The sequence below is a fragment of the Prionailurus viverrinus genome, chromosome A3 (assembly GCF_022837055.1).
Source record: "Prionailurus viverrinus isolate Anna chromosome A3, UM_Priviv_1.0, whole genome shotgun sequence".
Taxonomy (NCBI): Eukaryota; Metazoa; Chordata; class Mammalia; order Carnivora; family Felidae; genus Prionailurus; species Prionailurus viverrinus.
The window spans coordinates 67,907,664-68,051,842 of NC_062563.1; the positions used below are offsets into that span (position 1 = coordinate 67,907,664).

The 144,179-nt window shown below is 37.8% G+C and overlaps 1 protein-coding gene and 1 pseudogene across 2 annotated transcripts; one reads left to right on the forward strand and one right to left on the reverse strand.

Annotated features, from left to right (window-relative positions):
- Positions 1-28,319: 28,319 nt before the first annotated feature.
- Positions 28,320-95,918, forward strand: FOXN2 (forkhead box N2). Of its 2 annotated transcripts, none has more exons than XM_047852795.1 (6): positions 28,320-28,500; positions 65,861-66,411; positions 77,970-78,094; positions 80,800-80,864; positions 88,558-88,626; positions 91,442-95,918. In XM_047852795.1, the coding sequence occupies exons 2-6, from the start codon at positions 65,875-65,877 to the stop codon at positions 91,963-91,965; spliced, it is 1,320 nt and encodes a 439-aa protein (XP_047708751.1). In that variant the 5' UTR covers positions 28,320-28,500; positions 65,861-65,874; the 3' UTR covers positions 91,966-95,918. The 2 variants fall into 2 exon arrangements, with proteins under 2 accessions (XP_047708751.1, XP_047708753.1); XM_047852797.1 differs by lacking the exon at positions 28,320-28,500 and adding an exon at positions 29,344-29,743.
- Positions 95,919-111,138: 15,220 nt separating this feature from the next.
- LOC125162929 (39S ribosomal protein L16, mitochondrial-like) lies at positions 111,139-114,461 on the reverse strand (annotated as a pseudogene).
- Between the last annotated feature and the right edge of the window lie 29,718 nt (positions 114,462-144,179).

Sequence of the window (144,179 nt, forward strand, 5' to 3'; positions counted from 1 at the left end):
ATTTATGTCTGGCATTAAAGTGTTGACAAGACTGATGATAATATAACTATGTAATAGTTATATATAGTTATATAATGGTTATATATGGTAATAATCTCCCTTTTTCTTTAAAGTCCAATAATTTTACTAAATTATGTCTTGATTTTGGTGTTTTGGGTGAATAGTCTCAGATACATGGTGTACTCTTACCATATATAATTTACATTATTTTTTCTTTTTGTTTCAGGAAAGTTTTCTTGAATTAATGTTTTTTTTTTTTTAGTATTTGTTTTGTTCCCTGACTTTGATTTTTTTTTTTTTTGAGGACTTCTTATTATTTATATGTTGGAGCTTCTTTGCCTTTAATTTGTCACTTTCTCTTGAATTGTTTCTATCTTTGTTAACTTCTTTTTCATTTTTAAAATTCTTATTCTTTTCAACTTTTGCCTAAGATATTATTTGTAGAGGTGCCTGGCTGGTTCAGTCAGTAGAGCACTTGGGATCTTGACTCATCATCATCATGAGTTCAAGCCCCATTGGATATAGATCTTATTAAAAAAAAAAAAAAAAAATATATATATATATATATATATATTATTTGTATGTCCTCTTGTGTTCTTTTCAGTTAAGACTTCATTTCTTTTTTTTTTTTAATTTATTTATTTTTGAGAGACAGAGAGCGCGAGCAGGGGAGGGGCAGAGAGAGAGGGAGACACAGAAACCAAAGCAGACTCCAGGATCCAAGCTATCAACACAGAGCCTGATGTGGGGTTCAAATCCACAAACTGTGAGATCATGACCTGAGTCAGACACTTAAGTGACTAAGCCACCCAGGCGCCCCAAAGACTTCATTTCTGAAACGATTTTTCTTTTATTGTTAGTCTCTGAGTTCTATCATGTCATTTCTGAGTTTACGATAAAATCTGATTTATGGTTTTTCTTTTCATGTCTTGATATCTTTCAGATTAGTTTTCTTAATATCTTCCAGATTATTTTGAAATTAAAGGTTATAGACTTGATGTATTCCGTGGACACATGTTTCTGATGTGCTTTCACTATCTGAAGTGATGTCATTGTGCTCCTTATTCACTATTTTTTTCATATAGTAACTGATATATTGCCCACTTTTATGTGAAAAGAGTTTTTCTGAATCTTCAGAAGGTCGTATGGTTCAGGGTAGGTTGGCTAACTTTATAGAGCTCCCTCTTTTATTTCCATAAAGTGTTTAAAAAATTAACTCTTTAGAGTTAATTCTGAGATTTCTGAGATTTCCTGGCTATGGCTCTTATCTTCCCTTTGTTTTATTGTCTTTATCCTGATCAATTTTGAGTCTACTCTCAGGAATCCGGGTCAGGCTCTATTCTGGAAGAGAGCCCTGACTGGCCATCTGCATGAGTTCAGAGACACCAAAATGTTCTAGTCCCTTCCATCATTATTGGAGACCTCTTGCATTCATCTGCCATTGGAGTAAGGGAACTACCTCCCAATTTCAGCTGCTTTTCTCAAATCAGTCTTTTCACTTTCCAGTAGGTATTTGTTGGTTATTTTTCTCTGCTCTGTTCTCAGGTTCATTAGAGACCCTGTTGCTTTCCTCTCCATTCTACCACACAAATGGCAGGACTTGTCGGTTTTGGTGGCTTGTTTTCATTTGCTTGTATTTTGGTTTTTCTAGGGATACTCTGTCACCTAATTTTATTGTAAATGTTTTTGGTCTTGCTATCTAGTGGCTCTATGTTATGTAGATATTTGAAGAGATTAAAAAACTAGGTCACTGCTGCCAACATCCCAGAATCTTCTCAATCCTAAAACACCTTTTAAATGTATATTTAAAGCATGGTAGTATTGTCCAGCACACAGCCCACAAAAAGGTGGCCTCCTGGAGGCGACTGGGTGGCTTGGTAGGTTAAGCTTCCAACTTCAGCTCAGGTCATGATCTCATGGTTTGTGGGTTCGAGTCCCGTGTCAGGCTCGTGCTGACAGCTCAGAGCCTGGAGCCTGCTTCAGATCCTGTGTTTCCCTATCTCTCTCTCTGCCCTCCCCCGCTCATGCACGCTCTCTCTCTCTCTCAAAAATGAATAACATTAAAAAAAATTTAAAAAAAGAAGAAGAAGGTGCCCTCCTGACCAGGCAGGTTGCATCAGAGATCTTAGAGCTAGACAGAGCTTCAAGAAGTCATCTGGTCCAGTTCCCTATTTTCAGATGAGAAAAGCATCACTCAAAATTCAGAACACATAGCAGTGGCACTCCACAATTAAGTAGGAAGTGGAACTTATTGTTCAGTAGTTTTAAATTTTGATGTTTTCTTATAGTGTTCATACAATAAAATCTAAATATATAAATATATACCACAAAATATTGTTCATTCAAATTAAAATAAACTTGAACAAACAAACAGTTCAAAAGTACAAGCAGCAGGTTGATATTACATCTGGGTATTGATGAGTGTTAAGATTTCTGTATTAGTTATAGTCATGAAGGAAATATTAATTTAAAATAGCTACTTTTTAAGACAAATCTGAAAATCAGCTAAGAGTAACATCCAATTCAATCAGTTTGTGAATAGCCTGTTGAGTGAGCCAGAATATTTTAATGCAAATTCTTGTGAATTAACTAGGGAACAAAATCTCTGGTGATGATAAAATACTGAATTAACAAATGATTTAAAAAAAAAAAAAGAGAGAGAGACAGCTCTCCATAGTAACAAAAAGAAATAACTATAATACAAGACGAAAATAACCTAAAAGCAAACAGAACATGTCATTAATAGAGTCCTTCATTATCTAGCATGGACTGTAATGGAGAAAACGGCAAGTGTAATTCTGTTATCTCACCCTAGGCAGTACGCACACACTGTAAAATCCATCTCTTCATTTTCTGGTTGAAAAGATCATTGTAAAAAAGGACTGCCAGGGAGTGGAGGTCATGCTGATTTATTGGCAATTAAACCTGCAGGATTTCTGCACTCCCTTCAAAACAAAGTATCTGAGGCTATTCAGCCAGGATGATTACATAGTGGGCTATCTACTAAAACCCAGGAGTCTTTCTGTTAGTGCACAACAGATACAATTGACTTGGCTGTATTTAGAAGATTACTGCTATTTTCTGTGCAAATTCTTGTTGTATCTTCTTCAAATCGCCTAGGCCCAAGTAATTACCTTGTTAGTCAGTTTAATAAGCAGAATCTTACCAAATGGTATATAATTCTGCTTGGGTGTATAAGAACTTTGGCATAAATACAAATATGGACTCCTATAAAGCAAGTGAATGTATTACTGAAACTATGTAATTGGTCTATAGAGTCTCAGCCCTAGCTTTCTGAAATGTTTGAGATGGTATTTTTAGGGGTTGATACTTATTATGAACCGAATGTTTTTGCCCCCTCCACCCCAAATTTCTATGTTGAAATCTTAACCCCTAGTGTGTAGGAGGTGGGGCCCTTGGGAGATAATTAGGTCATAAGGGTAGACCCTTATGAATGGGATTAGTGCCCCTCTAAAAGGGACTCGAGAGAGATCTTTCACCCTCTTTTTGCCATGTGAGGACACAATGAAAAGTCAGCAATCTGCAACCCAGAAGTGGGCTCTCACCAGAACCCAACCATGCTCAAACTCTAATCTTGGAATTCCAGCCTCCAGAACTGTGAGAAATACAGATCTTTTGTTTACAAGCCATCTGGTCTATGGTATTTGTTATGGCAGCCTAAACTAAGTAAGACAATACTGGTCTTATATATCTTATATATATAGACATTTCTGCTTATCCTATATAGACATTTCTGCTTATCCTTATGGTGATGGGCAAGCTTAGGTGCTAGGAATGATGGAATCTTAGCAACACAGGTAGGCAGGAAAGAGAAGGAAGAGAATAGTTAGCTGAGGGTGGAGAATAGTGATCAGGTTAACATTTCTGCCTCTGCCCAATCCCACCTGCCAAAATGAATCGGATTATACCTGAGTTGTTCTTCTCCTTAGAAACAGGAATATGGCCACTGGATATTGTACCATATTGAATTATCTGCCCCTGGCACTGGCCTGCCTGTACCAATCCTAGCTTTATTTTCCTCCCTGCTGGTTTGTATTCCTAAGGTCTCATTTATTCATTCATCCATCCATCCATTCATTCAGTAAATATTTATTGAGATTTTAATATATGTCAATTACTATTCTAGGCCCTTGCAATATAACATAATATAATAATGTTATATAATGTCTCTGTAATGTAGCTTAAAAATTTTTTTATTTATATAATTTTGAATAAAAATACTATATTTATTTTGGAAAATGGAGAAGAATATAAAGAATAAATTTTTATCCATATTCCCAATAAATACTATTAAGCATTTCACTGTGTATCTTTTCAGCTTTCTTTTTACCTCTTCTAATGTTTTTAAATTGAAACATTATGGGCATACAAAATATTAGAGATTGACAAAATAAGCATCTATGTGCCCATTACACAGTTTAAAAAATAAAATATTACACAAACTGCTGAAAACAAGAACCACCCTGAGGATTTATTGACATCCTCCAGAATCCAGTGCCACATTCATAATGGATTCTTAATGATGTTGGTGTGCTGTTGATAGAGGGAAGGCACTTTCCTTTCCCTCCCACGGAGAGGTCAGGTCACGTTCCTGGAGTGACTTTTTAGGAATAGCTATCCTCCCTCACTTTGGTAATAATCCAGTTAAGATGCAGATCCACCCACCTGTTGCCCCAATAATTTCATTCCTCTGTACACAACCTGGAGGAACTCCCTCACACGTGCTCTCACTTTTCTTTTACATTCCTCTTCTTAGTAAGTTCTCACAGCCCACCAAAAATCACCTCTCCTTTTGTCAGCATTCCAGAAATTCTACCGCTACCAATTAATTATTTTGGACTCCTAAATGATAGGTATTGTAAGTCCCTTCTCCATTGTAAGGGAGTTTACTAGGCACTTTGTCCCACAACAGAACAATCTGATGCAAACCCCTTGACAAGGTATATAGTAGGTGCACTGAAAAGGACACTCTTCCATCTAACCAGGATAATCTTACCAGCTGGGCTGAGGGACTTAGTATTTGATGTGCCATAAAAAGAAACAAATATTTCTCTTGGCCAATTATTTACTGTCATTAAATTACTTATTCTAATTAAATAATTGTCCAGTAAAATGTATATTTTAATATGCTATATTACATATTTATATACCTATATATCCATATATCTATATATCCTTATCCTGGTATGCATTCTTAGTCCAGTTGGGCTGCTATAATAGAACACCATAGACTGGGTAGCTTAAACAACAGAAATTTATTTTGCATAGTTTTGGAGGCTGGGAATTCCTAGATCAAGGCACCAGCAAATTTGGTGTTTGGTAAGGAGTTACTTCGTGGTTCTTAGATTGGTTGTTTTCTCACTGTGTCCTCACTTGGCAGAAAGGGAAAGGCAGTCCTCTGGGGTTTCTTTTATGTCATTAATCCCATGAGCCCTTATGACCTAAATCCCCTCCCAAAGGCCCCATCTCCAAAATACCATCACAGTGGGGATTAGGTTTCAGCCTATGAATTTTGGGAGAACACAAACATTCAGTCTATAGTACATATAGAAAACAATGGTGTTATTGTATCAGAAATATCCTGCCTCTCTATACAGTGAGTGTGCTTTTTACTATAGGCCTTCTTAAATATTTTCAGTTACTTCAGAAAAACATGTTATTACTTAAAATATTGAATTACATTTTTTAATAATAAAAATCTCAATTACCAGTAAGACTGCCATCAATACAGTCCCGCATTAATTTCCTTCCCATGGGTATCCACATCAAGATAAAATTTTTGCACAGGAGGCTAGAAAAGAGCTGGGTCGTTCTGAACTAGTTAATTTGAAAAAAACTATTAGAAAGCCTCAGCCATACTTTTACTTATCAAAGTGGAGCAATTCTAGATCACCACAGGACCCAGGTAACCTGAGACTAAGAAAAAAGGAATCATTCATTAGGAGGCGTGAGAAATGTCTTAGGGTTGATTTTGTTTAAATGCCAAAGTGAATTGATCATTAGCATTTGCGAGAGCTGTGCAAATAACACCACCTAAGGGGCTAAACCAACAAGGGATTGTTTCAAAGCAATTAATTCACTTCCAAGCTTCTTGTATTAACACCACCTTATTTCCCCAGTGTAGACATACAATTTGTCTTAAAAATAGATCCAAAACTGTGATATTCTGCCAACAAGATTACAGGGGTGAAAGAACAACCCCCTAGTCAAATGCAAATTGTAGTCATATTAGTATGCTAATGAGCTAAGTGATAAACTGTGGGTCAAATTTCCCCTTCTTCAGCTTAAACCGCACTTGAAAAGGCTTATTTCTAAATGTTTGGGAAACCTAGGAGCAGCAACAATTAAGGTTTATAACATGAACGTTATCTGTTCAGCAGTATGAAAAATTAATAGAGAGGACTAAACTAAAATGAGACATAATTCTTCCTAATGATTTGTAAGTTAATGGGAATGATGGCTTCAGGGAAACATATTTAATTATTCTAGATTTGGAACGAAGTCTTTGCAAAATTCCTTATTTTACAATTTTTAAAAATTAGGTCTGTTTTGTCTAGTTGAAGGAAATTTAAGGAGAAGCCTTTTTTATAGTCAAGAAAAAATTGAAAGGAAATAATGGGGTTTGGGGGTTTCAAGAAAAAAAAAGTTGAAAGGAGATAACATTTTCATGAGAAAGAATGTTTAGAGAGGTCAGTTCTCTTTCTTGACCACGTATCAAAGAAGACTTTCTGGATTGAACCTACACCCATCGCCTGATTTCACCTTGTCACAAAATAGCTTTGTGCTTTTATAGAGCTTTTCTACAGATATTCATTATCTTTTAAATGTTCATGTTCATTTTATAAGTTCCTTAAAAATCCAAAGCAAGTTGGATTATATTTTCCAGCATCCAGATCATCTCCTTGCCTGCATGGCAGGCTGGAGAAAGCCAAGGGAAGACCCCAAAAGGCCAGGAAGTGTGGTGGAGAGAGACTGAAAATGGGGTCACATAGATACTCCGACACATCCCACATCTGTGTGCTCCTGTCCAGCTCCACCCTCTGACACTTCCACAAGCTATGTAGCCATGGGTAAGTTACCAAATCTCCCTGGGCCTCAACTTTGACAATGGAAAAAGGAGATAATAAAGCTTTAGGTCCAAGGCAGTGACCCAACTTGGCTGCACAGTGGAATTACCTGGAAAACTTTAGTAACGCTGATGACTGAGTCCCACTCCCAGACCTTCTAAATTTATCTGTGTGGTTGTTACAAGGGGATAGGGACTTTTTAAAAACTCCCTAAGTGATTGAAATGGGCAGATAAAGTCAACAGCCAGCACTCTAAGGGTGTTACAAGAATTAGTTAAAACAAAAACAGTACCTGACAAGTAGTAGGTCAAAAATTATTTGTTTCCTTTTATCTGTAGTTGGTTTTTCTATGTGATGAATGATAGCCGTGTTCGATCTTAGCTGGAAGCTAAGAGAGAATTCAAAGATTTCTTTTATTTTTTTTTAAACTTTTTAAATTTTGAAATAATTTTAAACTTGAGTTGCTATTCTCCAAGATTGATTCACCAATTGTTAACAATTAACTACATTTACTCTATCACTCCTCTGCATTCTTTTTTTTTTTTTAATTTTTTTTTTCAACGTTTTTTTAAATTTATTTTTGGGACAGAGAGAGACAGAGCATGAACAGGGGAGGGGCAGAGAGAGAGGGAGACACAGAATCGGAAACAGGCTCCAGGCTCTGAGCCATCAGCCCAGAGCCTGACGCGGGGCTCGAACTCACGGACCGCTAGATCGTGACCTGGCTGAAGTCGGACGCTTAACCGACTGCGCCACCCAGGCGCCCCTCCTCTGCATTCTTTATACACATATAATTTTTTTTTTCCTTAACTCAGAGGTAGCTGCAGAAAACATGTAACTTTACCACTAAAGAGCATGTATTTATTAAGAACAAGGGCAATCTCCAACATATCCACAGGGCAATTATGTGGAAAATTTAACATTGATACTATTATCTAATCTACAATCCCTATGTAATTTCTCCAATTTCTCAATAATATCCTTATGACATCCTACCATGCCCTACCCTCCCACCCTTCAGGATTCAATTCAGAATCATGCACTGCAGTTGGTGTCATGCCTTTTTCACTTCTTTTAATCTGACATAATTCAGATTATGTCTTTCATGATTCCTGATATTTATTGCCTTTCATGATTCCTGATATTGACAGTTTTTGAAAAGTACAGGCCAGCTGTTTTGTATTCCATGCCATCTTTTTTGTAAGTATACAATTTAATGATATCTGGTAAATATATAGAGTTGTGCATCTATCACTACAATCCAGTTTTAGAACATGCCCATCATCCCTGCAAAATTCTGCTTTCCCCACTCAAACCCCCAGCCCTGGGTAACAACTTATTTGCTTTCTGTCTCAATAGTTTTGCCTTTTCAGAATGTCAAGTAATAGAATTATACAGTACTGCATCTGGTCTTTTATGTCTGACTTCTTTGACTGAGTCTGATGATTTTCAGGTTTATCCATTTATAGCATATCTTGGTAGTTTGTTCCTACTTTATTGTTGAATAGTACTGTTGTATGGATATACCACATTAGTGGGCAGCTTCTAAGATGGCCTTCAATAATCCCTACCTTCTGGCATTCATGCCCTTGTGTGGTTCCTTTCCATTGACAGCAGGCTGGACCTATTGACTTGCTACTAATGAACTGAATGTGGTGGGATGTCATTCCTGAGATGAAGTTATAAAAAGACTATAGCTTCCCTCTTGGGGGCTCTTATTCTCTCTCTCTTGAATCCCTTGCTCTAAGCTGCAGTGTTGTAAGCAGCCCTACGGAGAGATCCATACGGCAAAGAACTGATGTTTCGGGCCAAAACTAATGAGAACCTGAGAAACATGGGGAAGCATGGAGGCAGATACCTCCTCCTTGCAGTCTGACTTCAAATGAGACTGCAGCCCTGAGCAGACCTTGGCTGTAATCTTGGAGGGACTAAACTAGAGTTACCCAACTAAGAAAGGTCCAGATTGCTGACTCACAGGAACAGTGAGAAAATAAACATTTGTTGTTTTTAACCACTGCATTTTGGGGTGATATGGACATAGCAATAGATAACATATCACATTTTGTTTATTCATTTACTAGTTGATGGACATTTGGATTGTTTCTGGGTTTGGGCTCATATGAATAATATTGCTAATGAACATTCATATACATGTCTCAAAGACTTTTCTTACAGCACCAACTTCACTTGGCTTGTACTATTCTTATAGTTTCCCTACTTAAAGCACTTTCTTACCTTGTCAAATAGAATTGTACAATCTACCACCTATGCCCTGCAGTAATATTTTAAATCAGGACACAGTATGTTGGAGAAAATCATTAAAAAATCATTAGGTTTCAAACTATACAGAGCACTAACTACTTCTTGATAGCCAGAGTATTCATATTTCAGGATATTAAAAAATAACTTGGGTTGGGGGGAGCTCCTGGGTGGCTCAGTTGGTTAAGTGTTCAACTCATTTGGTTAAGTGTTCAACTCTTGATTTCAGCTCAGGTCACAATCTCACAGTTCATGGGACTGAGCCATGCCTTGGGCTCTGCACTGACAGCGTGGATCCTGCTTGGGAATATCTCTCTCTCTCTCTCTCTCTCTCTCTCTCTCTCTCTCTCCCTCTGGTCCTCTCCTGCTCACACTCAATCTCTCTCTCTCTCTCAAAATAAATAAATAAATATTTAAGAAAAATTAAAATAATAAAAATAAAAAAACAACTTGGGGACAACAGTGATCATCTGCTTAATTTTATATAGATACGTGTATGGGGTAAAGGGTAGTTCTGTGCCCTGGGAGAATTAAGTTCATATTCTCTTTTTCTACTTCCCTATTCTCTAAAGCATATATCTCTTAGAAAAAAAAAACATTTTTAATCTACTATACCTGCAAAGTGGTACCTGTATTCCTTTAATTCTTAACTAATAATATAGTCACCATGACTATGTTTTCAGGATTTTCTTTGCATAGCTAAGATATGGACCAATTTCTAATAGCATCTAATAAGCCCTTACCATGTGCCAGGCACTATTCTAAACCCTTCATATGCATTACACTGTATTTAATCTTTACAATGATCTTAACTGTCACAACTCCCTAAGGTAGGTACTCATAACAGGGTGGTCCCTTTGCACAATTGTAGAAGATGCCATTCATGTTGTGGTTTATATGAATGCCTGGAATTATATAGCACTAGGCTGCTTGTTGGTATTATTTATTACATTCTCTACTCAACAGATGAAAAGGCACAGAAATGTTAAGTATCTTGCCCAAGCTCACCCACTCTGTAAGTGGCTGAGCTAGGATCTGCATCTAGGTTATCTGGCTGCAACCAGGGCATGAACTCTTAAACACTGTACTCTTCTGAAGAATCTTATTTTGAGGTTTTAAAAAAAGTCATGTTAGATAGGGTCACTTTAGATCATTATTTCTAGGGCATTGTTTCACAAGGAGTGATCCTTGGACCAGAAAGATCAACATCACCAGGGAGTTTGTTAGAAATGTGAAATATAATGTCCCAGTCCTATCCCAGACATATTGAATGAGAAAGCCTAGGGTGGGACCCGGTAGTGTGCACTTTACAAGCCTCCCGCTGGTTCTGATGTGTGCTCAAGTTTGAGAACCACTAAGTTTTAGGAAATAACTTAGTTTTTTTAAAGAAAGGACAAAAAAAAGGAAAAAAATAATTAATGGTATTTAAATTTTTTTATATTTGCTTTAGAGCAAGTTTTATTTCAAGTAACCTACTCACATTAGTTCACATGTTTATTATACTCTTGATCTATCCTATAAAAATTAATAACCTCATAGAATTCAAGAAGGAGGCAAGGGTGAGAACAGGGCAGTCACTTTCTTCAGTTCCCCTATGAAAGTGAGGTAGCTGCCCATTCCCTAGGTTTCTATCTCCTCTTTCAAATGTTCAAAAAGGAAATTAAAAAAAAATTTTTTTAATGTTCATTTATTTTTGAGAGAAAGAGACAGACAGACAGACAGAGCATGAGTGGGGGAGGGGCAGGAGACACACACACACACACACACACACACACACACACACACAGAATAAAAGCAACTCCAGGCTCAGCACAAAGCTCAACACAGGGTTCAAACCCACAGACTGTTGAGATCATGACCTGAGCTGAATGAAGTCGGACTCAACCAATTGAGCCACCCAGGCACCCCCAAAAAGGAAATTTTTATTGATCTAGCTGTGCAATGGGGTACATTCTTTTGGGCCAGCCAAGTATCTACCCATAGCTTCCTTGCCTGAGTCTGGGACAGGGGTGAAGTCACATAGTACACATAGGCCAGAAAGGCTCTGTTATGATGGAGACAAGTCAGAATGTTTTAGAGGGGAGGATGGATGAAATCAACGATCTGCATCTCTGACACACAATTTATGTTTTAAATAATGTGGTAAATATAAAAAGAATGCATTCATTCTATCACATTTGTTAATGAACATGTGGCACTTGATTTTCTTAATTGGTTTGGGAAAGTATGATATGGGCGTGGCTGGAGCAGAAGCCCAATGCAGAGCAGCAATGAGTGATGTTCAATACACTTCTCCATCAAATGGTAACACAGATGCTGAAGTAAATAACAGGAAAAATTCATTTGTCAGATTAACTGAATTAAAGTTGTCATTTTTTTTCTCTCTAAGATCTGAAGATATTTTTCAAAAGAACATGAAATGCAGTATATGCTTATGAGAAAATATATCCAATGGTAGTTCAGACTTGTTCAAAGTGGTACCATCACTAGCTGAATTATACATTGTATCTAGCTATTACCTGAACAACGCATAACCTTTCAACAAATCCTGGGTACTTCTGCCTGTCCTGTTTCTATCACATTTGCATTCTTCCCAGCCACAGCTGATTGGATCAAAGGTAGACATCTGACCAAGGAGAAACAAGCCATTTCAACCAATTAGGTTTCCTATCTCAATACTTTGGTGGCTGAGGCACATTAATGGTAGAGCACTAGAGTGAAGATCTCTAAAATCTTGATACTGAGAGTCCTGAAATGTATTGATTCCTCTCTTTCTTGTGGCTTAGTTGTTCTCTGTTCCTTTGTGGACTACGAAAGTATTTTTATAATGCAACTCCTTTGACATGATTTTTAAAAATTTTTATTTTTACTTATTTTTGAGATAGAGAGAGAAAGCACAAGCTAGGGAGGGGCAGACAAAGAGAGGGAGACAGGAACCAAAGTGGGCCTAGTGCTGACAGCAGAGAGCCTGATGCAGGGCTTGAACGCACCAGCTGTGAAATCATGACCTGAGCAGAAGTCTGATGCTTAGCCGACTGAGCCACCCAGGCACCCCTAAATGATTTTTTTAAATGTTTATTTATTTATCTTGAAAGAGAGAGGGAGAGAGAGAGCGCAAGTTGGGGAGAGGCAGAGAGAGAGGAAGAGAGCGAATTCCAAGCAGGCTCTGCGCTTTCAGCACAGAGCCTGAGGCAGTGCTTGATCCCACAAACCAGTGAGATCTTGTTGACCTGAGCCAAAACCTAGAGTCAGAAGCTTACTCCAATGAGCCACCCATGTGCTCCTATAATGCAACTCCTTAAAAATAACATTCTTAATGATAACCATATAGATGGAAAAATCTATAAAGGATAACAAAAAAATGATTATTTCCAAAAAAGCGGTATGACAGTTACCTCTAAAGTGGAGTGAGGGAGATGTTTGCAGAGAGGGGAAAACAAAGGTCTTCTAAGGTATGGAAATATTCTATTTCTTAGACTGGCTGATGGTTACTTTATAGTTATTTTTTCATATTGATATATGTGTGTTTTATACATTCTTGTTCTATAAGACACAATTTCTCAAAAGGGAAAAATAATTTTTACTTGAGTAATTCAGTAGGTTTCTATTCCTTTCATGCAAACATGTTCCAAGACTCATAGTTATTAAAGATGCTTTAATAGTAGTAGTATTCATTAGGAAAAATACAGAGAATATGTGTGTATGTGTTTAAAGCATGATTCAAATACCATTAAACTCCAGGCTTGGAAGAAAACTGAGAAATTTTCTAGTTAGTTGAAGGTCTTTCTTTAATAAAGATAAAATTGGGAGCTAGGAAAATTAAATAACTTGCCCATTTTCTTCTTCTAATTCAGAATTCTGAGTTCTTTCTACCAAGCAATACCACTTCCCTAACATGAGAAGAGACAGCAATCATATGAGTAAGAAATGCATATTTCAAAGTTTCAATTATTTTTAATGCTTATTTTATTCTTAGTCGACTTGACTGGCTCTGAACTGAAAATAAATTATCCTATGTAATATAATATCTATACATAAGCAACATTTTATATCATGATTGCTGGATATCAAGAACATCCAGAAAAGAAATTACTGCAATTTAAAATGGAATTTTACTGACAAGTACGAAATTTTCTTCCCTGCTTATTCATTTTAAATCATATTATAAAGTGAATTTAATGATAGAGTGATTCTTATGGGCATAGGAAAAAATTGCTTCCCCTTTGCTAAACCCATCAAAGGTAACTGAAGATTAATAATACTATGTGTTGTAAAAATTGGCTTATTTTCACTAATGGAAGACACATCACCACTCAGATGTTATAGTCTGTTACTTGGAGAAAAGAAGTAGAATGCCTACAGACAGGACCGACCACATTATTTGCAGGGTCCAGTGAAAAATGAAAATATGGTGCCTTGTTCAAAAAGCAGAAAAAGTGCCAATGCAGGGCACTGCTAAAAAGATACTAAAATATAAAACCCTTGTCTTTCTTCTCTCAACTCTTCTTGGTGTGTTTAATTTGCTACTTAAATCCCTTGCACAGGGATATTTTCAGGGTGAGGGCAGCTGCTCACAGGCACCTCAGGGCCCCATTCCATGACTGTGTACACTCACCATCCACCAGCTTCCAGGGTCACCTCTCGCTAGTGGCAGGACCTATGTGCTGTGCCCTGGTCAGGGGCAGGAAGTCAACCTCCCTTTGCATGGCTCATCACCCTAACCCATGGCAGATAGGCAACCCCTGAAGACTGTCATCTCTACACCTAAAATGTTGCCCCGTGTCAACCTTGAAGAAAAAATCTGAACATATTCCAATCCCTTCAAAAGAAAATCTACCCATCAAATATTTATAGGCAATGTAGATTCTACAGAAGATTTTGTAAAGGAGCCAAGGGAAGATTTTATAAACCACAGTGAATAGCACACAACTTTATTAATGCCCTCCTCTAATTTGTCTTCTTTTTATTGTTCCATGGTGGGAGGAGTAACAAAGATTCATCATTTTCCATAGAGAAGCCAACTCCCAAATCTTCTGTGCATCAGTACTATTCTTCCCTTTACTGCTTAGTCCCAACCTGAACTACAACCTGAGGAGTGTCTCTTAGCCAGTTTGTAAGACCAGGCAGTCCTAAAAATAATGGCTAGTTAGACATAAAAGTTGTGCTCTGTGAACAGATTGGGTATGGCTGAGGACTAGCAGGGGATGGGGAATGGCAACATGGGCAGCATTGACTCTTAGCTGAGGAAATGTACACATCAGCTTAAAGTAGAGTTGTATTTAGGACATTTGGGGGTTTTAGCATAGCACGAAGAAGAAATTGAAGCAAAGAGAAGTACAAAGAAAATGGAAAACCCCCAACTCATGTAATCATTGGCTTTGTTAAATTACTGTGAATTTGTTTAATCTTTGTCCAAATAAGAGTGTGTAACAAACACACATACAACTAGCAACCACAAAACTAATCAATTGACAAATATCTTTTGAGATATATGCCAGGCAGTGTTCTAGATGCTTAGCATACAGCAGAGAATAAAAGAAAGACTGCTATTCCTGTGAAGTTTACATTCTGGTCACGGGGACAGATTTAACCAAAACATAATAAATAAGCTACCTAGTGTGTTAAAAGGCAATGATTGCTATGGGAAAGATAAAATACAATAGGGAAAGGGGATTAGGATTCTTGGGACATGATTGGGGGTAATTTGCAGTATTAAATAAGGAGGTCAAGGCAAGCCTCATTGTGAAAGTAAAATTTAAGCATAGACTTAAAGGAAGTGAGAGAGTTAGCTAAGCAGATATCTAGACGAACATTCCAGGCAGAAAGCAAAGGTCACAGGGCTGGGTGTGCCTGGCACTGTTAAGAAAGAGCAGGGAGGCCAGTGATGGTGGTGGTGGGGTTAGATCTTATAAAATGCTGTGGGTTATTATAAGGACTTTGGTGTTGCTTTCAGTGAAATGGGGAAGCCATTCAAGAGTTTTGAGATGAGGAGTAACATGAACCGACAGATTTTAAGATCAATCCCGGCTGCTGTGGTAAGGAAATACTGCCTGGGGGAAGGAGGAGAAGCAGGGAATTAGGAAGTATTAAAGTCATTTAGGTGAGAGACAGGACCCTGGCTTTGAGCAGGGTGGTGGAAGTAGATGTGGGGAGAAGGAGTCAGATTCTAGACATATTTTTTATTTTTTAATTTTTTTTAATTTGTATTTTTTAACGTTTATTTCTTTTTGAGACAGAGAGAGAGAGAGAATGCCAGCTGGGGAGGGGCAGAGAGAGAAGGAGACACAGAATCCGAAGCAGGCTCCAGGCTCTGAGCTGTCAGCAAAGGGCCCAACGCGGGGCTCGAAATCACCAACTGTGAGATCATAACCTGAGCCGAAGTTGGACATTCAACTGAGCCACCCAGGCGCCCCCGTATTTTTTTTTTTTTTAATGTGTATTTATTTTTGAAAGAGAGAGAGACAGACCAAGCATGAGCAGGGGAGGGGCAGAGAGAGAAGGAGACAGAGAATTCCAAGTAGGCTCCATGCTGTCAGCTCAGAACCCACTGTGGGGCTCAAACTCATGAACCCCATGAGATCGTAACCTAAGCCGAGATCAAGAGTCACACACTTAATCGACTGAGCCACCCAGGCGCTCCTAGCCATATTTTAAAGGTAGGAACAAAGGGAGCCAAAGGTGACTCCAAGGTTTGGGGCTTGCACAATCAAAAAGACAGAGTGAAGCAATTGACCATAGTTACTAAAAATGCCTGACTCTAAATGCAATACTACTGTAGAACAAAAATTTGTATTTGCTATAAAATAATTTGGAATCTCCTTAATACTGCCTTCCCTAAACATTTACCTTATTTATCAGAAGTCAGTTTCACAACGGTAGTGTTTAATTTTGAATAAACTCTATTTGCTAAATGGCCTATTGCTACAGATATCATTTGTTTTATTCTTTTAGCAGTGGAGAAGGAAACAGGCTTCTCTAGCTTCTCTTGTGCAATCCTTTTGGGCAATTTCAAAAATTGAAGTAGGTTGACTTTTTAGATGTTGTTCATTTAAAAAATAACATTAACAGCAGCTAGCATTTACTGAGCACTTATTCACCAGGCCATGCACTAAATTGTTTCACATACATTGGCCTCGCAGCACCCCTATGAGGCTGGAATTACTTTTTTCATTTTAGACATGGAGAGGTTAAGAAAATGTTGAAATATTTTGCCTGGGCTAGTTAGTAGCAGAGCCAGGATTCTAACCCAAGTCTAGACTAGAGCTTTTAAAAACTGTACAAACTGTCTACTTGACTGTTATGTAGGGAGGGACCAGAGAAGGGGTATGGAATTGCAGCACTATTTTGTCCCTAAGAATTATTAAAGCTTTAGGGTTTCCTCTATCTTAGTCTATTCGGGCTGTTGTAACAAAATACCAAAGGCTACGTGGCTTGTAAATAACAAATACCTATTTCTCACGATTGTAGAGGCTGGGAAGTTCCACCATTTGGTGTCTTGTGAGAACCCAATTCCTGATTCGTAGTCACCCATCTTCTCACTGTAACTTCCCATGATGGAAGGGGTAAGGAAGTCTGGTGGCCTGTCTTTTGTAAAGGCACTAATCCTATTCCATTGGGCTTCACTATCACAACCTAATCATATCCCGAAGTCCCACATCCTAATACCACCATACTGGGCATTAAGGGGGATATAACAATCTATAGCAGCCTCTTTTGTTAGTGATAGTGTTAGTATAGTTTTCAATATGCCTATGTTTTAACTGAGTTTCATTGGTCACATTCTAAGCCTTAGTTTCCCCATCTTTTAGGTAAGGGATCTAGACTGAGGATTTCCAGGTCTTTAAAAATTTCAACTCTCTCAAGGCAAGACATATCCTATCACTATCAGGGATTCATTGTAGAAGTTCTCAATGAGGTAGAAGTTAAAGAGAGCCTGGAAGTTTGGCAGAGCCTGGCCCTAAAGGTTCTGATTGTACTTCTGCTCCTTCCACTAGATCAGTGGTTTTCAAACTGTGTTCCCAGAGGAACGCTGGATAAAAATGCCTGGGCTTTTCCAGTACTTCTCTGTTTATCAGCATCAGCCCATTTTCTTTTCTTTTTTCTTTTTTAAGTTTATTTATTTATTTTGAGAGAGAGTGCGAGTGGGGTAAGGGCAGAGAGAGAGAGGGAGACAGAATCCCAAGCAGGCTCCAGCTCAGAGCCTCTGTCAGCACAGAGCCTGATGCAGGGCTTGAACTCACGATGAGATCGTGAGTCAATATCAAGAGGCAGATGCTTAACCAACTGAGCCACTGAGATTCACTCAGTGAGTCACTCACTCACTCACTGAGACTCACTGAGTCCCCATCAGCCCATTTTCAACCAGAATAGGTTCACTCTGATCTATTTTATAGAGTTGGGTTCCATGTTAAGATTTCATTGAAATAAAACAAAACCCCACAGTTCTACTTTGAGTTGTCTGAAACTGCCATTCTAATTGTTTCTTATACTTTAATGTGTATATGAACCACTTTGGGATCTTTAAAAATGCAGAGTCTGGGTGCCTGGGTGGTTCAGTCAGTCAAGCCTCTAACTTCGGCTCAGGTCATGATCTCGTGGTTTGTAAGTTCCAGCCCCGCGGTGAGCTCTGGGCTGACAGCTCAGAGCCTGAAGCCTGCTTCAGATTCTGTCTCCCTCTCTCTCTGTCCCTCCCCTGCTCTCTCTCTCTCTCTCTCTCACATACACACACCCACTCTCTCTCTGTCTAAAAAATAAAAATAAACATAAAAAAATGCAGATTCTTATTCAGTGAGTCTGGGGTAGGGCCAGGGATTCTGCATTTCTAACTCCTGGTGATGCCAATGCTGCCAGTATGCTGGGCCTGAATATAGCAAGGACCAAAATGATCTCTAGAGCTTTAAAAACTCTACTCAACCAAAAAGACTCCTTGCTTATTTTCCTCAGTATGATCTTAAGTTTACCAAAATGGTAAATTCTAGATTTCATCTTCTCCTACTCCCCAAGTTTTAGTCTGCCTGACTTTGTCTTTCTAAATATGTCTCATTCTCTCAGTGCTTCTCTTCTCTCTCTCTTTTGAAAGGTAAATATTTAACTTTTTGGACACAAATTTAAATATCTTTCTACATACAGTGAACATTGTGCCTCAGCCAGTTCATCTCAGCAAGAGCTAACTATGGATGGTCTGGGAAATTTGCCACAAGTGAGTTATTTAAAGGTAGTTATGGTGACATTCTCTTCTAAATTTAGCATCTTAATGAACTTCTCCAGATTAAGGAGTAACTGTCTTGCACTCTTCCACCCTTTGTGTGAAAAATTTAGTACATACTTGAGACTGATTATTTTCTTTCCTGTGTTAGAGACTTCAAACATTTCCTTTCTCAAAATACTTCCTCAGCTGGCTTTTCCCCACATTATCCTTTTTCTGCAGAGGGGGAAGAGCTTCGATTACCAGAGCTGTCTTTCCCTAAGCCTCTACATAGCCCTATGTCTCCACATCCAACTATCCAACGCAGGGGTCAGCAATCTTTCTCTTAAAGGTCTAGATAGTAAATATTTTCAGCTCTGTGGTCCATAGGTTCTCTGTTGCAACTACTCAACTCTTCCCTGTAATGTCAAAGCAGCCAAAGACAATATGTAAATGAATGTGTGTGGCTGTGTTCTGTTAAAACTTTATTTACAAAAGTGGAAGGCAGGCCAGATTTGCCACCCACCCCCTCCCCCACCTCCAAGGCCACAAGTTTGCTGACCCATGATCTACATGCAAGTTGAAACTGAGCCAGTCAGATTACAGCTCCTGGGAATTTGGAATTGGGACTGGGAAACTGAGTTAAGTAATAACTATGAGTTGCTAAGCAGGAAAGTTGGGCAAACTGGGTGGAGCCCAGAGATGAAGAACTGGGGCCACTATTTGGGGCAGCCATCATAACGTGCCGGCAGACAAGTAAGCAGAGAAGCCAGTTTGCAGGGGAAATGAAGCAGACATACAAAGAAAAGCTCAGACTAGAGACCAGAAGATGAGAACGGGTGAAGGAAAGTTCTTGTAATGTTGGCTGTGCTTCCCACAGTTTTGTCTCATATAATCCCTGCCTATTTTTATATTTGTTCCTCCTTTACTTTAGCCAGCTGGTATGAGTTTCTGTTTCTTGCAACCAGATAACCCCTAAGCCGAGCAACCTTTTATACTCCAGACATTCCAAATGACAGATAGTTCTCTGACATGAACAGTCATGCTCTCACACAACTGAGGGTTTGCGAGGTGTGGTTCTACTCCCCACCCCAACACTGCCACTTCTCCATGTATTTTTCTTTCTGCACATTTTGCTCAGGCATTACCGCCTGTGGCTGAATTAGGACTTGGTTCCCATTGCTCCTTATGTAAAACTCTATCACTGTACTTTTAATGCCACATTACATTTTCTGATTTGCTTGTCTATAGTTATAACTATGGCTTTCATCTCTATGCTAGGTACAGGGCCTGGTACATAGCAAGAACTTAATACAGATGTAAAGGTACACAATGGTAAATATATCTCTAACACAGGGATAGGTTCTAAACACCCTGAAGGCTCAGGATCCTCAGATACCCCTTGCAGCTTCATGAGCCAAAAGAGAAATAATATAAACTGATAAATTCATTAAGATGTAAAAGACTATAGAAATATACTCAATATGCTTTTGTACTCAACTTTGCTAATAGTATTGTTCAAACATATGTTCTCACTGAATTTTTTGTCTATTTTATCAGCAGCTGAATATGTTAACATCTCCCAATAAAATTGTTGACCTTTTTATTCTTCCTTACAGTTCTGTAATTATTGCTGTATGTGCTATGACATGTTATTAGGGGAATACAACTTAGATTTTTAAAAATCTTCCTGGCAAATTAAATCATTATCATTATGAAGTCTCCCTTTATCTCTATTATTGTTTTTTGTGTTATAGTCTACTTAATCTGATATTAATATAGCTATTCAAGTTTTCTTTCAAGTATTGTATGGTTTAGTTTGTTTCTATCCCTTTTCTTTCAACCTTTCTGCATTTTTATATTCTAGATATATCCTTTGTAAACAGCATGTAGTTTTTGACTTTTTTGTCCAGTATGACAATCTATGCTAGCTCGTTACATCAACTGGTGACCCCAGATTTATCAACAACTAATAATACTTACATTCTTCTGTAGTTCCCTCCCCTTGACTCTGGGATTGGTTTATAATTTGCTTTATTCAAAAGAATGTGGCAGAAGTGACAATAAGCTAGTTCCAAGTCTAATCCTTCTGGAAGACTCAAGCTTGTGCATAAGAAGTTTGCCTATTCCCCTGGAGAGACTATGTGGAGAGGAAGAAGTCATGGAACTACTTACACAAAAACCAAAGAATTCAATTAACAGTGAGAACCAAGGCCCCATACATATGAGCTCAGTAAAGCTGGTCCAGCTAATCTCCAGCTATTGGAGCCATTCTAGCTGAGGTGCCAGCCATGAGAGTGAAGCAGCTATCTGGGATGTTTCAGCCCCAGCAGACATCACCCAGAGATGAGATGAGCCATTCCCTTTGGATCCTACCCAAATTCCTGACCCACAGAATCATGATATATAATAAAATGGTCATAGTTTAAAGTTACTAAATTAGGGGTAGATTGTTAAATAGCAATAGGCAACTAAAACAAATTTTTTCATTAAATTGGGATTTTTTTAAATTAATATAATCAGTGATATATTTGGGTTTAAGTCTATCATCTTATTAAGTACTTTCTATTTTTGTCTTAATCTATTGTATGCCCTTTTATTTTTCCTATCTTGCATTTAGGATAATTACTTTTGATTCTCCATTCCTTTCTTCCTTTTAGATTGGAAACTGCATAGTGTGATGGTTAATTTTATGTGTCAATTTGGCTAAACCACAGTGTCCAGATATTTGTTCAAACATTATTCTAGATGTTTCTGTGAAGGTGCTTTTGGATGAAATCTACAATTTAACTGGTGAACTCTGTGTAAAGCAGTTTGTGTAAGCCACTCCATAATGTGAGTGGGCTCATTCAATCAGTTGAAGGCCTTAGGAGAACAAAGATTGACCCTCCCTGAGCAAGAAAGAATTCTACCAGCAGACTGCCTTTGATCTTGAACTGGAACTCTACCCTAGGTCAACCTGCAAGTCTATCCTGCAGATTTTGGATTTATCAAGCCTCCACAATCACCTGAGCTAATTTCTTAAAAAAGTGTCTTTCTTTGTGTGTGTGTGTGTGTGTGTGTGTGTGTGTGTGTGTGTGTGTGTACATCCTGTTGGTGCTGTTCCTCTGGAGAACCTTGACCAATAATCATAGTCATACTATTCTCTTAGTGATTATTCTAGAGATCACAAGATACATTCTTGACTTATCAGAGTCTACTATTAATTGTAACTTTTTTCCATCCTCATAGATGATGAACAGATTTTAGAATACGTGATTCCATCTACCTTCTCCTAACATATACACCATTATCATACATTTTTAACGTTTATTTATTTTTGGGACAGAGAGAGACAGAGCATGAATGGGGGAGGGGCAGAGAGAGAGGGAGACACAGAATCGGAAACAGGTTCCACGCTCTGAGCCATCAGCCCAGAGCCTGACGCGGAGCTCGAACTCACGGACCGCAAGATCGTGACCTGGCTGAAGTCGGACGCTCAATCGACTGCGCCACCCAGGCGCCCCTATCATACATTTTTAAATACAAAAGACATTACTATTATTGGACTATATAATCAATGTCAATATTCATTTAGATTTACCCACATTATTTATCTTTTTTTCTTAAGTATGCTTCACACTCAGTGCAGCCCAACACGGGGCTTGAACTCATGACCCTGAGTTCAAGACCTCAGCTGAGATTAAGACACCTAACCACCTAACCAACTGAGACACCTAACCAACTGAGCCACCCAGGCACCTCATTACCCACAAATTTGTCATTTTAATTGATCTTAATTTCCTCATGTATCTCTAACCTTATTACAACTGGGATCATTTTCCTTCTGCTCAAAGAATGCCAGTGTGAATCTGCTGGTGACAAATACTCTATTTTGTTTGTTTGAAAATTTCTTTTTTTAAAAAAAAAATTTTTAACATTTATTTATTATTGAGAGACACAGAGCGTGAGCAGGGGAGGGGCCGAGAGATGGAGTGACACAGAATCCTAAGCAGGCTCCAGGCTCTGAGCTGTCAGCACAGAGCCCAATGCGGGGCTCAAACTCACAAACCGCTAGATCATGACCTGAGCCGAAGTCAGACACTTAACCAACTGAGCCACCCAGGTGCCCCAGCGACTAAAAATGTATTAATTTCACCTTCATTCTTAAAATATTTGCTTTTAATCTTTTAAAGTTATTGAGCCATGGGGCGCCTGGGTGGCTCAGTCAGTTAAGCATCTGACTTCGGCTCAGGTATTAATCTCATGGTTTCTGAGTTCAAGTCTGGCATCGGGCTCTGTGCTAACAGCTCGGAGCCTGGAGCCTGCTTGGTATTCTATGTCTCCCCTCCTCTCTGCCCCTCCCATGCTCATGCTCCATCTCTCTCTGTTTTTCAATATAAATAAACGTTAACAAAAAAAAAATTTTTAAGTTATTGAGCCATCATTTTTTGGCTTCAAACTATTCTTTATAAAGTCAGTTGTAAGTCTGATTATTGTTTCTTTAAAGATCAACTCTTGTTTTCTCTAGTTATTCTTAATATTTTTCTCTTCGTCTTTGGGTTTTAGCAATTTTTTCATGACATATTGATGTGTCAACTGTATGGATTAGAAATATATATATGTATATATACATGAATCCTCCAGGGGTTCATTAATTCACATATTATTTCTGCCCAATACTGTCTTTCCTTTCATTCTGAAATTCCATCTATGTGCATATTAAACTTTATCATTGTATCTTCTATGTGCCTTCCCTGTGTTCTATATTTTCCACCCTTTTTCTTCTGACTCATTTTGCATAATTTCTTCTCACTTATCATCTAGTTCACAAATTCTATCTTTATCTGTGTCTAATATGCTGTTATAGCCATCAGTCCTTATTTTCAGTTATGGCTGTTATGGCCAATAGTCCTTATTTTCAGTTAGTGAATTTTTTGGTTCTAAAATTTGGTTCTAAAACTTGAAAACTTATTTTCAAGTTTCTAGTTATCTGTCTAAATTTTAATCTTGTTCTATTTACTTATACATAGAAATCATTGTTATTTTTATTTATTTTACTTTATTTTATTTTATTTTTATTTTATTTTTGAGAGACAGAGAGACACAGCTCAAGCAGAGGAGGGGCAGAGAGGGAGACACAGAATCTAAAGCAGGCTCCAGGCTGTGAGCTGTCAGCACAGAGCAGGATGCGGGGCTCGAACCCACGGCGAGATCATGACCTGAGCCGAAGTCGGATGCTTAACTGACTGAGCCACCTAGGCTCCCTGAAAGCATTGTTATTTTTAAATCTGTGTCTGATAATTTCACTCTCTGAACCCCTTTAGTTCCGTTTTTTGTTATTTGTTGTTTCTGTTGTTTTTCTTATTTCTTTGTGTGACTATTTTTGATTGTGTACTAGACATAGTTTTTGCAAAATTATACAAATGATTTGAGGCGTAGAATAATATTACTTTACTCCAAAGAAAATTTCAGTTTGCTTCTGCCAAGGGTTTTGGGGGCATTGACTTAAAGGAACTACCCTAATCCAATCTTAGGGTTGAGATGATTTGAAATGGAGATGATGACCCTTTACATCTAGGATGTAGCCATTTGGATTCCCTGTCTAAAGCAAGTTCAACCAAGTCATCCTCCTTCCCCCTTTGAACATTCTGAACTCTAATCACTATCCCCCATTCCTATTCATACTCTCAGCAACCCTCAGATCTTGGGTTGGTAATTTCTATCTTGTTAGCTCTCTAATACCTTTGAGCTGATAATTTTAATATTTTGTTAAGTTCTTCCAGTGTCGTTAGTAGAAGGATTGGTCCAAATTATTGCCAATACCAGGACTTACAGAAATGTAGGTACTATTAAATATATCTAGTTGTTCTTAGAGGTACATTGAAAAAGATCCTCAAAGGAAAAAACAAAACAAAACTAGACTGTCATCTGCAGTTCCATCTTTTTAGCCCCAAGTAACAGACCAGTACTTATAGGGCTGTTGTATCTTAGTCCCAGTATCTTGTGATTTGAGAAAAGTTACTTCTTTTATCAACAAACATTATTTTTTTAAACTTTTTTAATATTTATTTATTTTTGAAGGGGGGGAGAGAGAGAGAGAGAGAGAGAGAGAGAGAGAGACAGAGCATGAGTGGGGGAGGGGCAGAGAGAGAAGGAGACACAAGAATCCAAAGCAGGCTCCAGGCTCTGAGCTGTCAGACAAAGGCCAATGTGGGGCTCCAACTCATGGGCTATGAGATCATGACCCGAGCTGAAGTTGGACACCCAACCAACTGACCACCCAGGGGCCCCTACATTATTATTATTTTTTAAATATTTATTTACTTGGAGAGGAAGAGAATGAGAGTAAGCAAGCAGGGGAGGGGCAGAGAGAGAGGGAGAGACAGAATCCCAAGCAGGTTCCACGCTGTCAGCACAAAGCCCGATGTGGGGCTTGATCTCACAAACTTGATCTCACATGACCTGAGCCAAGATCAAGAGTCAGGCACTCGGGGCGCCTGGGTGGCGCAGTCGGTTGAGCGTCCGACTTCAGCCAGGTCACGATCTCGCGGTCCCTGAGTTCGAGCCCCGCGTCGGGCTCTGGGCTGATGGCTCAGAGCCTGGAGCCTGTTTCCGATTCTGTGTCTCCCTCTCTCTCTGCCCCTCCCCCGTTCATGCTCTGTCTCTCTCTGTCCCAAAAATAAATAAACGTTGAAAAAAAAAAAAATTAAAAAAAAAAAAAAAAAAAGTCAGGCACTCAACTGACTGAGCCACCTGGATGCCCCGTTAACAAATATTATTGGCCATCACCTCGGTCCCAAAACTGTTCTAAGCAATTAGACTATAAGAATGAAAAAGATATGGGCACTGACTTCAAGGGTCTTGAAGTCTACATTCTTTATTGGCAAACTGGTTATTTTTAGAATCATCAAGTCATGATCAAAGAGTCTTTGTTAAATATATGTAATACAATAATAAATACATTTAAAATGTAAATGTGTAGGGGCGCCTGGGTGGCGCAGTCGGTTAAGCGTCCGACTTCAGCCAGGTCACGATCTCGCGGTCCCTGAGTTCGAGCCCCGCGTCGGGCTCTGGGCTGATGGCTCAGAGCCTGGAGCCTGTTTCCGATTCTGTGTCTCCCTCTCTCTCTGCCCCTCCCCCGTTCATGCTCTGTCTCTCTCTGTCCCAAAAATAAATAAATGTTGAAAAAAAAAAATTAAAAAAATAAAAAAATTTAAAAAAAAATGTAAATGTGTATATTTGAGTTCCTATCACTTTTCTGTCTAAATATGAGGGCATTTCAAACAATATGTTTTCTAATGTATTTGTCTTCCAGTAAAGTTTAAAGTACAAAAGTATTTTGGAGAGGGGTGCCTGGGTGGCCCAGTTGGTTGACTGTCTGACTTCGGCTTAGGTCATGATCTCATGGTCTGTGAGTTTGAGCCCTGCATTGGGCTCTCTGCTGTCTGCACAGAGCTCTCTTCTGATCTTCTGTCCCCTTCTCTCTTTGCCCCTCCCCCACTGGTTCTCTCTTTCTCTCTCTCAAAATAAACAAACTAAAAAAAATTTTTTTTTAAGTATTTTGGAGAATGAACAATACAAACTTCACAGGAGATCTTAAATGCCAGGATCCTCTTTTTCCTAAAGAGTTAAGCTCTGGTTTCACAGCCTTTTTACTCTTGTAAACTCCTGGGTAAAGCTACTCACTCTGAATCATCATTAGTTTTAATAACAGCTTTTTCTTGAGAGGTGTTCAAAGTCCTCTAAAATAGCCTTTAAGTATACAAGTATCCCTGGACTCTGAACTAAGTGTGATAGACTTCCTAAGAGACCTGAGCCTTACCTGCAGAGATTACTTAAATGTGCCCAGCCTGTCTACTGAATCATAGACAGGACCAGTAGAGATGTTAGTGGATGCCAATGCAGTATTTTCATTATTTGACCTTATACAAGTTACATAGCTGTTCTGGATTTGCTTTTGTATCTATGATAAACTGGGCTCCTAGATGACATGTCTTGAAAGTATGTATTAATGCCAACTCTCAAATTCTGTGATTCTTCTAGAGTTGAGGAGGACTGTTTGGTCACCTGAGTTTAAAATAGATGAGAAGGAAAACTAGAAACTAAAGTTCAATATATCAAATAAGATACTATTACAATAATCTGTAGGGAGATGAAGACCCATATTATATTAGTGATCACCATGGTCAGCAGATATAAAACAAGACAAAGGTATGAGGAGACTATGGCTTTCCAGAAGCCACCTCCTCTCAATCTTCCCTTCCTTCTTTGTTCCTGTTCTATTGCATTCTTCCTCCAGGAACTTCCTTCAATTTGTCCACATGAGGGGGCAACAGTGATTGTTCTGAAGGGAGAAAATGAAGCGACTCTTGCTTCTATAAAGCATATAGTACATTTGGCTTGTGGCCACTTAATCTAAGTGCAGTTATGAGGCCTTTCAGACAGTGTAATGAGAAACAAATGCAACTAGCAGAGGATTTTGGACAAATCATATAGACACAGTATTTTCATCTGCGGAATGATGCCTATAATTAATTCTGTGTCTCTGTCATCCCCAGAGCTTGACTTGCTTTATTGTCAGTAGGCAGCTTGTTTCATGCTCAGCTCACTTGACTCACAGCCCGCACACAGTGAATATCCAGTTAACATTCATTGTTCAGGAAAAAAAAAATGAACCTTGTATGCAGCAGTCCCTGCGCAGGTCTCTTTCACACACGTTTACTTTTAATCCGTTCAGCACATTTGTGATATAGGTATCACTACTCTACTTTTTAAAGATGCGGATAAAGATATTTAGAAATTTAGTGATCAGGATCATAATTTTAGTAAAATGGAGCCTTAGTTCTGCCTCTTATTTCTGTCAGATTATTTTTCTAAGCCTTGGCTTCCTTCTCTGTAAAGTGGGAATTTCTAAGAGTTAGGACAGGGTTTGTAAATTTAGCAAAAAACAAAACAAAAATCAGGAAGTTCCCAAATGGAACATTCTTTTATTAAAAAATTATTCTACATTTACCTGAAATTCTGACTTTGGGCACTCCTGTATATTTTATTTGGCAACAGTATCTTAGCATTATGGTTATGACAATGCATGTAAAGAACTTACCTCAGTCCCTAGCACTTAATGAGGGCTCAGGAAATGCGATGCTTATTAAATTTTGGATCTGATTCCAAAGTCCTTTTTTTCACCACAAACACGCTGAACTCAGTTTCCACTTAAAATTTCAGTGAAGCGAGTGGGATATCACTTTAAGTTCATATTAATGCTTTACCGCTTCCTACAGCGCTTTCAAGGCCCGACCCATGGCGCAAAGCTCTTGGGGAAACCCACAGAAGCTCGGGCTGTTGGGGGTCGTCGCTGCAGTCCCAGCACAGGCTTCTCCAAGCCGACCAGCCGGGAAGGCCACCCTGGCCCCGCCCCCGCGCCTTCTTGGCCACTCAGCGGCCGCGCCGCGCTCCGCCACACTCCTATAGGTCCTGCCGGGACAGGCGAGGCCTTTCCATTTTTCCCGCCTTCCCAGCCCCTCCTCAGCCCGAAACCAGCACTGGCCCACCAGGTCCCCGCCCTGCCTTCCGTGCGAACCCCGCCCTTCCGGACACTGCATCTCCCTTCCTTCCCACCCGCAGTTCAGCACGGCCTGCGAGGTCCGGGGCCCGCCCTTAGGTAGGAGGTGGGAGGAGATACCGGGAGGCGGGCCGAGCCCCCTCCGGAGGTGGCCGCGAGAGGCGGGGACCGGAGGGAAGGGCGGGGCTAATCTCCTTGGCGCCGCGTTGCCATGGCAGCGGGGGAGGGTGCAGGGAGGGGGAGGAAGCGAACGGGAGGGGGATGTGGTGCTGCCGCGGCCGCCACCGCAGCTGCCGCTGCCTGCTCTTTGCCGCGTCTTCCCGGAGGCGGCTGCTGGAAGCCGCCGGGAGCAGCTGTGGTGCTCTGCCATATTGTGTCTTCCCCTGCCCGTTCCTTGCCTCCCCGCTGCGGCTGCAGAGCAGACGGTGAGTTCCCGCGGAGTAGCGCCCTCCTGGGCGGGCGCTGCCGGGCGTCCGCGCTCCCCGCCCCGGCCCGCGGCACAGCTCCCGGGCGCGGAGGCAGCGCGTGCGGCCGGCTCCCGGCGTGGGGCGCGGAGGCGGCTGTCCCGTGACGCGCCCGGACATTTTTGTCCTGTGAGGAATTGGCGCCGGCACGGGGTTCTCCCCTGCGTGCGGCTTGAGTCCTGTGTGGGTTCCCGGGGGGTGTCGAACTGAGGGGAGCGCGGCTCCATGAGGGTCGTGTTAGGAGGGTCGAGTTAGGAGTTTTTCGTGAGAGGTAATGACCTCCTGGGAACGGGTGTCGTCTGGCGGAAACCGCTGCGAGGGGTGCCGGCTCTCCGGGAAGGTTCGGAGGTGGCCCCGGGCACGCTTAGGGCTCAACTCAGGGCGCATCTGCTGTTAGAGGAAGTGCCCCAAGCCTCTCGGGAGTGTGTGCGGCGCCCCCTCCCCCGCCTCGAAGTGGAACGAGACGTGCCGGGCGTGGAGTCCTGGTCCGGCCCCAGACGGACTGGCTGGGCCCAGCCAAGTAGTGCCCAGGGAGGCGCCTGACGCTGCCTGGAGTGAACTTCAAGCCCCAGGATTGCCGGGCGTTCGGGGGACAGGGGCGGGTCCCGGATGTAGGGGTGGCCGACCCCGGCACTCTCTGGCCCCTCCTCCAGCGGGCGCCCTGGGGGCCTCTCGAGGAGGCTGTCTTGGTGGGGTGGGAGTTCTAGGGTTTTCAGCGCTGCAATATGGACACTTCCTTTTGGCTGCTTCTCTCGGGCCCGTGGTTATCTCTGTCCTTGTATCTTTTGTCGGGGAGGGGGGTGGGGTGGGTGAGAGGTACTGAGGGCCTGTGCGAGGCTCTTCAGCCTTCTGGGTTCGCCCCACCAAAGCAGCGGCGAGTCTGAAAACCCCGGAGGACGGGGGCAGTCAGGGGAAGGAGGCCCCTCTGAGTAGTCCTTCATCCTCCACTCTTACTCAACTCCGCCCCTTTTACCCCTTTGCAGAATGCCTGTTTCCACCTTAGCTCGCGGGAGTGAGAGTAGCGAATTCAATGGGGTACCACTCTCGGGGTCTTCTTGGACCTGATTTCTGCTTTAAAGTCTCCTTAAAAGCAGCCCCTGTACTCCGTTTTCACCTTACAGGAAAAAAGTCTTAGCGTGCAAAAAAACGGCACGGTCTTTCTTCTACCCCAACTCCGAGGCGGAGGGCGGTTATTTATTTCCAGGTTAGTTTGTGCTGTTTCTCCTGTCTTCCTTCTGATTGTGACAGCCACGTGGCCGGCTGACTGTAATAGAGTGCCCTAGCGCCACTAGGTCTGTGGCTTCACTGGTAGGCAGGGGCTTTGTAATCGTGCTGTAGCCTTGCATCCACATTTGTTTTTGTGTTTTCTGAGATGAGGAAGTGGAAAAAGCTGAACTGTTCACGTCTATCTCGTCTATCTCTTCCATCCGAATTTTAAGACTTTGTTTCCTTGAAGTCCTTGTAGGGTATATATTGACGTTTTTGCCTTCCTCTGCTGTTTGATGATTCATCTGTAAAATCTCAGCAGTGTTAGGTACCAATGAAGGAGTGGTGGGGAATAGAATAGTACATTATGGAGTTTCCCAACTCTGGAAAAACATCGTTTGTATTTAAGAACCATTAGTGAGAGGTTCTAAAGCAATCAGAAATAATCACATTCTGGAGTATTTCTTTTTGAGTTTTAGAAAGTCTTATTTTTTTCTTTTTATATGAAAATGTGACCTGAAAGGATATAGATAAATTATGAGTGAAAATACTTGTTTAGGGATGAAATAAGTACTCGTATGTGTACTTTCTTAAGCTCTTTTTGGAAAAGTATGAACGCTTAATGTGAATGTTAACATGAACAGATTTTATTTTAAGGAGTGGAATTTAATTTTGAGAATATATGAAAGTAAAGGGTCAAAAGGTTGAACATTTAAAAATCCAAATTTTTGTAGAATTTGGAAAATTTTTAAATTTAAGTGTAATCCATGGATACTAACATCATTTTGTGAATGCTTTGGTGGATTTGAATTATTCCTGTAACATATGTTTTTATTTGAATTAGTTTTACTTGAATATTGCTAAACCACAGGAAGCATTTAAAATGTGTAAAAGAATTATGTAGAGAAGTTATAGCAGCACTATTTATTAGAATTTAATTATCCCATAACAGTGGTTCTCAATCAATGAAGTTAATAGATAAAAAGATTGGAAAGGCTTCAGTGCCAAAAAGATAATGAGATTGAGAAATGACTATTATGTGCTGACCACTGAGAGCAATGCTTAGTTGAGAAAGAAAAGTAAATGTGGTGATGAAATGCCTTTATAAAACAGGAAGTACTGAAAACATATGCTGTAAGATAACGACATTATTAGTTATGGGATCTATCGAATGAAACTTTAAGAAGTGCCATCCAAACAGGACTTGTTCTTGTGGTAGCTTATTGCTTAGCTATCATTGTTTGTGTGTGTGTGTGTGTGTGTGTGTGTGTGTGTGTGTGTGTGTGTGTGTCGCTTTTAGATTGTTGTCTTTTTAGTAAGTAGGTTTTACATAAATGCAAAAAGTCCTCCAAAAATAAAGTTTTACGGGCCTAATGCTTTGCTGATTTCTTAGGAAGAAATGGAGATCTTTGATTTGATCCTTATTCTTTGATTGAAGAGACTAGATTAACACCAGTGAAAATTTAAGAATTTACTGTGTGAGAAGATGTAATTAGGAGTTAAATTGTATACTGCAGGCAAGTGGTATAAGGCTTAAAAGGAGAAGGAACCTAGAGGGTTTAAGTAGTTAGGGGAGGCTTTCTTGAATCAAGAAATAAGGCTCTTGATTTCTAAAGTTTAACATGTTACTCCCATTGGGTTAATCTTTCTGAAAATTGTATCACTCTCATGTCAAGCATGAATTGTATTACCCTTAGGTCAAGTATGAATACCAAATTTCTTCTCAGGACTTTTCAAACTTTGGTCCTTGTTTAATCCCATCTTATCTTCCACTAACCTTCAGGAACTGTTCTTTATTCACTACTTCAATGTGGTATAACAATTTTACTTATCTTTGCTGGTGTAGCATTTTTCTGTTGGAAATATACCTGCACACATCTTCTTAACCGCTGAAGAAATACTCAGGCTTGAGTTTCGACTGCCCTGAGAGCCTTAGAATCATAGAATTTTAGACCTGCCTTCACCTCCCCAACTGAAAATTCTTTACCTTTTTGAATAGCATGTAATTCTTTTGGCTGTAGCATTCTATGCTGCCTTGTTTTCACTTAATAAATACTTTTTGGGGGGCGCCTGGGTGGCTCAGTCAGTTAAGCGTCTGACTTCGACTCAGGTCATGATCTCACAGTCCCTGAGTTCAAGCCCTGTGTCGGGCACTGTGCTGACAGCTCAGAGCCTGGTCCTGTTTCAGATTCTGTGTCTCCCTCTCTCTCTGACCCTCCCCCATTCATGCTCTGTCTCTCTCTGTCTCAAAAATAAATAAACATTAAGAAAAAATTTAAAAAAACACTTTGTGAGCCCTTTTCATGTTATAGGAACTAAGGATACAGCTTTGAATAAGATTCCTATGTTCTTTTTTTTAAATGTTTATTTATTTATTTTGAGAGAGAGAGAGAGGAAAAGAGAGAGAATCCCAGGTAGGCTCTCCACTGTGTGCGCAGAGTGTGATGCAGGGCTTGATTTTACAAAATGTGAGATTGTGAGATCCTGAGCTGAGCCACCCAGGTGTTCCTTCAATGTTCTTTTTTAGTCATTTTTTTAGGTTTTTTTTTTTTAATTTTTTTTTCACATTTATTTATTTTTGAGAGACAGAACGAGGCAGAGCATGAGCCGGAGAGGGGCAGAGAGAGAGCGGGGGCACAAAATCTGAAGCAGGCTCCAGGCTCTGAGCTGTCAGCGCATAGCCTGACGCGGAGCTCGAACTCACAGACCATGAGATCATGACCTGAGCCGAAGTCAGTCACTTAACAGACTGAGCCACCCAGGCACCCCTCATCTTTTTAGGTTTTATCACCCTAAGAAAATTATGAAGTCTTTGGCCACCCAGAAGAGTCTTATTTTCCTGTGTATATGTGATATGCTTTGTGAGGATTGAATTATTTTCTGAATAAAGGAAAGGCAAGACTTATGGAATGAGGTAGAAAGATGGACGGAAAGATCTTTACAAGTGAAGGGTACAAAAACATAACCAATTATGGATGGCCTTAAAGGTATCACTTCTGAATTTAAATATGGTTTAGTACAAAAAAAAGAGATGACATTTGAACCTAGGAATATAATAAAATCCTTATTTGAGGAAGGTTCATTTGACAGCAGTGTTAATAGTAATTATTAACTGCGGGAATGGGAGGCATGGGAAGGAGAGAGATCTACTGAAAAAAAATTAATAACTTTGAGAGGGAAGTTTGGAAGGGAAGCATCATCAAGAAGATGGTGAGTTTAGTTGAGTGTAAGATGCGTGGGAGAAAGCAAGGGGAATATGACCTTTAGTGACTAAAGATTAAAGATGTGGGATAATCACTTCAATATAGAAGTGACAGCAAATGTTATGAATTTTTGTCACAGTGTTAATGAAATGTTGAGGATGAAGAATGATACTTTGGGAAACTAAAATTCAAAGGGATTTGCTTTGATCATATGTAACTTCATAATTAATACTATAGACTTGTACAATGCCTACAGTATTGTTTATTAATAACTTTATTTCCACTATAGGAGAATACTATCTTTGTCTTACTTCCAAACATAGAGGGACGAAAAGAAGGTTTATCATCATTTGTTTCCAAGGGATTTTGATTCTTGTATTCCTTATTTTCCTTACTCGGTTTTCATTTAAGTAACCTTTTTATTTTAGAATAGTTTTACATTTACAGAAAAGTTGCAAGGTAGTACACAGAGTATACCTCACTCAGTTTTCATTATTGTGAACTGCTTATATAACTTATATAACTAAGGAAACGAAATTGCTACATTTCTAATAACTATGCACTTTCTTCAGATTTCACTAGTTTTTCCCTAGTGTTCTTTTTCTATTCCAGAATTGCAAATTCTCAAACTTTTCTTGTTTTTGATGACTGTGACAGTTTTCGGGAGTACTAGTCAGAGATATTAGAGAATGTCCCTCGGTTGAGATTTGCCTAATATGTGAGGGGATAAATGATTCTTAATGATTAGACTGGAGTCATATAGGTTTTAGGGAGGAAGACAACAGAGGTGAAGTGCCATTCTCATCACATTACTCTAAGGGCACATAATAACAATATGATAAAATTGATGATAATCTTGATCACTCTTTGAGGGCTTTGTTTGCCAGGTTTCCACCCCCTTTCCTTCCATACTCTACTCTTTGAAAGCAAGTTGCAAAGCATATCCCATGCTCAAAGCCTTAACCTAATTTTGATTCATATATTTTTTTATTTCCCTCAACCTAATTAGCTTTTCTATAAATATTTAAAGTTGGATAGATATTTATTGAGCATCTACTGTATTTATGTGCTAAGAATATAGTGGTGAGCAAGAGAATTCTACTTTCCTAGAATCTGCCTGTTATAAATGTAAAATGGAATTTATCCCCTCACATAGATCTTGGTTTCACTGAAGGTTATAAACATAATATTACTATGGCCTAAAAGGCTAAATAAATCTCTTTACTTAAGTAGTCATGTAGAAGATATGCTTATTATCATAAAGGTTAACTGCCTTTTGTGCCAACACAGGTAACAAAAAATTACTTTGATTCTCCCCAAATAGATGTATTCCTGTTAAATTACCAGGATAGTTTAATTACTATTAATTATCCTCAGATCCTATAAAGTCTACAGGTTGTATAAGAAAATTCTTGGCTTTTTTTTTTTTTCTTTAAATATTTATTTTGAGAGACGTGCGTACACGGGGGAGGGGCAGAGAGAGAGAATCCCAAGCAGGCTCTGCACTGTCTGAGCAGAGCTGAAGACAAGGCTGGAACTCACAAACTGAAAGATCATGGCCTGAGCTGAAATCAACAATTGGGTGCTTAACCCACTGAGCCACCCAGGTACCCCAGAAAATTCTTGGCTTCTTGATTGTACTTTAATAGTTATTTGGTGCTTTTGCCACTTAGAAGTGGTCTGAAAGATATATTGGGGAAAACATACTGGGAAAAGAACAGACCCTGTGCTTTCCTCTTTGTGAGAGGCTATAATTATTTATTTATGGAAAAGAAAATGCAGTTGAAGAAAATAAACATTAAAGTTTTGAAAGTGATGATGAACTTTGTTGGAGGGAAGACACTGTATACTTAGTAGAAGAGTGATGCCATTGTAACATTGGGAATGTTATTGAGAATATTATTAATAAAACTGTCAATTTTATTGGACAATAAGATTTTTGTTTAAAGTCTTCTTGAATGAACATTTCAGTTAATTTTTTCTAGTTAACTAGGTTAACAAAAAGTGCTCTTACTTTGAACTCTTAACTGAATTTTTTTCTAAAATGTATTTAATACATTTATACCTTTCACACTATATTTTACAGCCCACTGAGCATAATTTAATATTTAAGTTAGAATTTTTTTCATGTTTATTTTTGTTTTTTAGAGAGAGAATGGGAGAGGAGCAGAGAGAGAGGGAGACAGGATTTGAAGCAGGCTCTGTGCTGAGAGCAGAGAGCCCGATGTGGGGCTTGAACTTACGAACCACGAGATCATGACCTGAGCTGAAGTCAGAGGCTTAACCAATTGAGCCACCCAGGCGCCCCTTAAGTTAGAATTTTGAGACAGAGTTAACATAGTACTTTTGAGTTTTATTCATAACCTTAGAGGTAGAGAATTGAGGAAATTGATAAACTTACATCCTTATGGTTTCTTTATCTTAAAAGAGGAAATAACAGAAAAAGAAGAGATTTCTTGTAAGTTAAGATTTTGCTGTTCCTCTTGTTTGTCCCACGCCTTTGTCCAGCTCCTCCATCCTTAAAAGTTCAGTTTAGGGGCGCCTGGGTGGCACAGCCGGTTAAGCGTCCGACTTCAGCCAGGTCACGATCTTGCGGTCCGTGAGTTCAAGCCCCGCGTCGGGCTCTGGGCTGATGGCTCAGAGCCTGGAGCCTGTTTCCGATTCTGTGTCTCCCTCTCTCTCTGCCCTTCCCCCGTTCATGCTCTGTCTCTCTCTGTCCCAAAAATAAATAAACGTTGAAAAAAAAAAATTTTTTTTAAAGTTCAGTTTAAATGCTACCTGTTGTATGCTGATTGAACAACATTCAGTAGTAGTCCTAGCAATAATCACTATCTTTTATTGATCACCTACTATATTCTGGCATGGCATTATACTGGACATGTAGTTATATGATATATAGAGTATAATATAGTATATATTAATTCCTCTTAACCCTACAGGAAGTATTTTATTCTTATTGATAGAGAAAGATAATGAGAAGTTATGTGAATGCAGTGCTGGGTATTTGAAACCAAGTCGTTAAAATTTTCAAAATGCATACTCTTTGTACTGTGACCTAAAGTCTTTAAGAAATGCGTATTTGCCAGGATGAGACACTTGAATCTTGATTTGTCTCCTGGAAGGAGTAGGGAAAAATACATGGTAGGGAGAAGAAACTGATATTTCCAGACCATCTTCCCTCATTTGATGCCTCATTTATAGAATGCCTAATCTGTGGCAGCAGTGCTACTACTTTATTGTTATAATGAGTTAAGTAAATGGTGTTAACTCCTTGGGATTCAAGGAGGTTAAGTCATTTGTCAGAGGTTGTATATATAGAAGTTTGTTGGCTGATGGGTCTGCCTTGCTCTTTGACTTTTCTAGTACAGGGTACTGCTATATTTATTCTTTTATTTAAATATTTGCTTACTAAGTGGTCTGTACTACAGCATGAAAATGAATATATTGAGTGCTGCTTGCAAGGATTTATATTCTAGTGCAGTATTTCTTAAGTGGATGATAGAACCTATGTGGTAAATTGTAATCAGCATTTCTTTTAAAAGATTGAATAGAAGAGGTACCTGGGTGGCTTGGTAAGTTGAGCATCCGACTTCTGCTCAGGTCATGATCTTACAGCTTGTGGGTTCAAGCCCCACAACGGGCTCTGAGCTGACAGCTCAGAGCCTGGAGCCTGCTTTGGATTTCTCTCTCTCTCTCTCTGCTCCTCCCCCACTCACGCTCTGTCTGTCTTTCTCTCAAAAATAAATAAACATTAGAAATATTTTTTTAAATAAAAAATTGAATAGAAAATTTCAGTGTGTTATATGTGGTTAAGTGTAAAAGTATGATTTCACTTTGTTTCAGTTATATATGTATATCATGGATCTCTACAAAAATGTCATAAATAGCAAGTAAGTTCTATAATAAGGTTCTATATAGGATGCTAAGCAAGCAGGATGGGAAAAAAAGTAATTCAAGGAAGTCTCTTCTGACTACTACTACTAAGGCTTTACTGACTCTGAGCAGTTATGACAAATGGGGTAGAGAGCCTTAAATACATCTAAAAACCAAAAGGAGTGAAAGAGCATAGTATATTCAGGAAACTTGAAGTGGTGTGAAGCAGTGGCACACAGGAGCCAGATTGTTCAGGGAGCTTACTAGGCTAATGGTTTTCTGGAGTCTCATGGTGTTCTTTTGTTAAAGAACAAAAAATACATGGATACATTTGATTGTATCATATAATCTAGAAACAGTTTTAGCAATAGAAAATTTGACCATATAACGTGTATGTAGTGTAAAATGGTGACCATGAACATAACTGTTCATGAAAACAATAACAACCAAAAATTGGTCAAGCAACTTTGAGGTGACTATCAAATAAATGTTACTTTTCTATTTTTTCTTGTGTTTTGTCAACTGCTGGCTTATGCTGGCATACTAATGGTAGCAGGTCCGAAAATTTTAAGAGAAAAACGTTATAAGAGAGAAAGTTGTTCCCTTTGCTTTGAATTAAGAAGACAGTCTTTTTTCAGTTCTGAGGACACTCAGGAGCCAGCTACTGGAATATTAATATCAGGCACATTTCTGAAGGCAGAGTTGGCAAACTTTACCTACAGCTGTTTTTTTGTTTGGCTTGTGGGTTTTTTTTTGGTTTGGTTTGGTTTGGTTTTTTTACATTTTGAATTATTTGCCAACATTTAAATATTGGTACATTTCACATGAAATGACTAGAGTTCTGTCATCTCTTGAAAAAATTGAACATTACAGCAACATTGGTTTCATGTTCCTACATGGTGGTAATTGCCTAAAGCTTGTGAGTAGCTTCCTTCTCGCTGGTAGTTTCCATCATTCTTTGTTGTCTTACATCAAACCAGCTTCACCCACTTGTTGTCTACCTTGTCCTTGTAAGGCATTTAAATTGCCTATGTACTGTACTGTACTTTGTAAAGAGTTTTTAAAGGGGGATTTTGGTGTTTGAAAGATCATTCTGCCATACTGGAGAATACAGATTGAAGGAATATGAGAAGGGTGTGGTTAGAATTTTAATGCAATAGGGCAGGTGAAATGCCCTTTTTTTCTTCCGAACCTGCAGTACCTTGTACCTTTCTCAAAGCATTTACTATATATAGCTTTCTATTATTATAGTTGTTAACTATCTCTTCAGTCTAAAGTGTAAATACCTCATAGAAAATATGTGCTGGATAAGTGCTTGTTGAATTTAATTATATTTATTTTGAAGACTACCATATTTGTCACAAAGATGAATTTTCTTGGCAGTTTTAGAGTATCTCTACTGAAAAAAATCTTTTATGCATTTTAAATATTGCAGTTTATTCTAAGAATCAGTAAGTGTCAAATACGTTTTAAAGTATGCGAGAAACAGAACAGGTAGGTACTTTATAATAAGATAGAGTTTTATATTTTTCTAACGTTTATTTGTTTTGAGAGAGAGGGAGACAGAGAGAAGGCAGGAGCCGGGGGAGGGGCAGAGAGTGAGGGAGATAAAGAACCTTAAACAGGCTCTGGTGCTGTCAGTGCAGAGCCAGAGACAAGGTTCTATTGCACAAATCATGAGATCATCACCTCAGCTGAAATCAAGAGTCGGATGCTTAATGGATTGGGCCACCCAGGTGCCCTTAAGATAGTAGACTTTTAATTCATCATCCTGTTTGCCAAATATAAGGGCGAAATATTGTGGGAAAATTGGTCTCTCGGTTTGCTGCCTAATTCTATTATGTTGGTTTGAAGATTATTCCAAAAGCTTTTTGTTACTGTTTTCCATTGATACGTAGAAGTAGTTTTAAATTAGTATCTGTGGTTTTTGATTTTCCTAAATTCCTTTTTTATCCTTTTTTACTGTAAAATAAAATGTAGAAGAGAAAACAAATGTGTAATTTAGTGAATTATGAGACCGACACCCATGTAACCATCTTCCAGGTAAAGGGAGAGAATTTTGCCAGCTACCTTAGAAGCCCTTCCATGTATGCCTTTTCCCAAACAACTCCTTTCCTTCAAAAAATAACTAATAACCTGATTTTTTTGGAAACTGCTTAATTGAATTTCTTTTTTGTTTTATTACTATGTTTCCCTAGACACTATACTTAAGCTTGCATGCACCCTTCCTTCTTTTTTATTTTTTTTGTTTTCTTTTCACCTTCTGTTTTTCTTAAGACTTTATCTTGTATGTTTATTTTTTCTTATATTTCTTGAACTTAAGTCTTCATTCCTGAAATGATTTTTCCCTTTTATTTCGGATTCTTTCCTGAATTTTGTCATTTTTTCCTGAGCTTTTTAAATTTTGATATATTTTTTCTTTCCTGTCTTACATAATTTTTTAAGTTCATTTTGAAATAGAAGCTCATTTTTATCTCTTCTGTGAGCATCTCTGGCATGCTTTCATTGTCTGTAGGATGTTATTTTATTCCCTTTTTTCTTTTATTTATTACTTTTTGTGTGTGGTATGGTAAGTACACTTAACATGAGATCTGCCCTGTTAAAAAATTTTTAAGTGTACAATACAATATTGTTAACTGGAGGCACTATGTTGTACAACAGATCTCTAGGACTTACTCATCTTGCATAATGGAAACTTTATATCCATTGAACAACTCCCATTTCCCCCCTCTCCCTTGCTTCTGAGTTTAACTATTTTCCTGTTTCTTTTTTCTTATTGTAACTTTGTATGATATTCAACCTCAATACTTTGACTTGTTTCTTTACATGAAAATAGTTTTCTTGAAGTTTTAGGAGGAGGCTTAGTTCTTCTAACTTCAGAGTTCTCTTTTATTGTTTTTGTGCATCGTTAAAAAGAATGGTAGACGGCTTTCTGAGATTTCCTGGCTCTGTTCTGCTCTGACACTTCTATTTGGACCTTCTCTTTTCTTTATCTTGTTTGTCCTTAACCTGCTCAATTTTGTTTTCATTCCCAGGACTTTCTCTTAAGGGTAAGGTCTGTCTTGGAAGACAGCCCCAAGTGTCAGTTTCAAATAGCCTAAGGGGACTAGACTGCTGTAGGCCTATAGGCCTTACTGTGAACCACTTGCACCTACTCAATGCTAGAGTAATTTTAGCTTCTCACAAATTTTCTCTCAGTGCTTGCCACTGAATACCTTTTGGCTATTTTGTGCTTCTGTTCTCAAGTTCCTCAGACACTTCATTGCTTCCCTCTGCTTTCTTTCACTTAGACACCAGTAGAAAACAGATTGGGAGCAGAGTGGGGGGAAAGAAGGTTGGGGCTGTTGGTGGTTTGTTTCAGTCTTTTGTATTATAGGGTTTGTGGTGAGACTATCAAATAGTTTTCTTCTAAAAATTACCCATGGTTTTTGGGTTTGCTCTCTAGTTGCTCTGTGTTTTATGTAAAGATTCAGAAGGACTTAAAAATTTGCTGCCACCACAGCTGCCATTTTCCATAATCCTCTTCCTGATAATTGTAATTTGGGGAGTGGTTATATATTTTCCCCCCTAAAATTTTGGCAAAAAACTTAACTTCTAAAATTGTTGCCACATGATGCTGTCCACTGATTTTACGTGTCATAGCACTCTGAACCTGTTGTTTTGCCCTGATTATTTCTTCTTAGTTGAGAGAGCATTTAAAAGTCTCTTAAAGATCCTTTGGGAAATTGTGAAAGGGTCATGAGACTATCTTTCTGTTGCAAATACACAAGTGTTAGTGCTTTGACATTTAACGCTTTAGCTCTTTCCAATATTTAAAAGCTAACCTACATTATTTGTACCTAGGGCGTTCTTACATTATGGAGAAAAAAATGGTTAGTTTTGAGAACTTATTGATGTTCCTTTATATAAAGATAGTAATTCAGAAATATGAAATAATCAGAAAGCTTAATGGGATATTCCTTGATGTTTATAAGAACAAAAAGATTTAAATAATTTGTGCAAGCTGAAGATACTCATTTAATAATTAGCAAATGCTTAATGTACATTAGGAATCAGATGTGTGTAAGTAAATAATTACAGTGTGAGACATACCCTTCTAGACATAGATTCAAGAGTACTGTGGAAACACAGAGATTAGGAACCAACTTTCCCCAAGGAGTGGGATTAGGTGAGGTGAATTTTTTAGTTACAATGGAAGTTTACTAATGGTGTATCATTACTGTTAATAAACTCATTATCTCTATTTGTTTTTGTAAACTTTTCTGTTAGCAGTGCTTCATATAAATAGTTTTACTATAGACTTCCTTCATTTACTACCTCAAAATAGCATGTTGTTCAGATGGAATTAAAATAATTAATGCTTAAAAAGTTTTCTGATACTGTTTTGCAAATACTTCCTAAGTGGAGAACTAAAATTTAAGTGAAAGGCTCGCCAAGCAGAATGGAAAACATGGTATCTCGCATTGTTTTCTGTGCTTGAATGTCGATTGCTCAGTAAATATTTTTTAATGAATATCACATTTCACCTTTCAAATTTTTGTTTCATATAGTTTGATAAAAATACCATAATAATATGGTATAATTTGGGCTTTGCATGTCTAATGTGGTTGGCAGCAAGTGACAGCCAGGTTATACTTTCTTAAATTACTTAGGGTTGTTGTGCCCATTGTTTTCTATTCTTTTTGGGCTTGTTTGTTTGCTTTAGCCTTAAGTCCTTTATAAGGTATAGAACTTTAGTGTTTATAAAGTGGTTTCATTTCTGTTGTTTGCTTTGAGCTACTGACAGAAATAACCATAAAAAAAGGAGGAATAAATACAGTTGGAACATAGGAGAGATAAACATCTTTAAAAGTAGTTCAGGTGGTAATTACATGGAGGAATTGTCATTAGGGTTTTGGCTGAATGGTGTTAGGGAAGCTAGACAATCCAGGTGTTAGAATAGCTGAAGCAATAATCTAAATAGAGAAATGCACAGAAAGTATTTGGGCAGGAATAGTCTAGTTTGGACTAACTTCCAGGAGAGAAGAATAAGCTTGAGGGTATAGATGTTGAGTCAGATATATTGATGACAGTATGTACTTTTTAAAAAATCTTTTGTAGTTAATGGAGCAGTCTGGGCAGGGTGGCAGCTAGTGAAGTAGTGAAGAGTATGAGCTCTGGAGCTATACTCCCTTCAGAGTTTGTGATTATGGACATACCTTTTATCTCTCTTTATATGTTTCCGTATTATATAAAATGGACACTAATCTGCCTGGTAGAGTTGTTGTGAAGTTTAAAACAATTCCTGGTATCATAAACATTCAGTAAATGTTTTCATATAAGAAAGTATTAGCTCTCATTTACATAAATCATGTGTACGTGATTTCTACAAACACACATAGGAAGTATACATATGGGTAGGATATATATATATAGGTCTTACCATGTATGTATCTACAGGAAAGCTATTAATACTTGAATTTCCATTTTTAATAACATTTAGATTAGTATAGAGCAAAAATCCAACCGTCTCATTTTATAGATGTCCAAGTTAAGTGGTTGCAGAGCTAGAACCCAGATCTGACAGACAACAAATATTTGAGCATTAAACAGACAACCAGCTCTGCCATTATGCAGCTTTCAGTCAGTTAGGAAAGATATGTATTAAGCCATCTCAAGATAAATGTTATCAAAAAATATAGGATATTATGGAAAGACAGAACTTAAGGCCCCCTCTAGTTTGGGATGTGGAGAAGGTTTCCCTTATGATTTTATTTTATTTTATTTCATTTTATTTTATTTGATGAGAGCACGTCTGCAGTGGGGGTGGGGGAGCTGGGAGGGGAAGAGAATCCCAAGCATGCTCCATGCCCAGCACGGAGCCCAACATGGAACTCCGTCTCCCAACTGTGAGATCATGACCTGAGCCAAAATCAAGAGTCTGAGGCTAGAATGCTCAAATTGCCTGAACCACCCAGGCGCCCCTCCCTTAAGATTTTAAAGCTGAACTGTGAATGACAAATAGCAGCCAGGGCTAGGTGAAATGAAGAGTATATCAGGCAAAGGAAGTAACGTTTGTAAAGGTCCTGAGGGAGGAGAAAGCATGGCCTATTTAGACATCTAAAGTGGGGAGAACCAGGGAAAGAGTGGCTAAAGATGTGTTCAAAGAAGTTAGATAGGGGCTGTCATGACAGACCTTATATACCATGTAAAGGACTTTGCATTTGGATTTAAGAGCCCCATTGATGGATAAAGCAAGAAAGAGACTTTGTCAGATTTGCATTTTATAAGATTACTCTGTATTGTAGAGAGCAAATTAAGAGAGGATCAGGCATAGATGCAGGGAGACTAATTATAAGGATATTGTCTGGATGCCTGGGTGGCTCAATCAGTTGAGTGTCTGACTCTTGATTTTGACTCAAGTCATGATTGTAGGATTGAGCCCCACCCGTGTAGGGCTCTGCACTGGGCATGGAACCTGCTGGAGATTCTCTCTCTCCCTTTACCCCTCTCCCTCACTCGAGCTCTCTCTTTCTAAAATAAAACAAAAATAAAATAAAAACATATTGTCAGAGCCACTGCATATGTTTGTGCAGAACACAGTTATGAGGGGTACCATTCATATAGATTACTGTTATAGTAACCTAGATGAGAAATGAAATACTGCTCCACACTACTGTCGTGACTATGAAGGTGGAGAAAGATGGGCAGATTTCAGATTTAACTATTTCTCCAAAATCTATCCCCAGACCAGAACTCTCTTCTGAACTTCAGATCACATATATCCCAAATGACCATTCTATTTGAATATCTCACAAGCCAAATGCAACAGGTCAAAACAAACACACACACACACACCACCACCACCACAAACACTGATCTGCCTCCAAGAAGAAAAGCAGCCACTTTGCTGTCAATATTCTCTGTATTATCAAATGGAACTAACATCCATTCAGTGGCTGATCCTATCTACTAGTAGTGACATCTAGACTTCTTAGCTATGTATAGCTACAGTTGATTTGGCTATTAAGAATTTAGGTTATAGGGGCGCCTGGGTGGCGCAGTCGGTTAAGCGTCTGACTTCAGCCAGGTCACGATCTCAGGTCCGTGAGTTCAAGCCCCGCGTCAGGCTCTGGGCTGATGGCTCAGGGCCTGGAGCCTGTTTCCGATTCTGTGTCTCCCTCTCTCTCTGCCCCTCCCCCATTCATGCTCTGTCTCTCTATCCCCAAAAAAAAAAATAAACGTTGAAAAAAAAAATTAAAAAAAAAAAAAGAATTTAGGTTATATTCCATGTAAGTTTATTTAGGAACTTGAATGTTTATTAGGTTAAGTGTTACTTTCTAAAATGTCCTGGAGATAGTCTATTTAATAACATAGATATCTTTTTTTTTTAATTTTTTTTTTGACGTTTTATTTATTTTTGAGACAGGGAGAGACAGAGCATGAACAGGGGAGGGTCAGAGAGAGAGGGAGACACAGAATCTGAAGCAGGCTTCAGGCTCTGAGCTGTCAGCACAGAGCCCGACGCGGGGCTCGAACTCACAGACCGCGAGATCATGACCTGAGCCGAAGTTGGATGCTTAACGACTGAGCCACCCAGGTGCCCCAAGATATCTTTAATAATTTTTAGCATAAATATATTTTATTTCAGTAATTACACATAGAGGGTTAGTTGAGTCTTTTGTTAACCTTTTTTAAATTTATTTTTGAGAAAGTACAAGCAGGGGAGGGGTAGAGAGGAGGGACAAAGGATCCCAAGCAGGCTCTGCACTGACAGCAGTGAGCCCAGGTGCCATCCAGGTGCCCCAGAGGGTTAGTTGAGTCTTACTTAAAATGTACTTACTTCTAGGGGCCCCTGAGTGGCTCAGTTGATTGAGTTGATTGAGTCAGACTTCAGCTCAGGTCATGATCTCACAGTTCGAGCCCCGAGTCAGGCTCTGAGCATCAGCACTTGCAGCGCTGGAGCCTGCTTCAGATTCTGTGTCTCCCTCTCTCTCTGCCCCTCCCCTGCTCATGCTCTTTCTCTCTCTCTCTCTCTCTCTCTCTCTCTCTCTCTCTCAAAAATAAATAAACATTAAAAAAAAACCTGTACTTTTAATTAATCATACTTTTGTGTTGTTTTTAGAATGACCTTTCAAATCAGTATATTAGGGGCGCCTGGGTGACTCAGTCAGTTGAGCGTCCAACTTCGGCTCAGGTCATGATATCACGTTTGTGGGTTCAAGCCCCGCGTCAGACTCTGTGCTGGCAACTCAGAGCCTGGAGCCTGCTTTGGATTCTGTGCCTCCCTCTCTCTCTCTCTCGGCCCCTCCCTCGCTTTCTTTCTCTCTCAAAAATAAAATAAAACATTAAAAAAAATTTTCAAATCAGTATATTAAATTTATTAGGTATAGAGTCCTAAGTTTTGCTTTCCAAATTTGACATAAGGGGCTATTAGTAAGATAAGATATTTTCTGCCTGTATTAAATTTATTTCTGATCATGGATGTACTTTTAAAAAATGCTTATTTTCAGTGGAACCATTTAATTGGCTGTAGTAGATTTATTGCATGACTGAGGCATTGAAAATCATTTCTACATAAGTAAATTTTGATGACAGTATATTTGCTGTTTGTATTCAAATGCCAACCAAATTTACCCTGGTCCTTTAGGACATTAGATCTGTTGACTTTCAGGTTTCTGTAACTTTGTTCCTGTCAACGTTACTTTTTCAGTGCTGTCAGTACTGGACTGTCAAAGAATGAAAGTGCTGTTTGGCTAACTGGTCACTATATAGTTTGTAACATAGGTGATATTACTTCTAATTCTATATGGCAAGGATATTTCCCTCCTTTAGTGATTACTTTTATTTTTTTATTTATGTGCTGTTAGTGTTTTCCAGCCTTTAACATATTTTCCTTGGACACCACATTGATTGTAGTACCAAAGGTTGAGAAAAGATGGGTTTTCTAAGCTAGATTTACTCTAAGAGCTAGTACTGCATTTTTAAATTTCCCTATCATATTCAGTAACATGTAAATTAAATTAGTGGTATGTTTTAGATAGTAATAGAAGTTTTTCATGTCATTTTGTTATCAACTTTTTTTTTTACATTTTATTTATTTTTGAGAGGGATAGTGTGAGGGAGGGAGGGGCAGAGAGAGAGGGAGACACAGAATCCAAAGCCGGCTCCAGGCTCTGAGCTGTCAGCACAGAGCCCAACACGGGGCTCAAACCTAGGAACCTGTGAAATCATGACCTGAGCCAAAGCGGGATGCTCAACCGACTGAGCCACCCAGGCGCCCCATGTTATCAACTTTTTAAAAAAATGTTTACGAGAACCAGCCATTTTCCTTATCAGAGAAAACAATTTTCACTGAATTTAGATCTTTTGTGGTACTGCTTTTTGGATCAGCATTTCTGTGTGTGAAAGGTAGGGTTAGGTACTAGCATTCATTTTTTAAAGAAAAATGTTTGTTCTTTATATGGAAAATACCAGGTTTGTTTATTGGTTAGAAGCAAATGTGTTGTGTGTGTTGTTGTTTTTTTTCTTATAAAGCAATTGCTTCATTTTAACTTCCCCAAGAAACTGATGAACAACAGACACTTTAAGAGACAAGTACTGCAACAATGTGTAGGACAATTTTATATACTGAGTACAAATAGCATAAAATTATTTAGATAGAAATTGTATTTAAACCATGGGTTACACTGTGTACCTGGGCAAGTTAGGGAAGAAGAGTGGACTCAGTGGAAGGTTACAACAGAATTTGTTCCCCCAGATTTTAGTGTTTTCTCCTTTCTGCATGAGTTGGAGGAAGGTCTTTTCCTCCACTCAATTTTATTTTTTTACCCCTATTTGAAAAACAGTTTCCCTATGAGACAAATCTTTGACCCTTTTGTATTCTGTATCCAACCCCCCCCTCCCCCCTTCCTGCTCTTTCTTGACTGGAAAATGCAGCTGCACACATTTTTTGTGTAGAGACAATGGATCACATGCTGTGTCACCTAAATCTATGACCAAGAGGCAGTTTTATCCCTGAGAGACCATAATGCTTCAGTTGTCCTGGATACATGACATCATGTAGCATTATAATCAAACACACATCTTTTTTGCAGTACATTTGGTATTTTAATCTACCTTTTAATCTCAGTATTGGATTTTATGGGATGGACAGTATTTATAATAGAGAATCTTATTCAAAATGAAGGTTTTATTATTTAATAGGAAGGATTGTGAGTTCCTTCCTTTTATATGTCTAATTTTTTTCTTACCTGAGGGTTACCAATGTTATCAGGTATTTTGAGTTAATGGAATGTCGTTAAAATTCTAGTGTTTGTTATTTGTTACATGTGCTCAAATAGTATGTGCTCAATAAATGTTACACTTAATTTTTGCTCCCAAAGTGATAAATGAACAGGAATAAAATTGTTTTCCTTTTTTAAAAATGAAGAACTCTTAGGATTTAGGAAATAATTAGTATCTGTAAGCCGCTAAAATAGTTTATATTGAGCTTATTTTGGTCTTATTATACTGTTGAATAAATCCAGGAAATATAATGGTATGACTTACAACATTGAGAAAAGTTACTTTATTACAATTAATTAATGGCAGTAGTTTACTCCCAAGGACATTGGAGGTGAGGAAAGGAAAAGGAAATGGAATCAAACTTTTTTTTATGTATTTATCTTCATCAGAGACAAAGTTTAAGTTACAGTGAAAAATTGAGGTCATTGCCAGGACATGCTAATAAAATCACAAATACTTTGTATTCTATGCTATGGCATATCTCTGTGGTAGATTTGTTTTCATTTCCCTTTGCTAGGGTTGTTGTCTTAGCTCAAATCAAATATTTTTTTTATATTGTTACTTTAAAGTGATTGGATGAGAAAGCCACAGATCTAAGATGGGGCCTACTCTTTGATTGCTCTTTTGACATTTGCAAGAGTGTTAGATTTACTGATGACATTAAGTTACTGGTTGGAAGAAAGAAGGCAAGTCAATAATAATAAAGTTTCCAAATGTATTTAAGGCCATGTAAAAAGAGAATTAGAAATTATGCATTTAATTAAATATAACTTAAAAATGATATTCATTTGCCACATGCCTTATGAATTCACATGTTTAAAGTGTTTATAATGAGACTGATTTTAAGTAGGAAGCTAGACTAGAAGAGTGACAATGGTGAGAAACAACTTTATCTGTAGGCCAGACGCTTGTTTTAAGCATAGGACTGACTGCAAGTCTTCATCAGGGTTTCTCTGTACAATTGCTCAAGTGTTGGTTTCATCTTCTTCCCAGTTAACAGATGGCATGGTTCCCCTTCTCACTCTAGTAGAGTAAAAGCTTTTAATAGCAAAATTGATTTTCCTCATTACCCTTTTTGGGTTTTCCTTTTTTTAAAATAGAAACTCTTGAGATTTAGAAAGTAATTAGTATTTGTAAACTGCTAAAATATTTTATGTTGATCTTGTTATAATCTTACTATGCTGTTGAATAAATCTAGGAAATATGCTAGGAAAAGAAATATTCAATGATCAGCTGGGGGGGGGTGCAAGGAAAAAAATCAGAATACATTTGCTTTGGGATATCAAGAATTGACTATCATATTTTATTTTGATCTGAGTATATTTTGGTGCTTTTCTTTATTTCCTAATGAGAATTCCTAGGTAATATAATGGATTAAAAATAAATCTTAATAATTAATAAATTATTTTGCAAATAGTATCTTAGATTTAGGGCTTGAAGAACTATAGTATATATAAAATAAAAAATTAAAATCAAAAAATGTAACATGAGGAGATTCAATAATATAATTGAAAAGCACTTTTGGGCTGTCTGGGTGGCAGATTAAGCTTCTGACTCTTGATTTTGGCTCAGGTCATGATCTCACAGTTAGTGAAATGGAACCCTGCATCTGGCTCCGTGCTCACAGCATGGAGCCTGTTTGGGATTCTCTCCCTCTGCCTGTCTGTCTTTCCCCACCCTATCCCCCAAAATAAATAAATAAAACTTAAAAAAAAAAAAAAGCACTTTTTTAGAAGTATTAAGCACATCATTAATAGAACTGAGTTAACTGCAATTATTCCTTATTTGTTGTAGATCTGTATTACTAAAGTATACACTAAAAAAATTTTCATATTCATGAGAATTGCTGGACTGCGAGATTGATTTGGGGGGTTTTGAGTAAATATATTCATGAACCCACTTTTTATGAACCCATATTTTAAAAGGATTATAAATATGCTACAATCATAATTCTGTAAGTAATAATCTTCAAAGAAGAGATTATTTTGAATATTTTAACTTGATAAGAATTATGTAACAGGATAGTAGATTCTGAAGTAGTTGGATACAAATGAATGTACTATATATGTAGATATTTATGTTTCTGTTTTGCTTTGATTATAGCATATTTGCCACTACTATTTTTTCATTTTGTTTTGAGAACATCATTACTAGTGAAAACTCAACTTTTTTTTTTTTTTTTTTTTTTTTTTTTTTACTTCAGAGGTAGTGTAGTTATTATTTTTTAATTCTTTTTTTGGTGTGCGAAAATGTTAGCATCAGGCAGAGCTGTTACTAAAGGAACTTAACAGTTTTTGGAGGCCATTAATAACAAAATACTAAAGTGTTCTAAAAGTTTACATAGTTTAGGATCTTTTAGATTATTTAAACTAGAAAGATTTGAACAAGAGTTTTGTCATGTAGCACAGTTGGTAAAATACTGATATAACATATGAAGTGCAAGGATACAAATAGAATAAGGAAGTGAAAGTCGCAAAAGAACATGATGAAACTTATTACAGCACTCTTCTGAGAAGTCCAGTGAGTGGTAGGAGATCCCTCTGTAATATTAGCATGTTTTTTTTTATTTCCAAATTTCAAAACATAAAGTATTGTTACTGATTTTGTACCCTATTTTTTTGTATTTGAAAGAGTACCATTTATAAATCTACCCTAGAAAGAAAACTAATAATAATTTTAAAAATTCACAACAGTAACAATACTTACCATCTCTGTAGCTGGTATTCATTGTGTACTTATATGTTTGTATGTTTTATATTCTTTTTTATATTTTATAGATAAAATATATTCTCTTTTATATTCTTTTTATATTTTCATGTGATTTGTATCCTATGGAGTGACAGAGCTGGGATTTGAACCAAGACAGTATCTCTTCACAGCTTATGCTCTTAACTCTGCTTTACTGCCAGATATGATTATAATATCAAGAATAATATAGTGATTTAGATTTTACTATTTTTTTAGAATATGAAATTGCTTATCCTTCACAATTTTAACTTCAGATATGCTGCCACCTCAAGTTTTGGTTAAATATCTCCTAGTATTACATGTATTAATTCCTTTCTCAAGGAAGAAGTCTTTCATTTTACACTTGTGCCATGGTTGTTAGATTCTACGGTAAAATAGTGAACAACTATGGCAACAGAGCTGTGAATATAGTAGGAGTAAAAGGGTTTTGTTTTGTTTTGTTTTGTTTTGTTTTTGTTTTCCTTTTTAAAACTTCTTCAAAAAGGACCAGGAGAGGTCATTCTGAATACCGTGTATCTTACAGTTCTCTTTCTCTTCCTTTTATCCACATTGCTAGATGTAGAGATCTTGTAATTATAATCCAGTATAGCTAATACATTAGCTTTGGAATGTATTTAAATTCCTATATATGATTAGGTACTTCTGACATTTTACAATTCGTAATATATATATTTCCTGTTAACAGGAAGTTACTTATTTTGTATCCTCAACTATTAAACCACAAATAGACAAAAAGTGATTCTTAAATAGTTGCGGGGAAAATTACAAAGTTTATGCATTAAATTCATGCACTTTATGGTGAACTCTTTACACTTATTGATCTTACTGTGATCTTATATGAAATTGTAATAAAAATATTTTGGGGGTGCCTGGGTGGCTCAGTCAGTTGAGTGTCTGACTTTGGCTCAGGTCATGATCTCGCAGTCAATGAGTTCGAGCCCCACGTTGGGTTCTGTGCTGACAGCTCAGAGCCTGGAACCTGCTTTGGCTTCTGTCTCCCTCTCTTTGCCCCTCCCCTGCTCATGTTTTATTCTGTCTCTCAAAAATGAATAAATGTTAAAAAAAAATTAAAAAGAATATTTTGGCTTTCTAGTCTATAGTTGACAATGGTACTATAATCCCATATTAATGATTTAGGAAATCCAAAATGCTTTGAAAACCAAAGTTTTCTCTTGGCCCATTTGGTAGCAAAACATGATGTGAACTGATGTAAGACTACTGATAGTCTTTATTTACTCTCAATGTGAATCTACATTTTGCTACAGAAATATCCACATGTTTGTTATGGGGTACTGCCTCAGACCTCACTGACACATCATACAACATATCATATTTGGATTGTAGTTCCTTTCTAAACTCCAAAATATTCTGAATTCTCAAATATATCTGCCCTCAAGGATTTTAGATAAGAGATCAATCAGGTACAGTGTGTGTAGTACAAATGAGAATGAGGATATAGAACTAAGAAGATTAATCTAGTAACTCAAGCATAGCAAGGTGAAGCCTTTTAGCGTGGAGCAGTGTTTCTCAAATTGACTAATATGTGGATCCCTTAAAGAAAAAATTATAGATCCTATTTTAAGAATCACTGACATCATTTCCTGAAGTAGTTTTTTTTAAGTAAGTCTTTCATTTTTCCCTTTGAAAATGGTTAAAATACATTTTTATACTCTGAAATAAAAGCACAGAATGAAAATTTGCAAAACTTTGGGCCCCTGGAATATATCCATCGGACACCTTGATTTGAGAAACACTGATAAAGTGGCAAATAGTCCTATGTACTTGAACAGCCCTATAAATATTCTTTACCAAGTCTGTTTATAATGATGAACCTGAATCTTAGTTAAAGGGTTAAGATATCTTTCCTATACTTATTTTTATTTTATTTTTTCCTTATTTTTATTTTTTAGAGAGAGAGTGTGTGTGACTAGGGGAGAGGGGCAGAGGGAAAGAGAAAGAATCCCAAGTAGGCTCCACACTCAGCACAGAGGCCAACATGGAGCTCAATCCCACAGCCATGTGATCATGACCTGAGCCAGAATCAAGAGTCAGATGATCAACCAACTGAGCTACCTAGCACTCCATCCTGTCTTTAAAGAATATGATTTTTAAAAGGGATGAGAAGGGGCGCCTGGGTGGCGCAGTCGGTTAAGCGTCCGACTTCAGCCAGGTCACGATCTCGCGGTCCGTGAGTTCGAGCCCCGCGTCGGGCTCTGGGCTGATGGCTCGGAGCCTGGAGCCTGTTTCCGATTCTGTGTCTCCCTCTCTCTCTGCCCCTCCCCCGTTCATGCTCTGTCTCTCTCTGTCCCAAAAATAAATAAACGTTGAAAAAAAAAATTTTAAAAAAAAAATAAAAAAAATAAAAAAATAAATAAATAAAAAAAAATAAAAGGGATGAGAAGAACCACCCTCCAAAAAAAAAAAAAAAGTGCACAATTTTTGATAACTACCTTCCACCTCCTGGGAAATGTCTTCTACTTACTTCTAGAAGGGAATCACTGTCACAGTGAGCAATTCTTATTGATAGAAGAGTGAGTCAGATTCTTCAAGTGTGTTGAGGCAGAAGGAATTTAAAATAGTGCTCTAAGATAAAGGATAATGTAGTTTAGTGATATTGCCATCAGGAACTAATATAAACCTCTGTTTCCAACAGCATGGCAAAGTAAGGTTGGGGACCTTGGCATGGCAAAATAAGGTTGGGGGCAAAGTCAGTCCAGGGGACCAGCCTTTCTGCTGACAACTTAAAATGCTGGCTAAAATGCTTCGGTGCTCTGGCATAAAAGTAAAGAATTTTTAGACTGAGCACTAATTGGAAACCTAGTGAGGTAAGCTGAGTGCTGAAGTTGGCTATTGCCTTGAGGGTATTTACCAAATCAAGTGACTTTATGTTTTCTTACCCTTGTGGAAGCAAAGCCAGATCCAGCCAAGTACACCTAGGAGGAAACAGTGTTCTCCATTACTGTGGAGCCCCAAAGGGCTATACCCTCCAAATGCAAAAGTGGTCTAGGGATTCTTTCCCTTCGTGTCGTTAGAGACGACAAAGATAATTATTTTCTAGAGTGTTGATGCTAACAGGAAAATAATATCTCTACTGAAAATTTGGTAACCACAAACTAGCTATCACACGGGTTTGCAGCCTGAATGCACACTAAATCTCAAGCTGAGAATTTTAAATGATACTGTATTGTTACTATTCCCAGGAATCGGACAGAAGCAACACAAGTCATCATCATCAAAGAGTTGCTTTTGATGAAGTTCTAATGAAAATGAGTGGCTTTTAATAAAAATTTACAAACCATCTAAGGAAACAAAGTGTAATATAAAATAGGCAGAATCAGACTTGTTAGTAGCTCACAGCTTGGAATTATTGGATGTAAAGTATAAAATTAGTACATTTAATGTGTTCAATGACAGGTTAAATGAGGAAAAGAGCAAACATTTTGTAAAGAATCACTGGCTCTAGAAATAAAAATATGTAGTAATTGAAATTAAAATTCAAAAGATAGATTAGAGTAAGGAGATCCCATTGAAGAAAAATTGATACAATGAAAGATATACATCTGAAGAAATCCAGGATGCAACAGAGAGATAAGAAAATGGAAAATATAGAAGAGGTTAATAAAGGGCAAATTTTTAAGAGAAAACAGAACACCTTTAAAGGAATATCAGGTTTCAATAATAATAATGGAAGCAGAAGGCCATGGAATGATATACTCAGTTTAAATAAATCTAACAACTATGACCTAGAATTCTTAAACAAGGACAAAATAAAGACATGCTCAGATAAATAAAATATGAAAGTTCAAAAGCAGACCACTTTTTACATAAAAGGAAAATGGTCATAGCAAGTATGAGATTCAGGAAGGAATAATCAAAAAGAGTGGTAAGTATATGGGTAAATTAATAAAAATTATAAGTAATATAATTTATCAGTATTATTGACTATAAATAATAAAAACTAGAACTAAAGTATCAGTTATTTTAGTTACTTACTAAATACCAGTTATTTTATAAACCAGGAGGAGGTGATTAAAGCTAGTATTCAGAAGATCTTTTTATTACTCAGAAGAAAATTAAAGGTGACTTTGGATTTTGGTAAGTGTTCATGGTAAAAATTTTAAGGTAACAATTTAGTAATAGAAATAAATATATAACTTCCAAACTAATAGATGGTAAAAAGTAGAACCAGGGAAAAAAATAAAGCAAAAAAAAAAAAAAAAAAGAGAGAGAAACCTAGAGAACACTAAATAAGGTGTTAGAAGTAAATACAAGTATATCTACACCTTATATTTAAAATGTTCAGCTCTGTGGGGTTTAAAACAGACTACAAGGAAACAAAAGGAAAAAAATGTTGGAAGTAAAATGATGGAAAAAGATATACCAGGTAAATACTAGTGGAAAGAAAGCTGGCATATCATTTGAAATAGATGTTAAAACTAGTAGAATTACTAAAGGAAAAGAATTGATGTGAAATGGTAAATGTTTCATTTTTGCAAGAATAATAGCTTTAAATTTGTATGCAACTAATTAATAACTGTAACCACAAAAAAAGCTAAATTAACAGAACTACCAGGAAAAATGGAGTAATTTCACCAGCATAATGGGATATTGTAATATATCTTCCTTCATATTTGATAAAGAAAGCAGCCCCCCACCACCCCAGTTGGTACAAATATAGAAAATTTTAACAAGTAATTAACAAGCTTAATCCAGTGGACATCTCTTTCATCTAATCACTGGAAACATCAGCCAAATCATTATAAAAATCAACCACATACTGGGCCAAACGAGTTTCAACAAATTTCAAAGGATTAGTATCCTAAAGTCCATTTAAGTTAGAAATCAGTAAGAGAAAAAAATCATATGGCAGTTAAGAAACAATCTTCTAAATAACTCATGAATGAAAGAAGAAATGTTAGTAGAATTTGAACTGCTCTTTGGGAGATGTTAGGTCATCCCTCAAGTGGGCTTGTAGCAAACACAAACCCTGAGAAATGGCCCACTTAAGACCTTTCATTCTCCACATATCCAGTAAAAATGTTCAGGGATGCCAATGCCAGATTGGTTCCCCCAACAGGAAGGATAAAATTTTTTAATAAATTATACTTGGAACAATTGTGTATCCATATGTAAAAGTTGAATAAAAATACAGAGATACATTTTGGGTGAATTGAGACTTAAATGTGAAAGGCAAAAACTATAAAACTTTTAGAAGACAATATAGGATAAAACTTACATGAATTTAATGTAGGGAAGGAGTTCTTAAATGAGAAACTGTAACCATAAAGGAAAGGGTTAATAAATTCTACCATATTAAAGTAAGAACTTTTTCGTTTATAGACAGATAATAGACTAAAAAGACAAACCATCTACTAAGGAAAGATATTTGCATCACACATAAGGATTAGTGCACAAACAGTATAAATGAGTTAGACAATTAGTAGAAGTTTCTTACATACAGGTTTCTCTTGCTACCAAGTACAACAGTTATAAGAAAGGAAGCCAAAATGGTGTAAAGTGAAGAAGCAATTACCATTAATTTATATGGAAAAATTTTGAACATTCCTAAACCCCAAAAATAACGTCTCGTAGGCTTTTTTGATGCCTTAGGACACATATTGCCAAGGGATGCACAAAATAAATCCAGAGAAAGCACAGAAGCCCACAGGTACATTTCAAAGCTATGGCAGCTTGATGCTGAGGTGCTAAGTATAGTTCCTTCCCCTAGGGAAGCAGCTTGCCAGTACCACTCTCCATGCTGGAGGTGTGGGCCATCTCTCTAATGCACACTTCAAAACAAACACTGAATGCTGTTTTCACTTTTTGCCTTTTCCTAAAAGCGAAAGTCCTCTTTGACAGGTACTAATGTAGGTCTTTTGTAGAATCAAAGTGGTGGAATAAGAATTTTGAAAAGCGAGGAATACCTGCATATTCAGCTTCCATTATTAATCTGGGAAATGCAAATTAAAACACAAAGAAATGAAATTTCATAGTCATCAGGTTGGCAAAAAAAATTTTTAATGGGTGTATGGAGCAAACAGAGTACACCTATCTTGCTGGTAGCAATTTGTCGTGACCAGTGAAAGTTGAAGAGAAGAATATTCTGTAACCCAATAATTCTACTCAATATATTCTGCTTTTAGTTGTGTACCCCAGAAAAGTTCTTGGCAGTTGTATTCCAGGAGATGTGAACAAGGATATCCATAGCAATGCTACTTGTAATAGCCTCAAACATAAATAATTGTCCTCAAGACTATAATAAATTTTGGTATATTCGTAAAGTAGAATACCAGTCATCTGTAAAAATGAATTACTGCTGCTATAAGGTTAATGAATTTGGTGGTAGGGGGGAACAAGTTTCAGTACAATTAAGTTTTACATGATGTTTAAAGAACATAGAGGGCTGGGGCGCCTGGGTGGCGCAGTCGTTTAAGTGTCCGACTTCAGCCAGGTCACGATCTCGCGGTCCGTGAGTTCGAGCCCCGCGTCCGGCTCTGGGCTGATGGCTCAGAGCCTGGAGCCTGTTTCCGATTCTGTGTCTCCCTCTCTCTCTGCCCCTACCCCGTTCATGCTCTGTCTCTCTCTGTCCCAAAAATAAATAAACGTTGAAAAAAAAAATTTAAAATAAAAAAAAAAAAGAACATAGAGGGCTAAAATAATATTTAGGGATCCTAACATGGTAAAACTGTGAAAAAAAAATGTTTTTGTTTGCCTAGTCTGTGATACAGTCAATTAAAAACATGGACAAATGTCAAAAAAAGCTGTATGATAATAACTAACATTTTGTATTTAGGAGGTTTCTTAGTTATTTTGGGCAAAAGAGCTATCCGTATAGCACCCCTAATACCAGGGTAATACTCAAAATTCTGTACCTTAATTTCCCTTCTCTAGGCTCTGTCAAGCCTTTTCTCTCAGACCATTGTTAATACTGACCTAAAAAAAGTGCTCTCCTCTAACCTTTTGGGAAATGATCCAAGAATTCCAATATGGAGTTTTATTTTTCTTGTTCCAGAGTAGAATATCACTGTAATATTGAACATAACATGGAAACATACAGATATCTATTAGTTATCTTTGAGAAATGCATGAACTGTACAATGTGAAAAAATTATACCTTTTAATCCTGAGCCCTCTTCTTGAGATCCTGCCATGGCCTTACACAGTGAACCTTTAGGCAGAGGTTGCAGAGTGATTGTAATGGGCTTGTTTGAACTCCACTTTTAAATTCTTCGCTAAAGATACGCAATTTTTTCCTGAAACGTAGAAGATTTGGAGTCTTAATACAAATGTGTAATTTGCAAAATTGTCTTGTACATTTACCTACTTTTTTTGTAGCAGTGTCTTTTAGGAATTGGTTTATTAGTGGATGTATTTATTACTTGGGTTATGCTAGTTACAGTCCTGAGAAATTTAGAGTACATTTTTCAAACCCCACATCTTGGTCCCTTGGCCCTAAATTGCTTTTTTAATGTTTATTTATTTTTGAGAGAGAGAGAGAGAGCACAAGCAGGGGAGGGGCAGAGAGAGAGGGAGACAGAGAATCTGAAGCAGGCTGCAGGCTCTGAGCTGTCAGCACAGAGCCTGATGTGGGGCTCAAACCCATGATCCATGGGATCATGACCTGAGCTGAAGTCAGACACTTAACCGACTGAGCCACCCAGACGCCCCCCTAAATGCTTTTTTGAGTGACATGCATTATGTGTAACAGTTATGTGTGGTTTGTTGAGGTATTATTTTTATTAATAAAAGGAAACGTTACATCACTAGCCCAGATTTCCTTGTATTTCTTTACTTGTTCTGCTTTAAAAAGCAAACTTCCATGCTCATTATTAATGACCTGTTACTGAATGGTTTCAGTTCATTTTAAGAAGCACTTTCTCATAAAACTAGAATTATCCAAACAAAACTAAAAGCTTTAAAAAAAATTTTGGGTGTGAATACATAGGTCTTTCTGTTGTAATATTATATACTATGAATTTGTGAAAACACTAAATATTGTGCCAATTCACCTAAAAGTGAAGTTTTTATAATCAGAACACTAACAAAAATAAATCTTAATAAGTATGTTAGATATTTTTAAAGATATATTAAACTTACTACAAATAAACACTACAAAATAGGATTAAAAAAAAAAAAAAAGATGAAAATAGCCTGATGGAAAGGCATGCAAGGAAGGGTGGAAACTACAGGGTTATGGAGGCCAGGGTAAAATGCATAAAAATTTGGAGAGAGGAGCTCGTTAACACTTCCAAGAAAATGCATGTGGCCAAACTGTGCTGGGAGGAAAAACATGGGTTGAATGAGAATTGTGTACAATACTGCATTCTCAGCAGTTTGCAGCTTTCCACTATGTTAGCCTATTTTGGGTTCAGCTGTTATTTCTTAGTACTGCAAAATCATAGGCTTGTAAAAGATCACTTACAAACCAGTGTGATTTTCACATTGTACTAAAATCTTTCCCCTATTTACCAGTGAGCTAATTTGTTTTATAGGAAAGCTTGGCAATAGAATAGGCTGTACTGAATTTAAGAGGTAACTTCTGTTTTTGACTTGAAGCCTTTGATATGTCCATGACCTTTTTGTGATTTGATTCTTTGTGAAGTAGAAATACTATAACTAAAAATAATCGAGCACAACCTTTTCCCCTTTGAGTGTATTTTAATTTTTTAATATAAAAGTAATAAACGCATTAAAAAAACTGGAAAAAAGAAAACAATTACCGAGTTACTACTACAAACCACTGTTAGCTTTTTATGTATTTTTACTTTTTCATGTTTTTAATAAGTTTTTTGTTTTACTTCATAGCCTTCAAGAAAATCATTTTTAATGACGAAATATTAGATTGAGTAGATGTATTTCAGTGTTGCTATTTCTTTATAATAAAATGTGTAAGTTGTTTATACTTTTCTATTGTCTTTAATAGTTCTTCAGTGAACGTGTGTACGTGTGTGTGTGTGTGTGTGTGTGTGTGTGTGTGTGTAAGAGGAGGAGGAGAGGGAGAGAATCTTTTTTTCCTATGGGATTATTTCACTGAAATGACTCATAAGTGGAATTATTGGGTCAAAGTATGACTTTTTCATTGAAGTATAGTTGACATATAATATTAAGCTAGTTTCAGGTATACAACACGGTGATTCAAGTGATATATTATAAAAGCTCATCACAATAAGTAGATTTCAATATTATTGACTATATTCCCTGTGCTATACTTTTCATCTCTGTGACTTATTTATTTTATAATTGGAAGTTTGTATTTTTCATCCCTTTTACACATTTTACCCATCCCTCCCGTACTCTTCCCTTTAATACTACCAATTCTTCATATTTGTGAGTCTGTTTCTCTCTTTATTGATGTTGTTTGTTTTGTTTTTTAGATTCCACATGTAAGTAAAATCATATGGTATTTGTCTTTCTCTGTCTGGCTTATTTCACTTAGCGTAATATCCTCTAGGTCCATTCATGTTGTCATGAATGGCAAGATTTCATTCCTTTTTATGGCTGAGCAATATTGCATATATATACCTTATCTTATTTATTTGTTTATTTATCCATTGTATGATACTTCTATTTTTAATTTTTTGAGAAATCTCCATACTATTTTCCACTGTGGCTGTACTGATTTATATTTCTTTTTTTTTTTTTTTAATTTTTTTTTTCAACGTTTTTATTTATTTTTGGGACAGAGAGAGAGACAGAGCATGAACGGGGTAGGGGCAGAGAGAGAGGGAGACACAGAATCGGAAACAGGCTCCAGGCTCTGAGCCATCAGCCCAGAGCCTGACGCGGGGCTCGAACTCACAGACCGCGAGATGGTGACCTGGCTGAAGTCGGACGCTTAACCGACTGCGCCACCCAGGCGCCCCTGTACTGATTTATATTTCATCAGTAGTTCATGAGAGTTCCCTATTCCCTTTTCTCCATGTCCTCACCAATACTTGTTATTTCTTATCTTTCTGATACTAGCCATTCTGGGTGGTATAAGGTGATACCTCATTCTGGTTCTCTCTCTCTCTCTCTCTCTCTTTCTCTCTCTCTCTCTCTTTTTAATGTTTATTTATTTCTGAGAGAGAGTGCACAAGCCGGGGAAGGGCAGACAGAGAGGGAGACAGAGGACCCAAAGCAGGCTCTCCCCTGACAGCAGAGAGCCTGATGTGGGGCTTGAACTCACAAACTGTGAGATCATGACCTGAGCTGAAGTCTGATGCTTAATTGACTGAGCCACCAGGTGCCCCTCTCATTCTGGTTCTGATTTGCATTTTCCTTGTGGTTAGTGATGTTGGGCATTTTTTCATGTGTCTGTTGTCCATCTGTATGTCTTTGGAAAAATGTTCAGGTCATCTGCCCATTTTTAATTGGATTATTTAGGGGTTTTTTCGTGTTGAGTTGTAAGAGTTCTTTATAGATTTTGGATATTTAACCCCTTAATGTATATATCATTTGCAAATATTTTCTTCCTTTCAGTGGATTGCCTTTTCATCTTGTTTATGGTTTCCTTTGTGTGCAAAAGCTTTTTAGGTTGGTACAGTACCAGTTGTTTATTTTTGCTTCTGTTTCCCTTGCCTGAGGAGACAGATCTAGAAAAATATTGCTGTAGTTGCTGTCCAAGAGATTGCTGACTTTTTCTTTTAGTTTTCTGGTTTCAGGTCTTAACATTTACGTTTTTAATCCATTTTGAGTTTATTTTTGTGAATGCTTTAAGAAAGTGGTCCAGTTTCATTCTTTTGCTTGTAGCTGTCCAGTTTTCCCAGCACCATTTGTCGAAGAGGCTGTCTTTTCCTCGTTGTTCTTGTCTCCTTTATCTTAGATTAACTGACCATATATTTGTGGGTTTATTGCTGGGTTCTCAATTCTGTTCCATTAATCTATGAATTATTGGGTCAAAGAGTATGACATTTTAAATGATTCTTGGTACACACTACCATTTAGCATTCTAAAATGCACTAGGTCCTTGCCCAAAATCATGTATTAAATATTTTTTTAAACCATTGCCAATTTGGGCAAAAGTTGATATTTTTATGTCTAATGTTTGTGCTTACTGTATACCAACCATTGTGCTAAATACGTTATCATACCATATGTGTTATCAATTGCTTTGTGTTTCTTTATTGGCAAAGTTTGGTATTTTCTAATATGTTTGCTATTTATAGTTATATCTTTATTTGACTTGTGGGAAAAGATCCTTTGTCTGTTTAGTATTCTTTGTTTTTTTTTTATTTTTTTTAACGATTTTATTCATTTTTGAGAGACAGAGAGAGACAGAGTATGAGCGGGAAAGGGGCCAAGAGAGGGAGACACAGAATCTGAAGCAGGCTCCAGGCTCCGAGCTGTCAGCACAGAGCCCGATGCGGGGCTCAAACTCATGAACTGCAAGATCATGACCTGAGCCGAAGTCAGATGCTTAACAGACTGAGCCACCCAGGCGCCCCAGGACTTAGTATTCTAAATGGATGATGTCCTGAAGTATTCTAAAAGGATAGTTCAGAAACAGCCCTTTTTCCCTCCTTGAAAATATAGTCACCGTTGAAATGTTATGAAGAGAATGTCAACCTTTCAGTCAGTACTTGATTTTTTAACTTTGCTTGGCTGTACAGTTTGTGTAATCTTTGGCATATATGCTGTCATAATATTGCTTTACATCTTAAAGTAATGAGACTTTATTCTAAACTTGTAATTCAGAGGAATAACATATATTTGCAAACATTTGAATTAGTTTCAGAGGGGAATATATATCTTATTCTGTCAACAGTATTTGTTTTAAGTAGTACTGCTAAAAATGTAAGTTCCTTAAGAGATTGAGTGTACTCTACTAGACAAAAAACTTGAATATTGAACTTAGCCCAGTTTATGATTTTGGCTTTACTGTTTACTAGTTTTAGAACCTTAGGCAAATGGCTTACCTCACTCCCATTTCCTTAATAGTAACAGTGAATTTCAGTTTTATGATTGTTACTAGTTACGATGTTTTCTAGCATTAAGGATTTCTTCTAAAATAAAATAATTCTTAAAATTTTTTAACATTCATTTATTTTTGAGAGACAGAGTGTGAGCGGGGGAGGGACAGAGAGAGAGGGAGATACAGAATCTGAAGCAGGCTCCAGTCTCCGAGCTGTGAGCACAGAGCCTGATGTGGGGCTAGAACCCACGAACTGTGAGATCATAACCTGAGCTGAAGTCTTTTGCTTAACCAACTGAGCCACCCAGGCACCTGTAAAATTAATAATTCTTTTTTTTAAATTTAATTTATTTTTTAAATTTACATTCAAGTTAATCATCATATAGTGCAACAATGATCTCAGGAGTAGATTCCTTAATGCCCCTTACCCATTTAGCCCATCCCCTCTCCCACAACCCCTCCAGTAACCCTTTGTTTGTTCTCCATATTTAAGAGTCTCTTATATTTTGTCCCCCTCCCTATTTTTATGTTATTTTTGCTTCCCTTCCCTTTTGTTCATCTGTTTGTCTCTTAAAGTCCTCATATGAGTGAAGTCATATGATATTTGTCTTTCTCTGACTAATTTCACTTAGCATAGTACCCTCTAGTTCCATCCACGTAGTTGCAAATGGTAAGATTTCATTCTTTTTGATTGCCGAGTAATACTCCATTGTATATATATATGCCACATCTTCTTTACCCATTCATCTATTGATGGACATTTGGGCTCTTTCCATACTTTGGCTATTGTCAATAGTGCTTCTATAAACACTGGGGTGCATGTGTCCCTTCGAAACAGCATACCTGTATCCCTTGGATAAATACCCAGTAGTGCAATTGCTGAGTCATAGGGTAGTTCTATTTTTAATTTTTTGAGGAACCTCTATAGTGTTTTCCGGAGTGGCTGCACCAGTTTGCATTCCCACCAGCAGTGCAAAAGGGATCCTCTTTCTCCGCATCCTCGCCAACATCTGTTGTTGCCTGAGTTGTTAATGTTAGCCATTCTGACAGGTGTGAGGTGGTAGCTCATTGTGGTTTTGATTTGTATTTCCCTGATGGTGAGTGATGTTGGGCATATTTTCATGTGTCGGTTGGCCATCTGGATGTCTTCTTTGGAGAAGTGTCTATTCATGTCTTTTGCCCATTTCTTCACTGGATTATTTGCTTTTTGGGTGTTGAGTTTGATAAGTTCTTTATAGATTTTGGATATTAACCCTATATCTGATATGTCATTTGCAAATATCTTCTCCCATTCTGTCAATTGCCTTTTAGTTTTGCTGATTGTTTCCTTCGCTGTGCAGAAGTTTTTTATTTTGATGAGGTCCCAATAGTTCATTTTTGCTTTTGTTTCCCTTGCCTCTGGAGACATGTTGAGTAAGAAGTTGCTGTGGTTGAGGTCAAAGAGGTTTTTTTCCTGCTTTCTCCTCTAGGATTTTGATGGCTTCCTGTCTTATGTTTAGGTCTTTCATCCATTTTGAGTTTATTTTTGTGTATGGTGTAAGAGAGTGGTCCAGGTTCATTTTTCTGCATGTTGCTGTCCGGTTTTCCCAGCACCACTTGCCGAAGAGACTGTCTTTATTCCATTGGATGTTCTTTTGTGCTTTGTCAAAGATTAGTTGGCCATACGTTTGTGGGTCCATTTCTGGGTTCTCTATTCTGTTCTGTTGATCTGAATATCTGTTTTTGTGTCAGTACCATACTGTCTGGATGATTACAGCTTTGTAATATAGCTTGAAGTCCGGGATTGTGATGCTTCCTGTTTTGGTTTTCTTTTTCAAGATTGCTTTGGCTATTCAGGGTCTTTTCTGGTTCCATACAAATTTTAAGATTGTTTGTTCATTCTGTGAAGAATGCTGGTGTTATTTTGATATGTATTGCATTGAATAAGTAGATTGCTTTGGGTAGTATTAACATTTTAACAATATTTGTTCTTCCTAAAATAAAATAATTCTTAAAGGCAAATACAGAATAAACATATATGTTGACTATATGTTCATTTCAGTTTGAAATAATTATAATTTGAATGCCTATTCATGCTGAACATTTTGTTAAGATTCATTAGGAATACAAAAGTAAAAAAATTACATATTACAGAATTCATGGCTGAAAGGGCCATATACAGAACTGAATAGCCATGCAGAGTAAGTAGAGATTATAAAGTTCATAGCATAGTATCTGTAGTATAGTAAAATCTCAGTAAATGTTAGCTACTGATACGTGCTACTCTCTGATTTCTATATGTAAATGAAAATAAATGGAGATATAGGTGAGAGGTAAAAGTTAGAACATTGGAAATTAGTCATTCTTTTCTTTGAACGTTGAGCGCTGAGTTTTTTTGTTTGTTTAAGGAAGCAAGACATTCTTCAGCCATTGAATTCTCATTCACATTTTTGGAATTCTCTATGGGTAGAGAGACTTAGGTGGTAAAGTGAATAATTTGGCCAGCTACATTGGACAGAATGTCATCTGAAATATAGTGTGTGCATGTATGCACAGATGTGTGTATGTTTATGAATGTGTGGTTTGCATAATTGATTGAAATAGAAACCATATTTGTTACAGTTTGATCTTTTTGTTTTTAAAGTGTCTTAATATGTCAAGTTATAGATACAGGTGTAAGTAAGAAAGATAGGAACTTGATATGGAGAGAACAATGATGAGATTTAAGATGGATAGGATTGAGTCATTGGTATTCACAGGTGTTGTGTATGCATTGATACCAGGATAATGTAGTAGTTAATTTTGGTTCAGAACTCAGTCTTTCTGGGTTTAAATTCTGTTGTTTTCATTTACTGATCAGGTAAGCTAAAACAGGATGCTTCACCTCTGAGTCATTTTCCTCATTTATAAAATTGGGTTAATAATTGTGCCTACTTTATATAGAGAGTTTAATTGATGGTTAATTGAGATATAGTTTGTGGTGTTTAGCACAACATCTGGCCCCCAAAATATTAGCTGATGCTGTTGATAATTAAGTGCTTTGAGACTACATCTATTAGTAGCTACCAGAATCCAGATAGGAGTGTTATACATATAAAATCTTTTTCATAATTCTTAGCGTAACCTGCCAGCTTTGTTCTAAGTAAAATAAAACTCTGGAGATACTTCTCTTATTTCAGTTATATAAGCAAAGTAGATAGAATAGGAAGACATGGAAGGTTTTTCACTGAATTCCTAAGTAGGGTACTTTTATGAACCATTGAAAATGAATTAAATAGCACCTTAGGTCTATTACTTTTCTCTTTGGTCAGTTATTCTCCCATCATAAGTTTTTTGTATTGAAGTATGTTCCAAAAGCAAAACAAAAGACATTTGAGAAAATAGAAATAAAAAAGGGTAGTTTAGAAATATCTTTCTTTCTTCTCCTTGAAAATAGTTACAATTCAAATTTTACTTCAAGAATGTCAGCCTTTCGGTGTCAGTACTTGATGAGATGATACAGAATTCAATTAAAAATGTTAGAATGTACAGAAGAAATAATAAATTTATAGTAAATTTAATTTGGTGATAATGAATTTAGTGAATAAGAAATGTTATCTTTTTAGTATGATATACTATAAAAATATTAGAAACTGTTTATCTCTTTATAATAAATATTTCATATTTGAGGAAAGGGTTTATTTGGAATTATTATTTAAGCAATGTTTTAAATTTGGTTATTTTCTGTATTGAGCCATATGTATGACTGTTACAATAGGTCATAGATCCTTAAAATGCATAGATTATAAACTCTTACAATTCAAAGAAAGTCTGCTCATTTTTAATAATAAGAAGCATTACCATTAGGCTATAACTGTGGGCTAGGGACTTTAGTAAGTATTCACAATTATTTAATTTTCTTAATGTGACTCATACATATGGTGTTTTAATACTATATTTTATTTACAGTCATTTCTAATACCATGAAATAAGCTCTGTTCCTTGTATTGTAACCTTAATGTCTTTGTTACACAAATACTGTGCTTAAATATTATGTGGTATAATTGATTGAAAAATTTCTGATTTTGGTGATATTTAAATATGTATTTTCTTTTTCCATGAGCTTAAAAATCTTAAGTATTATATTGATTGACAATTGTTTCCTTTATTGCAGAACTGTAAGAGTAAATGGGTCCAGTAATTGGAATGACTCCAGAAAAGAGAGCTGAAACTCCAGGAACTGAAAAGGTTGCAGGATTAAGCCAGATTTACAAAATGGGAAGCTTGCCTGAAGCTGTTGATGCTGCCAGGCCTAAGGCCACTCTAGTGGACAGTGAGTCAGCAGATGATGAACTCACAAACTTGAACTGGCTTCATGAAAGTACTAATCTTCTAACAAACTTCAGCTTCGGAAGTGAGGGTCTTCCAATTGTTAGTCCATTGTATGACATAGAGGGAGATGATATGCCATCCTTAGGACCATCTTGCTATCCGAACCCAGAAAAAAAATCAGCAACTTCAAAGCCCCCATATTCCTTTAGTCTTCTCATTTACATGGCTATTGAACACTCTCCAAATAAATGTTTGCCTGTCAAAGAAATTTATAGCTGGATTTTGGACCGCTTCCCATATTTTGCCACTGCACCAACAGGCTGGAAGAATTCTGTTCGACATAATCTGTCCCTGAATAAATGTTTTCAGAAAGTGGAAAGAAGCCATGGCAAGGTCAGTGTTTATGAACATTGCTATATTTGGGCAGGTGGGGGAAAATTAACATAGAGACCTTAAAATATGGGGAAATTAAAGGAAGGCAAAAAATAGTCAACTCATGATTACTTCAGTTTGAGCTTAATTATATTCATTTGCTTTCATTTGAGATGTTTTTAAATTTCTTAAATATTTATATAAATCTAACAGAATTTCAGTCTACTATAGGTACATAGATCAGTTTTCTAATATTCTAATTTTCTATTCTTAGTTTCTATACTGTTCCTGTCAACTGTATCAGTATATTACTCTTAATTTATTCAATACGGCAGTCTCTGCCTTATAATTGTAATGTAGACTATTTACATTAATGTAATTGATATGGTTGGATTTAAATCTATGATCATGCTGTTTGTTTTCTATTTGCTCTGTTCTTTCCCCCCATTTTTCCTGTTTTTTTTAAGGATTGAGTATTTTTTTTATGATTCAGTTTTATCTCTACTATCGGCTTATCAGCTATTCTTTTTTTAGGGGTGGGTTGTTACACACTTATCAGTATGTGTCTTTAATTTATCACAGTCTACCTTCAAATCATATTACCATTATACCACTTAATATCTGGCCTTTCACAGAGAAGTTGACCAATCCTGATGCTTATTTGGATTAGTTCTTTTTTCCTGGAGAAGTTTATTTAACATTTCTTATAGCATTGAATTTATAAAAATCTTTTGTGGAAGATGGGTATTCTAGTTTAACAGGTGTGTTTGTTTTTTTGTTTTTTTTAAGTATTCTAAAGATGTTACTCTCCTATCTTCTGGCTTATATAGTTTCTGATGGGAAGTCTGCTGCCATTCTTTGTTCCTTTGAAATAGTTCTTTTCTTTTCTTTTCTTTTTTTTTTTATAATTTACATCCAAGTTAGTTAGCACATGGTGCAACAGTGATTTCAGTAGTAAATTCCTTAATACCCCTTACCCCATCTCCCCTCCCACAAGGACTTTTTTCTTTATATCACTGTTTGACTATGATGCACCTAGGTGTGGTTTTTGTTTTGTTTGGTTTTTTTTGTATCTTGCCTTTGGTTTTTCAAAGGTTCTTGGATCTGTGATTTGTTATTGGATATTGTCATTATCAGATCTGTCATTATTTAAATTTATGAAAGTTTTGTTCATTATATCTAAATATTTCTTGTGGCTCACTTCCCACTTCTGGGCTTCCAAGTAAAAATATATTAGACCATTTGCTCTTTCTTACCTCTTGGTTACTTTGCCCCAGTTCCTACTCTTTTCTCTCTCTTTGTTTCAGTTTGGATAATTTTTATCTTTCTGTAGATTCTGTCTTCCCTCTGTTGTGTTCATTCTGTCGATAAGCCTGATAAAGGACTTGTGCATATTTTTCATTTATAGCATTTCTGTTTGCCTTATTATTTTTTTATTTTTAATTTTTTTTATTTATTTATTTTTTCAGAGAGAGGAAGAGACAGCACGAGTGGGGGAGGGGTGGAGAAAAAGGGAGACGCAGAATCCAAAGCAGTCTCCAGGCTCTAAGCAGTTGACACAGAGCCCAATGTGGGGCTTGAACTCATGAACTGTGAGATCATGACCTGAACCAAAGTCCGATGCCCAACTGACTGAGCCACCCAGGTGCCCCCTTCTATTTGCCTTTTTAAAAGTAGTCTCCATCTTGGAGCATCTGGGTGGCTCAGTCAGTTAAGCAGCCAACTTGATTTTAGCTCAGGTCGTGATCTCAAAGTTCATGAGTTCGAGCTCTGTGTTGGACTGTGCACTGATACTATGGAGCCTGCTTGGGATTCTCTCTCTCTCTCTCTCTCTCTCTCTCTCTCTCTGCCCCTATGCTGCTTGTGCTATCTGAAAAATAAATAAGCATTTAAAAAATAACAATAAAATTAATCTCCATCTTTCTGCTAAAATTTCCCACTAGATCCATAAACATATTAATTATAGATATGGTGTCTGTCTGATAACTTCATTATCTCATCCATCTCTGTGTTTGGTTTTGTTGAGTGTTTTATCTCCTGTTTCTGTGTGTGTTTCCTAATTTTGAATTAAATGTCAAACATTATTTATAAAATAATGGTAGAGACTGAGGCAAATAATATTTCTATTCAGAAATAGACATGCCTCTACTTTTGTCTGTTAGTGTGAAACAGGTGTTGGTCAATCTTTGTAAATAATTGGGCTGGGTTTGGGTTTTGTGGTTGTCATAATTACCTTCAGAATACCACAGGCTTCAAATTCATGTAGAAATGGACTGATAATACTTTGTGCTTAGTGAAAGTCCTGGAGTGTTAGATGATGTTCCTTAGCATTTTTGCTCTACCTTCATCTTTCAGCTTGTGATACGTTTGGGGGCAGGAGGAGAGTTAGTTATTTCTGTCTGTGCTCTTTTCCCTCCCATAACAATTGCTTGTTACTTGGTATGAGGCTCTTGAGGTGGGAACATGAGTTTCTTGATTCTTCTGTTCTAGTTTTAGTATTAAGCAGGCTCTTATGCCTGTCTCAAAAGTAGGACTTTGCTTGCCTCCCCTGGGAGCAGACAGTCTCTCCCATCTACTCAGAGAAGAGTCTAGGGCCGCACTTATCAGTAGCCAGTTATCTACATGTGGCTAGTGGTTGGCATATTGGACAGTACAGATATATGATATTTCTGTCACTGTAGAAAGTCCTATTGGATAACACTGTTCAGAGCTCAGGCCAATTTCCTGCTCATTCCTATCATGGTAAATAAACTCTGCCTACTATCAGTGGACGGTCCTGGGTATAAGTGAGTGACCATTTCCTTTCTCAGTGGAAGTATATCTCTGCTTTGTATCATCTGAGCATGAGCAGATTTCCTGCCCATTACCTAATGACACATGGCCATTGCCTAGTGTCAGTAAAGTGTGAGGATAGCTGAGTTTTGTATTTCTCTCCCAGCAGCAGTCATCCTTTGTCTGGGACTGGGATGAAAAGGGTGTTTTGCCTCTCTCTTAGTGGCAGGCAGCTTTGGCTTCATAGTGGAGTTTTGCCCAGTTTTTGTGCCTGTCCCACAGTGACACCTCATCTTATCTTGTGCTCATTTAGGGCCTGGAACATGGATGAGCTTTGCCTGATATTCTTGCTCCAGGCTTAAACCTTAGTATGTTCTGCACATCCCATCATCATCTCCAAGGGTATTTCTCACTGCCTCCAGTCTTCCTCTGGAGCACTGGATGGAGACTCATAGAAAAATTCTGGCGAGTAGATATCCCAGGATGCTCAGTTATCTTGCTAGCTCATTCTTGGCTTTTAAGAATTTGTTAAAATCGGGGTGCCTGAATGGCTCAGTTGGTTAAGCTTCCATCTCGGGTCATGATATCACAGTTCATTAGACCAAGCCCTGCATCAGGCTCCATGCTGTACATACAGAACCTGCTTGGGTGTCTGTCTGTCTGTCTGTCTGTCTCTCTCTCTTCCCCTCCCCTGCTCTCTCACACTGTCTCTTTCTCTCTTTCTCAAAATAAAAATTTTTTTAAAAAAAGAATTTGTTAAAATTTGAGTAGTTTTATTTTTTAACCTTATTTTATGACCACCACTTTATTTGTGCTCTCCCAAAGATAAAACATTGCATATGTTCAATCTCTCCTCATAGGACTTTGTCATACTTTAGAGTTCAGTTCTTTCACTTGTCTTGTACCCTTAGTTCCCCGTTGATCCTGGTGCCATTAGTCCATGAGTAGCAAGACATCAGGACACATCATCATCTTACAGCTAACTTAAAGGAGGTTGTATTAGTTATCTTTTGTAACATGTTGCTATCTAACACATCTACATATGGAATATTTATGAAGACCAACTATGTGTTAGGCCATTGAAAAAGCTTCAGTAATTTCAAAGGATCAATCTCTGTCATAGAGAACCCCAAATGAGCCCTACCTTCCCGTATTCATGCCCTGGTAGAGTTCCTGCCAATAATGAATAGGGCTGAGTTGTGTAACTAAGAGGATATTGTGGAAATGCTGGAGCATGCCTTTTGAGGCTAGGTCATAAATGCCACTATGGCTTCCATCTTGCGCTTTTGGATAACAAGCTGTGGGGGAACCCAGCTGCCATATCATAAGAACATTTAAGCAGCCTCTTGCCAACAGCCATGTGAGTGAGCCATCTTGGAGGCAAATTCCCCCAGTTCTCAGTCAAACTTTCCTTTCAGATGACTAAAAGTTTTAGAAATGTTGGATATGTTCATTCCAACGTGCATTGTTAGATTTTATTTTGAATTGTATCACTTAATTATTTACTAGTTTTAGACCTATTGTGTTTATACTTATGGTGGGACATAAGAGGGGAAATGTCTACTTGGTACTTAGAAGTATGGTCCAGGAATAGTGGTAATGTGGGATTGAAGCTCTAAGTTTTGAAGTCATCAGCAGCAATGATTTTCAATAGAAAAATCTAGGAAAAGTGTGTTGTAATGGAATCTAAAGAGGTTAAGTTTAAGTGTGAATGAGCAACAATATCAAATGTTGCAAAAACTTGAAAATGATTGCTAAGATGTGATTGAGACAAGTAGCAGCCAACAGATTAGGATTCAAAATATGGCGTGCTGGTAAATGTTGAAGGATTAAGTAGGTGGGGATGTAGGTTCTCTAAATTTTCATGGTATAAATATTTCCATCATGGCCAGTTTCAAGCTACCAGTATTATGTCATTAAATGTGATGTTGATGGGAGATGTTTACAGTGAGCAGCACACCACTGTGTGTAACAAACTCATCTAATTCAATAAGAAAAAGAAAACTAATAGGAAAATGGACAAGAATATGAACAGGCAATTAACAGAGGAGGAAATATAAATGGTCAATAAGCAGGCAAAGATATTCATCCTCACAAGTTGTCAGGGACATACAAACTAAAATAACCCCAAAAGTAATTTATACCCATTAGAATGCAAAAATTTTAAACGTTTGGTAATATCAAATTAGATAAGGATAGGGGAAACAATAATATTTTCACACTACTGATATGAGTATAATTGAGTATGACCATTTTTGTGGGCAAGTTGACTACAGTTATTAAAATTAGAAATGTGCATATATTTTGATGTAGTGGATTAGATTCTGATTTCTTCCCTAGAGTAACATTCATACTTGCATGCAAGGAGATGTATATGATATTCACTATGATATTGTTTGTAATAAAAGTTGCAAAATAATATGTCCAGTGTGGTTTGATTTGTGGTAGTGATCAAAAGGGACCTGTTCTTGACCATAATTTGTAAATGTGTGTGTTATTTACATAATTAACCTGAACATTTTTGAGTGCTCAGAGAAAGAAAGAAAGAAGAGTATTACAGAGTACAAGGAGAGTGTGACAAAGAGAGATAAATCATCTTATGAGATAATAAAGAATATGAGAATAAATAGAGAAATTGTAATATATTGGGACAAAAATTAGCAAGCTGTCACAACTGAGGTCAGGGTGAGAGGAGAGAAAGGCAGGTGATGGTCTTCTCAAAAATCAGTAGCCTGCTTAAATGTCTGAAATTTGGACAGAAAGTGTGATACATTCAAGTAGGATTGGGAATGCTTGTGGATTTTTTTTTTTTATGTATGAAATACTTCTTGAATTAGTGTTTCAAAATGACTGTGTTTCTCTTATAATATGCAGAAGGCAAGTAAATTATACTTACTTCCAGTAAATGTTGGAATTGAATTTGGCGACCCTGACAGCACTTTTCTGATGAATATCTCTTATCTATAGATGATAATCTCAGAAAAAGGCAAGATGGCAAGGTCTGGGTCAAACTACAAAGTGGAAATGATACTCAACCAGCTGGATAGCTGCTGATTAGCTTTCCTTCACTGTCATCCATACCATAGTTATGCTCTCAATAGAGAGGTCTAAAAATCTTGGCTTGGTATTTATCTGCCTCAGTATTTATAAAAGTTAAACGTGATACATTTTTTTTTGCTTGGGTTTAGGTTTCATGTTTTAAATATTTAAATATCTAGGTCTTATATCTACTTTCCTAAATTTTTATAAAGCCAAACTAAAATACTGTAACTGGAATTTTAGCTGGGAACCGTGAAGTTAGAAATTTTGCCTGGTTTAGTACAATTTTAGTCTGTAGATTTGCATAGTGATGACTCCCTTCAATAGCTGAATTCCAGGAAAGAAGTCATGCCAACCACTATAAAAGTTCATACTAGAAGCTATAAACAAGAGTTATGAATGCCCTTTTTAATTAGTTAATTCTTTTTAATTCATTTTTTTTTTTTTTTTTTTTACCACAGAAAAGGTAGTTGAGGGGAGTCTATTAAAATGCACAGGGCAAGTACATAAAAACATTTCAGAAATAGTGAACATTGCCTTTTCTCCCAAACTCTTCATTACAACTAACATTTAGATCTTTTTGAAGTTCATTTCTTAGTATTTTCCTTATGTCTTCAGCACCTTCAGTGGTTCTTTAACAAGTAAGTCCAGACGCCTTAGAGTTCCACAATGCAAAATAGTAAATGAGAGAATGCACATTTCCTGTTTCCATTGCACAGAAGATTTATTTTGTTATAGGCAAATTTAGTTTAAAATAATACTTAACGTCTGAAACTCTTTATTATTTGTGTTCTGTCTTCTAAGCACAGTAATAAAAGGGCAAGGTTTTTAAGTAAGAGTTTAAAATAAATTTTTCTTTCCTGAAGATCTTAAAACATAATGTTAGCAAATACATAGTTTTATCTCTTGTTACTGATAGTTTGTGAACAGACCCAGTGAAAGGAAATGCTGCCATGGTAACATAAACCAGACTGTTATTTGGAGACCTTACTCAAGGTACTTAACTGCCCTGAACTGCAGGTTTTCAGTACCAGTTCTTCCAATTTACTATTTCAAGGAAATAGCAATTCTGCTATGTTCAAAACAATTTGTAATTCTCACGATTGAATTTGAAAAGTAGATTATCGAACAAAACAGTTTCTAAGAGTGTAATCTCAGGAATACCAAGATAGAACATGACTAACATTCTTAACATAATTGTCTTAGTCAATATATGAAAAATAATCCAGACATATCTTTTCTATATGAAACTGAAGTGGGTTGGAGCAAAGGATGTTGTGGGTGCTAATGTTTTAAAGTTTTATTTCCCTATCATTGAAACATATTTATAATTTGGGCCAAGTGACTGAAAATATATTTAATTTAAGAAATTTCGTCACTTAATCCAAAAATACATATATAAAATTTGACTTCCTTTGAAAAACAAATCAAGATTTCAAATACTTAATATATAGTCCATGTGGTATTTTGCTGCTGACGACCAGGAAAAGTTTCATCTAATAGTATGGTATGTTTCTTTCTGTATTACAGTATGGTATGACACCCATGGTTTTTCTTTTCCTATACATCTGGGTTGCTAGGATGTTAAAAACTGCCTAACACTCATAGTTTTTCTAAGACAAGAGCTATTTTCCCTTCTAAATTTAGTTTATTCCTTGTTCTTTACTACCTTTACTGTCTTACTCAGAACTAATTGATTTTTGTTCTTATTGTTGATTTTTTTAACTCCCTCTTAGAGGAATATACTGTTACTAAACCATATAAACTCTTACTTTATGCCAATTTCAGAATAACCCCTAGAAATAAGTATTCACTTATTTTCCAGCTCTGTGTCACATATAAATTACCTTATTCGAATCTCCTCACAACTCAGTAAAGTGGCCTGGTTTTTTATTTTATGAATAAAATATGAGTAAGACGACTGACTCTTAGAGATTAAATGTTTTGTCCAATATCACATTGCCAATCAATAAGCAATGATTAAGACCTTACTATTTATACCTGTGGAACAGTGTTCTTATATTATGCCATTCTACTCTAATAATTATGACATGATGTTCAGAAGATAAAAGAGCCTCAGTAATAGAATATTATCTTGATGAAGAATTTGGGACATGGAAACACTCTGGAATTCATCATGTAAAATCTTCAGCAATCATAACAGCTTCTATCATATAGGATTTTGTATAAACAAAAAGGAGACAGGGGACTAGAACACGCATAAATTTTATTGTTGTCCAAGTAATTGTTAATTTAATTATGAAGTGTAATTCAAATTTTAACAAAGGGCTTTTGAAATAGAAAGGTATAATATGAAAAAAAATTTAACAGTTTGAAACTCACTAATCTTATGAGTTCTAAGGAAGTTTTGAACGTCACATGGTGGGAGAAGAGAAGATTATATACCTTATGGTTGATTTTCAACACTTGTAGAGAAAAAATCTTCAAAAATATTTGTTAAAATTTAATGCCAATATCTAGTAGAATAGAAACAGAAAAACAAACTTGCATGCTATTAGACTAGAGGAAACAGGAACAGTTTTTAAAACTACAAAGAGAGTGGTGTCTGGGTGGCTCTGTTGGTTAAGCATCCAACCACCACTCAGGTCATGATCTCGCAGTCCGTGAGTTCAAGCCCTGCGCTGCGCTCTGTGCTGACAGCTCAGAGCCTGGAGTCTGCTTTGGATTCTGTGTCTCCCTCTCTCTCTGCCCCTCCCCTACTCACGCTCTGTCTCTCTCTCAAAAATAATAAACATTTTAAAAAAAAATTTAAAACACTACAAAGAAAATGAACATATATTAGCAGTAGCCAATGTTTAATGAGTACTTATTGTCTGACAGTGTTCTAAGCACTTTATGTGAATTAACTCTTACAATACAGTAATTCTTGAAATAGGTACTATGTTTTATATAGTTATATTTTGAACATAGACATTTTTCTGAAGATTACACAGCTCTTAAGTGACAAAACCAGGATTCCAAAGGAGGCAAAATGGTTCCAAGGCTTACACTCTTAACCACTGTACAAGTAGTGTTTAGCTCTGGGGAAGTGGGATGAGATTGAATTTGGATCTTCTTCTTGCATGGCTGTGGAGTTTTGTGTAAAGGCTATGTGTGGATGCGGTACATGTGTATGGATATATTTATCATCTAGCTACTGTTCAGGATGTGCAGTTAGGGATGTTCAGCTAAGGAAATAGGAAACGATAGGGGCGCCGATGGCTCTGTTGGTTGGGTGTCCAACTTTGGCTCAGGTAGTGATCTCAACAGTTTGTGGGTTTGAGCCCTGTGTCGGGCTCTCTGCTGATAGCACAGAGCCTGCTTCTTATTGTGTCTCCCTCTCTTCCTGCCCCTCTTCCGCTTGTGCTTTGTCTCTCTCTCTCTCTCTCTCTCTCTGTCTCAAAAAAAAAGAAAAAGAAAAGAAAAAAATTTAAAAAAAAAAGGAAGTAGTAAAGATTTATCCTGAAGGAAGAGTTAGCAGGTGATCTCACAGCTCCTAAAGTCCTTCATTTATTTCCTTTGACTACCTCAACTAGGATGTATAATATTTTGATGGTTTTTTAGAATACTCTGTTGATTTGTCAGTTCCCTTATTTTCCTAATTTTTAGTTATCAATTTATCAATTTTATTTTCATTATTTATATTATATAACATTATAATAATACCCCCCTCCCCAGATATGATAAAAGCTGGTTTCAGATATTTCAATTTATTTTGAGACAAAGAGTGCACATGGGCAGGGGAGGGACAGAGAGAGGGAGAAAGAATCCCAAGCAGGCTCCATGCCATCAGCACAGAGCCCAATGCAGGGCTCCATCTCACAAAACATGAGATCATAACCTGAGCCCAAATCAAGAATCAGACACTTAACTCACTTAGCCACCCAGGTGCTCCTAAAATTGTGATCTTTAAAAGGAAATTTATTATTCTTAATGGCCTAATCAATGTTTATAGTTTTTTCCATTAATATTTTGAAAGTGTAGTCTATAAAAATTCACTAATTACATCAATTTTTCTCATAGGTGTTCCACAGAACACAAGCTTCCTCAAATATTACCTGAGAGAAGGAAGTTCTGTGTTGGATAATTTTAGGAAACCATATAAAACTGGCTTAATGACAGAAATATTTAGATCCCTTAACCTGTTAAGGTTATATGAAGGTCATATGTAGTGTGACCTTCTAAGAAGGAGAGAAGTAAAATGTGTAGTATTTTTCAAACCTATTTGAAGGAATTATCCCATAGCCTAGCCTTTTCTCTGTATGTTAGATAATATTAGTGAGGTTTTTCAGGTATCAGGTCCACCTACCTTCCTCTAAGCTGGTCCTTCACATGGGGCCAACTGTGGATCACTCAAGCCCTTCCTTCAGGCAGCTCCCATTTGAAATTTAGCAGGCACTTTTGTTTATGGTTTCTTCAGTTTCTAGTAATCATACAAATTACATAATTTTTAGATTCTGTTGATTATTTCAGTGGCATCTGGGTTCATATGTTCATTGCCATATTATCTAAAAGTCCCTCAAATGTTGTAACTTAAATCCTCTAAGGGCTAATAATGCTTCCTTCCTCTTCATTATCTTTTATAGGAGTCTTTTCCATACTCAGTTGTTGATTTGCCACCCTGAGGCTTCTACTGTGCTTTTCATTAAATCATTTGCATTTTGGGCGCCTGGGTGGCGCAGTCGGTTAAGCGTCCGACTTCAGCCAGGTCACGATCTCGCGGTCCGTGAGTTCGAGCCCCGCGTCGGGCTCTGGGCTGATGGCTCAGAGCCTGGAGCCTGTTTCCGATTCTGTGTCTCCCTCTCTCTCTGCCCCTCCCCCGTTCATGCTCTGTCTCTCTCTGTTCCAAAAATAAATAAATGTTGAAAAAAAAATTTTTTAAAAAAATCATTTGCATTTTAAATTTAAATTTTACTTTATTTTTTTATGTTTATTTTTGAGAAAGAGAAAAAGACAGAGTGCGAGCAAGGGAGGGGCAGAGAGAGGGAGGGAGACACAGAATCCAGGCTCCAGGCTCTGAGCTGCCAGCACAGAGCCTGACATGGGGCTCAAACTCACTCAAACTCATGAGCTCATGACCTGAGCTGAAGTCAGATGCTTAACCGACTGAGCCACCCAGGTGCCCCTAAATTTTACTTTAAATGCTAACTTAACTATTACTGTTAATACCATTAAAAATGAGAATTATTTTTTGATGTATCATTTGATATACTGCTTATTACTTTTGGGGAAATGTTGCTGCATAGAAAGCTTAATTTTTCCTTTTCTTTCTGTTTTTCCTATAATGGCTTCCATTTGTTACAACTTAGCATGTGGAGGACTACATTGTATAGTCCTTCGTGCTCTTCACTGTACTTCTTGGCGTTGTACCATTCTCACAGACAATGAAGTGATTGGCATGTCCTGTGGCTCTCTGTGCCAGGCACTGTGTACTGCCCCTTATGCATAATTTAATCCATAACAGTCCTATAAAGTAGGTCGTGTTATCATCCCTACCTTCCAAAAGAAGGAATGGAGAGTGTCTTGGAGAGATAGGAGTTGGTTAACTTTCCTAAGGTCACGTAGCAGGTAAATGGCAGAGCTGGAGATCTGCCTCTAGGGCTTTTAATCACACAATGCATTTATAGCAAGCTTATTTCATCCTTTACATTCTACTCAAAAGGTACTGTAGGGTTTTTTGCCCCCACACATTTAGTAAAAACATCTAGGCACTGATTGTGTAGGTCTTAAAGATTCCAGGTAAATAATTCTTGTGTATTTTATTTTAGGTTAATGGGAAAGGTTCCTTATGGTGTGTTGATCCAGAATATAAACCCAACCTTATGCAGGCACTGAAGAAGCAACCTTTTTCCTCAGCATTAACATTCTACACCCCTCCTGCATCTCCACAAAGGTACAGGATCTTCCATAAAAGTGTCAATGGTGATTTATAAGATTCCATTGTGTGAGATACAAAAACTTAACAAAGTTGTAAGGTTTTCTGTGTGGTTTTTTTTATTGTATGGAGACCAATATATGGGGTAAGACATTAGCCTAAGGCATTTTCACTTATATCTAACTTTGTTATTAGGAAATAGGATATTTGATAGGTAAGAACATAAATTCTGGAAAATACACCCTACTGGGTATGTAAAGAAAGTTATAATATGATTCTAGGTACAAAAGGTTTAAATTATTTTAATTGTCTGCAATACAAATGCATACTAAAGACAAGACAAATTAAAAGTATATATAAACTTTCTAAAGTAAGGTGATTAATGGTTTGTCACTGTAACAGTTTTATATGTATATTTATATTTCTTTTCTATTTTAAGTTTGGTTTTCTTTCACACCACATTTACTATTTTGAAAATTATGTTCAGAGTCTCAAATTTTAAAATGTCTGACAAGCCGAATAATGCTTTGAGTTTTTTTATTCATTTCGTTTTTGCTGGTGAATATAATTGTAATGTATTTCCTTGGGTTTTGTTTTCAAACTCAGTGACTCCTATTGATCTTATAGCTTTCCCATTTAAGTCAAAGCTGTAAATGGTACCTCAAATCTGGTTTTGTTTCCTTTTCCTAAAGAATCTGTTTTTTTTAATTCTATTATGTACATTCATTTGAATTGAAAATGCCAGACTTCGTTGAGTTACTTTTGAGGGTAGCCTAACAATGGTTAATTTCTTTTTTGGAAAATTTTAGAGGCTTTTTAATAAAAGACTAAATGGAAAATTTCAAACATACACAAAAGGAGGGAGAAAGCTACAATTAATCAGTATTTAATGCAATGTTTAATTTCTTGAACTATTTTAATTAACTTAGAGACCTTGTTGTACCCAAAATACAGTAAAAAATTAGTAAGGCTAAAGTTGCAATCAGTAATATATTTATATACTCATTGAGATTTTAAGTTTATTTACTATACTAGTAGATTAGAAGGATTATTGTCGCAAGAATTATTGAGTAGTTTGTCTGTATGAAATGAAACCTAGAAAAGAAGTCATCAGAGTTTATAGCCTTGTTTGGAACTTGGTATCTTCTTTATTAGTTAATGTTGGTGCTTATTTGGGACTTAGTATCTTCTCTTTATTAGTTAATGTTGGTGCTTATGAGGTATACTAGTTTAAAAAATTAATTTGGAAACTAATGGTAAGTTCTGCTTTTGGTCATTTGTGTGTGTTATTTAGCTCTGCTTTTTTTTAATTTATTTATTTATTTATTTTTTTAAATTTTTTTTTCAACGTTTTTATTTATTTTTGGGACAGAGAGAGACAGAGCATGAACGGGGGAGGGGCAGAGAGAGAGGGAGACACAGAATCGGAAATAGGCTCCAAGCTCTGAGCCATCAGCCCAGAGCCCGACACGGGGCTCGAACTCACGGACCGCAAGATCGTGACCTGGCTGAAGTCGGACGCTTAACCGACTGCGCCACCCAGGCGCCCCTGCTTTTTTTTTAAATTAAAGATTAAATGAGAGAATTGACACTCTACCATCAAATATGCACTTTACTGTGCCTTTGATATGTTGCATTTTCATGTTTGTACTTTTTAGCTTTATCATGTTTAGATGTTAAATAAAAATGATTTGTGGTTTAAAAACAAATACATAAATGACACCATAAAGATTCTAATTTTTTACTTTAAAACATTATCTTAATATTTTTAGAAACATTTTCTTTTTCATTGTTGGCAAAATGATGGTTCCATCTGATACGCCTTTGTGTAGCCCTTTCATGTCATAATTGGTGAGTTGAGGAAGACAATGAAATAAAGTGTATGTGAAACTGTGAGTAGAAAATATACTTATAATTTACTTAGCAAAACAGATATTTTTTTTGAGAGAGGGAGAGAGAGAGAGAGAGAGAGAGAGAGAGAGAGAGAGAGAGAGAGAAGCAGGCTACATACAGAGTCTAATGTAGGGCTCAAACTCATAACAGTGAGATCTTGACCTGAGCCAAAATCAGGAGTTGGACACTTAACCAAGTGAGCCACCCAGGCACCCCAGCAAAACAGATTTTTTTATGCTATCACAAATTCCAAAGAACAGGAATAGTGTGTCCCCAAAATGCTTTAATTTTTGGAATTAAAAAAGCCCAAACTGCTGGTGTTTTTATGAATATAGCAAGATTAGTTTGATATTGATATTTATTAATAAAATCAGGAACCATACAGTTCTATTTACACATTTGTTTTGATAAATGCTTTCATTTCTGTGGTAACACCTATATTAATATCATCAAACTTAAGCATCCAATACAAAACCAAATAGTAACTATTATGTATTATCTATTGTTACAGGCATTTTAAATGCATTATTATTATTTAATCATCACAGCAACCCTGTGTGGGAGGTTTAATTATTCCTATTTTACAGATGAAGAAACTAAGAAATTAATTATTTTGCCTAAGAACATCCAAATAGTTGTGATTTAATCTTGGATCTAATGCTCTTTCTGCTTTGGCAGATTCTTCCTAAACTGAATAGTATTAGCAAAGAAAACAAGGTAAAAATAGTTTGTGTTTTTTATTGTATAAATTAGTTGTATTTGTGACTAAGTTCTATAAAAAGTGAAATAAAGATTTTTATAAGCATATTTGTCTTATCTCTATTTTTCAGTGGCTCTTTATCACCTCACTTCTTAAGCTCTGTACTCAAGCAGAACCAGGTGCGAACCCTCAAAGGTATGTGAAAGAACATTATTTTAAATCCGAAAAACTCAGGTCAAAAATAAGGATTTTTTTTTTTTCTAACCATAAAAGTATATTATATGCTTGTTGTAGAAGATTTGGAAAATAAAAACACTTATAAAAAAGAAACTAAAACTTACTCTTTATTCTATAGTCAACATTTTGTTTTAATTACTTTGGTTCTTTGTTTGCCCTTATGTATGAGTAGATATGTATGTATGCATGCACACACATACACACATACTTTTTCTCCAAATGCTAGGCTCATACTGTGTATGCTGTTGTATATCTCTTTTTTTCATTTCCTTTTATGTATATTTTTTCTTGAAAATAGGAAGATAGGATAAGCACTGGATGTTATATGGAAACCAATATGCCAATAAATTTCATATTAAAGAAAGGAAGGAAGAAAAGAAAGAAAGAAAGAAAGAAAGAAAGAAAGAAAGAAAGAAAGAAAGAAAGAAAGAAGGGAGGGAGGGAGGGAGGGAGGGAGGAAGGAAGGAAATACGAAAATACTTTGCAGGGTGCCTGAGTGTCTCCATCAATCAAGTGTCTGACTTTGGATCAGGTCATGATCTCAAGGTCCGTGGATTTGAATCCCCTGTTGGGCTCTGTGCTGACAGCTCAGAGCCTAGAGCCTGTTTCAGATCCTGTGTCTCCCTCTCTCTCTGCCTCTCCCCTCCTCCCTTTCTCTCTCTCTCTCTCTCTCTCTCTCTCTCTCTCTCTCTCTCTCTCTCTTTCTCTCTCAAAAAATAAGCATTTAAAAAAAAAAAAAAGGAAAATGTTTCTTAGTCATACTATCAGTATTTTCAGGTCTGTCTTAGACTTCAAAAGAGGTGGCCTTTGGCCTTCGGGCCCTTGGCCTTTGCGCCCTATCTGGCCCACCACCTATTTAGGTATAACCTCTGAGTTTATATTTGTAAATAATTGAAAAATAATAAAAATAATATTTCAAGGCATATGAAAATTTGTCACGAGCAGAGTTAAATAGTTGCCACAGAGATCTCTGTATTGTATCCTTGGTTTTTCTTTGCTGGCAAAACCTAAATTATTTATTTGATTACCCTTTACAGAAAAAGTTTGCCAACCCCTGGATTAGAATATAGTTCAAAATTTTTCGTTTATAGGTTAAATGGAAAGAACTTTAAGAAGGTAACAAGTTAACTTTCAGAATTTTGTAGATGACTTTTTAGAAGTATATCAAAATTCTGAGGTAGTAGTTTTTTCCTCTACTCATAGTTAATATTATAAATTAGTGATGTATTAACATAAGGTTTTCTAGCATTGTTGCTTTGGGGCCTAGAGACATTTCTATGACATTCAAAAACAGAAATCCTCAGACCAAAAGCCCTTCTGTGTATCAGACACATTTTGGCTCTTTGGAACTACACTAAACCAAGCCTAGTGTGAAGATGGTCTGTAAAAATAAGGAAGGGAAAGAGTATGAAAAAGCTCAAGAGAACTTGCAAGGAAGTTACATGTTTGCTTCAGATAATGTTCTGACTTAACATAAGGCAAGTATCTGTTTTCTCATTCCCTGCATGGACAAATGTGCTTTCTCTTTACATGTAGGCATTGCTAAAACTGCATCTTTTTATTATCTCAATAAGTTTTGACCTTTAGTCTTTCAAGCTCAGTTCATATGCAAATTTTGAGAACATTTTCTTTGTGAATTCTGGGTTTATTTAGAATCTCTTCTTGCTCTTATGCCATCCCATCCTAACTCTGCTTCTTCCTTTGGGGAGCAGACACTTCCACAATTTTCTCTTGCTAGTTTTAGCCAGTTTTTCATAACTGGAGCATAGGCACTTCTCCTTCGTCTAACGACTTATACATATGGTTCATCATCTCTTCAGTGCTGCTAACAGCTTACTTCCCTCCATTTCTATACTGGTGAGTCTTAGGCCTGGTAATAATGGACTTGGTGGGAAGGGTGCTTGGTGTTCTAGGTTGAAACAAATGCAGGTCTGTCCTGGAATAGAATGTACAGTTCTTATGAGTTTTAAGAGGAAAACATAAGACCAAACAAAAACTTGAGAAAATTCATATATAAATCAGGTTGCTTTAGGGTAGTTTGATAGACTGTTGAGGAAATTTGCATTTTTTCTATCTTGATATCATTTTTAGGGAAAAGTTTGAAAAAACACAGTGGTAAAGGGACTAAACATTCAACTGTTTATTCTATAACTAATTGTGGAATTCCCACATGGTGCCAAGCAATGTATGGGTGCTTTGAGATATGCAGAGTTGAAAGAGACCCAGGCCCTGCTCTGAAAAACCATACAGTTTAATTGAAGAAGGTTGATAAGAATTATGCAGAGTACACTGGGACAAAAAGGAAGTGAGTGGCAAATTAAGCTTAGAGGTAGGTTAGGAAAGGCCTCTTAGAAAACAAAGTGTGGTGCTTGAGCCAGACCTGAAAAGTTGGGGGAATACTTGACCTTGTTGGAGGGTATCTGCTGGGAACCACAGGCTGATGAGTTTGGCTGAAGCCTAGGAGTATAAAAGAGGATTGGATAGCCTTGGTCCAGTAGCTGTAGATGTGATCACTTAGCATGGGCAAGGCAAATGAAGAAGTTTAAGCAAGCATTAGCCAAATCAAAGAGAACTTACTTAGAGTAAGGAGTTTGAACTCCTTCCTATAATTATAACATTAGTTAGCACTGAGTTTCTTACTATGATGCTTTGAATGTGTCATCTCATTTAATCCTTCCAACTCTTTGAGGTATTGTTACTTCCTTTTACAAATACAGAGATTGAAGTTTGAAGAGAGTAAGTAACTTTCTCAAGGCCACACGACTAGTAAATGGCATACAAAGAACTCAGAAACTCTGATTTCAGAACCTGCACTCCTACCATGTATGAGGTGCCTGAGTTGCTGCTGAAGGGCTTTAAAGAATGAGGCAACATTGTCAGTATTGTGTTTTGTAAAGATCACTTTGGTGTCATTGAGTTCCAGTATTAGAATCCAATATTATATTCATCTATCACTTCATAAAATCATCTTTACTAATAATTATATTATAGCTACCTTTAAAATATGTAAGAGCAACAGAAGAACTTATTTAGGCATAGGAATTTGAGAAACAGTCACTGTCATCCAGAGTAGGTGCAGCAGTTTGTTTAAAGTATCTCTTGCTCACCTTTCAATGACTAATTTTATGTGCCAATATTTATGTTTACAGGATTGTATAACGCGGCAGGAGACATAAGAATCTCATACTGAGATCTCAAAACCTGTTATTCTCAGTATTTTGGTTTGGTGTGGGTTTGGAATAAATTCATCCACTTAAATATTGAGCACACTTATGTACTAGGTACCAAGGATACATTAGTGAACAAAGATGACAAAAATGGAACTCACATTCTAGTTAGTAAGTTTTAGTATTTCTACTTAAGCACTAGTATACTACAAGAAAATACAAACTTTAGGCAGTTAATGATGATATTATGGGCTAAGTGCAAATCTAAGGGCAAATTTAAGGTCGCAAATCAGCATAATTTGTATCTTAATAGAAATGAAAGTAAACCAGTGGCCCAAGCAGCTTAAAGTATCAGCAATTTATCAAAATTGCTCTCCTCTATTAAAGAATCACAAGAGACAACTTCTCTGGATGCTCTTTAAATGTGTATATTAGTTTTGATAGAGGCAATAAGTCCTTATAGTTATTACTGAGCTTGTAAATATTTAAATTCTGCCTCTTTTGTTCTCATAGCATTCCTTAAGCAAATGAATTGAGAATCAGATAACAGAAATGTGTTAGTCTGTTAGAACAGAAATGTGTTATAACCCTCACTTCGGGGCATGTTGGTGGCTCAGTCGGTTAAGCGTCCAACTCTTGGTTTCAGCTCAGGTCATGATCTCCTGGTTCATGAGTTTGAGCACCACGTTGGGCTCTGCACTCACGGTGTGGAGTCTGCTTGGGATTCTCTCTCCCTCTCTCTCAAAAACCCTCACTTTGACATAGCTGAACCTAGTGTCTTTTAATTTTTTTCTGAATGATCATTCATAATTTCCCAGCATCAAACCTAGTGAAATAGAAGCCAGGACATACAAATTAACACTTATGATGGAAATTTATTTGAACCAGTTGTTAAATCAGTAGCAGGTTTTGAACTCCAGTCAGAACTATGAAGGAAAAAAGAAATAATAAGACTTTGAACTAAGTTTTTTTTTTTTTTTTAATCACTATTTGGATAGCTCTCATGACTAATGACAAATGACTTTCAACTAGAAGTTAATTATTTGCTTAATCTAAATAGTGCCAGAAAATATAAACAAAAGACCTTATAGGAGCACCAGATTTTTATTCTTTATGAACTGGACATGTTAGATAACCTACCTAATAGTATGTTTTTTAAAAACACAGCTACCTTTTAAATGGTGTGAAGTATTGTCAGTGAAAAAGTAACATTGTGAAGTGTTTTTAATTGTGACAATAAGTAACTCTTCAGTTTACTGTTAATAGCAAAACAGATTGGGTACTCCAAATTAAAATTGTAAAGTTTTTGTAAAATTTGTAAAGTGTTTTTGTTGTTTTTGTTCCAAGAATGTACCTTGGACAAATCATTGATAATCAGGTATTCTTGATTACTGAGTGTTTTGGGTCATTTCTCTTGCAGTTAGATTTTTTTTTCCAGAATTAATTGGCAAGGCATTATGGTAAGCACACTTACAAATGTTCTAAACCAAACCAGATACAGATAAAATCCTTTTGCAAAGAAGTTTTTGGTTTCATAAAGTTAATTTCATGTGGGAGAGTTCAAATTAATTTGGCTGTAATTTATACAAGAAATAAATGTATTTAAGGAACACATTTCCTGTCCTACTGTACAGAAATAATACCTAGTTTTGTTATCATTTTTAAATATTTGGAAACTGAGAAAAGAAATGTGGTGTTCATGCAATTTTCTTATGTTGTCAGGATAAGCCTCATCAATTTTCTTTATTTTAGGTATTATATTTCAGAAATATGACTCCTTGAATTCTAATGGAAGTTTACTATGGGAGGTTAAGCTAGAGATACACTAATTTTTTTTGATAAGATTTTACAGGTACTTCATTTATAAGATTATAAATGTCCTGAAATTGTTTCCTCATCATAATGTATTTCAGTGCTAGATTCTCCCTCACCACCACCTCCCCCTTCTCCGCCTCTTTTTAATAAAATTGGAAACGAGATAGACCTTTTTTTTATTAAAAGAAAAATTATTTCATGTAGCAGGAATCTCTCTGTAGGGCTTTTGCATAGTGCCATTCAAGATGTGCCCTGCCCAAGGACATCTGGCTGAGACAGTAAGTGGGGTCTGAAATTCAACCCACACTCCAGTCTTCAAGCTGTGTGCCTTCATACAGGGAAGCATTCACCTGGAGGCAGAGTTGTTTTTTTCCAGTTCACACAGAGATACAATATGGGCTAGAGTCTGCACTTTTTTTTCTTCAGGGACATGTTAGAATACTGAGCTCTATCAAATTGTAGTCAGGTCTCATTTTAAAAGACGAGAATTGAGAGATCTTTGTTTTGCTATCCTTTTGGCTATGATATGGGAATTACTGATTAAAATTTTTTTTGACTTAGTGTTTTTTCTGTCTTGGAATACTTTTCCCTCAGATATCTAAATGGCTTCTTTTTCTCATCTCCCAGAGATCTTTGCTCAACTGTTGCCTCTTGTTGAGACCTTCTCTAACCTCTGTTTTTAAAATTGCAACCACCTTTCTCAACACTCTCTATCTCCCTTTCCTCTTAATTTTTCTCCCTAGTGTTTATCACCTTGTGACATACTGTGTTTTAATTATTCCTTTGTGCTCTGAGAGGTTAGGGATTTTCCCGTTTTGTTTTTTTGCTGTGTTCCCACAACCTGGAATGATGTCTGGCTCATAACAGGGCACTCAACTTATTGAGTGAGTAACAGAATAGAGAATTTCCAGTATCTTCTGTAAATTTCTGCAGAATCCTACTCTAGTCATGGATACTTAGTAAGTATTAAGGATTGATGATAGAATACAGATTGAAGGCCTGGATTCTAGAAATAGACTATTGAGGTTCAAGTCCCATCTCTATCATTCCTAGAACCCCTCTGTGTCTTTTTCTTTTTTTTTTTTTTTCATTTTTAAGATGGAAATATACTAATAGTGCCCACATTATAAAGTTGTGAGAATTAGATGAGTTACTAATGCCTAGAGCATGCTAAGCCCATTGATAACGTTAGTTAGTAATTTGGTGGTAGGTAGTAGCTTAATCTAAAGAAAGGAGGATAAAGAGGTCTTATACTTTATTATTTACACATTTATCAAGGACGTACTATTGTTACAGGCATTGTGGAACATAGAGGGTAAGATGGGTTCCTACCTTAAGCTGGCAGTCTAATGGGGAGGCGTTCATATAGAGACTTGTGTTTCACAAAGTCACAGTTTATTCAAGGGGAAAGAACTACAGTATTGTGTGCTCCCTTGTAACAACCATCTTCTGATTTACCTAAGTCTGTTTGGTAAAGTCCATAACAATAACCTTTTCTGCCTTCACTAAGTTTATAGTCAGGTTGGGGAGAAGACAAGTCAATACCTTTATGACCTAATTATCTAGAATAACTCTATAATTAGATATTACAAATAAAATGGAAAACTTTGGGTTAACAGAAGTTTTCTGACTTTGAGGTAGAAATGGGAAGTTTCAAATCCAAATCTTATTTAAACATCCTTTATAATTTAAAATTTCTAAATATTTTCTAACTTTTTCTTCACGTTTAGATTGTATCATTTCACTTTTATTTAATTATAGTTATTCAGAATAATAGATCACCAAGATGGAGAGGAACTTTCAGTAGAAAAGTAGATATGAGAGCATAATGACTTTATCTGGAGTAGATCTGCTGATTTTCTCAACCTTTTAAAGCCTATTTTTCTTATGGAATATCTATAATTATTTTTGCCCTCATATGTATTATACAAATCTATAGTATTTGTAGGCTCATATATAATGATTAAAAACATTACTAATACTTTTGTGCCAGCAATAATTATTCATTTAGCATTTGTAGATTCACATGATCTAGACTGACCAAGTACATATACTTTTAACTCCTGTAACTAGCATGCAATTAATGCATTACTTCATAACTGCACATATGCACAGGTAAGGATATTTTTTAAATGCTAAAAAGTAATGTCTTTGTGTACATTTTTAGTTAATTACAGTTGGCCTTTGAAAATGTGGAGATTAGGGGTGCTGACCCCTGCCTCCTTCCTCTATGCAGTTGAAAATCCATGTATAACTTGATTTCCTAAAAATTTAACTACTAATAGTCTACTGTTGACTGGAAGCCTTACTGATAACATAAACAGTCGATGAACACGTATTTTGTGTGTTATGAGTTATTACTGTCTTATAGTAAAGTAAGCTAGAAGAAAGAAAAAGTTATTAAAATCATAAAGAATTTTATGATCTCTAGTACCTTGCAGTTTTCCTTCATTCAATTCAATACTGTTCATAAAACTGTTCATAATTTTAAGTGAACAAAAACAAATTGAAGAATAATGTGTCTCATTTTGTTTAATGTGTATGTGTATGTGTGTGTATTTAAGCAAAAGAATATGCACCACATCTGAATTTTGGTTACCTTTGCAAATACTTAAAATAGCTTCTCTTTTATAAAGAACATTAATATTGTTACTGGTTTCCTTTTTCAGAATCTGATATTGATGCTGCCACTGCAATGATGCTTTTAAATACTTCTATAGAACAAGGAATTTTAGAATGTAAGCAATCCTGTTTTTCTTCTTAAAATACATTTTTGTTAGTGCTTTTTCAAATGTAATTTAGAATGCAAAGTATTTAAATGTTATAGGCAAAATTGTTTTTTTCCAACTAAATTATGTTTTCATCTGAATTACTTTGTCTTATCATATTTTAATTAATTTATGTGAGCAAATTATGAGATTGAGTTTAATATTGTGATAGATCTTTTTTACATGGACCAAGAAATGAAGAAATTAACAGCATGTATAAAAATTAAACTTGAGGATTTAAAAGTAAAAATGAAAGCCATAGATAAGAAAATATAGGAAGGTATGTTTATAACCTAGAAATAAGAAAACCCTTGAGATACAAGTGCAAAATCCATAAAAGAAAATGTGAGTAAATTTAACTAAATGTCAAAATTTTGAATGGGGCTCCTGGGTGGCTCAGTCGGTTAAGCAGCCAACTTTGGCTCAGGTCATGATCTCGCGGTCCATGAGTTCGAGCCCCGCGTCAGGCTCTGTGCTGACAGCTCGGAGCCTGGAGCCTGCTTTGCATTCTGTGACTCTCTTTCTAGCCCTCCCCCGTTTGCGCTCTGTCTCTCTCTGTCTTTCAAAAATGAATAAATGTTAAAAAAAAAAATTAAAAAAAAAATTGAAGTTCTGACAATAAAAGATAGCTGTAAGAAAAGTCACCCAAGCAAAACACTGAGAGAACATTTTTTTTTACTATGTATACAACAAAGGGTTAATATTGAGTATATGTACATAAAAGGATTCTACAAGTAAGAAGTAAAAAGCCCAACAGAAAAGCCAAGAAAATAACATGAATTAGGTAAGTCTCAAAGAAGGAAATAAAGTGGACAATACACATTTGAAAAGATAAGCAACTTGTCTAAAAGTCAGGGAAATGCAAAATGCAACAATATTGGTATACTACTTTCTTGTCCATGATAATATCAGGTGTTAATTGTAGGAACTGAATATTGTCACACACTGTAGGATGTAAATTCATAAAACCAGTTTAGAGGACAGTTTGAAAATACCAATCACAAATGCCAATCAAAACCAAGTGAGATCTCACACCAGAATGTCTAGTACCAAAAAGATAAGAACTAACAAGTATTGATGAGAATGTAGAGAAAAGGGAACCTACTGTTGGTGGGAATGCAAATTGGTACAGCCACTATGGAAAACGGTATGGAGGTTCCTCAAAGACCTAAAAATAGGGGTGCTTAGGTGGCCCAGTTGGCTGAGCGTTCCACTCTTGATTTCAGCTAAGGTCATGATCATGCAGTTCCTGAGATTGAGCCCTGCGTCGGACTCTGTGCTGACTATGTAGAGCCTGCCTTGGATTCTCTCTCTCTGTCCCTTCCCTGGTCTCTCTTTGTCTCTCAAAATAAATAAATAAACACTAAAAAAAACCAAAAAACTAAAACCATACTATCCAGTAATTCCACTTCTGGGTATTTACCCAAAGAAAACAAAAATGCTAATTCTAAAAGATACATGCATCCCTGTGTTTATTGTAGCATTATTTTCATAGCCAAAATAAGGAAGCAACTTGTGTCCATCGATACAAGAATGGATAAAGATGTGATAGATATATACAATGAAATGTTACCCACCTATAAAAAAGAATGAAATCTTGCCATTCTTGACAACCTAAAGGAACCTAGAGGGCTTTATGTTAAGTGAAATAAGCCAGACAGAAAGACAGATTCCATATGATTTCACTTATATGTGGAATCTAAAAAACAAACAAATGAACAAACAAAAAACAAACACACTTATAAATACAGAGAACAAACCGGTGGTTGCCAGAGAGAAGGAGGGTGGGGGGATGGATGAAATTAATTGAGGGAGTTAAGAAGTTTCAAATTTCCAGTTATAAAATAAATAAGAGGGGAGTGAAAAGTACAGCATAGAGAATATAGTCAATAATGTATTAACTTTCTATAGGTGACTACACTTACAGTGAGCATTACGGAATGTATAGAATTGTCAAATCACTATGTTGTACTCCTAAAACTAATATTGTGTGTCAACTATAATACTTCAATTAAAAAAATACTAATAATAACTTGAAATGCGTGTATTCTCTTACTTAACAGTGCTGTTTCTTAGTATCCTAGAAAAATATTTGCATACGTGTAAGAAAAAGCATCAGAAGGATTTTCATTGCAGTTCTTCATAGTGGTGAAAAATTGGGAAAACCTAAATATCAATAAGGAAATGGTTAGCTAAACAGTGTGATACATTCTTATTGAGGCATTCTGTACAAGCAGCTCAAAATAATTATATTTTTGATGGAAAGGTCAAGACATTTCATTAAGTGATTTTAAAATGTTTCAAATTAGGGGCACCTGGGTGGCTCAGTCAGTTAAACATCTGACTTCGTCTCAGGTCATAATCTCCCAGTTCATGAGTTCGAGCCCTGCATTGGGCTCTGTGCTGACAGCTCAGAGCCTGGAGCCTGCTTCTGAATCTGCATCTCTCTCTCTCTCTTTCTCTCTCTCTTTCTCTCTCTCTCTCTCTCTCTCTCTCTCTCTCTTTCTGTGTGTGTCTATGTGTGTGCGCTCCCCACCCCGCTCATGCTCTTGCTCTCGCTCTATCTCTTAAAATAAATATTAAAAAATTGTATAAAATAAATGTTTCAACTTAATACCTACAGGATGATATGGTCTGCATAAAAAAAGAAACAAGCAAACAAAAACCTATAAAACATAACTAACTTAAAGCACTTACTTTTCAGGAATGATACAGTAGTTTAAATGGCCTGTTCTTGCAATCAAATGCATTTGACCTATATCGATAGATGTTTTCTTTACAACAGGTGAGAAGCCTCTTCCTCTTAAAACAGCAATGCAAAAAAAGAGGAGTTACAGCAATGCATTTGGTCATCCCAGTACTATGCGACTGCAAGAGAGTCATTCTTTAGCCACAAGCATTGATCCAAAAGAAGACCACAATTACAGTGCAAGTAGCATGGCAGCACAGCGCTGTGCATCCAGGTCTAGCGTGTCTTCTCTGTCCTCTGTGGATGAGTCATATGAATTTATCCCAAAGAGTAACCATGTGGGAAGTGATGGCAGTGAAGGATTTCACAGTGAAGAAGATACAGATGTTGATTATGAAGATGATCCTCTTGGAGACAGTGGCTATGCGTCACAGGCTTGTGCTGATACCTCTGATAAAGGGCAGCCAGGCAAAAAGATGCGTAAACAGTTATGTCAAGAAATTGATGAGGAGCTCAAAGAGGCAGCTGGATCTCTGCTCCACCTTGCTGGAATTCGTACCTGTCTGGGTTCCCTAATAAGTACTGCAAAGACACAAAATCAAAAGCAGCGGAGAAAATAGAAATACTTATTAGTGTGAAATTATTTTAAAGTGTGGCAATACTCATCTACTTAATTCTTTATAAGGGATATCAAAGCCATAATGGACTTCTTTTGTTTGAGGGTTGGGAGGGGTGCTAATTGTTTATTTCAAAATGTTTGTTTTAATTTCTATTAAATAATTGCTGTTAGGAACATGCCCAATCATAGATACGATGCCAAGTCCTAAAAGCATAATTTTTGTGATAAGTGTCTCCAAGATGTGGAAATTTTTGTATAAGAAAATCCACAACCTCTGTCTTAAAACTTGAAGGAAAAATCTTTTATTTTGTTAATATGTTAAAGTGGAAGAATTGGCAACTCTGTGACTTTTTTTCATTTTCTTTTCCAATCTGTAATTAACTGTAGTTGCTGATCCAGCTAAAATTTTTGCTGATGTCTTTCTCATGTACTTCTCTCTGGAGACATGCAGTCCAGTAGAATGAGATTTGGATTTTTTTTTTGTCTTAATTTTGGTTTTTAATTACTTTTTGTTGAAGCATGGACAAAGTTGAGTATAAATTGGAAAAGGTCCTAGATGTCTAGAAAGTTCCTTTTGTTTACATAGGCAGAAAGTACAGCAGAGTTCTGAGATTTAGAAAAGGCAGGTTTGTGGCATAATTCCATCTAAGAACACTCCAATTCCTATTACAGTGTTATCTTTGATTTATTTTTTTTACTTCTCAAATATTGCATAACATTTATTGGGGCCTTTTGTTTGTTCCCAAAGTGCTTTGTAACCATTGTTTGAATTTTAGCCACTAGCTATATTTGTTGAGTAGAAACAATCCAATCAGAGGATATAGCCATAAAGTGTGTTATGGAGTTAACACTCATTTTGACACACTTTTTGCAATAAGAGTATCTTTTATTTGCTTGTTAAGTGGAGTGCATTCTGAGAATTTTGTAGTAGGAATGGAGTGTAATCTAATAAAAACATTTTGAATAGTTACTACATATGTCATAAATAAAGGTAGTAGATCCTTTAGGAAAAAACTTCTCTCCAGGGTTTGTATGAATTAAATTTGTATGTATTCGTAATTGAAATTGAAAGGATTTAACAAAACTGTAGAGACAGTGTACATTCAGGGGTTTTAAAATTTATACAAAATTAATCTTATACAGTACATCTTTTGGGGGAGACCATATAATACATATTATGTGCCATTTATTCCATGCTAAAAGATTTTATATTGCTGTTCCAAATGTGCATTGACTAAGGCATTTTAAGTATTTGATCAAATCTGCTTCTACAAGACATTTTTTTCATATCATTTTTATAGTTTATATATTATTTAGAAAGAACACAAGATACTAATAAAACTAAACTTTATTATATATATTTTTTTACAGTGGTGGAAGCAACTTTCCAAAAGTTCAATTTATCTCATGATACATACATTCTGTTTTATAACAATGACCTTGTTTTCACTTTCTGATAATTTCATATACATGTACATACACACACACACACACACACACATACATACATACATACGTACACACATAGGCTCATGATTTGGGATGGTTACTTTCAGCTATTTCTATGACTAAAGCATTTTCTTGGATTGTGTGTGTGTGTGTGTGTGTGTTTTAAGAGACAAATATTTTTATTTTGACTTGTAAGTTTTATTTGGGCAAAACTGTCAAATGAGAAGCCTAATGAAAACATGTTTTTCAGTTGGCAAAACTTTAAGCCAGGGATAACAACATTACTATTATCTGTCCTGTTTCCATGTTAATTGTAATTGAACCTGGATAGCCACATTAATAGAATTGGTGCTGTTGAAATATAGTAATTTTTTAATTTGTTGATAACAAAAAATAGTCCTCAAGTATGCAGGATGAGATATTTGCAGTTTTTGTTCTTCATATATGTCACATCTACAGAAAATGGCTAATTCAAGTTACCACCTTTTACTGTAGACAATGAATATAACACACAAAAAATGCTTTACACAGTATAAATAGTACACAGATTATCAATATCATTCTAACAATATCTTGAAACTGTTCTGCATAGACCTTAGTAACAGTGTTTCAGTGATCTGGTTCCAGTTTATTGTGTCCTACTGAAATTCTGTACCACAGACAATCTCTCTGGTTCCTGTCCATTTGTAATTACTCTTCGAAAGCAGAGGAAAATGATCTAAGGAGGGGGAGAGTTGAGTTGTCCCTACTTTAAGAGGGATCTTCAGAATTATTTTGGTTTAATATAAATAACAGTAATACTTTAAACTTGATTTTCTCTCCCTCTTCATGTGCTCTTCCTGCAAATTTAAAAGTTAAATTTAACTTCACTAGCAAAGACAATAAACACTTTTGTACTACAAGTGAATAGGAAGAAGTCACACAATATTTTACACTTAATTCTTAAACAGAATTCATTGCATCACTCCATTTGCTGATTTACCAAGACAGTTATTTTAAAGAGAAAGTACCTTTTTAATTATGGTTCTCCCATGATTACTTTCATAGGTATTATGATCCCATTCCTCAGATGTGTTGAGATAAAAACATGGCTAATCACCACCCAATTAAAGAAAGTAATTTCCAGTCCTATGACTAGAAATTATATTTCTAATATATTCATAAGAAATTTTACTGTAATAGCAAAAATTTGGCAATTTCAGAGAGGTTATATATATTCCAGCATACTTTAAGACTGTGAATTAAGCTAACATAATTTGCTTTATATTGATATAAATTGTTACAACGAATTCCCATTTATAATAGATTTCTAGTAAAAGTTTTGACTCAGCACAATTAATCTTCATCCTTCACATCCCAAATAGAATCAGTGTTTCTTGAATATAGATTTTTGAAATTTATTTGTGCAATATATTATTAAATTCATTAATATTTTATTTTACCTTTCAGATTCAGAGAAAGAAAACATTACTTGTATTCATGGAAAGAATTATTGGTGGATCATCTCCTTGTTCCACCTTTGAGCCTTTCCTTTCCTCCCTATAGCCAGCATGACTTCTCTTAACTTAGATCCCCTTGTATATAATAAGGTTTAGAATATAAATTTTCTTCTGCTACTTTCTGAGGCATTATGTAAAGGGTTCATAGGAGGCGGTCAGTTAAATACATGTTAGGACGAATTCAAAGCTAGAGAAAGTGTTAAGGAGGGAATGTGTGTGTCTTGGTAGATCAGGAGGCCTTTCCCAGCAATTTAAGCAACAGATGTGAATACTTCACAAAGCTGTAAAGACTTTTGTCTTAAATACTACAGTAAGTTAACAACCTTTTGTGAAGACTATAGCATTTAATTCAGAAACTTTGAGGCTTTCTGGTTTACATATACTTTATCGTTTATTTTGTTGTTGTTGTTAGTTCAAAATGTGTAAGCTTTGATTTAAACAAAGTTTACTTCACTATGTTAATGATGTACTCAAAATATTTATTGAAAGACAAATTTAGAGTATTTTAATGTTCTACCTGCCATCTTTTTCTTAAAGCACATTTTTTTTTGCATTTAACTGCCAGTGCCATTATCAAATTTGTTTTTAAAATTGTTGTACATTTCTTATTAAACTAAGTGCTTAATTTTAAAGTATTATGTTGCCATCCTATAGTGTATAAAAATGTATAATTGCCAATTCAGTGTAACTATTATTTATTTTTCAATGAAAGTATAAGAATGCTTTCTCATTCAAGAAATTTGAGTTATTGAACTGATTCCCTTATCCTCTTTTCTAATGTAGCATAAAAATTGCCCTGAGTTTGAGTTATAACTGCCAGTAGATGACCAGTCACAAATGAACCACTTCTCAGTTGCCAGTCTTTGCTCATATTAAAAGCAACTTAACAGATGTTTAGTTTTTGTATCTAATCTCTGATTATTAAAATGTTTATAAAGTTTATTTTTACCAAAGAGATGCAATTCATTATGATAAAGTATTGCAGAATAAACCTTGTTTTATAACATTTTTGCTTTCTCTGTTCTTTAGGGGTGGGTAGTGTAGTTGTAAGTGGTCATACTTCTGCATACACACACCCTTTCCATTTTGGTGTTATAAAGTTGAAGGTCATACAAATGAAAAATAAAATTTCAAATTCAGAATTTTTAAGTCTTTTTTTTTTCTAGTGTTTACAGGCCATCTTAATCATTTTGAAAGCTAAAATAGTGTTAATTAAATTATTCCCTCCCTGGGGTGCCTGGGTGGCTCAGTCGGTTTAGGTTAAGCACCTGACACTTGATTTCAGCTCAGATCGTGATCTCAAGGTTTGTGAGATAGAGCCCTTAGCTCAGACCCTGCTTTGGATTCTCTCTCTACCCCTCCCCCACTCTGGCACATACACATACTCTCTCAAAAATAAATAAACTTAAAAAAAATTATTCACTTCCTGAAATTGAACTTCTTTTCCTGTACATATGCATATGTATGAGATAGTTTGAAAAACAGGAAAAATTTAGAATGTGAAATTATTAAGATTATTTCTAAATCCAGTAGTGTTATGGAGTGCCTGGGTGGCTCATTCAGTTAAGCATCCGACTTCGGCTCAGATCACGATCTCACAGTTCGTGAGGTCAAGCCCTGCATCAGGCTCTCTGCTGTCTGCTCTGTCTCCCTCTCTCAGCCACTTCCCCACTCTCTCTCTCTCAAACTAAATAAAACATTAAAAAATATATAAATACAGTAGTGTTACTTCAACAATACCCAGTAATGCCATGTGTTTAAAAATTGGGCATCCATTATAAAATGAAGCAATCTACAACCAACATCTTAATTTTAATCCCCCTAACCCCTGCTTCCCTTTGAAGTTCTGTGCTAGTAATTTAAATGGTATTATCTATGTAGAGTTTTTTATTTAAAATGAGTTGAGACAGCCATATTGATTTTAAACTAACATGATCTCTAAGCCCTCTCTCCTTTCAAAGCATCTCTGATACACAAAATCACTTACAAAGCATAGCCATTTGGGAGCCAAGTATTTGTTCCCTAAGACCTTTATTCTCACTGTTGCATTAATCTTTGAGCTCATAGTAGTTCTGAAGGGGGAAGAAATATTTACACACCATTTTTAGAAAAATAACTTCCGGGGCGCCTGGGTGGCGCAGTCGGTTAAGCGTCCGACTTCAGCCAGGTCAAGATCTCGCGGTCCCTGAGCTCGAGCCCCGCGTCAGGCTCTGGGCTGATGGCTCGGAGCCTGGAGCCTGTTTCCGATTCTGTGCCTCCCTCTCTCTCTGCCCCTCCCCCGTTCATGCTGTCTCTTTCTGTCCCAAAAATAAATAAAAAACGTTGAAAAAAAAATTTTTTAAAAGAAAAATAACTTCCTAAAATATGGGTTAAAACACATTTAGTCTTTTCCTCAAGAACTTCGGGACATACTAATTTTTAAATTGGAAATAGAGGTTGCAAAAGTTGTGCAAAAACTTAGATGTGAAACTGTTGAAAATCTTTAAGAATGAAAATAATTATTAATCTTAGCGTTATTCATGAATTTTTTAAAAGTATATTTATTTTGAGAAAGAGTGCACGTGTATGCACAGGTGAGTGGGGGAAGGGCAGAGAGAGAGAGAGCGAATCCCAAGGAGGCTCCTCCCTGTCAGCCTCTTAGAGCCCAGCATGAGGCTTGATCTCACAAATTGATCATGATCTCAGCCAAAATCAAAAGTTGGGCTCTTAACCAACTGAGCTACCCAGGTGTACCTGCTTCATGAAATTTTAAATAGACGACTGTTTAGAAGCTGTCACCTGAAAATTAAAATAGCCATGTGCTGCACAGAGAATGTAACACTTGTGTTTAAGAATAGTTTGTGTTCCAAAAGTTTGTTTACAAATATATTCTTGGAAAAGCAGAGGTGTTTTTAAGTGAACTGCAGGCAAGTTATGAAGGCTTATTTACTTCATAATGTAATGGATAAACAACAATCCCTTCTTAACAAAGTGATTCTTACACAAAATGTTTGTGTAAGTGGATTTACTTCCATTATAGATATTCCACAACCTTGAGATTTAGGCTCAAGTAAATACTTATAAATCAATCTAGTGGAGAAATTTTAATAAAAATGGAAACTAGGAATTGGACAGAAAGGAGATATTGTAGAGAATATTAACTTAAGGAAGATGTTAGAACCCAAAGCAAAATTGTTGCCTAATGGTTGAGAATTCTTAAGTAGAGACTGCAGCCAGCATAAAGTACTCTGCTCTGCAGTTTAGCTAAATGTATATGATAATCTTGTATATCAGGAAAGGAACTGAAAAAAAAAAAAAAACCCACTTAGATTTAATCAGTGCATTAATCCTGAGCACTGAGCTTTAAGTGTTGGATATACAATACTCACTAAGAAAGAAAAATAGATAATCCCTCTCAAAAATGTGAATGCAATTGTGAATTGAGATAATTGCCGTGAAAGAAAAGGCTAGGGGGCTATGAAAACATAATATTTAATCTGGTGTTTTAGGGGAGGCTACTCTGAAGAACGTGATTTAAGCTGAGATCTGAAAGAAACAGGTATTGGGACTGAAAGCATAGCATATTGTTCTCGGCAAGGGCAACAGCAGTCACAAATCCCTGTGATAGAAAACATGAAATTTTGGGTGAATTAAAAGGCTTGTGTGGCTACAAAGCAAAACAGTTGGTGCCAGGTCTTGCAAAGCCATGTATGTCAAGGATTTGGGCTTTTAACAATTGTAGGGAAGGGGTGCCTGGGTGGCTCAGCTCAGGTCATTAACTCAGGGGGTTCGTAAGTTTGAGTCCAGCATCCAGCTCACTGCTGTCAGTGCAGAGCCCTCTGGATCCTCTGCCTCCCTCTCTCCACCCCTGCCCCACTCATGCGCGCGCACTCTCTTTCTCTCTCTCTCATTCTCTTTTTCTCAAAAATAAGTAAACATTAAAAAAAAAAAAAAAAAGACCTACAGGAAGTCATTAAGGATGTAGACCCTTTAAGAAATTACCCTGATACTTTGACTTGCAGCCTTAATTGAGATACAGGTGCAGACTTAAGCTCTTCTGTAAGCAACTAGAAAATTGGACAAAATACATGAAACATTTTTTGACAAGACCAGTAAGAGTGATACATCTCTAGCCAGATTAACTAATGGAAAAAAAGGAGGACCCAAATCAGCAAAATCAGAAATGAAATGAGACATAAGGACAGATCCTATAGATAATAACAAAACAAAAACAAAAGAACATCTAAGAACTTTATGCCAGTAAATTCGCCAATTGAGATGAAATTTAAAAACTTAAATCAAGAAGTAGAAATCTGAATAACTTTGTGCCTATTTGTAACTGAATTAATAACCATTAGTAATTAAAGCCTACAACAAGATGCAATTCCAAAAGCACAACCTGTGAAAGAGAAGAACTGATAAGTCAGACTTGGCTGAAATTAAAAATTTATGCTCTGTGAAGGTTACTGTTAGGAGAATAGAAAGACAAGTCACAGCCTGGGAGAAAATATTTGCAAAACATATAAAGAACTGGTGTCAAAAATACCAAAAAAAAAAAAAACCTCTTAAAAATCAGTAATAAGAAAAAACCAATTTAAAAATGAGCAAAATATCCAGACACTTTATCAAAGAAGATAAACAGATGGCATATAAGCATATGCAAAGACTCTCAACATCATGTCATTAGGGAAACGGAAATTAGGACATTAAGATACCACTGCACACCTATGGAGATGGCTAAAATCCAAAACACTGGCACCACCAAATGCTGGCAAGAATGTGGAGCAAGTCTCACTCATTGCTGCTGGGAATGCAAAGTAGTGACACTATGGAAGAAAGGTTGGTGGTTTCTTACAAACTAAACATATTCTTATGTATGAGCCAGCAAGCATGCTCCTTGGTATTTACCCAAATGAGCTAAAACACGTCCACACAAAAACCTGTGTGCAATTCTTATGCAAAACTTATTCATAATTATCAAAACTTAGAAGCAACCTAGAATTCCTTCAATATGTGAATGGATAAACTGTAGTATATCTCCATATATCTATATAAACAATAGTAATATCCATACAATGGAATATTATTCAGCCATAAAAAGAAATGAGCTATTAACATTTCTCCAAAGAAGATATACAAATGGACAACAAGCACATGAAAAGGTGCTAAAAACATCACTAATTATTAGGTAAATTCAAATCAAAACCACAATGAGATACCACCTCACACTCATTAGGATGGTTACTATTTTAAAAAAATGGGCGCCTGGGAGGTTCAGTCGGTTGAGCGGCTGACTCCTGATTTCGGCTCAGGTTATTATCTCACAGTCATGGGGTTGAGCCCTGCATCTGGCTCTGTGCTGAGTGTGGGGCCTGCTTAGGATTCTCTCTCTGTCAATCTCTCCCTCTCCCTCTCCCTCTCCCTCTCCCTCTTCCCCTCTCCCCCTCTCCCCCTCCTTCTTCCTCTCCTTCTCCCTTTCCCTCTCCCTTCTCCCCTCTCCTCACATTCTGTCTCTTAAATTAAAACTTAAAAATTAAAAGAAAAAAGTAACAAGTGTTGACAAGGCCATGGAAAAATTGGACTCCTTATACACTGTTGGTAGAAATAAAATGGAGCAGCTGCTATGGAAAGTATATGGAAGTTCCTAAAGAAATTAAAAATATAATTACCAAATGATCCAGCAATTGTGTTTCCAGGCATATACCTGAAAGAATTAAAAGCAAGGCCTCAACATATTTGTACATCCATGTTCTTCATCACAGCATTATTCACAATAGTAAAAAGGGAAACAACTCAGGTGTCCACTGACAGATGAATGGCTAAATACAATGTGGCATTACACATACAATGACATACTATTCAGTCTTAAAAAGGAAGTTTTGACACATGTTAATACACAGATGAACCTTGAGGATATTATGCTAAGTGAAATAAACAAGTCATAAGAAAACACATACTATATGATTCCACTCCAGTGAGTTACCTACAGTCATCTAATGATAGAAAGTGAAAGGGTGGTTGCCAGGGGCTGTAGGAAGAGGGAAATGGGGAGTTGTTGTTTAACGAGCATGGAGTTTGAGTTTTGCGAGATGAAAAGAGTTCTAGAGATTGGTTGCACAACAACGCGAACATACTTATTACAACTAGAAACAAAAAAGAAGAAGAAATGAGCTATCAAGCCACACACAGACATGGAAGAATATTAAATGCATATTGCTAAGTAAAAAGAAGCCAATCTGAAAAAGCAACATACTGTGATTCCTGGAAAAAGTAAAATTATGGAGACAGTGATAAGACCAGTGGTTGCTAGGGTTTCAGAGGGAGGCAGAGACGAATAGGTGGAGCACAGAGGATTTTTAGGGCAGTGAAACTACTCTGTATGTTACTGTAATGGTGGATGCATGTCATTATACATGTACCAAAACCCACAGAATGTACAAGATAAAGAGTGACCCCTTAATGTGAATTATGGATTTTAGTTAATAATGACATATTAATGTCGGCAGTCGTAATAAATGTACCACCCTAATGTAAGATGTCCGTAATAGAAGCAACTTGGGGTAGGGGAAAATAGGACTGAAAGCAACTGTATCAGGACTCTCTGTACTTTCTGCTTAACTTCTCTCTAACCTAAAACTGCTCTAAAAAGTAAAGTCTATTAATTAAAAACAAAGCAAAACAAAAAACAAAACACAAAACAAAACAAGAAAACTGCCAACTGCCAGAACTCCTGGTGGCCAAAGCTGGAACAATGTAAGCAACAAAATAAAATAGTATTGGCTTACAACCCAAAGTATAAAATAAATCGCCACGAGTACACATTGCTATACATAATGATTGAATAAATAAATAAATGAGGGAGAAGAGACCAATGTCCCATACAGAAGAATTCCAAATAAATTGTTCAGATACTCCACCCTAAAGGAGGGGGAGCTTGACTTTCCTTGTCCTAAGTGGAGGCTACACATAGTGACTTTTCTCACAGTTCTGGAGGCTAGAAGCTCAAGATCAAGGTGTTGGCAGGTTTCAGTTTCTCCTGAGACTTCTCTCTTTGGCTTGCAGAAGGCTGTCTTGCTGTGCCCTCACGTGGCCTTCCTTTGTGTATGTGCATCCCTGACATCTCTCTTGTGCCTCTTTTTTTGTCCAAGTTTGTGCTTCTAACAAGGACACAGGTCACATTGGATTAGGACCCACTCCAAATGGCCTCATTTTAACTTAATTTCCTCTTAAAAGCTCCTATCTCCAAATACAGTCACATTCTGAGATAGTGGGGCTTATGCCTTCAAGATACAAATTTGGGAGAGGGGGTTTACAGATCAGCCCATAACACCCAGCAATTTCCCTCTTAGGTATTTACCAGGAGAAATGAAAGATTTGTTTCCGAATGTTCATAGCAGTAATATTCAAGATGGCTCCAAAATTGAAACAATTTAAATGCCTATCAACAGGTGAATAAATGCATTGCGGTGAATCGAGCACTACTCAGGAAATAAAATGAAACATACTGCTGATACTAGTAACAACGTATAAGAAACCAGTCTCTAAAAAAATGTTTTTAATGTTTATTTATTTTTGAGGGAGAGAACAGGAGAGAGTATGGGAGGGGCAGAGAGAGAGGGAGACACAGAATCTGAAAGCAGGCTACAGGCTCTGAGCCGCCAGCACAGAGCCCGATGCGGCGTTCAAACTCACAAACCACAAGATCATGACCTGAGCAGAAGTCGGATGCTTAGCTGACTGAGCCACCCAGGAGCCCTGAAATGAAACCAGTCTTTAAAGAATACACACCATGTGATTCCACTTACATGAAATTTTGGAAAAGACATACCGACCGAATCTATAGGAACAGAAGGCAGATCAGTTGACTGCCCAGGTGTGGGAGGTGTGTGAGTGTGTGTGTGTGTGTGTGTGTGTGTGTGTGTGTGTGGAGGTGGGTGAGGGCTAAGAACCATACAAATGCAGAGGAGAGAAAAGCTCCTTGGTATTCTAATTTCTTTTTTTCATAACAAAAATAATTTGTCATGTTTGAACTGCAGAAAGAGGGAGATAATAAAAACGTGTTAGTAAGCAACAGATGAGAAGTTGAAATACATTCAACAGCTTGTGAGAGTTGAATGAAAAACCTTGAAGTCAGACAGATGGCTCCCACGTAGACTCTGAGATGGACTGGGGAGAAAGAAATATTAAAACAGTTTCTGGGGAGGGTTGGGTGGGTGTGAGGGACCAGTTACTAGAAGTTCAATGGCTTTTTAAAAAAATTACATGATGAACAACCTGATGCTGATTTAGTAATCTGTGATGGGTCTCCTCTGGAATATTCTACCTACTACTTATTGATGATTTTCTACCTGACAGCATGGTGAGCACTAAGCCAAGCATTTACATGTTGTTATCTTACTTAATCTTCACATCAACTCTTTGAGGTTAATGAGGTAAATGTTACATTTATAGATGAAGAAATCCACACTAGATGAGCTTAGATTGCCTGTATTTACATGAGCTAGTAAATGGTCAAAAAACAAGTCTGAGTCCTAAATGTGTGCCTGCATTCCCAGGCTCTAGTACCTTTAGGTTACAGGAATATGCAGGCACAAGAAGAAAGTTTAACCTTTTATTCATTTATTCCACAAATCTTCACTGAACACTTGTGAAAGGCCCATCACTGGGCTAGGCCCTGGTGGTTTGGCAGTGGACGAAACAGACAAAGTCTCTGCCCTCGAGGACCTTACATTCTCGTGGGAGAAGGCTAACAAAATAAAAATTTGAAATTAACTTTCAGAAGTGTAAGTGCTATGAAGAAAACTAAAGTGAGGAAGGGAAAGGAGAGGGGTGACAGTCACTACTTTAGAAAGGGTGGACAGGGAGGAACATTCATCCAGGTGGCCGTGAGCAGGGATTAGACTGACTGCAGGAGTGAGACCTACAAATACCCAGAGGAAGGGCCTTCCAGGCAGGGAACAGGGAAGGCTGCAGAGAAGGTAGACGCTGTAACCCTGCGATGTTTTTACAGCCTCAGCAAGAGGAATCACTACTGTGCCTGTAACATCGTGTGCAAAGGGAGGGCTGGAGGAGATAATCTGAGAAGTGTCAAGATGCCGGGGCCCATGTCAGGCAGGCTCTGCAAGTGCCATGGTAAGAACTGAGTAAGACTGGGGGGTAATGGAATCAAATGTACATTTTCAAAGGATCACCATTCCACCTTGACACTTGGGGATTGTTCATGCAAATCCTAAATACGCGTTCATAATCAAATACCTTCTCACAAAATACTACATCCTGCACACTGTGGCCAATTCCAAATCCTCCAAACCCAAGAAATGTAATAATCCAGGAAGTTAGGAAAGGAGGGGTTGTGTCTCTAAACTGGTACAAGTTGTTTCATAGGGTAAAAATCTTACCTTTTCTTCTTAAGTGTAAAGGTCAGCCTGCATTATTGAAAAGTCTATTAAAATACATATTTATTACTTTTACATGTAATTGGACCTAAGCCATCCAAGTTTTTTAGGGCATGAAGGGAATAGACAAGAATAATTTTATAATTAACCGCTGACAGGTTTCATTAAGTAATTGGAGCATTCCCTTAAGATCTTGTTTATAGATCTTGTTAAATCTCTTAATAGATAGAGTAAAAGAAAATATAAAACTGAATCTTGATCAGATTATAGTACTATCAATTGTACCTCACCATAATTTACTGCTAGCAAGCAAACCCTTTAAGAACCCACATGTTTGGTATTTTCTTGTCAAATGAACAAGAACCACGTCAGCAACAGAACCTTCCCCTCCCGTGTATCAAGATTTCATTTAAAGGAACTCACACCCACTGTCTGCTTTCACTTGCACACCGATGTCAGTTCGTAAAGGAAATTATTTATGAAATTGGTATTTCCTGAATGCGTTTGATGATTATTATGAGAATAAGTGTTTCCTTGTAACTTAATTCTGTGTAAACACTATCTTTCCCTTCTTTGAGATGAATTTTCCCCAGGAAATGTATGGTCACTTTAGTTCACTTTAAGAACATTATTGATTATTCAAATGAGAAATTACAATATGCAAATACATACAGCCAGCTCTTAGAAGAAGCAGTGTTGTACTTACACATTTCAGCTGACATACTACAGGTTCTTTGTCAGTGGAGGTAAAAAGCAGGGCCATATATAATTTATGAGTACTCTCTCTCTCTCTAATTGCTTTCCAGTAGAATTGCAGGAAGGAATTTGCTCTCTCCTGTTTCCCAAGGGGGATTGCCTTTGTTACAACTCCACTATAAGCTTTATAAGAGTTGTAGCTTTCAAAATAGAGCATTAACTGAAAGCAACTATCCAATTATACCAGCTGTGACTATGCTGTATACTGAATATTTACCAAGAAAAGAACACATTTAACAGATGATTTAATATAGCAGCCTGGCATAATGAATCTGCAACTGACACTTCAATCACATAGCTAATGTCTTCCGTGGCTGAAATAGTCAGGAGTGTACACAAGTAGCTCAAGTCAGTGTGAAAAATAAAGACTATCAGGCTTGATTTTCAACACGGCAAACGTGTGATGTGAATTTGAAAAGTAATCAAAGAACTCATGTTCGTGCGTTACGTACAAAGTGTGAGATTTCTCCAACTGCTTGATTTTAGAAGTAGATATACTTTCAACTTCAATCAATCTTTTTTAACTCTTTTGACGCCTTATGTATGTGTCCCAAAGTCTTATTATAGGACCTTCCTGGAAACTGGTGCTTTGGAACCCCTTTAGGTACTTCTCAGATAAACACCAAGAAGAATCTGCCTTGTGTGAAATTCCACTCTGCACCCAATGGTGTGAGAATGAGCTGCAGGATAGTCATTTTCTGCCTGTAATCCATTCAGCTTCTCAAGTGCTGACCAAGTGCTAGGAGGGAAAAGGCTTTGGCTGGGCTGGCGTTGATTAAATGGACTTGCAGTTAATTCATATTATCAAGGAATATTTTTATGGGCAAAAATCCCCTACTAACCCTTGCAAAATTGGCTCTGCAAGAAATGAAGAATGAGGATGATGCTTCATCAAATGCGTTAGCTCTGTATTAAAGAAACAAAACAAAGGAACCACAACACTTTGCTACCAACTCTTGAGTCATCTTATTGGTGCTGTCTTGACAAAGAGATGCCGTTCCTCTATGTGTTATGATGTCACCTTTGTCCAATCATAACCGTCCTTATGAGAGTGGGGGATAACTCTCTGGAGACAAGGTGAGTGACAGCAGGGAGCAACGCAGCAGTCACTAGGCAACAAGATCCAGTCTTCAGTGGAAGAGAATTTTAAAACATTTAACCCTCACGCTGTCAGGGCTTTTTGTTGCTGATGTGGCAGTAATCTCTGGACAAAAGGCCTAATATGAATAATACAGCTTTTTTTTTCTAAAGCTGTGTTTCTAGAGGCAATGCAGGGACACTTCCTGTTTAGACTATGGACATTATTCAGTTTGAAAGACTGCTAAACTTAGAAATTTTTAATCTTTTTCACAGTGGTTACAGTTGAAGCCACATGATGGTCTCCTCAGTGTGTTTAGACCTGTTATTGGATTGCTCCCCATAAGCTGGGCTGTCACACACATGTGTAGTCTGTGTCCTGCACAGTCATACTACGGGGGAGGGTGGGGTGAGAGGGACAGGGGGAGCGCGGAGTGGAGCTCAAATCAGCCTGTGCTCCATTCGCCAAGATGCACTCTTCTTCGGGCCAGATCCGGAAAGGTGTTTGTTGGGTTTTTTTTCCAGATTTGTTGCCTTGATGGGGGCACCGTGTTGTAATTTGTCTGCCTAGATGGGTTGCTTTTGCCAAATTGCACCAAGTTGCTGTATGAGCTCTTGGGGGTTGCCTACAAGTACCATAGTATTGTTCCAACCAGTCAGAAAGTTCTGTAGGATTGTCCCTCTTTCACTTGACCCTGCTAGACAATTTAGCACAGGGCTGGACAGACCCACGTGTAGCCTGGTGGTATTGTTTCCAAACTGGATTTCCATTATCATCTCCCTCAGATGATTGTTTTGGTTTGTTTGAGAAAAATTTTAATTTTTTATCATAAAGATAATTTTGTATTGATTTGAAAGATCTAATAGTTTCATATATTTTCTGTACCCCAACAGTTATGTAGTATAATGATTTCCTCGAGAAGAGAGATCCTTTTTTTTTTCTCTTTCTTTTAGCCAGATAATAAATCAATTAGAAAGTGTTTGGTTTGTTTGTTTGGTTGGTTTTTGGCTATAGTTTATTATTGCACCTTTTGTGTTTTGTTTTTGAGTATAGTTGTTTTTTTTTTTTGAGGGTTTTTTTTTTCGTATAGTTGACACACAATGTTACATCTGTTTCAGGTATACAACATAGTAATTCAACAATTCTATACACTATGCTATACTCACCACAAGTGTAGCTACCATCTGTCACCATACAAGGCTATTATGATACCATTCGCTATATTCCTATACTGTGCCTTTTATTCCTGTGCCAGAGGGGAGGTGGTGGGGACATGGCCCAGATGGGTGAAGGGACTGGGATACACAAGTGTCCCATTATGGAATGGGAAAGTCACAGGAACAAAAGGTACAGCAGACACTTTTTAAGTGAGCTTCTAGAGGACAGCAGGTACCATGTTTTCTCTAACAGTGTCTGGCACATAGTAAATGCACATATACCTTTGCATGAATGAATGAATTGTTTAATTGATTAATTAGTTAATGATATTCACTTGGGGGAAATCCAACAGGAGAGTTATATATGTTAAAAGTAAGGTGTCAGACACCTTACACATTATCTAGTACAACACGTATTTTGCAGTTGAGGAAATTGAGATCCAAATAACTAATCAATTAACATATCTAGCTAAAAGCATAGCCAGGTTTCTCTATAATTAGGTCAATGTGAAGACTAATTAACATATATTAACTAATAGTAATGATTTCAGGAGTAGAATTTAGTGATTCATCACTTACATATAACACCCAGTGCTCATCCTAACAAGCGCCCTCCTTAATGCCCATCATCCATTTAGCTCACCCCCCCCCCCACCTCCCCTCTGTCAACCCTCAGTTTGTTCTGTATATTTAAGAGCCTCTTATGGTTCACTGGAGACTAATTTAGATTATAAATATGTAGAGAAAAAATATCATTTTCATTGACCTTACTATATGCTTTATCTAGTATCAGCTTTTTCACTTTGCCAAGTGTTTGGGTTTGTTTGTTTGTTTGTTTGTTTGTTTTTTGTCACTGAAGGCTTTTACAATCTAATTAAGGAGACAGGCCTAAAACATGATAAATTAGAGAAATAACACAGCCAAAGATTTACTAAGCCAAGTGTTTTATAAATCTTATCTTGTTTAATCTTCACAAGAGGCAAATCCAGGATATGAACCCACTGTTATCTGACTATCAAAACTTTTCTTATCCTAAAATCATTATTTCCTGAACATTAGTCATTCATATTTTTCATATCTGAGTGTCACCTGTACTACGATTTCTTTGACATTTTTCTTCAAGTTGTCCTCAGGGTTTTTTTTTTAGTTAATTTATTTATGTTTTTTAGTAATCTCTACACCCAACGTGGGGCTTGAACTCATGCCCCGAGGTCTGGATCTACATACTCTTCCAACTGAGCCAGCCCAGTGCCTGACTCCACTTTTTAATCTTAGTATTATTCTAATATATCCATGAGATTAAAGGGTATATTAGATATGTATTTTTCCTAATTTACATTAAAATAAATATGTAACTATTTAAATAGAAAAAATATTTATCTGTGTGCCACCTAAAATTATATCAAGACTTCAGTGATAGTTGTACCACTCTTTGGAAAATATTACATGTTTTTTTTTTTTAACATTACATGTTTTTAGATGGGCAAAGATATTAAATATAGGAAAGCTCTAAACAATGCTATGGATTGTCCAAAAGGAGAAAAGTCACTACTGACTGCAGCTGAGTTCATCTGATTCTAATAACCACCCCCCCCCCATGAATTATATTAGATATTACAGTCTTGTGTTCAAATTTAGCTACTGATCTGATCTTTGTTACTAAACAGTGTAACTTGCCCGGCGGTGTTTCCTCACCTGTCCTAGAGCACATTGGATTAGATAAATTCGGAAGGTGAACATTCTATGAGCTAAAATAATCTGCATTATTTATTCATCTCTTCAGTTAGAAGACCCCTATGTGCAGGGAGATCCCTATAATGTAGTATAAACAATGACCACAGTAACTGTGAGCATATTCAATTCCTTATTGAAGACTTTCAAATGATTTTTTGAAAAGAGCAAAATTACATTGATAGTTTTTTTTACATAGGTTGTTAACAAGACATCGTTATTTATTTATTTATTTATTTATTTATTTATTAAGTAGGTTTCATGCCTAATGTGGGGCTTGAACTCATGGCCCTAAAATTGAGAATCATATGCTCTACTGACTGAGCCAGCCAGACACCCTAACAAGACATCCTTAAATAAAAATAAAAACACTAAAAATAAAGAGCTGGGCAAACATATCAAACAAACAAACAAGCAAAAAACAAAAAAACAAAAACAAAAAAGAAGTAAGGTGATAAGATCAGTATCAGAGAAGACAGAATTTGAGGCAAAAAGGTAGGATAAAGAGGGATATTTTATTTTTACAAATGTATAGTCCACCAAGATGTTATAATAGGTTATAAATATTTGTGGACAAAATATATAAAGCAAAAATTGTTAGAAATACATAAAGAATTTGACAAAACTGCACTTATAATGGACATTTTAATATTCTTCTGTATTTATACAATACAAAGAACAAAATGAGATGAAGTTTGGATTACATATAGTTAGAAAGCTTGAATTAATAGATACACGTAGGACTTTGTATGCAACAAAAACCTCTATTCTTGTCAAGTAGAGATTTGAAAGGTAAAAATTACACTGTCAGTTTCTGACCACAGTGAAATAAAACAAGAAATTAAGAAGAAAAAACTTTCCTCCCATCAAATTAAATTACTTATAAATATTCATACAAATTAAATTTTTTTTAATGTTTATTTTTGAGACAAAAAGAGAGAGAAAGAGACAGAGTGAGAGTGGGGGAGGTGCTGAGAGCGAGGGAGACACAAAATCTGAAGCAGGCTCCAGGCTTGGAGCTGTCAGCACAGAGCCCAACACTGGGCTTGAACTCATGGACTGCGAGATCATGACCTGAGTCAAAGTCGGACGCTCAGTCAACTGAGCCACCTAGGTGCCCCAAAATATTCATGCAAATTTAAATGAAAGAGGAAATCAAAACTGATATTATAATTTAGACATTAATACATGAAAATACACAGTAAAAGATGTATTCACAGGAAATTCATAAAATTAAATGTTTTTATTAATAAACACGAAATGTTGAAATAAAGAAGGTAGAAAGAACAACAAAATAATATGAAGGCAAAAGTAAGAATTGTTTTCTGCCTCTGCCCAAGTAATTCAAAACTTTTTGCATTTAAAATAAATGTCAATTTAGCAGAATATAAGATCTGTCTCCATTTTCGAAATAAAATAAGAAACTCAAAGATCATTATTGTATGGGGACTACTTCACACTATGTCCCCCAAATTCTCCTGGGACATGAGTACTTTCACTTTCCTTTGCATCCAGATGTACACAAATGGAAACTTCAGAAACACTGGTCTCTTTCTTTCTTTCTTTCTTTTTTTAAAAAAAATTTTTAACATTGATTTGTTTTTCAGAGAGAGAGACAGAGCGTGGGCAGGGGAGGGGCAGAGAGAGAGGGACACAGAATCTGAAGCAGGCTTCAGGCTCTGAGCTGTCAGCACAGAGTCTGATGTGGAGCTCGAACGTATGCACTGTGAGATCATGACCTGAGCCAAAGATGGACACTTATCCTACTGAGCTATCCAGGTGCCTCTCTTTCTTTCATTTTTTAAATATTTATTTATTTTTATTTTGAGAAAGGGAGAGTGTGCAAGTGGAGGAGTGGGGGGGGGGGGGGGAGGGAGAGAGAATCCCAAGCGGGCTCTTGGGATCCTGTGGTAAAACTGGCTCCTGTTAGATGATGCAGGACCTGTCAGAACCAGGGTAGAGTGTTGGGAGGGTGGGTCAGAATGGGGAAGGTGAAGACTGGGAATCTAGACAGACATGCAGGGATAGTTAGTTGAGACATGGACAGACATGTGGCAATGTGTCTGTCAATTCACCCAAATGAAATTAGTAATCAGTTGACTTACAGATAGGATTAACAAGATACAGGAATCATCCAAACTGTCCTCTAAGGACTATCTTTTGTTGAAGGCCATGGCTCTTCCTGTGCTCATCTCCACAAAAAGGCACAGGTCCAGATAAGGACTGACAGTCTGCCGTAGCAGAATCAGGATCAGTGGTTGTTAGAGGATCAATAGGCAAGCAATTAGCCAAGATCTGAGTGCTAAAAACATCAGGAAGAACCTGCTAGCATGAATCAGGAACTGGATTTTACAAGGGATTATTGCAGAGCTGGGGCTGAAGAGCTGTACGATACAGCATTTATCAGACAAGAACTAGGTCACAAGGAAACATGGAGTACAGAATTAAAGAAAAGAAACCTTCCAGGCCTACTTAACATTGAATCAGTCAGACCCAGGGCTCCTGCTCACCTTGTCTTGGCCTTGGATGGTGGCTCCAGAGTACATAGTGCAGATGAACCTGTAGGCAGGAGTTCCAGAGATTATGAGGTAAGGGTAGCAGTACTGTAAGGTCAGGGTCTTAAATGTGTTCAATTGTGTGAGCTTCTCAAATAGCATCTGCATTTCCTAGATAAGTCTAGTTGCTGAACTGAGCTCTGTCTCTGGGTGACACTTCTTGTGGTATGTGGGAGGATTCTGCATACCCCTGGCCTCTTCCAGGAGCTGACTTGTAAGCAACATTCAGATCTTAATAAAGGTCATTTCCTCTCTGACCCCAGAACTCTACTAGGTGTCCCTCTTGTGTGCTCCCTTAACACCCTGACATGGCACTATCACACTGTGACATAGTGGCCTGTTTTCTGCTGCATAGGCCCCATTGTTTGCATTTAACTATTGTAAATTAGTGTACCAATGAGTCTGAATGTGATATCCTTTGTATAGCTGTGTAATGTTGAGATTACTTATGAAAATTTCTAAATGAAACTTTTTACCCTTGGATATTATATGGAAAGTAACTGACCAATTGTCTAATTTGTGTGGTGTCAAACCGCACCCAGTGTTTAAACCAATCCCAAGGGGAGCCTGGACAGTCAAAATATCACAGCAGGGTAGGACTGCCAAAGGGGAAATTTATAGCTAAATGCCTATATTAGAAAAGAAGAAAGATCAAATCAATTACTTAACTTCCACCTTAAGAAACTAGAAAAGGAAAAGTGAACTAAACCCAAAGGGAGTGGGAGTAATGGAATAATAAAGATAAGAGTGAAAATAATATAGAAAATCAATAGAAAAATGTAACAAAGTGAAAAATTGTTTCTATGAAAACATCAAGAAAATAGACAAACTTTTACCTTGACCAAGAAAAAAAAAGAGAGAAGACAGAAATGACTGAAATCAGGAATGAAATAGGAACATCGCTACCAACCTCACAGAAATTAAAAGAATTATAAGGAAATATTTGAACAATGTATGCCAATAAATTAGGTAACTTAGATGACATGGAAACTTCCCTAGAAAGACAAAAATTACTGAAACTGACTCAAGTAGAAAATAGAAAATATGTGTGTGTACATAAACATTTTTTCTGGAAGAGTATTTTGTTAGAGCAGTTTTAGGTTCACAGCAGAACTGAGAGGAAGTGCCAGAGATTTCCCATATGCTCTCCGCCCCCACACATGCACAGCCTCCCCCATTATCACCAAACCCCCAGCAGCAGACATTTGTGACAACTGTTAACCTACATTAATATGTCACAAACACCCAAAGTCCATAGTTTACATTAGGGCTCCCTCTTGGTTACCTTCTATAGGTTTGGATAAGTTCATGACGACATGTTGCCATCATTATAGTATCATGCAGAGTATCTTCACTGCCTCCCCAAATCCTCTGTGCCCTGCTTATTAATCCCTCTCTCCCACCTAATCCCTGGAAACCTTTGATCTTTTTACTGTGTCCATAGTTTTGCCTTTTCCAGAATGTACTGTTGTTGGAATCATACAGTATATAGCTTTTTCTGTGCTTCTTTCCCTTGCTAATACACATTTAAGCTTCTTCCATGTCTTTTCAAGGGTTGACAGATCATTCTTTTTGGTGCTGAATAATATTCCATTGTTTACTCACCCATTCACCTGCTGAAGGACATCTTGGTTGCTTCCAAGTTTTGGCAATCATAAGTAAAGCTGCTATTAACATTCATATGCAGGTTTTTTGTGTGGATACAAGTTTCTATCTCCTATGGGTAAATACCAAGGAGCTCAAGTGTAAGATCATATGGGACAAGTATGTTTAGTTTGGTAAGAAACCCCCTGTCTTCTGAAGTTGCTGTCCCATTTTGTATTCCCACCAGCAATGTATGAGAGTTCCTGTTGTTCCACATCCTCACCAGCATTTGCTGTTGTCAGTGTTCCAGATTTGGTCATTCTAATAGGGGGGTAGTGGTATCTCATTGTTTTTGGTTTTGTTTTGTTTTATTTTACAGGTAATACTCAAACTTTAATGTAAATATAATGTACTTTAAAAAATCAAGACACTGTACAATTTTTCAGAAATCATTTACTCATATGCCGCTCCTCAGTTAGATTTCAGAACTACCCAAAAACTTTAAGGGTAGACTGAAGGGGAAAAAAGGTAGATTCTTTCTCTCTCAGTAGCCTTTTTACATTTATTTCTGACATTCTTCCTACACATTCAGGCCTATAAGCCTTGCCCCAGTACTGCCTCTTCTGGATCAAGTCATCTGGGCTCAGGCCTTTCTGTCTCCCCTGCATGCTGGCAGTGGCTATGTGCTCAAAGGTCCCGGGGTTTTAGTTGTTCTGTTCTGGTTCCTCTTGATCTTTCTGGATCCTCTCTAGAGTCTCATGGCTCATGGCCTGTGCTGGGAAGGGCAGCTTGTGGCCAACCTGGTTGAGGAAAGCTTGTACCTCTTTGAATCCACAACACCCACCCATTTCTACTGTGAGACGGCCAGCCTTCACAGTCATGTGGTGATCCCCCCATGCACTGTCCCATACCCTTGTGGGTGGTGGGCTTGAAAGGGGCTGGTACTCTCTATAAGGCAAACTGTGTTCTTGGGGTCCAGAGAGTGGTTGATTGTCAGGTGCATCATTTCAAAATGCCCCCAGTGGAGGTAACCACCACCCAGTGCCAAGATTGCAAAAATGCCTTCTGTGAATTCAGTAGCTTCAATAGAAGGTCCCCATATGTCACTCGAGTATTTGGGTTCTCTTCTCATTTTTGGCACAGGGGTGCCCTTTCAACAAATCTAAGCATGAGCTTTTCAGGAATGGAAACATCCTTAAAAGTTGGCGCCAGGAGCAGGGTCTTTAGGCCAGCACAGGCAGGCGGAGCTGCTCAAGAATCTGACAGTGGTGCTCACATGAATGGCGCCCAGGCACAAGCCAGCAGCCACCACATGGCCATGGCCACCACTGCAACCACCTCCACTAGGCACGGAGGGCAGCACCCTAGTGCCACACTGGAATCAGCTCAGGGCTGCCAGTATCTCACTGTTTTAATTTGCATTTCCTGATGTCACATGATGTTGAGCCTCTTTTCATATACTTATTTGCAATCTTCTTGGAGGAGGTGGCTGTTAAGGTCTTTGGCCCATTTTTTTAATCAAGTTGTTTGCATTCTTACTAAATTTTAAGAGTTTTCTCTGTATTTTTTTGCACATTATTTATATTTTGATTAAAAGTTAATATTTTATCCACTTGTTTAAGACAATATGAGATAATATCTATTGGCCTACTATTGACATATTTTTATTTTTATTTATTTATTTATTTTTAATTTATTTATTGTTTAATTTACATCCAAGTTAGTTGGCATATGGTGCAACAATGATTTCAGGAGTAGATTCCTTAATTCCCCTTACCCATTTAGCCCATCCCCTCCCCCCCACAACACCTCCAGCAACCCTTTGTTTGTTCTCTATATTTAAACGTCTTTTATGTTTTGTCCCCCTCCCTGTTTTTATATTATTTTTGCTTCCCTTCCCTTGTGTTCATCTGTTTTGTATCTTAAATTCCTCACGAGTGAAGTCATATGATACTTGTCTTTCTCCGACTAATTTCACTTAGCCTAATACCCTCTAGTTCCATCCACGTAGTTGCAAATGGCAAGATTTCATTCTTTTTGATTGCCAAGTAATACTTCATTGTATATATATGTACCACATCTTCTTTATCCATTCATCTGTCGATGGACATTTGGGCTCTTTCCATACTTTAACTATTGTTGATAGTGCTACTATAAACATTGGGGTGCATGTGCCCCTTTGAAACAGCACACCTGTACCCCTTGGATAAATACCTAGTAGTGCAATTGCTGGGTCATAGGGTAGTTCTATTTGTAATTTTTTGAGGAACCTCCATACTGTTTTCAAGAGTGACTGCACCAGTTTGCATTCCCACCAGCAGTGTGAAAGAGATCCTCTTTCTCCACATCCTCACCAACATCTGTTCTGTTGTTGCCTGAGTTGTTAATGTTATCATTCTGACAAGTGTGAGGAGGTACCTCAACGTGGTTTTGATTTGTATTTCCCTGATGATGAGTGATATGGAGCATTTTTTCATGTGTCAGTTGGCCATCTGGATGTCTTCTTTGGAGAAGTGTCTATTCATGTCTTTTGTCCATTCCTTCACTGGATTATTTGTTTTTTGGGTGTTGAGTTTGATAAGTTCTTTGTAGATTTTGGATACTAACCCTTTATCTGATATGTCATTTGCAAATATCTTCTCTCATTCTGTCGGTTGCCTTTTAGTTTTGCTGACTGTTCCTTCGCTGTGCAGAAGTTTTTTATTTTGATGAGGTCCCAGTAGTTCATTTTTGCTTTTGTTTCCCTTGCCTCTGGAGACGTGTTGAGTAAGAAGTTGCAGTGGCCAAGTTCAAAGAGGTTTTTTCCTGCTTTCTCCTCTAGGATTTTGATGGCTTCCTGTCTTACATTTAGATCTTTCATCCATTTTGAGTTTATTTTTGTGTATGGTGTAAGAAAGTGGTCTAGGTTCTTTTTTCTGCATGCCACTGTCCAGTTTTCCCAGCACCATTTACTGAAGAGACTGTCTTTTTTCCATTGGATATTCTTTCCTGCTTTGTCAAAGATTAGTTGTCCATACGTTTGTGGGTCCATTTTTGGGTTCTTCATTCTGTTCCATTGATTTGAGTGTCTGTTCTTGTGCTTGTACCATACTGTCTTGATGAGTACAGCTTTGTAATATATCTTGAAGCATGGGATTGTGATGCCTCCAGCTTCAGTTTTGTTTTTCAGGATTGCTTTGTTTTTTCGGGGTCTTTTCTGACTCCATACAAATTTTAGGATTGTTTGTTCTAGCTCTGTGAATAATGCTGGCATTATTTTGATAGGGATTGCATTGAATATGTAGATCGCTTTGGGTAGTATTGACATTTTAATAATATTTGTTCTTCCTATTCAGGAGCATGGAATATTTTTCCATTTTTTTGTGTCTTCTTCAATTTCTTTCATAAGCTTTCTATAGTTCTCAGTGTATAGATTTTTCACCTCTTTGGTTATGTTTACTCCTAGGTATTTTATGGTTTTTGGTGCAATTGTAAATGGGATCGGTTCCTTGATTTCCCTTTCTGTTGTTTCATTATTAGTGTATAGGAATGCAACCAATTTCTGTGTATTGATTTTATATTCTGTGACTTTGCTGAATTCATAAATCAGTTCTAGCAGTTTTTTGGTGGAATCTTTTGGATTTTCCACGTAGAGTATCATGTCATTTGCAAAGAGTGGAAGTATGACTTCCTCCTGGCTGATTTGGATGACTTTTATTCCTTTGTGTTATCTGATTGCTGAGGCTAAGACTTCCAATACTATGTTGAATAACAGTGGCAAGAGTGGACATCCCTGTCATGTTCCTGACCTTAGGGAGAAAGTTCTCAGTTTTTCCCCATTTAGGGATGATATTAGCAGTGGGTCTTTCATATATGGCTTTTATGATCTTGAGGTACGATCCTTCTATACTAACTTTCTTGAGGGTTTTTATCAAGAAAGGATGCTGTATTTTGTCAAATGTTTTCTCTGCATCTATTGAGAGGATCATGTGGTTCTTGTCCTTTCTTTTATTGATGTGATGAATCACATTAATTGTTTTGTGTATATTGAACCAGCCTTGCATCCCAGATATAAATCCCACTAGGCCATGGTGAATAATTTTTGTAATGTACTGTTGAATCCAGTTGGCTAGTATCTTGTTGAGGATTTTTGCATGTATGTTCATCAGGGAAATTGGTCTATAGTTCTCCTTTTTAGTGGGGTCTTTGTCTGGTTTTGGAAGCAAGGTAATGCTGGCTTCATAGAAAGAGTTTGGAAGTTTTCCTTCCATTTCTATTTTATGGAACAGCTTCAAGAGAATAGGTGTTAACTCTGTTTTAAATGTTTGGTAGAATTCCCCTGTAAAGCCATCTGGTCCTGGGCTCTTGTTTTGGGGAGATTTTTGATTACTAATTCAATTTCTTTACTGGTTATGGGTCTGTTCAAATTTTCTATTTCTCATTGTTTCAGTTTTGATAGTTCATATGTTTCTAGGAATTTGTCCATTTCTTCCAGATTGCCCATTTTATTGGTGTATAATTGCTCATAATGTTCCTTTATTATTTTTGCTGAGTTGGTTGTGATCTCTCCTCTTTCATCATTGATTTTATTTATTTGGGTCCTTTCCTTTTTCTTTTGATCAAACTGGCTAGGGGTTTATCAGTTTTGCTAATTCTTTCAAAGAATCAGCTTCTAGTTTCATTGATCTGTCCTACTGTTTGTTTAGTTTTGATAGCATTGATTTTTGCTCTAATCTTTATTATTTCCTGTCTTCTGCTAGTTTTGGGTTTTATTTGCTGTTCTTTTTTCTAGTTCTTTGAGGTCTAAGATTAAGTTGTGTATCTGAGACCTTTCTTCCTTCTTTAGGAAAGCCTGGATTTCTATATACTTCCCTCTTATGACCATCTTTGGTGCATCCCAAAGGTTTGGGGCTGTGGTGTTATCCATGTACTTTTTTTTTTTTTTTTAAATTTTTTTAAACGTTTTATTTATTTTTGAGACAGAGAGAGACAGAGCATGAACGGACGAGGGGCAGAGAGAGAGGGAGACACAGAATCGGAAACAGGCTCCAGGCTCTGAGCCATCAGCCCAGAGCCCGACGCGGGGCTCGAACTCACGGACCGCGAGATCGTGACCTGGCTGAAGTCGGACGCTTAACCGACTGCGCCACCCAGGCACCCCAATCCATGTACTTTTTAATTTCCTCTTTGACTTTTTGGTTAGCCCATTCATTCTTTAGTGGGATGTTCTTTAGTCTCCAAGTATTTGTTATCTTTCCAAATTTTTTCTTGTGGTTGACTTGGAGTTTCATAGCGTTGTGGTCTGAAAATATGCACAGTATGATCTTGATCTTTTTGTAGTTGTTGATGGCTGATTTGTGTCCCAGTATGTGATCTATTCTGGAGAATGTTCCATGTGCACTTGAGAAGAACGTGTATACTGCTGCTTTAGGATGAAATGTTCTGAATATATCTGTTAAGTCCATTCGGTCCAGTGTGTCATTCAAAGCCATTGTTTCCTTGTTGATTTTTTGATTAGATGATCTGTCCATTGTACTAAGTGGTGTGTTGTAGTCCCCTACTATTATGATATTGTTATCAATGACTTTCTTTATGTTTGTGATTAACTGATTTATATATTTGGGTGTACCATGTTTGGATCATAAATGTCTTTAATTGTTAGGTCTACTTCGTGGATAGACATTTTAATTATGATATAATGCCCTTCTTCATCTCTTGTTACAGTCTTTATTTTAAAATCTAGATTGTTTGTTATAAGTGTGGCTACTCTGGCTTTCTTTTGGCAACCATTAGCTTGATAGATGGTTCTCCATCCCCTTATTTTCAATCTGAAGGTGTCTTTAGGTCTAAAATGGGTCTCTTGTAAACAGCATTTTCTTATCCATTCTGTTACCTTATGTCTTTTGATTAGAGTGTTTAGACCATTGACGTTTAGAGTGAGTACTGAAAGATACGAACTTATTGCCATTATGTTGCCTGTAGAGTTGGAGTTTCTGCTGGTGTTATCTGGTCCTTTCTAGTCTTTGTTGCACTTAGTCTTTTTAGGTTTTGGGGTTTTTTTTTCCATCTTTTCTCCCCTCAGAGAGTCCCCCTTATAATTTCTTGCAGGGCTTGTCTAGTGCTCATGAAGTCCTTTAATTTTTATTTGTCTGGGAAACTTTTTATCGCTCCTTCTATTTTGAATGACAGCCTTGCTGGATAAAGAATTCTTGGCTGCATAGTTTTATGATTCAGCACATTGAATATATCCTTCGCTTTTTTCTGACCTGACAAGTTTCTGTAGATAGGTCTGCTGCAAACCTGATCTGTCTTCCCTTATAGGTTAAGGACTTTTTTTCCCTTGCTGCTTTCATGATTCTTTCCTTGCCTGAGTATTTTGTGAATTTGACTATGATATGCCTTGTTGATTGTTGGTTTTTGTTGAATCTAATGGGAGTCCTCTGTGCTTCCTGGAGTATGATGTCTGTGTCTTTCTCCAGGTTAGGAAAGTTTTCTGCTATAATTTCCTCATATAAATTTTCTACCCCTTTTTCTCTCCCTTCATCTTCTGGGACCCCTATGATTCTGATGTTATTCCTTTCTAATGAGTCACTGAGTTCTCTGATATTTATTTCATGCTCTTTTGCCTTAGTCTCCCTCTTTTTTTCTGCTTCATTATTCCGCCTAAGTTTGTCCTCTATATCACTGATTCGCTGCTCTGCCTTATGCATCCTTGCTGCTATGGCATCCATTCAAGATTGCAGCTCAGTTATAGCATTTTTTATTTCATCCAGACTAGGTTTTACTTCTTTTATCTCCACAAAAAGGGATTCTAATCTATTTTCAACCCCAGCTGAGATTCTTATTATCGTAATTCTAAATTCTGGTTCAGACACCTTGCTTATATCTGTGTTTATTAAGTCCCTGGCTGTCATTTCTTCTTGTTCTCTCTTTTGGGGAAAATTCCTTTGTTTCATCCTTTTAGAGGAAGAAAAGGAATTAATAAAGTCAAAAAAAATTTTTTTTAATTAAAAAATTAAAAACAACACAAGGAAATAAAATAAAATATACTAGATCCTAGGTGTGTTTTGGTGTGGTTGTTGAAAGAAGCTTGACAGATTAGAGAAAAAAGGGAAAGATAAGAAAAGAAAAAGAAAAAAAAGAGAAAACATTTGAAAATTTGAAAAAATGAATACAATAAAATAGAATAAAATGAAATGATGAAAGTAAAATAGGATTTTAGAAATTTACAAAAAAGAAAAAATACAGTAGAAAAAAATTAAAGAAAAATCTTTTTAATAAAAATGGAAAATAAAAATAGATTTTTTTCTTTCTGCATTCAAGAATAAGAAAAGAAAAAAAAAGAAAATTTGGATAAAAAGGCGAGAAAACAGAATGAAGTATGATTGAAATTACGTCTGGTTTCCCATAGAAGTCAAAATATGAAGCATTTTAGTCTGTAAACTAAGCAGGTGGAGAGACTTGTGTTTGTCAAGAGTGTTATTGGCACAGTTGGGCAGAGTCTAGTGTAACACTCTGTTCTCCACTAGGTGGTGCTGCTTAGCTTACTGGGGTGGATTGCTGTGGCACATGTAGGCATGTATGCGCGTGTGTGGGACGAGTGAAAATGGCATCACCCAGCTACCCAGTCTCTAGTATCGGAACTCTGTGCTCTCCATGACTGGCACTCAAGCACCCCTCCTTTGTCTCCAGCTTCCGTCCACTCCCCACTTCTACACTGTCTGTGACCAAGCCATTAGGCGGCACCTTCATCCTGAGTTTTATCTCAGATGTGGCTGTGTTTCCCAACCCCTCACTTCTGAGGGACTATGTCTTTGACCCATTCAGACCCTCTTGGGGAGGGTCTTGCTGAGCAATGGTCAGGTGCTGGCCCAGCACCAAGAACAGTTCACCAGACTGTGCTGCTGTTGATGCCCAGAGACAGCAGCTGGGTGCCAGCTCGCCCCAGAAAAAGTTCACACAATCTTGTACCAGCAGCATTCCAGGGTTTATGGAAAATCACAACACGCATCCGGCACCAGGCTTCCCTCTTCACGTCCTTGTTCCAGCACCAGTGAATGTGGTTGTTTTCCAGGGTCTGCTGGGACCTTTGCCTATGGGGTGGCTGCACAGCCTCCACCAAATGTATTCCCAGCAGGGAGCTGCCTCTCCCCGTGTGGCCCTTGGATCCCTCAGACCTCAATCTCTGCTCTTGGGGATTCACCCTTCCCACCAGAGAACCACCAGGTATCGAGCTGCAGAGTTTCAGACTCTGTGCTCCCCCTGTTTATAGAGTCTTAATGGAATTTAAACCCTCTCCTTTCTCCTTTCTCCCTTTTTTGTTCAGTTCCTGTGTCTGTTTCCACTTTTCCACTTTCTCTCCAGCTGCTTTTTTTTTGGGGGGGGCGGGGAGTGTTTTTCCCATACTAACCCCCTGTCTCCATCTTCTCTCCACATACAAAAACAGCTCCCTGCCCTCCATGGCTCCTCTCTCCTCCACTTCCCCTCTCTGCGCCATGTACCTGATGAGTTCTGTGGTTCAGGTTGTGCAGATTGTGGTGTTAATCCTCAAATCAGTTTTCTCGGTGTGCAAGATGGTTTAGTGTTCATCTGGCTGCATTTCAGAGACCAGAGAGGCAAAAAAAAAAAAAAAAAAAAACCCAAAAAACTTCCATGCTGTTCCGCCATCTTGGCTGGAGTTTTCTGTATATTTTGGATAACAATCCTTTATCAGATGTATCGTTTGCCTATTTTCTCCCTGTCTGTAGCTTGTCTTCTCATTCTTTTTGACACTGTCTTTTGCAGAACAGAAGGTGTTAATTTTAATGAAGTTCAGCTTGTTAATGATTTCTTTCATGGGGTTGTATCTAAAAGTCATCACTGTACCCAAGGCCATCCAGGTTTTCTCCTGTGTTTTCTTCTAGGAGTTTTACAGCTTTGTGTTTTACATTTGGGCCTGTGACCCATTTTGAGTTAATTTTTGTGAAAAGCGTGTTATCTATTTCTAGGGTTTTTTGGTGTGTGTGTGTGTTTTGCATGTGGAAAATATTTTCCTTTTAAGATAGTTTTATATGTTCAATGAAGGTACAGATGAAGTATAGATAAGCAAAAGAAGAAATATCTGAAGATAACTGATACCATTTTGAAGTGAAACCTTCAGACATGTGCGCACATGTATGAATGTAACAGGATGTTAAAATGGGGCTCTTTGTACTTACTTTTGGCTGAAGCCCTAAATGCTGGTAACAATACAATAGACACCCAAGGACCACATATCCCAAATATCCTAACTGAGATGCTGTGACTCCTATTCAACTGATACAGGGTAGACAGAGAGATTATGAAGCAGGTTCTGCCAGATTGAGCAATCACTCTACTAGCTTGTAACAGTGAGGGCTGAATGGCAGTGAGAGAAAATTCCATGGAGAGCCTTGTTGGTGGCCTGTGTCCCATGCCACCCCTCCCAGGGGGAGAGGAGTGCATCCCTTCATCCCAAGCCAAGTGAAAGACCCTTCTGGAGACCCACTCAGAGAACTCATAGAGCTAGATGTGTGCCTCTTAGAGTTTAGGGACTGGTATCTGCCTTTTACCAAGAGATGCCCATAGGTAAGAGATTATAGCTTGTAGCTAAGCCTAATTCTGCCCAACAGAAAGGAGAAAGGACTGCCCTTCCTCAGTAGGAGGCAAAGATATGTGAGCATCACCAGGCGCCATGGAATGTGAGGAGGGAGCTGGCCTGGGTTGTTTTAAAAGGGAACAACACCACGGGACTCCTGAGTGGGAGGGAAAAGGGTCCAAAGGAGAAAGTTAGCATGGCTAGTTAGCTGCTGGAGACCACATGGGCTGAGGGAAGAACTGGAAGCTTCCAGCTGCGAGAGAGGTGGCATGCTCCACAAAGAATCTTGGGAACAGCCTGCAAAAGCACCTGCCAGAGAAAGAGGCTGCAAAGGTGCATGTGGCACACCCACAGGAGCCAGTGTCGGTCCAGGACTGTGCCTGCCATTGAGGACTGCCCTTTCCACAGTTCCATCCCAGGGGCTCAGCCTTGGAGGGGTGGAAGACAAAGGGAAGAGGAGCGGCTGTGAGAAGGAAGGCACAACTAACCCTTCCAGAATTCCAAGCTCACAGCAGCTCTGCCTGGAGAAGTTTCCCTTCAACTAGAGAGAAGTTCAGATTGCACTGGATGCTTTAATTACTGAAGTAAGACTGCCCAACTGACTGAAAGGACCCAGAAAAACTTTGAGACCTCCATGAGATTTCATCCATGGGCCACAAAAGGATAAATCCAGAGAGCAGGTTTGAAGTAAATGTGGGAGAAAGAACACAGTTGCTTTATTATTGCACTTGTGCCCGTGTTGTTCAACAAAATAGTAATGAACATGAAAATTATTTTTTAAGTATATATATTTATTTATTTATTGTGAGAGATAGAGTGCAAGTGGGTGAGGGGCAGAGGGAGAGAATTCTAAGCAGGCTCTGCACTGTCAGCATGGGGCTCAAACCCACAAACCCATGAGATCGTGACCTGAGCTAAAATCAAGAGTTGGACGCTTAATTGACTGAGCCACCCAGGTACCCCTAAAAATCATTTTTAAATAATCATTGGATCTTATTGGGTTCTTATATAGATAAAATGACTAATACATGTAGAGCTCCTAGTACATAATAAATGCATTAATGTATTATCTATTATTATTAATAATAGTGATTTTTAACCTTCCTTTTTTCATTTAATGGTATCCTAAATATATTTTCACATCAATAAATACAATTACCAGACTGTGAGATCTGCATTGTCTGTTTATTCACTAATGTATCCTTCTATTTACAACAGTGCCTGGCACATAGCAAATAATCAATACATAATTGCTAAATGAATTATTTCAAGTGTCTGCAGTGTTGTTGCATGGAATGTACTATAGTTACTGATCTTTTATTATTGGTTAGAAAACATTGGAAACGACCACATCTAGGTATTTTCCAGTCTTTCATGGTTATAAACTAGCTTCTCACAAATATCCTTAGTTTTGTATCTTTGTGTAGATCCTTACTTATTTTCTTGGTATAAATTCTTAGAAGAGGAATTACAGGGTCAAAGGGTATAAATGTTTCATTAAAACTTTGAAAATTGTTGCCAAATTGCCCTCTGGAGGGATTTTGAGGCTAAGGAAGACCTAGGAATTTCCAAGTACAGAGATTTTTTTTTTTTAATCTTTGCATATCTCTGGATATTTCCCAGTTCCAAGAGTTTTGGCATGGCTTCAACACAAGAAGAGTTTCTTCAAGGTTGAAAATAAAAACATATTTCAGGAACTTATTCTAGGGCATAGTTGACTGAGTGAAATGGAAGGAAAAACAGAGCATTTGCCAATAGAAGCGTGGTGAGTAACTCCTCAGCCCAGGAAGCCTCAGCTTGGAAGAGAACAGATTCCTCTCCAAGCATCACAGTGAAGAATTACAAGTCAAAATACAACTATTTATTGAGCACCTACTAAGTATGGCACTGCACTGACCACTTTGGAGTGCAGTGGCCTGGCTCTGCCACCCTTCCGTCCCCTCCCACCATCCCCCGTGCCTGGACTATAAGCTCTCCTGGGAAGAATGTTTGTTGACTTCATCTTGCATCCCTGGCACACAGCAGAAGAAAGGCAGTAGATGCAGTACGTGTTTGTGAGACTGAACAAAACTCTTCTAGGAAAATTCTAGAGGGATTGGCACAAACTTTGGAAAACAAACTTACACACATACACTTGAATAACTAATATCAAATGTGAGACGCTAAACCACTGTCATCTTGAGCTCTCATACTAGAAGCTCAGGCAGATTTTGAGTTCTGAGCCCTTTCTCAGATTGATCTGCTGTCCCCAGATTTGTTCAGTACTAGGGTCTAGTAAGAACTGATCATCGTAATGAAGCTTCACTCTGCTTCCTTGTGTGGAATAGCAAACAAAAATTGAAGCCATTAAAAGCTTGAGACCTTGAGCCAAACAAATCAAAAGGTTGAATACCTCTCCTAGGACCTGTGTGTTGAATGTGCATTTGGTAGGTTCCCTGGATACTGTCAATGGGTAAAGCAATATGGTAGAAACGGCTGGCTGCCTACCCAATGTTTATTCACTCCTGCTTTCTACTGTAGAACCCAATATTATTGGAGGCAGCAAAGCACCTAGCTAAAAAACTACATTTCCAGGCCTGCTTTGAGGACAAGGGTAGCCAGTGAGATATAAAGGGAGTTGCTGGGTGGGACTTCTAGCAACATTCCTAAAGGAGACTTATCCATCTTCCTGACTTCTTCCCTTCTTTTTTCTTCATACCCAGATCACAGACACAATAACTGGAGCTCCAGCAGCCATTTTGCTTGAGGATGTTAAAGCAGAAAGCGTAGGAGACTTGAACAGACCAGCCCAAGACTGCTGCTTCCAAATTTATTTTACTTTAGAGAGAAGCGAACCCCGATACTATCGCTTGAGGACTCTTCACTAGAGGCCAAAGGTAATTGTCAGTGGAATGACTTTCTATGGGGTGAAGGGCACAGTAGTACCCCATAGGAGCGTTTTGGAAATTTGGGGATATATTTTTTTATTGTCACAATAAATGGCACTACTTGTATTTAGTAGACAAGAGCCTGACATGTCTTGTCCCAGGTATTCATGTAGATTTAAAACAACAACAATAAAATGTTTATAATTACCTGTACCTTAAATATAATTATATTTTACCAATAAATAAAATGTATTTTTTGCATGGTTTCTGACATGCCCAATTTTCCAGGAATGCAACTGCCATGTAAAATAAGAGTTTTGTACTGGTTTTTTGAACTTTACAAAGATTTGTTCACTATTTGCAAAATTAGATCACCAATAGCAACACTCATTGCATGCAATGTAACACATGATATTGATCTAAGTTTATAGTTGTCCCATTCATGGTGAATGTACGAATAATTACAGCACTGGCTCCTTTGTTTTATCTTCTAAAGTAGTTGGGCCCAAGCATTTCCATGCTGAAGTGCATATTATTTATTACAAATAACCTCCTTTTTATTTCCCTTTGAACCTTTCCAGTCAAGGCATTATGCCAATTTTACTTTTGAGAAGGTCATAGTATCTATACATTTCACATCAGGATCATAAGGTGCATTCCAATAAGTGGGGAGGAGGGAACTGGTCTTGACAGTGCTTGTTGTCCTCACTGATGAGACTCCTACACACTCAGCCTCCATCTGCCTTCTTTGCTTTAGCGTGAAGAAGCAGAAAGGACCGGCAGTAGAGAGCTGAGTGTTTGGGGTCTGCACGTCAAGCAAAACAGGCATGTGTTTTACATTTGTCTGTGACAAGTGCAGAAGATGTATCATGCAACATTGCCATTTGAGAGCCAATTATCTCTGAGAGAGTTGAGTGTTAATCCATGATCTACCACCAACAACTCTGTACACATTAGTTTATCAGAAGACACAGAATTAGGACAGAACTCTCTGTTGACAGAAAGGGAGGGAGAGCAAGATACAGTTCTAGAACTCCAGGGACTCAGAGGGGAGAGAGAGGAGAGGTAAAGAAAGCACAATGGCCATCTGGGGGTAGGGGAAGAGTGCCAGGGGAAACAGCACGGCCAGGACCACTGAGGAGACCTGCAGCCAGCATAGGCAGCCCACCGTTGGCCGTGGTCACTGGTCTGGAGTGACTGAATTAACTACATCTCACACTCCTTAATTGGAGCAGATAATTGGCGAGCTGGCTTTGTGCACAGGAAGTGTGTGCGGTTGGATTTGGCAGAGTGGAACAGGAAGAATAGGGACCACCTGATTTCATCTTGTGCCAAGGAGGGCGACACAAAGCGGCAGTGTCTCCTGTGGAGCTTGGCCCAGGCAAAGCTGGGGGACAGAGAGCCCTGTGCAAACCAGAGGGTGAATGGGATCTTCCTGGGAAGATCGCTGGAGCAGATGACAGTCAGGAGCTGTAGGACTGGGCTCAGTGATTAGGCTGCTTTGTGACTCTGGGCAAGGAATTTAACCTCTCTGTGTCTGTTTCCTCATCTGTGAAACAACTGAGGAAATAAAAGTCCCCCTTAAAATCCTGTCACTCAGTCCCATCCGATCCACAGATGCAGCTTGAATGCCTCCTCTCGTGGGTAGAATTGTTCCTGGGGCTGTGCCTGCTTCCTCCACACCCTCCACTCACCCACCTGCAGGAGTAGGAGGGGTGTGACACAAATATGAACAATCCTTGGCGGGGGGCGGTGAGGTGCGGTTCTTATCTTTACCTTCTCCCCAGTTATCTCAACCTAATTTTACTTCAGGCTGGGAGATATCTTGGTCAAACCTCCGGACCCAGCCCTTGACCAGTCTTTTTTCAGAAGTGCCCAGGATAGGGACTGGTTAGAGAGGGCTGCTGCCAGGACAACAGAAAGCAAACACTGTTGAAGGTGTCATCAGTTCTGAGGATGTGGTAAGTGAGGTATTCACCTGATGACCATCCCGTGACTCTCAGTCCTCTTTTCTAGCTACTTTTTGGAATCTTCATTCTTAGAAAACCCTTTGTTGTGAAACGTGCTTAGGTCCCGAAAGGGAGGGAGGGTCGGTCAGCAACACTGGCCAGTGTGAACTCTAGAACAGCATTTCCTTTCACAAGATTTGTCCTCATTTTGCTCCTGGCTTAGTGCTGGTTTAGGATGACTGTTTCCTGGGGATTTCCAACCTGAATAGCAAGGAGCCAGGCCCCAGTTCACTCCTACATTGAAGCCAGAGACAGCTGCATTTCTTGCCTGACTTTTTCTTTCCCATAAGTGGTAGACAAAGGCAGTCAAGACACTGAGCTTGAGTTACCTTGGGTGAGTCTCTTCACTTCCCTGAGTATCATTGTAGCAAATGAGTCATTTAATAATTTGTATTCTTAAAGGAAATTTGCAGACAACTTACCAAAGCACCTCGGATACCCATTTGTAACAGACATTATTATTTTTATTATTTTGCTTTTTGCTCAAAATTTCTTTCTCATATTTAACAGTTATATAAGTAAGCATTTTCTTTCAGTGAAATCATTTGACCTAGAGCTATTCATGAATATTATTACCATTCATTAAAAATGTTTAAATTCAGAAATGCATTAGTATTTTTCTTATTAAGCTTGGTCATCACACATAATTTAGTCTGAATTATACACACTGTAATCTCATAAAAGTGGTAAAGTGTAAAAAATAATATGGCCTCACTGCAAAAATCATCAAATAGCTACAAAGAGAAAATGAATCAGAAAGTTTCATGTTATTCCCATCACTAAACTGTAACAGATTTGTTCATCAGAGAATCCATAATAACATTTTCCTCACCGGGCTGTTGTGATGGTTCAATAAGAGTATCAAGTTATTGGTGCCCAATAGGCATCTAATAAATGATACTTATTAATATGTTTATACCCTCAAAAAACAGAATACAGCTATAAACAGGCACACATGCATGCACATGCATGCACGCGCACACACACTCACACAGACACTCTTCTGATTCTTTTATAGACAGTCCGACTGGTAGAGATGGATGGATACTCTCTTCAGAGTGTGAGCACAACAGGTAGTCTTCTATTTTTTGCCTTTGAGGTGTGTCCATTATGTGAGATGAGTAAATATCCCTGAGTGCCCCTGAGAGTCCAGCCCTGCCTAGGTCAGCTCCTGAACTCACATTTCCAGGCTAACTTGGGACACAAACTTCATAAGTGTGAACAACAATCCAAGATTGCATTTGAATGACAACTGGATTTTGCAGGGTAGTTGGAGTTTGGACTTCATGATCCATTTGGAACAGTCTATGGGTCTGTGCTACAAATGAAGAAAGGATTTGTGAAGAGGTACACATGTGCTCTGGCCTTGGGGGAGAAGAGAAGCCACTCATGAGATCAGAAGCAATATAAAGGACAAAAAAAAGTCAGCTTCCTCTGGGAGAGAAGGACCAGGTGGCTGATGACAGAGGTATATGGTGTTATAAAACATGGTGTCTTGGGATGGTCCTGCATTGCTTTGGTAAGAGAAAAATTTGTGAGTCTTGTGTTGGCCAGCCACCAACATGGGGTTCCTCCTACTCCCATCACGTACACTTTAAGGTGTTACTTAAGTTAAAAGGTTGGATGTTACAGATAACCCCCAGCCACGTGGATTTTCAACAGCAAACTGGTGGGTAAAGTTTACAGGTTGTTGTTTTCTGTCTATTCGCCTTTCCTTTTTCTTCAGGCCTCTTCCTCTACCTAGAAATGAGGGCTTGGACTAAGGAAGGGCTCTGTGCTCTGTCATTTACATAATAAAGTGAATCAATATGGCCAGTTGATAGGTATGTACATACATCCAGTGAGGTACACTAGTGTGTGCTGTGCAACTTGAAGAAACTTTGCATGGGTACACCCATGCAAACACCCCCCTAGACTGAGAAGTAAGAACACTTCCAGGACCTTCACATTGGCATGAGGATCTGAACCATATTTTTATATAATAAATGTATTTGTCCTCTGGAAAAGACATTTCACATTGGGAGATAAGTAGGGGGATGGGAAGAGGTCTCTAAGGACAAGACTCCCATCAATTGGATGATTAGTTATTGAAAAAAACATGGACAGGGGCGCCTGGGTGGCTCAGTCGGTTGAGCGTCCGACTTCGCTCAGGTCACGATCTCATGGTCCGTGAGTTCGAGCCCCGCATCAGGCTCTGTGCTGACAGCTCAGAGCCTGGAGCCTGCTTCAGATTCTGTGTCTCCCTCTCTCCGGCCCTCCCCCCATTCATGCTCTGTCTCTGTCTCAAAAATAAATAAATGTTAAAAAATATTAAAAAAACAAAACAAAACATGGACAGTGTGTCTGCTGTGTTCCATGATCCAGGTGCAAGACTGGCCTTGGAACTGGTGCCATGACCTGCCATGACCCTTAGACTCACCTCTTCCTCTTCTCTCTAGCCTCACCACCACTGTCCCAATGAGACTCTTGATGTCTCTCCTAGACCAGTGATACAGCTTCCTGGCTGGTCTCATTGCCTCCAGCTTCTCCACATTATGAACCTAATCACATACTTCTCTGCTAAAACCCCATTAATGGCTCTCCAATGGCCACAGCCTGGGTCCTGGCCCCTCTCCATGGTACACCTGGCTAGGAGCCTCTTTTCCAGCCCTGTTTGCTGCCTCCACCCACATAACTGGCTCACTGGCCACATGACCTTTTTTTCTTTGTCCTAAACACAGTGTGTGCTTACATACATGGTTTTCACATGCTGTTCTCTATGCCTGGAATGCCTTTCCTCATATTCCCTTGCAAATCTTCCACTAAACCTCAGAGCCATTCTGTATTGCTTTCTTTCTCTCACACCCCGCATCCACTCTGCCAAGATTTCAATATATCTATTTCAGAATACTCCCAGAATCTGTCTAGGACTTACTGTCTCCACTACTGCTAATCTCTGAGACTGTCTCTCACCTTGAACATGATACTAACTTCCTAAATTTCCCCCTGGCTACTGTCCTTGCCCTCCCACCCACCCACAGCCTGCTCTCAACACAGCAAGAGTCACCTTCTTCTTCTTTTTTTTAATGTTTATTTTTGAGAGCAAGAGAGAGAGAGAGCATGGGAGAGGGGCAGAGAGAGGGAGAGAGGGGATCCCAAGCAGGCTCCAAGATGTCAGCACAGAGTCCAATCCCAGGCTCGATCCCATGACCATGAGATCATGACCTGAACCAAAATCAAGAATCTGGATGCTTAACTGACTGAACCACCCAGATGCCCCCCTAGAATGACCTTCTTAAAACAAAAGTCAGATCCTGTCATACCTCTGCTCAAAACTGTCCAAAGCAATGATGGGCCACTGCAGTGGCTTGTTCCCAAATACTTGCTTCACTCTGGTGCCACTTTCCTTGGGTCTTTTTTTTTTTCTTTTTCTTCCCATTTTATTGAGATATACTTGATATACAGCACTGAATAGGTTTAAGATGTACAGCCTAATGAATTGACTTACATATATTATGAAATGATCACCACAATTGGTTAAAATCCATAATCTCATATAGATACCAAAAAAGATAAAAGAAAAAATGTTTTTTTCTTGTGATGAGAACTCTCAGGATTTTTTCTCTGAACAACTTTCAAACATATATAACAGTGTTATCCATAATCATCATGTCATAATTTATATCCCCAGTATTAATTTATCTTATAACTACAAGTTTGTACGTTTTGACCACCTTCTCCAACCACCCTATTACCCCACCTCCTGTTAACCACAACTCTGATCTCTTTTTCATGAGTTTAGGGTTTTGATTTTTGGATTCCAAATATAAGTGAAGTGGCCTAGAACCCACTGGTTTCTCCACAAATGGCTAGACAGAACCAAGGGCCCAGGAGACTCAGCTCCCAGGATTTGTAGAGCACATGGCAGTTTAGAGCAATTTCCAGCCTGGGGTCTTCCCCAGGCAGAGGCTTCTGAAACTTGCATGTCGGGGCTTCAAGAGCTGGGAGCCTAGGAGGGGTGGGGAGGAAGGCTTCTCTGTCTCTGTGAAGCCCCTGGCCATAAAGTCCGGCTCAATTTCTGCTCTGCTGGCCCAGCCTCTCCAGGACAATGAAGGGCCTATACTGTGCGGAGAGGAGTGATTTTCTTCCTTTCCCAGCCATCAAGTGGGGAAGAAGGGTCCACACCCTAACTCTAAGCCTCAAGGGAGTACAGGAAGTCCCAACATGTCCTGTAGAACAACTTAGTAATTTTCCAGTTACTAATTTGCCTTACCTGTTCTGTTCAAACAGGCTAATTGTTTCCTCAAAAAGGCTCAGGTGTAGTGGGATGAGGTCACCAGAGACATGCCTAAACAATTACAAACACTGGTCATGGGTGTGCCAAAAGACTGCTAACTGGCTACTCAGACTGTTGGTCTGATTTTCTCTCTCCTGAAGGAAATTCGGTGAGGGCGCGCCTCCTGGTGGTAACATGCGATTATGCCAGGCAGAAGAATCATTCTGGGTAGCAAGTGACTCCTTCCCCTTCCTTGGGTAGGAGAACAGCTGGGCTTAGGTGCTGCCTTTGGAATGTTCTCAGCAGGGCATATTAATGTTATTTCTCAATAGCTATTTATTGATTGAAATATGAAATAAATGTGATTAGTATAATCTATTCGTAATTGTGATCTTCGAAGGTGTGAATTTTAATCAAAGCAAAAAAATCTGCCAAGGCAAAAAAGAGGGAAATAGTGATCTCTGGCCTGCTAACAAAAGAGAACATAACTTTGAGGGCTTCCATATATTTTCTGCTTTTTTTTTTTAACTCTCTGCTTTTACATTGTGGGAATTCTACTCTCTATTTACTTAGAACAACTCAATTTTGTATTATAAAAAATTTCAGATATCCACAAAAATAGAGAGAAAAGAGCAATAAATCCCCATATGCTCATTACCCAGGTTCTGGAGCTATCAAGGTTTTGTCATACTCACTTTATAGATTCCATTAATTTTTTCTAGTTGCTTTTTGCCCCAGATATCATGTTACTCTAAATATTTCAGTATGCACTTCTAGAAACTGGGCATTTTGTTTCATAACCACATACCATTATCATATCTTAAAACTTCATCATCCCTTGTACACATGCACCACAATTTGCTTATGCACACTCCTGTTGCTGGACATTGGAATTGTTTCCAACCTGAGCTACTGTGAAAAAAAGCTGCTATGAATATGTTTGCATCAATCTTTCTGTGGACATAAGTTTCCATTTCTCTTGGGTAACTTCCCTGGAGTAGAATAACTTGTCACAATGAATGTGTATGTTTAACTTTGTAAGAAAACCCAGTCTCTTCCCCTGAGCACTCCCTTTTTCACCACATTCCAGTAGTAGTAGTTCTGCATTCTGCATATGCCCAGCAGCTTCCTTAAGGTGTCACTTAACTTGTCCCTCTCACCCCTGGGTTGCCTATAAACTAGACGTTTGGTCTAAAACATGGATGAGATTCAGTTTAAATACTGAATGCTTCAGATTTGGCACTGTGTGCTCCATCTTACATCTCATTGGAAGGCACAGAAGTGACACAGTTTCCTCACACTTAATTAAGACATTAAGGCTGATCAGTAGAGGGGTGCCTGGGCGGCTAGGTCGGTTGAGCATCTGACTTTGGCTCAGGTCATGATCTCCCTGTTTGTGGGTTCCAGCCCCATGTTGGGTTCTGTGCTGACAGCTTGCAGCACAGAGCCTGGAACTGGCTTCAGATTCTGTGTCTTCCTCTCTCTGCCCCTCCCCACTCATGCTCTCTCTCTCTCTCTCTCTCTCAAATATAAACATTAAAAAAAAAAAAAAAAAGACTGATCAGTAGATCCAGGAGGGTGGTGGCCTGATCCTCCCCATTAGCCCTTCATCTAATGGTTTCAAATGATCTTTGCCTTGAATTTTTGTTAGGAATTGCAGAATGTTGCTTTTTAAAAAAATTCTATCAACCCTCCACATTTATTGCATGGAATTCTTCTGTAAAAAGAGACTTCCTTTAACAACGTTATCTCACTGTTGTATAGGACAGGCAGGAAAAATACTTAACTATTTGTCTCTAATTTTCTAGTGAAAATTTTTAGTTTGGCTTATTGATTGTTAGAAACTTTTAAAAAGCCCGAGACAAGAAAAATTCTCCCAGTCAAGTACTACTCCAAGCATACAAATAAGAATCCCCTCACCTTGCTTAGAGAAACAGAAACCTGATATACAGGAACACTCACGTGTTAATGGACTTGGAGAGATTGTGGGCTAAAGGGTAATAATGGTAGTGATAACAGTTACTAACATTTAAGGAACATTTCCTATTGATTTAAGTTCATGAACTAATAATGAAATTTAACTCATTTTCATAATAAGTAAATAGTTACACCGAAAATAATTGTGCCAGTCATTGTGCAACCCAAGGGGCCTTATTCTAGTTACGTTTCACTTTTTTGAGAGAGAGAGGGAGAGGGAGAGAGAAAGAGAGGGAGGAAGGGAGAGGGGCAGAGGGAAAGAGAGACAGAATCCTAAGCAGGCTCCATGCCTAGCGCCCAGCCCAATACGGGGCTCCATCCCACGCCCCTGGGATCTGGGATCGTGACCTGAGCCGAAATCCAGAGTAGGGCTCTCAACTGACTGAGCCACCCAGGCCCCTCTATGTTTCACTCTTTAACCCTGACGAAACCATGGATTGATTTCTGTGTTCAGTTGGCATTTACTAAGCCCCCACTCCTTTAGGAAAACAAAAATAAATTGGACCCTGATGCCATGAGGTCTCAAAGGGCCTAGCAGATGAATTTTGCCTCAGTGGTTCCCTGGACTTGTCTTGCACAGACGTTAACAGACTTTGTGATGAGACATACAAGGAAAACGCTGAAGTTGGAGGCGACACCCTAAAATCAGACACCACCTGCCCCTATGCACAGGTGGCAAATGTATAATTGGCTCTGGTGTCAGGGGGAAGCCCGGATTAGTAGTATTTGCCTGTTTCCCATCATAAACGGTAAATACTCCCACAGTGGCCAGTTTCAAGCTACCTGCATGAGGTCGCTGAATGCAGAATTTACAAACCTATGCCTTGTACACCATTATACGGTATCTTCATCATACAGATACAATGAGAGTAAATCATTTCAAAAGCACAGACACTGGTTAAATATAGTGAAATAAAGAAGTGATGAGTTTTAAGTATTTATCTTTGTAATATAACTTATTTAATTATACGTTTATATAATTTAATTTTTAATAATGGCTGTGTTTAATAACTGGCTTGCACAATTTCTGAACATTTAACAGCCGGCTCTGACAAGTTAGTGTGAGCCTGCTCTAGCACACCACTGTTTCACCCTTTGTAATACTGCAGTGTAGACATTGTGATATACAATATGTGCCTGGGGACTTGGAATGATATGGCTTTGATGATGCTCTGAGCCTGGGATGGTCAATGGACTCAGGGCACAGGAGAAGAAAGGAACTAGGTGTAGCATTATGAGTTCTTTCCTTATCTCAGCAGTGGGGGTTATTTCATTTCCTGTTACTGGTATAACAAATTACTCCAAGCTATGTGGTTTAAAAATAATACAAATTTATTATCTCACTGTTCTGGAGGTCAGAAGTCAGAAAGGGGTCTCACTGAACTAAATTCAATGGTTTAGCAGAGCTGTGTTCCTTTTTATTTTTAATTTTTTAATGTTTATTTATTTTTTAGAAAGAGAGAGACAGTGCGAGCAGGGGAGGGGCAGAGAGAGGGAGATCCAGAATCTGAAGGCTCCAGGCTCCAAGCTGTCAGCACAGAGACAGACGCAGGGCTCAAACCCATGAGCCTTGAGATCATGACCTAAGCTGAAGTCGGACACTCAACCGACTGAGCCACCCAGGCACCCTGAGCTGTGTTCCTTTTGGAGGCCCCAAGGAGAATCTTTTTTCTCCTTTCTCCAGCTTCTAGAGGCCACCTGCATTCCCTGGTTTGTGACCACCTTCCTCCATCTGCAAAGCCAGCAGTGTTGGGCCAGCGCCTTGTCACACTGCCATCTTTCTGGTTCTGTCTTTGGCTAGCTGATTAGCAGCCTCAATTTTCCTTTGCTATGTAACCCAACATATACATAAGTGCCAGAAACTAGAATGTGGACATCTGGGAGGCCATTATTCTGTCTAGCGCAGGGATGTTGAGAGATATTGGCAGCTAGCTCTGAACAGATTGCAGCCCTAGAGGCCCGCCGGAGAAGGTGCTTAGAGCCCTAGAAGGTGAGATACAAGGTGGATTTCATGAAAGCTACTAATTTGCTTCCAGTAATTTCAGGTGGCAGTAAGTGTTATAAAGGAAATACAACAATAAAGCAGAGAGAGATGAAGGCAGGTATTTTAGTAGGTGGTCATAGAATGTCTCTCTGAAAAGGTAAAGTATGGGGCTAAGACCTGAATGATGAGAAGGAGGCCACCATGCCCAGATCTGGGAAAGGCTGGCCATGTACAATGAACAGCAGAACCAAGGAAGAGCTGGTGGGGGATCGGGGGTTAGCATACTCAAACCATCCCAAATAAATACAATGTGTTCACTGTTCAGACTCAACTTGAAATAAGTCTCCTATCCAGTTCCCTCTTTCAACCACATCTATCCTCATACATTCTTCCTACAGAGACATGGCATGCCACTGGAGGAAAAAAAAAGTAAAAGTTTCTGAAGATTGGCATGTTTTGAGAAACAGAAAGAGAGCAGTGTAGGAGGGGCAGTAGATTGCTCTAATATTGGCCCCCAGTGGATCAGGCTTCCCTTTGTCCACGTTCCTTTGCAATGAATGTTCCTGTTCCTTCCATCGAGAGGTAGTGTGTCTTTCTCCACCCCATGAATATGCTCTGGTTGTGTAACTTACTTTGATCAATAGCTTATGGCAAAAGTGATGTACAAATTCTAGAGCCTGGACCTTAAGGAGACTTGAGGCTTTGCCATCATGCTCTTGGAACCTTTCTGTGCTGTGAAGAAGCTCACTAAGCTTACTAGCTTACTAAGAGGCCACAAGGGGAGAACTGAGGAGCCCAGTCAATAGTAAACATCACTTTCCTGACAGGTAAATGAGGCATTTGGACCCACTGGCCACGGTTGCACCATCAATGTGACTGCAACTGTGGTCTTAGGAGAGACCAGCAGAAAAACCTACAGACTCATGAGAAATAATAAAGCATTACTGTTTTAAGTCACCAAGTTTTGAGGTGTTGTGTTATGCAGCAATGGATAACTGTTACATGAAATGGGGAAGTCACAGGAACAAGATCACATAAAGGCTTATTAGCATGGTAAGGAATTTGAATTTTGTTCTAAGTGCTCTGGGAAATCATGAGGGTTTTAATTAGAGTGGTATGTTTTATTTAAAAAAATTTTTTTTAACATTTATTTATTTTTGAGACAGAGAGAGACAGAGCACGAACAGGGGAGGGGCAGAGAGAGAGAGGGAGACACAGAATCCGAAACAGGCTCCAGGCTCTGAGCTGTCAGCACAGAGCCCGACGCGGGGCTCAAATTCACGGACCGTGAGATCATGACCTGAGCTGAAGTCGGACGCTCAACCAACCAAGCCACCCAGGCGCCCCAGAAGAGTGGTATGTTTTAAAAGATCACTCCAGGGGCTCCTGGGTGGCTCAGCCAGTTAAGCATCCAACTTCGGCTCAGGTCACAATCTCACGGTTTGTGAGTGCGAGCCCCACATCAGGCTCTGTGCTGACAGCTCAGAGCCTGGAGCTTGCTTCACATTCTGTGTCTCCCCCTCTCTCTGCCCCTCCCATGCTCATGCTCTGTCTCTCTCTGCCTCTCAATAACAACTAAAACAATTGTTAAAAACAATTAAAACAATTAAAAAAGTAAATAAAAGATCATTCTGGAAGCTGTGTGGAGAAAAGACTGTAGTTGGGCAAGAATGGAAGCAGGAAGACCAGCTGGGAAGCTTTTTCAGGCATCTAGACAAGAGATGACAGCAATGGAGATGGGAAATAGTGGAGAGATTTGGGTCCTGCTAACGGATTGGCTTGGAAAGGACATAGCGTATAACAATCTTTTTTCTTGAAATGCAAGGCTATATAAATATATGTACTCTGTATGTGGCAAGTCAGGGTTTTTTTGTTTTTTTGGTTTTTTTTTTTTTTTCCTGTGCCATTGGTGGAGAGGGGGAATTCTTGGCAAGGAAAAGAAAAGAGACAGAGACTTGGTAGCCCAATAAGCACTCAAGTTATGTTTTGGGATGCATTCAGCATAAGCAATAAAGAAAAAATAAATAAAGAAAATATAGATTTTCTTAAATAAAGAAAAAATAGATTGCCTTGTATGTACTCTGCTCTGAAGATTCTGACAGGCCAAAAGACTCCACTGAGCTCATGGAATGGAGGATGGACCTCTGTCATGGAACCAAGAGCTGTGCAGAGGAGAAAGTGTGGAAATGTGGAGGAGGAGCGGTGGAGGAAGGAGAGGAGAAGAAGACGGCTCAGAGCAGGAAGACAAAACTGGGAACCCATCCAAGACAAGTCTAACCGGGAGAAATGCAATGGGGAGAGTAAGGAGGCATTTTGTGTTTGTGGGAGCATGATGAGACTGCTTTCCCTCTGATGATGGACTGCCCCCCACACCCCTCCAGGTGCTGCAGGCACATCTGGGAGCAAACCTGGACATGTGTTTATTTCCAGGCATCACTGAATGTAAAATTCTGAGTAAGATACAGTTCTTGTCCTAAAGCTTTGCAGTTTAGTTGAGGGCACATGTCTTAAAACGTGGTATAATAATAATGTAAAGAAAAGAAATGCCAATAATAGTCCAGATTTTTAAAGTGCTAAAGGACTTCAGAGAAAGGATAACTGAGAAGGAGGAGGAGTTACTATGGTGAAGTATTTGTCCAGATGGCGGGGAGCAGGGAAGCCATTTAGAGCAAGAGAAGGGGTGCACACACAGGCGGAAGGGTGTTGAGGAGGCAGATTGAAATTCACAAGCATTGAAGGGAATTTGGTGGCTCAGTCAGTTAAGCATCCCACTTCAGCTCAGGTCATGATTCGTAGTTCAAGCCCTAAGTCGGGCTCTGTGCTGACAGCTCAGAGCCTGGAGCCTGCCTCAGATTCTGTGTCTCCCTCTCTCTCTGCTCCTCCTCTGCTCACACTCTGTCTCTCACTCTCAAAACTAAAATAAACACTAAAGAAAGAGAGAAAGAAAAAAGAAAGAAAGAAAGAATGAAAGAAAGAAAGAAAGAAAAAATCATGAGCAGAGAAGCAGTGTGAGAAAGGTGGGCAGGGCCTAAGGATTAGGTGTTTTCCTATGGGAATAGGAAACCGTTCCTAATCTGTGAAGCTAGCAATCTATGGCAACAAGGAGGGTGGGCTAGAGTCAGAGAGGACAGTTTGGAGGCCATTTTTAGGTAGCCCGTTGCTTCAGCTGAGGCCTGCCGATTGGTACTATTTGTAGAGCTGTAGAGAAAGGCAGTTCAAATCTGTCCCCAAAGGGCCACTTACAGAGTCAGAGAGGCTTGTGTCCTTACTCTGCCCCTCTGTGTGACACTGGCAAGGAGCAAGATGGTGAAATTTGCAGTGCAGTATGCAAATAAACAATAGGCAAGGGTAAAGCATCTTTAAAAATTAAGGATGCCAATAAGCACATGAAAGGATATTCAGCATCACAATCATTAGGAAAATGCAAATCAAAACCGCAGTGAGATACTGCTTGATGCCCATTAGGATGGCTATTAATTAAAAAATGTTTATTTATGCATGAATGGATAAATAGGATGTAGTGTATTATTCAGTCTTAAAATGGAATGAAATTTGGACACATGCTCCAACATAGATGAAACATGATCATATGCTAAGTAAAATAAGCCAGGCACAAAAGGACAAGGATTGTAGAATTCCACTTACACGAGATGTTATAGTAGTCAAATTCATAGGAAAAGAAAATAGCCTGGTGGTTGCCAGTGCCTGGGAGGAGAAGGAAGTGTGGGGTTAGGGTTTAACAATATGGAATTTCAGTTTGGAAAGATGAAAAAGTTCTGGAGCTGGATGGTGTTGCACAAAAATATGAGTATATTTAATGCCACTGAATGTGCACCTAAAAATGGTTAAAATTATAAATTTTATGTGATGTGTGTTCTACTCTACTACCATCACCACCATGACCACCACACACACACACACACACACACACACACACACACACTGAGCATGCCCATACTACTGAATTCAGGAGTGGACTTTGAAAAATGTAAAAGCTAAATCTTTACTCTCCATCTCTTCTACCTCCCCTCCATCCCTTGCCAAAAGGACAAACTTTTTAGAGCTAATATGTGAGGCACTTGGCTGGCTCAGTTGGTAGAGCATGCAACTCTTGATCTCAGGGTCATGAGTTCGAGCCCCAAGTTGGGCATAGAAGTTACTCAAAAAACAAAATGAAAAAGGTCAGTACATCCTGCTTTCCCATATCTGGTTTTATCACCTATTGTCCCTCAACATATATCCTTTGTTTTACAGCCAGTGTATGGGCCAACACTCCAGAGAAGGAGCAAAATCAGAATTTAAAGGCAGAAGAATGGAGAAAGAAGAGGCTCCTTGCTTAAGTAAATGGAACTCCCTAATACCAAAGTCTAATAGATGATTGAGATTAACACCTAGTAGGTTATCATGATGATCAAGATTACCATGTTGCTTGTATTGCCCTTGATGTGATCTATGATATGGCACTAAGAATGGCACTTTACCTCTTTGGTCTTCTTTCCAAAAACCTAGCCAACTCCAGTCTAATTATGAGAAAACATTAGATAAATCCCAATTGAGGCACACTCTACAAAATACCTGAGGAGTACTACTCAAAACTGTCCAGGTCATCAAAAACAAGGAAAGCCCAGGAAACTGTTACAGCCAAGAAGACCCGAAAATGGACGTCAGGAGATGGAAGCTACTCTTCGTGGGAGCACAGCAGGATGCATAGACTTGCTGAGTCAGTATGTCCTACACCTGAAAGTAATGTAACATTGTGTCACCTATACTTCAATGAAAAAAAAAAAAAAAAAGATTTGTGTTTGAATTTGAAAACTCTCCATCTGGAAGAGTAAATAAAAAGTTATAATATGAACCCCAAACAAACAAACAAAAACAGAACATTAGTAAAGACTAAGAATACTAATAAAGTTCGCACTTTCGTTAATAATAATGTAAACTAAGGAGTCTTTTAGAGGTACATAATGAAACATTAGGCATAAATAATACGATGAATGGGATTTGTTTCAAGTTAATCAAGTGGGGTGGGAGAACATGGATGGGGTTGTAGGCCAGAGTCGATCATTGTTAAAGCTATGTTATAGATACATGGGAGCTCATTATATTATCCTCTCTTCTTTCGTATGTGTTTGTAAAACTGTCCATAATAAAAAGTCACGAACTTAAAAAAGATGTAGTAGGTTAATTTATAGAAATCTGGGTGTTTGTGACCATTTCCTCCCATCAGACTCGGACACAGAGAAAACCAGTCTTAACAGAAGGGAAAGGGGTGCCTAGGTGGCTCAGTAGGTTAAGCATCCGGCTTTGGCTGGGGTCATGATCTCACGGTTTGTGGGTTTCAGCCCCGTGTTGGGCTCTGTGCTGACAGCTCAGAGCCTGGAGCCTGCTTCAGATTCTGTGTCTCCCTCTCTCTCTGCCCCTCCCTTGCTCGCACCGTGTCTCTTTCAAAAATGAATAAATGTAAAAAAATTTTTTTTTTAAAAAGAGAAGGGAAAAAACAATAATGAAGCCAAGATACAGGGGAGCAGGGGTGATATAAGGAATGAGAAGTAAAATGTTTCTGCTACCCTCCCTGCCCCCAGACTTTGTCCTTGGATTATGAAACAAACCCCTGCATTATTATTTTTTTTTACATAATTAAGAATTTAATTCTAGGAGCAGAGGTTGTCTCTTTCTTCTTCTTTATTATTTTTTAAATTAATTTTTTAAATTTAAATCCAAGTTAGTTAACGTATAGTGTAGTAATGGTTTCAGGAGTCGAATTTAGTGATTCATCACTGACATGAAACACCCAGTGCTCATCCCAACAAGTGCCCTCCTTAATGCCCATCCCCCATTTAGCCCATCCCCCTTCCCAACACCCCTCCAGCAACCCTCAGTTCTCTGTATTTAAGAGTCTCTTATGGTTTGTCTCCCTCTCTGTTTTTATCTTGTTTTTGCTTCCCTTCAACTATGTTCATCTGTTTTGTTTCTTAAATTCCACAGATGAGTGAAATAATATTTTTGTCTTTCTCTGACTGGCTTATTTTACTTAGCATAATACACTCTAGTTCCATTCACGTTGTTGCAAATGGCAAGATTTCATTCTTTTTCATCACTGAGTAATATTACATTGTATATATACCACATATCTTCTTTATCCAGTCATCGATTAATGGACATTTGGTCTCTTTGTATACTTTGGCTATTGTTGATAGCAGTGCTATAAACATTGGGGTGCATGTGCCCCTTTGTATTATCATTTTTGTATCCTTTGGATAAATACATAGTAGTATAATTTCTGGATGATAGGATAGTTCTATTTTTAATTTTTTGAGGACCTTCCACCCTGTTTTCCAGAGTGGCTGCACAAGTTTGCATTCCCACCCGCAGTGCAAAAGGGTTCCTCTTTCTATACATCCCTGCCAACATCTGTTGTTACCTGAGATGTTAATTTTAGCCATTCTGACAGATGTGAGGTGGTTCTTATTGTGCAAACTCCTGCATTCTTAGACCAACCTCTGCCCCTTCCCTTTAAAGAGCTCCAATGGTATCTATTTCATGAAGGCACAAGTCCAAATAAATACCAAGGAAGGAGTATAATGCACCCTTTGGCATCCTCACGCCTAATTTAGGACTCATTCACCTTCTGATTGTTTAAGATAAATAGTAAAAGATGTCTCACTTAACCTTACAGAAAATACAGCCTGTAATAGAGGCAAAGGACCTGGATTCTAGTCATGATTCTACCAGTGCCTACAATGTAACTTTGGACAAGCTACGTCACAGGGTTCTGTGTTTATTCTGTCTTTCTTCTGTCTTACTGTGACTGAGGGAGGCAAAGACTTAGGGCACCACCAAAGGAAAGACTTGCAAAACTTCAAGTCCAGAATTCCTATTTTTAATAGAGCTCCTCAAAGTTGCAAATCATCAGATTCTGTTCAGATTTTGCCTCACTGAGTGCTCATTACAAAACCTGAACTTTGGAGCTAGCTGCTCAAGAGAAAATTAAGTGGAAGAAAGTTCTTTTCTTTCTCCCCCACTTCTTTAATTTCACTGTACAGTGATATGCATTTTCCCACTGGATTAAAAACATAGAAAACACAAGGACAACATGCTGTAACAAAAGGCCCAAAGGTCACCTTCTTTAGTCCTTTCCTTACATTCACCCATGCAAAGTCTCTTGGTTGTTCATTATCTTAGTAGTAGGTGTGGTGGGTGAGGAGCCATGGGAATTGTGAAACTAGACCAGAGAAAATCGTTACTTAGTTATCTTAACGTCTGTGTGGGGAAATGTGGGTGGGGTTAGCTGGTTTTTCAATGTTGTGGGAGCTGCTACATACAGCAGGTTATTATGAATAGAATGTAGGATTTCAAAAGATAGAGCTTTGAAGCTTGAAAGAAGTTCTTGATTTTCAAACGTATGCTAAAATGGAAAACATATGGCTTTTTGCACCAAGAAATAATGTGCACCCAGAGATTGACAATATCTTCTAAGTAACCCCACGGCATAATTGGTTACTGTGTGACCACAGGAAGTTCCACACTGTTCTCAATGTATGTACATTACATTTGATTCCCATTACTTCAAAATAGTTACATTCTAAAATTGCCATAAACACTGAATTAGCAATTAACAAGGTTAAAAAATACAGGGTTAGGTTTCTGCAAACCTCTGGTCACAACATTTTCATCAATGAATAACTTTGTGTGTGTGTTTTTTTAAGACATCTTATTTAATATATATTGTCTATTCCTCAGCATTAAACTAATGGCCAACAGCTCTGTTCTCCATCATTATCCTTTTGTGATGCATGAAGAAGTCCTCACGTTTTGTTTTATGCCAGATCTTTTATTGTTCAGGATGGACTTTGAATAGCACAAACCAAAACTTTTTCTTACTCATGCTGTGTGACTATAATTGACTCATAGTATGCTTAGATGTGCAGAGAAATGGAGCCTTTCCTTTCTCTATGGCAGATCTGGTCTCTTACAATCTCTTCTTCGTTGGAAGAGGAAAGCCTAATTCATAATAATTATATGATAATTATTATTATTATAAATTATTAATAATTTCCTAGTCTCTTCAGTCAAAACTGTTTGTTGGTTTGTTGGTTTGTTTGTTTATTTAGTTAGTTTAGTTTACAATAGTCCCTCCTTTCAGGAAAAGCTCATTTATTCTGAATTTTAACCCCTCTCTCTTACCTCCCAAGGTGGCTTCCAGGTGTGTGAAGAGTACACTGTGCCCTTGAAGGTGGGGCAGGCAACCTTGGGTCTGCATCAAGGGGTCCTGGTATTGCTTTCTGGCCCCTACTGGCCCCTGTGGTGGTGTGTCCCTTGCTTACCCTGGTGACATCTGCCATAGAAGTCATTTGGGGAAAGAGTTA

What these genes read in the sequence shown, in the direction of transcription:
- FOXN2 (XM_047852795.1), top strand. Translation starts at nt 65,875, where the DNA reads ATGGGTCCAGTAATTGGAATGACTCCAGAAAAGAGAGCTGAAACTCCA. An exon ending in CCAGGTGCGAACCCTCAAAG is followed by an intron (nt 80,865 to 88,557) that starts GTATGTGAAAGA and finishes TTCCTTTTTCAG; the next exon opens with AATCTGATATTGATGCTGCC. An exon ending in AGAACAAGGAATTTTAGAAT is followed by an intron (nt 88,627 to 91,441) that starts GTAAGCAATCCT and finishes TCTTTACAACAG; the next exon opens with GTGAGAAGCCTCTTCCTCTT.